This window comes from Barbus barbus, assembly GCF_936440315.1.
Source record: "Barbus barbus genome assembly, chromosome: 10".
Classification (NCBI taxonomy): Eukaryota; Metazoa; Chordata; class Actinopteri; order Cypriniformes; family Cyprinidae; genus Barbus; species Barbus barbus.
The window spans coordinates 12,196,892-12,304,200 of NC_136738.1; the positions used below are offsets into that span (position 1 = coordinate 12,196,892).

The 107,309-nt window shown below is 38.4% G+C and overlaps 4 protein-coding genes across 5 annotated transcripts; 3 read left to right on the forward strand and 1 right to left on the reverse strand.

Annotated features, from left to right (window-relative positions):
* The first annotated feature begins 4,388 nt into the window (after positions 1-4,388).
* Positions 4,389-10,515, forward strand: LOC306875827 (uncharacterized protein). Its single transcript, XM_079426573.1, has 2 exons — positions 4,389-5,099; positions 9,053-10,515. The coding sequence occupies exons 1-2, from the start codon at positions 4,923-4,925 to the stop codon at positions 9,290-9,292; spliced, it is 417 nt and encodes a 138-aa protein (XP_079282699.1). The 5' UTR covers positions 4,389-4,922; the 3' UTR covers positions 9,293-10,515.
* Positions 10,516-21,476: 10,961 nt separating this feature from the next.
* On the forward strand, positions 21,477-53,071 carry LOC306875783 (gap junction gamma-1 protein-like). 2 transcript variants are annotated; one of them, XR_013784768.1, is made up of 4 exons: positions 21,479-21,555; positions 22,830-23,932; positions 51,723-52,156; positions 52,448-53,071. XR_013784768.1 is itself a non-coding variant. In XM_079426509.1 (3 exons), the coding sequence occupies exon 2, from the start codon at positions 22,834-22,836 to the stop codon at positions 23,926-23,928; it is 1,095 nt and encodes a 364-aa protein (XP_079282635.1). In that variant the 5' UTR covers positions 21,477-21,555; positions 22,830-22,833; the 3' UTR covers positions 23,929-23,932; positions 51,723-53,069. The 2 variants fall into 2 exon arrangements, 1 of the variants encoding a protein (XP_079282635.1); XM_079426509.1 differs by having other exon boundaries at positions 21,477-21,555; positions 51,723-53,069.
* A 14,603-nt stretch (positions 53,072-67,674) lies between these two features.
* Positions 67,675-70,309, reverse strand: LOC306876333 (serine/threonine-protein kinase pim-2-like; the record flags this gene model as incomplete). Its single annotated transcript, XM_079427419.1, has 7 exons — positions 67,675-68,460; positions 68,688-68,864; positions 68,951-69,120; positions 69,195-69,415; positions 69,855-69,905; positions 69,998-70,098; positions 70,246-70,309. 7 exons carry the CDS (start codon positions 70,307-70,309, stop codon positions 68,312-68,314), a joined length of 933 nt encoding a protein of 310 aa, XP_079283545.1. The 3' UTR covers positions 67,675-68,311.
* An 8,620-nt stretch (positions 70,310-78,929) lies between these two features.
* LOC306876486 (uncharacterized protein) lies at positions 78,930-81,624 on the forward strand (the record flags this gene model as incomplete). The annotated part of the gene is made up of 2 exons (XM_079427694.1): positions 78,930-79,254; positions 79,998-81,624. Exon 2 carries the CDS (start codon positions 80,401-80,403, stop codon positions 81,622-81,624), a length of 1,224 nt encoding a protein of 407 aa, XP_079283820.1. The 5' UTR covers positions 78,930-79,254; positions 79,998-80,400.
* Positions 81,625-107,309: the final 25,685 nt, after the last annotated feature.

A 107,309-nucleotide genomic window follows, 5' to 3' on the forward strand; every position in this document is an offset into this window, starting at 1 on the left:
TTAAATGCATACTGCATTGAGGAGCGCAGTGACAATTTTTCTGTTGTGTGCATTGATCAGCTGACATATTTTAAACCCTTTGATAAAACATTTTCTATAGAATGATAGAGCATATTTGGTGCCATATTGTTACATTTTAAAAACTTATTGTTGACTTGTTAAAATGTTGCACGTTTTCAAATAAAAGGTTTTTGTAATTGGCAGTCTTTCTTTACCTTTACCATATTTACATTCAAGAGAGTTGAATCAAAGAACAATACATTGGAGTTAAAAGATTACACTGAATTCCAACATAAAATTTATTTTACACTAGGTGGTGTTTAGTATAGTTACATTTTAACTCTGCACAGAGTTGATATCAACCCTATTGTAGGTGTCAATGTGCCAACACTTTCAAAAGTGTTGAGCTAACTCTGTTGGGAGTACACACAATGTTACGACCTTCCACAAAGCCGCCGATGTTGATGGTAGAAGTGAGCAAGTAATTAACGCTAGCCAATTAAATCCATGCACACAGATGTTAAAATGCTAACATTGTTCTTTATTGCTCTTCATCCAAAACATTTCTTGTCATTCTTCATGTGAGCTCTTCTTTTCCTTTATAACATACAAATGTGTATTTCATACCTTGCAGATAGCAACACACTGTCCATAGTCCATATTGCATGATTATGCATTAAGCTCAGTTCAACACAATATAGCCATTTAACCCAATAACCTAGTGAGCAGGATAACTCGATCACGGTCAAAAACTGTTTGCTCTCCTGCCACCAAACATAACCCTCTAATTAACCAGGTGTGGCTTTTATACAAGTGTCACAATGCCCCCTCATGGACAGAACACACATTGCTTTAAATTGGCTCTTACACACCGGCCCCTTAATTGATTATGGCAGTAAGACATAACAATTACACAATTATTTATAAAAGAGCCAGAAAAGTTAAAGCAACATATACAGACATTTGCTCAAATTTAATTACCTCATTCACATTAGTCATTTATCTCCAATAAAAGGCTAATCTTTCCAACAGGTCGTTCCAAAATGCTACTTTTAGTTTTAATCTTTACGGTACGTACTAGACCTTTATGATCTGGAAACGTTTAAAGTACTCTACCAAGTGGCCATGAACCACGAGGGGCAGTGGGATCCAGTACAAGAACAATATCTCCTGGAACAAAACTTTGTCGTTCCTTTGTCCATTTTTGACGTTGTTGTAACAGAGGTAGATATTCCCTGATCCACCTTTTCCAGAAAAGGTCAGCTAAATACTGAACCTGTTTCCATCTTCTTTTCACATATAGGTCTGATTTTTCAAAGAGACCTGGCGGTAAAGCAGGCTTGCCTTTCATAAGAAGAAGATGGTTAGGTGTAAGGGCTTCAAGATCATTTGGATCATTAGAAATTTTGGTGATCGGACGGTCATTTAAAATGGATTCCACCTCACATAAAATAGTATGGAATGATTCATCATCCAATACCTGTTGACGAAGTACAGAACAGAGAATATTTCTCACCATACGAATAATCCGTTCCCATGCTCCTCCATAATGGGATCCTGCTGGTGGATTAAAGCTCCATTTTACTCCTAACTGAATTAACTCCTTTTCAATTTGCTGTTTATTCCATGCAGAGAGCGATTCTTTCAATTCTCTGTTGGCACCAGAGAAATTTGTTCCATTGTCTGATCTGATGTGAACCACTTGGCCTCTTCGAGCAATAAATCTCCTTAAAGCATTTATGCATCCATCAGTGTCTAAGGAGTAAGCTACTTCCAAATGCACTGCTCTAGTTGCCATGCAGGTAAAGATTACACCGTATCTCTTTACGCAACTACGACCTCTTTTTACTACAAGGGGACCAAAATAATCAACTCCAGTGTTTGTAAAAGGTGGAAGATCAGGGGTAATTCGTTCAAGAGGAAGGTCTGACATCTTCTGATTTCCCGTTTTACCTCTATTGCGTCTACATACAACACATTTTGAAATAACCTTTCTTGCAGCAGTACTGGCATTCGTAATCCAATATGTTTGTCTTAACTTGGATAGCATGTGATTCCTGCCTGAATGTCCCAATTGCTCATGAATGTCACGAAGCAAAAGTTGTGAGATATGGTGATTCTTACTCAGTATAATAGGATGTTTGAATTCAATGGGCATACTTGATCTCCTGAGTCTTCCCCCTACCCGCAAAAGTTCACCATCCAACACCGGATCCAGTCTATATAGGCTGCTATCCTTCTTGATTCCATTAGAGCCTCTCTTCAGTTGCTCGATTTCATTTTGAAACCTTTGTTGCTGATGTGGAAGAAAAATTCATTTTATGTTCATTTTATACTTTTGTATTGCAAAAACCTCTTGGTATGGCTGTGTAAATTACAAAGGGTCTGGAGATTTCTAGCCTAAGATGTATGGACGACAAGGGAGGGTTCCATGTGAGGGTGTTGGGGAGGAAACCAGACCCAGGGGAGATGGGCCAGATGTATGGTAGTGACCTGAAAGGTTATTTGGGCCCTAAAATATAAGGAGATATGCTTTTGTAGAATGATATAGTAGGATGTTGTTTTTTACTTCAGCATGTGTGGAAAATTACAGCAGAGAGATGTTTTGTAACCTTGTGACCTTGAGTGTTTAGAGTGTGGATATAAGGTGGAGGAGCACCCTCCCCGGATGGTCACACTCTGCAGCAACTGATGTTTCTGTATGACTGTCTGACCTTCTTTGCAAAGAAAGAATTAAACCTTTTAAAAGACTAAGAGTGAGTTTGTCTCTTGACTGATGAGAGTAAGTTAAAATTTGCCACAACAATTTGGTGTCAAGAAGTGGGATTCCTTGGATGTGCCTTCTGGACCTGAGAGCGGACGGTGACTGATCATCCTGGACTTAGAGTCCAGCCCTACCCCGAACAGATTAAGGGACGAGGGACCGACCGCCAGGGCCCGGGGAGAACACCACTGGAATCTGTAAACGAACTCAGGTGGCTACAGGACTCTCGGGTAAGAGACAAATCAACTTTTCTAAAATAATTTGGGTTTTGATTAGAATTGGATTTAAGAGAGGGATAAACCATATTGGTGGGTCTGACTCTGTGGTGCCACGTAACTGAGATCACTGCGTGCGGAAGGCAGCGTGATCAAAGGGGTCTCAAAGGAGACTGAACTGCGTGGGAGTGAAATGATACAGCACAGGTTGAAAGTTTTCTAGGGGAAATTGAAACTGGGCACGAGGCGTGACGGGAGATTGAGCAAGAAATTCAGATATTTCGAAGCAAGAAATTGGAATCACGCGCAACGCAGTTAACAGATTTCTAAGAGGGAAAACTGAAACTGTGCGGGTATCAGTTGGAGTGGCTGATGCGCTCCGTTTAATCTTTAATCCGGTTTCAGGAGAATCCGGATCTGTTGGAGACGTCCGACAGATTATTTAGGCGCCTAAAGGGAAAATCCACAGAGAAAAGAAAAAACCAATATGGGGAAGTCCCAGAGCAAGCTCGTAAAATATGATACACCGGTATATTGGCAAATGAAAAAAATGTATGGCCAGAAATGCATGCAAGATATGGGGAAATTAATTAGGTATCATGATTTTCCAGAAGAAGGAACACTGAATGTCACAAGATTAAAGATAGTAAAGGAATCAGTTGAAGAGGGAAGCAAGAAACAGAAACGTTGTTGTGTGAAGCATATGTGTGATAAATGTGAGCAGACGGTGAATTGTTGGTTGGGGGAAGCGGATAAGAGGGAAAGAAGGGCGATGCAAAAAGAATTAGCATGTAGAGCTGATAAAGAAAAGAAAGATGAAAAATGTGAAGAAATAGTAACTGCATCACATAAACCTACTAACCACTCTGTCTGTGTTTCTCCACACGCACCACCACCGTATCATCACTGTCCCGTGGCGGAGCTGCAAGCCCTGAAAGTGGACCCTGACCTCGACTGCTCTCCACCGAAGAGACCAACAGCACCGCGAGTGGAAGAAGAAATAGAGGAAGACCCCGAAATGATTCCTGAAACCCCCCACGAGGAAGCTGAACAGGAAAGAATGCTGATAGTTCCCCCGACAAAGAAAAGAAAAACCAGAAAAACGGTGAAAGAAGAAAATGTGAGTATAACAGCTCCGATGATTGAAGTCTCGGGACCTGACGGCCCGATCATGGTCTTTAGACCGTGGACTGTGACTGATATTAAAGAAGCGATGGCTCATTTGCCGAGCCCGGAGGAAGCAGGGGACAAATTTTCTACCGAACTGGTCACATTCTGTAAAGAATTCAGCCCCACTGTGCATGAGCTGCGGAGGCTTCTAGCAGTGAAACTGGGGGCTTCGAGCTGGCACAAAGTGAGTGGGAGGCTGCAAAGGGAAGACTGCCGGAGAGAACACAGCGAATGGGAACACCGATACAACTTGGAATACCGCACAGCTGTTGGGGATCTGGCTGATGGAATTAAAGCGGCTTTTCCAGCACGTGTGGACACATCAAAGATTGGCAGTTGCTGCCAGAACAGAGAGGAGTCTGTTCAAGATTATTATCAACGCCTCTATGAGATATTCAACAAACACAGCGGACTGACAGAGCCAGCTGACCGCGGAAACCAACCGGAAACATGGGAATGTCACTTAAGGAGCTGGTTTTTGAACGGACTGAGACCTGAGATTGTGCAAGCAGTAAAAACCAGTTACATCGAATGGAAAAATGGGCGACTGTCTGCCATGTTAGCACACGCCTTGCACGCGGAAGAACTGCAGACGGCAAAGAGGGAGAGAGTCAAAGCAAAGACTGACAGAGATTTACAGCTGGCCTTAGTTCAAGCTGTATCAAGACCGGGGAGCTATTCAGTGCAGCAAAATCAGCAGAAAGGTGGGGGAAGAGGAAAATGGCAGGGTGGAAGAAACAGTGGAAAGCGGGCCTGCTGGATCTGCAACACTGATGATCATGCATTCAATAAGTGTACCAAATGCCGAGTTTGCAAGAAGGATGGTCATTGGGCTAAGGACTGTCCGGAGAACCAGCGAGATCAAGAAGCAGACTGAGGGCAGGAGATCGGAGAGCAGGCGAGAGGAGGGGTCCAGGGTGAGCAGTCTCAGAGGGCCACTGAACAGGGAAGTGAAAATTTTTTAACCACACACACACACACATACATTGATGTACACACTGCTCTCTGCAATGAAGAAAAAGCTTGCGTTTCTTTGTGTGATTCTGATGTGACTGATGAAAATTTGGATAAATGTTTGATGATGTTTGAAAGTGAAGCATTTAAGAAAATGCCCAAATACCCCATGCTAGTTGAGGGGGTAATGATTGAGTTTTTAGCCGATTCTGGGGCTTCGAGGTCATCAATACGACCATGTGACTTGCCATGTCGACCGTTATTGACAGATAAAATAAATGAGTCAATTTCTGCATCAGGGCATGCAATTTTTGAAAGATTAACAGTGCCTCTAAATTGTGAAACAGAGGAGGGCAAATTGCTGAACCATGCATTCATTTATGCACCAAAATGCCCTGTGCCAATTTTGGGGAGAGATCTGCTATGCAAACTGAATTTGACACTGGTTGCAGACTCCTGGGGTGTCAGAGTAGCAGAGGAGGGAGAGCAATGGTGTTGTTTGCAAGCAGAGCCTCTGTGGGCTTATGAATGGCACATCACAAATCATGATTGGGCTGAAGTGATGTGCGAACTGGCTAAAAGACAAACTGACCCATCTATCTCAGAAATAATGCTGTCTGACAATTTACATTGCACGTCACATGTCGTAGTGGAATTAGACAAACAGTATGAAAAAGACTGGTTTAAGGGGGAAAAAGGTAAAACTTTGAGTTTTGAGAAAATATTTTGGACAGAAAGCATGTGTGCTATTTCAGTCAGCCTGACAGAAAAACAGCTTCCCTTTTTCCTAGTGTCAGAGTCTGTGCCTCATTTATCACTCTCCAAGGCCAAAGAGCAGACATGGGCCGAACTGGGAAGATTTGTGAAGCGCTGTGTTGAGACTACAGACTGGTGTGAGATAAGTGCTGATGTGAAACACAGTGAGAGTTTAGGAGCATTTATGTCAAACTGTAAGCATGAAATTGAGGTAGGGAGAGAAGTGGTGCACATTGATAAAGACATTAAGGGAAATCACTGCATGACAGACATTTGCGTTTCAGAAATTCACCCAGCTTTGGCGGATGTGCCATCCGAGCTGTGGGCAAAACATAAGTATGATGTGGGGTTGATAAAAAATTGTGAACCTGTAGTAATCACCCCAAAGTCTGATTACAGGCCGTGCCAACGGCAGTATCCCCTGAAAAGGGAGGCAGTACTGGGAATCAAACCAGTTTTTGACTCTCTGGTAAAACAAGGCATTATTGTCGAGTGCAGTGATTCCCCTGTAAGAACTCCCATTTTTCCTGTGAAAAAGATAAGAGACAAAGGTCAGCCAACAGAGTGGCGTTTTGTGCAGGATCTACAGGCAGTAAATGCAGCTGTCAGGCAAAGGGCTCCATCAGTTCCAAATCCATATACGATTTTGTCACAAATACCACAAGATGCAACATTCTTCTCAGTAGTAGATTTGGCTAATGCATTTTTCAGTGTGCCAGTGGACAAAGACAGTCAATTCTGGTTTGCATTTGAATTCGATGGTAGAAGCTACACATTCACGAGAATGAGTCAGGGGTATTGTGATAGCCCGAGTCTATACAATGAGGCGCTTAGGAGAAGTCTGGAGCCTTTGACCCTGACAGCAGGAACTGCTTTGCTGCAGTACGTGGATGATCTTTGTCTTTGCGCACGTGATGAGGCCACGTGTTTGGCTGACACTCTGGCCCTTTTACAGCATTTGGCTGGGGAGGGCCACAGAGTTAGCTCGTCTAAACTGCAATTTGTGAAACAACAAGTTACATTTTTGGGTCATGTCATAACACCGAACAGTAAATCCCTGTCTGACAAAAGAATTCAAGGCATTAAAGATGTACCAAAGCCAATTACAAAGAAACAAATGTTGTCATTTTTGGGCATGTGTTCGTATTGTCGAACATTTATTCCTAACTATGCAATTCTTGAGCAGCCTCTGAGAGCCCTAACAATAGGGAAGGGGTTGAAGTCGACTGACAAAATTGATTGGAATGAGGAGGCAGAAAAGGCATTTTTAAATATGAAAATTCAGCTGTCTCAGGCGCCAACTTTGGGCCTACCGGTACCGACTAAGCCTTTTGTTCAGATGGTGGATGAGAAAAATGGGTTTATGACTTCTGTGTTGTTGCAGCATCATGGAGACAAATTGAGACCTGTGGCTTATTTTTCAAGCAAACTAGATCCAGTTGCAGCAGGCCTGCCACACTGTCTGCGGGCGGTGGCTGCTGCTGAACAGGCCGTGATGGCGTCCAGAGAATTTGTAGGTTACTCTGACCTGATTTTAAATGTGCCACACGCTGTGTCCATGATCTTGCAGGAACAGAAAACATCGCATTTATCGACGGCTAGGTGGTTACGATATCACACTATCTTGCTTGATATGCCGAATATCACTATTAGACGATGCACAACCTTGAATGCTGCTACTCTCCTTCCAACGCAGGAGGATGGGGAGGAGCACCATTGTTGTCTAACTGCATTAGAACAAGTGTGTACACCGCGTCCAGATCTTTCTGATGTACCACTTGAAAACTGCGAAAATGTCCTCTTTGTGGATGGCTCGGCTTTCAAAGATCCACAAACAGGCCAGAATAAAGTTGGGTATGCAGTAACAACTGAATTTGATGTCTTGGCATCTGGCTCACTGCCAGCAAATTATTCAGCACAAGCAGCGGAGCTTGTGGCGCTGACTGAAGCGTGTAAACTTATGGGAGGAAAGTGTGTAACGATATACACTGACTCGCGTTATTCATTCGGTGTCACGCATGACTTTGGAGCACTGTGGAAACACAGAAAATTTTTAAAGTCAGATGGGCGCCCAATAATGAATGCTTCTCTGGTGGCAGATTTGCTGGAGGCCATTCTGCTGCCAGACAAGATAGCCATTTGCAAATGTGCAGCACATACCCATAACAAAGATTTCGTATCCACAGGAAATGCCAGAGCTGACGCAGCCGCGAAGGCCGCAGCGGCTAAGGAGACACAAGACACAGAGTGTACTTTGCTATCTGAATCTAATCCAGACATTTCCCCTTCTTTACAGAGCATGCAGGCCTTTGCCTCACAGACAGAGAGGAGCCTGTGGAAAAAGTGTGGCTGTAAAGTGACTGATGGTGTCTGGATGAGCTGTGATGGCAAGCCTTGTTTACCTCGACACTTCTTTCCTCATTATGCTAAGTCGATGCATGGGAAAGACCATGCATCGAAAGGGGGAATGGTTGCACAAATGAAAGAATTATGGTTTACAAAGGGGTTCACAACATTTGCTGAAAATTTTTGTAAACGATGTGTCATTTGCAATACCCACAATGTAGCAAAAGGTATAAAAATGCCTCAGGTATCACAGCCGATACCGACTGGTCCCTTTGAATATATGCAAATGGACTTCGTCGAGCTGTCCCCCTGTGAGGGGAAGAAATATTGTTTGGTGCTGGTGGACATGTGGTCTAAATGGGTTGAGGCCTTTCCAACATCAAAACAGGATGCAGCAGCAGTGGCGAAGGCTCTGCTGACTGAGATAGTGCCAAGGTGGGGGATCCCACAGAAAATTAGCTCAGATAATGGGACACACTTTGCTAATGAGGCTATCAAACAGGTGGGTAAATTTTTGGGAATAAATTTGAGGACACATTGCAGCTATCGACCCGCCTCAGGAGGTGGAGTCGAACGTCAGAACGGAATAATTAAGAACAAATTGGCTAAGTGTTGTGAGGAAACTGGACTCACATGGGTCAAGGCGCTCCCGATCGTACTCATGTACATGAGAATGAGAAAACGATCTAGAGTAAACCTAAGCCCATTCGAAATTCTCTTTGGAAAACCACCTTATATGGGAATAGATGGGGGTAAACAACAGCTGCCATCGACAGAATTGTGTGAGCATGACATGTTGAGTTACTGCAAAGAAATGTCTTCTCTGTTGTCCAATGTTTCTGTGCAGGTAAAAGCGGCACAGGGGAAAGTTGCTGAAACTCCCCTGCACGACATCAAACCAGGAGATTTCGTGGTGGTACGAGATCTGAGGAGGAAAAGTTGGAAGGCGAAAAGGTGGCTGGGACCGTTCCAGGTGCTTCTGGTTACCCACACGGCTGTGAAGACAGCGGAGAGGGCAACGTGGATTCACGCCAGCCACTGCAGAAAAGTTCCATCTGCACCTCAGGAGGAGGAACGGAGGGAGTAAAAGATCTGACACGTCACCAAATGTCAGGATCCTGTATAAACACAGTGTCTTTTTGATTGCAAATGGATCTGTGGTGAAAGTAAAGCTTAGTAAAAATGAAGAATTATGAGACTTAAAATGATTTGATGAATTAGGTACGGTATTTGATTGTCTGTATTTCTGTATACAACTATTGGGTATTGAATTTGAAAAGGTCTTGTTGTATTATATTGGAAATAATAGTTTTACAAGACAGGTGTGCATGCAAGGTTCGTATTTGGTATGTGAGAAGTGACTGAGGGTCTGACCCATGTCAGAAGTGCAGTAGCAGTGTTTACTCATTTAGCCCGGCTTCCAGATAGTGAATATGTACTTGTTTTGCAGCCAATTAATTTGCATTCACAAATGAAATTAACCAGGGGTCTGTAAGATGTTGGGTATATCATGCTGTTTCCACATCCCAGACTACAGTGAGAATGTCACCAATATCATCACTCACATGAGAATGGCCGTAAAAGAGCCTGAACGAGCGAGCAATGCATGGCTTGAATTAGGGTCTGTCCCCACATAAAAAGCCTTAGCATGTTTTCATACTTCTTTCAAGAATTTAAGAGAGTGATCATTTATGCGAAAATCTGAGATGAAGAGTATAAATGTGATGTAATAACTTAAATTTGCTTTATGATTAAAGTATACCAAAATATAATCCAAGTAGAATAGCAAGATGGTAGAAGTAGAAATGAATTTTTTCACTGTTTAATGATTTATCAAAGAATGATAAAAAGGGGGAAATTGTGGAAGAAAAATTCATTTTATGTTCATTTTATACTTTTGTATTGCAAAAACCTCTTGGTATGGCTGTGTAAATTACAAAGGGTCTGGAGATTTCTAGCCTAAGATGTATGGACGACAAGGGAGGGTTCCATGTGAGGGTGTTGGGGAGGAAACCAGACCCAGGGGAGATGGGCCAGATGTATGGTAGTGACCTGAAAGGTTATTTGGGCCCTAAAATATAAGGAGATATGCTTTTGTAGAATGATATAGTAGGATGTTGTTTTTTACTTCAGCATGTGTGGAAAATTACAGCAGAGAGATGTTTTGTAACCTTGTGACCTTGAGTGTTTAGAGTGTGGATATAAGGTGGAGGAGCACCCTCCCCGGATGGTCACACTCTGCAGCAACTGATGTTTCTGTATGACTGTCTGACCTTCTTTGCAAAGAAAGAATTAAACCTTTTAAAAGACTAAGAGTGAGTTTGTCTCTTGACTGATGAGAGTAAGTTAAAATTTGCCACAACACTGACTAAAGCAAACAACCACCATTTCAGCTTCAAAAATATCCTCCAATGACAAAGACTGTCCACCCTGAGTTGCCTTGAAAGAATTCATTTGATCATCTATAATAGATGTGGTAACGTTACAATCCTTTCCCAAAGCTAGTAGTTCTTTCCTTTTAAGACATAGCTCTTTCAACAGTTTCTTGAACTTAAGTACCCAAGCAACAGCCACTTTCAGTTTCCTCCATTCTGAAAAGTAGGTGATAAAATAATTTGTGGGATTTTGTGCCATTTTCAGAATAACAGAATTTACCTTAGTTTTTTGTTTGATCTCTGGATCATCTTCCTGAATACTAGTTTCCTCGTCCATAGGTGGTTGATAATCCTCTGCAGTCCAAAGGAAATTAGGTCCCTTAATCCATCTCTTGTTTTTCATAAACGTTTTGATCTGCATTCCACGTGATGCGTCATCTGCAGGATTCTCCTTTGTAGACACATATTTCCATTGTTGAGGTAGTGTCCTGTCTCTTATATAAGAGACTCTGTTCGCCACAAAAGTCAGAAAGCGCTTGTCCTCATTTTTTATGTATTTGAGCACAGTCTGACTATCAGTCCAAAAAACTGAATTCTCCAATAGAAGTCGTAGCTCCTTTCTCAGCATGTGATCAACTTTCACAGCAAGTACAGCTGCTGTTAGTTCCAAACGAGGAATGCTTATCGGTTTAAGAGGCACCACTCTGGCCTTACCGAGCAAGAATGTCACATGAACTCTGTTGTTACAGTTGATCAACTTGAGATAAGTAACCACACCATATCCTTTTTCACATGCATCTGAGAAATGATGTAAACAGACATGCTTGATTTTTCCAAAGTCTGCAGGTATTATGCATCGGTCCACTTGAAACTCTGCGACCTTATCCAACTCAGAAATCCAACTATTCCACCATGTCTGAAGTACTGGGGGTATATTCTCATCCCAACTCAAATTCTGCCTACACAATTCCTGTAGAAGTAACTGGGCAGATAACATAATAGGAGCCAGAAATCCCCTAGGATCATACACAGAACAGACTGTAGACAAAATTCCTCTTCGTGAACATTGTTGGGATTTAGGCTGCATTCTAAATTGAAAAACATCAGCTTCTGTGCACCACCGAAGACCCAAAGTTCTTTCCACCGGTAATTTATCTTGATCTAGATCCAAACATTGGATATCCTTACTTCTGGCTTGCTCTGGAACTAATTGCAACACCTTTCGACTGTTACTGCTCCACTTGGTCAAACAAAAACCACCCTTTTGACAAAGAGCAGTAAGGTCCTGTACCATGTCGACTGCTACCTCCAACGAGGAGACACTCTTTAAACAATCATCCACATAAAAAAAACTTTCAAAGACTGTTTTAATCACCTCTGCTGAAAAAAGTGATTGATTGTCCTTTGCCGTTTGCCTCAATGCATAACATGCGCAACTTGGAGAAGATACGGCTCCGAACAGGTGAACTATCATTCGGTATGTAGACACTTCCTTTTCCAAGTCTCCATCAGGCCACCACAGAAATCGGAGCAAATCAACATCCCCTTCCGACACCTTGACCTGATGAAACATAGCTTGAATGTCGGCCATTAAAGCTATAGGTTCCTGCCTGAATCGTATCAGAACTCCCAAAAGTGAATTTGTAAGGTTAGGACCTTGCAAGAGTTGTTTATTGAGTGATGTATTCTTAAATGTTGCCCCACAATCAAATACAACCCTCAGTGTTCCTTTCCTTGAATGGAAAACTCCATGATGTGGAACATACCAAACCTTACCATCATCACGATCTAACTGGTCTTCTGGCACTCTCTCAGCATAGCCTTTATCCAGAACATCAGAAAGAAAACGTGTATATTCCTCATGCAGCTGTGGGTTCCTTTCAAGTTTCCTTTTCAAACCATTACATCTTTGCTTTGCGACACACAAGTTGTTAGGTAATACCACATTCTTATCTCGAAAAGGTAACTGAAGGCTATAATGTCCATCTTGTACCTTTGTAGACTCGTCCATTATTTTCAAAAACCTCTGATCCTCTCTGGAAAGTTCCTTCTCATCAACGTTGTTTTCACTAAAGTCATGATTATACTGATATTGAAGCAATTCCTCAAGCCTTCCTACAGAAATCCTATTGACAGTAACGGAAGGTATACCAGTATTCTTCTCCAAGTCAATGCTCATTTCTGAAGGTCCATTAACTACCCACCCCAATAGGGTTCTAATGGCATATGGTCCATTACCATAGCTATTTATTACCTCCCATGGCTCCATTACTTGGGAAGCATTGGCTCCAATCAATAAATCAACATTAGCTTCAATGTGTGTAACTTTCACTCTATCAAGGTATGGCCACTTGGATATTTCTTCTTGTGTTATAATGTTGTCTGAGTTGACAGGCATTTTTTCTGAGTGTACACTTCAGGAAGGGAAAAGAAACAATCACTATTAACACCACTAATCTCCAAGCCAGTAACAACATTGCAAGACACAGACTGCTCTTGTCCCATGGTACGCAAACAAATGTTGATCCTTTTACCTCTAATGTTCAGTTCATTTACCAACTGCTCCGAACAAAATGTAGCTGAACTCCCTGGATCTAGAAAAGCATATGTTTGAATCAGTTTGTCTCCTTTGGCTGATTTTACTTGCACTGGAATTATCGACAGCAAGCACCTTTCATTACCAGCCCCTGTATGTCCACAAGTTTGTGCAGACGATAGACTGTGCTTTTGCCCTTTATCCTCCACATCTAACTTGCGATTTACGTGCAATACTGAAGGATGTGTCTGACTGCAAACTTCACATACAAGGCGATCATCACATTCCTTGCTTACATGTCCAGCCTTCAAACAACTGAAGCAAACTCCTTTTCCTTTCAAAAAGTCCAGCTTTTCTCGCTGTGACCTTTTATTAAAGGCATCACACTTTTCCAAGATATGGTTACCAAAACAGAACAAGCAGGATCTTTTCTCATTGGTCTTGTGCACTGAATGATCTCTTTGTTGTGATGTTACATGCCTCTTTAAACTTGACGTAGTAACATTTGTAGCAAAACTGTTTCCCTTGAATGTCTTGTTTGGCTTCACCAAACTTAGTTGTTTGTCCTGAATACATCCAAAGACAGGATCGGATGCCATCTTTGCCTGTCGTTCAATGAAGTCCACAATGTCAGAGAATTTAGCTCTACCTTGGTTTAACTCCATTATCTCACAAGCCTTTTCTCTCCAACGCTCTCTCAACTTGAAAGGTAGCTTCATCACCACAGTTCTCATATTATTTGGCATGTTAAGCTCTTGCATATAGGAATTGTCATCAATAATATTACAGCATGCGCGCAGAAACAATGAATATGCATGTAAACTTTGGGCATCCTCATTCTTTAATGATGGCCAACTCAAAGCCTTTTCCATATATGCAGCGGCAATCTTACACTCATTACCAAATTGCTCCTTCAAGAGCTTCTTGGCTAGGGAATATCCCACTTCTGGATCAAGATGTTGACAACTCTGAACCAGTTCTCTTGATTGTCCTGAAGTAAACTGTTCTAAAAAATATAAACAATCTCTTTTACTGCAAGCCTTTTCCTCAACACAATGTTCAAATGCCTTTATGAATGGTATATAATGGAGTGGTTTTCCATCAAAAACTGGAATCTCTTTTTTGGGAAGTGTGTTACTCTGAACCTGGTATACCAAGTGTGTAGTCAACTCCTCTTGCCTCTTCAGAATCTCATATAGAGGTGAATTTTGATTTAAAAGGGAGTCCACAGGTTGGAATGTTGTCATATTACCGCTGTATTGTTGTACAAAGTAACGTGAATCCTGATGTTGGTGAGTACTGCCATCATGGCTGTTCAATCTCCCTTTGTGCCACATCTTTGTTGACTGTGATGGAATTTTAGAAGTAGCACCAACTGATTGAGATGGAATGTTAGAGGTAGCATCAGCTATGGAATGTTAGAGGTAGCATCAGCTGTACCCACTGATATTTGACCCATTGGCACATATGCAGTAGCTCGTGGATTTAATATCTTTGACCTTGTTGAATCAAAAATTCCATTTCCTGTCACATCCTTTGATGCTTGGCCTTGTGTTACTTTCCCTTTAGAACGAGAACTACCAGAACGTGAACATTTGCTAAAGCTGTCAACAGCACTCAAAACAGCAATTTTTGCAGTGGATGCTGCAATTTCAGCATCTAATTCCAATCGTTCCTTCTGTTTCCTCAATTCCTCCTGCTGTGTTTCAATTGCATGTTTATTTTTCAATGCCTCAGCACGTGCCATAAATGCAGCTCTCTCTGCCTCGGCCTGTACACGAGCAGATACAGTGGAAGAACCACTGCTGTTTGAACTGTGCCTACTATAGGCAGTAGCACCCTTTGAAACATTTGAAACACTGTCTTCTGGGACCACCTCATCATTCACATCAGTAACCCCCTCTAAGGCTTCCTGACATGTTACAGGTGTGGACAACCATACATTTACATGTTCAATAAAATCATTCTTAGAAATCATTTTTGCCTTAAACCATACATCATGTTTCTCAATTTCATTATCAGGCAACAAAGTCAATAAGGATTCATGTACTTCCTGAGCCTCTAAACATAACTTATTGAGATTTCCAAATACACTTCGTACCTCAGACCCATACTCTTTATTATCTTCCATCAACCTTTTAATAGTCTCTATCATTTTGCTTGCTTTATTCAGTTTTGCTTTCCTTAGAGCTTGCAATGAATCAAGCCTTTCCACCAAAGCCTTTGCTGTAAGTGTGACCACCCTTTTTGGCCTCGCAGGCTCCTTTTCACTACAAAGCGGTTCATTTGGTGCAGCGGACGTCTCCGCATTTAAACACTGCTCATCCATTTTACACACAATATTTACCCCGAGCAAAGAGAAAAATGCTTTTAACCATTTGCTACCAATGCATTGGATTTACACATAATTTGTGTGCACACGGAAGCTATGGCCATTTAACATTTGTTGCTACGACAGTACCTTTAAATCCAGCGACAATGAGATGTCCCTCATCGCAACCATCAGGAACAGTGAAGGAAATCCAACACGAATCCATCAGCAACAACAGCTATTCCACAACTCAAGAGTCATGATCCGGTTTCCACAGCAAGTCCGTGTCCACGAAGCAAATCCATACTGCCTTGGAAACTCACAATCCACGAAGCAGCTGTCTCCAAAAGTGGCGTCCATGTGCGGCCCGCTGTCCACTTGTAGCGAATTCGCCGATCCTTCTAGTAAAGTCCTTATGCTATGCTCACTTATTTACGAAGCAGAGTTTTTGACTAATGTTACGACCTTCCACAAAGCCGCCGATGTTGATGGTAGAAGTGAGCAAGTAATTAACGCGTGCCAATTAAATCCATGCACACAGATGTTAAAATGCTAACATTGTTCTTTATTGCTCTTCATCCAAAACATTTCTTGTCATTCTTCATGTGAGCTCTTCTTTTCCTTTATAACATACAAATGTGTATTTCATACCTTGCAGATAGCAACACACTGTCCATAGTCCATATTGCATGATTATGCATTAAGCTCAGTTCAACACAATATAGCCATTTAACCCAATAACCTAGTGAGCAGGATAACTCGATCACGGTCAAAAACTGTCAAGTAGGGCTCGCTGCATCCTGCGGTGGACATCCAACCCCGCCCACATCCAAGTGTGACGTCACAAGCCACGCCCATACCAAATACAGTCACGCCCACGTCAAAACATTACGTCAGAAACCACGCCCTATAATATACGTCACCTCTTGTTATTCCCCGGGAAACCCGGAAGTAACGTTTTGTCCAAGCAATTTACAGCCGTTTCTGGGATCTAAATAAAATAATGTTGCCTTTCGTTTTACTAATACACGTTTTCTTATTTATTTAAAGGATGTCTAGGCTAAAATGGCACAACTTAAATGTAATATATTTAATATGTCTTATGTACAGAGCTGATTTCTCATCACAAGAGCCTGTAAAACACTTAAATTTGATTAAATGATTAAGGTTGATTAAATTAGGCTAATTGTAATAAAAAACCTCTACACCTTACCTTATTCAACCTTATTGTAATGAGATAAATTCTCATTTATTACTATCGATTTTAAACTACCTAAGACACCTTTTAGATTTATCAAATTTAAAAGGGATAATTAGATTTTGTTATTGTAAAAGTCACAACACATTGTTATAATTTATAATTGTTATTTAATTTTATAAAGACGTTATTGTAAAAGTCACAACACATTGTTATAATTTATAATTGTTATTTAATTTTATAAAGACGTTATTGTAAAAGTCACAACACATTGTTATAATTCATAATTGTTATTTAATTTTATAAAGACGTTATTGTAAAAGTCACAACACATTGTTATAATTCATAATTGTTATTTAATTTTATAAAGACGTTATTGTAAAAGTCACAACACATTGTTATAATTTATAATTGTTATTTAATTTTATAAAGACGTTATTGTAAAAGTCACAACACATTGTTATAATTTATAATTGTTATTTAATTTTATAAAGACGTTATTGTAAAAGTCACAACACATTGTTATAATTTATAATTGTTATTTAATTTTATAAAGACGTTATTGTAAAAGTCACAACACATTGTTATAATTTATAATTGTTATTTAATTTTATAAAGACGTTATTGTAAAAGTCACAACACATTGTTATAATTTATAATTGTTATTTAATTTTATAAAGACGTTATTGTAAAAGTCACAACACATTGTTATAATTTATAATTGTTATTTAATTTTATAAAGACGTTATTGTAAAAGTCACAACACATTGTTATAATTTATAATTGTTATTTAATTTTATAAAGACGTTATTGTAAAAGTCACAACACATTGTTATAATTTATAATTGTTATTTAATTTTATAAAGACGTTATTGTAAAAGTCACAACACATTGTTATAATTCATAATTGTTATTTAATTTTATAAAGACGTTATTGTAAAAGTCACAACACATTGTTATAATTCATAATTGTTATTTAATTTTATAAAGACGTTATTGTAAAAGTCACAACACATTGTTATAATTTATAATTGTTATTTAATTTTATAAAGACGTTATTGTAAAAGTCACAACACATTGTTATAATTCATAATTGTTATTTAATTTTATAAAGACGTTATTGTAAAAGTCACAACACATTGTTATAATTTATAATTGTTATTTAATTTTATAAAGACGTTATTGTAAAAGTCACAACACATTGTTATAATTTATAATCGTCATTTAATTTTATAAAGACGTTATTGTAAAAGTCACAACACATTGTTATAATTCATAATTGTCATTTAATTTTATAAAGACGTTATTGTAAAAGTCACAACACATTGTTATAATTCATAATTGTCATTTAATTTTATAAAGACGTTATTGTAAAAGTCACAACACATTGTTATAATTCATAATTGTCATTGAATTTTATAAAGACGTTATTGTAAAAGTCACAACACATTGTTATAATTCATAATTGTCATTTAATTTTATAAAGACGTTATTGTAAAAGTCACAACACATTGTTATAATTCATAATTGTCATTTAATTTTATAAAGACGTTATTGTAAAAGTCACAACACATTGTTATAATTCATAATTGTCATTTAATTTTATAAAGACGTTATTGTAAAAGTCACAACACATTGTTATAATTCATAATTGTCATTTAATTTTATAAAGTTGTGTTGTTCCACTTATCAAGTGTTAACATTTGAATGAAAGGATTGATAATTCTCCATACAGAATGCAGTAGAGACACATACATTTGCTGAACAGAGATTGCTTGCTTTGATAGATTATAACAAGTAACATGACATTGACATTCAGGCCTTGTTCGTCAACAAAACTTCATATGAAGTGTGTCCAGGTCCTCCACATATTTAAAGATCAATAAACAGACATCCCTTGATTCATTAGGTATTTTTATATTTATTATTTTACAAAAATAACTAAATACATTTTTTTTACAAAAAATATGTTCTATAAGAGATATATTTCAACTATCATAAATGAACATCTGAATGATCAGATGAACAGTTCTTGAAATGCAGTACACAGACATACATAAACTACACAGAGAGAGATTCCTTGCCTTGTTAGATTATTCACAGAAACATGGCATGGACTTTAAAGCCTTGTTCAGCAACACAATTTGATATGAATGTGTCCAGCTCCTCCAGATACTCAAACAATCAGAATATTGTATTGTACAGATGTGCTGTATACAAATTATGCAAGGGAATGTGGATAGATGTATGATATATTAAATCAAAAACATATGTATAATAAATATAAGTATGGATAATTTGGTATTGCACATGTTTTATTGCACAGTGGGGAGAACATTTAACTGTTTGTGAGGTAGATATGGCCTGAGGGAAGAAACTGTTCCTGTGTCTGGTCGATCTGGTGCTCAGAGCTCTGTAGCGTCGACCAGACGGCAACAGTTCAAAGAGGGAGTGTGCTGGATGTGAGGGGTCCAGAGTGATTTTACCAGCCCTTTTGCTCACTCTGGATAAGTACAGTTCTTGGAGAGTGTGAATGTGAATGTGAATGTCCCAGTGCAGGTCCTGAGAGATTAATAAAAAGACATCTCTTGCTTCATCTGATTCGACCCCAGGTAGTCTTTGATGGCATTTTGTTGATTTTTACCATCCATCTGGAGTAAAGCAGGCCCTTTCACCTCCCCACAGAATAACTGACGGTGACTCTGTATCCAGCACAACACTGGGCCAATGTCTCTTAAAAACTTCCACTTTATGTCCTCTTGGCACTCCTGTTAAAAATACAGAATACATGTGTGTTGGTCCACTAAATATTTGTCATACTAAATAGTATTTACCTCATCATTTTGCATACAAGAATATTTATGATTTTAAACAACAAAAATCAATCACTACAGTATCTAGAGAAATGCTCCCACCGTTCCTCCAGACCTTTGTTTACTGGTGAAACTGCAGCAGGAACACCTCATCCCGGCAGAACTGCTCTGCATCAGGCCAGGAACAAAAATGTGTAGAATGCTGTAAAACATGACAAAGATTGACAATCATTATGTGATCTTTCCATTCATATAGAATAATACAAAGATAATATGTCACAAACACAGAGTTATCCTGCAATTCATAGTGAAATGATGTGGTTGCTCAACCAAGTTACTGTGCAAGGGAACTGTGATCAGTGTACAGTATATCATTAAAATATCATCTGTATGTGAGTGAGTGTTTTTGTGTGTGTGTGTGCGTGTGCACCTGGTATTCATCACGTCCTGGGGACCAAATGTCCCCACAAGGATAGTAATACCAGTAAATCTTAATCTTGTGGGGACATTTTTTGGTCCCCATGAGGAAACAAGCTTATAAATCATACAGCATAAAGTTTTTTGAAAATCTAAAAATGCAGCATGTTTCCTGTGAGGGCTAAGTTTAGGTGTAGGGTTGGTGTAGGGCAATAGCACATACAGATTGTACAGTATAAAAACCATTACGCCTATGGGATGTCCCCATAAAACATGGAAACCCAACACGTGTGTGGGGTGGTAAGTACATATCTGTGAGTGGGTGAGATGAGTGTTATAAAAAAATGGCACATTAACTCAACATTCATTATATATTGTAAGAATCAGTGCACTAATAAATATATAGTGCATTGTTTTTTTTGTGACATAAAATGAACTAACTGAATGTGCAATTTTTTTAATAACCCTTTTTTTTATAATAGCAAAATAACACTCTTACCTACTCATATACACACTCTATCCCTCTCACATATGTATTCATCTCTCCCCATACACATGATATTTTAATGACACTGATCACGGTACCCTTCCACAGTATCTTGGTTGAGGAACCACATCATTTCACTTCTTGCTGGATAACACACACACACAAACAAACATGCATACATATATATATATATATATATATATAATGTTAGTGATATCTAAGTAATAACGTGCCTGTGTACAGTTCAAAACACATAAGCATGCTGAACTGTTGTTTACATATGCACACAAACATTCAAGTTGTCAACGTTTTAAGTCTTCCTAAAGACAAAATATGTTTTTTTTTTACTTACCAACACAGCAAACTTATTTTGCTTCGGTTTGCAAACAATTAGGCTTATCTTCTTGTCGATGCTTTTTCCTGGTGCAAAATAATAGGTATGTGACGTATTTGGACACAGGCGTGGCTTGTGACGTCAAGCTTGGATGTGGGCGGGGTTGGATGTCCACCGCAGGCTGCAGCGAGACCCATCTCAAAACTGTTTGCTCTCCTGCCACCAAACATAACCCTCTAATTAACCAGGTGTGGCTTTTATACAAGTGTCACAATGCCCCCTCATGGACAGAACACACATTGCTTTAAATTGGCTCTTACACCCAATGAGACACTTTCAAAGTGTTGAAATGAACTCTCAGAGTTATATTGGGTCCCCATATTTTGCTGTGAGAAAGGTATTATTTATACTTTCTCATTATTCCAATAAGCAGACACAGCTGGCAGAGTTACAATTGGATATATGCGCAACAGAGTTCCGTATTCTGCTAACCTGGTCTCGTTGTTTCCGGTTCACGCATTTTGCATATGCCTCGTTAAATATGAAGCTGTTTTACTCAAGATGCCTTCAAAGTAGACACTAAAGATAATCATAACTAATGTCTATCACATATGTGGGTTGATTAATAAATGTTTTTTTATTTTTATTATTTTCACTAACATTTATATATAAGTCGAATAAAGTGTCAATAATAAAAACAGTTAGCTAATTTAACTGATTACCTTAAAAGTCCATTGATATTATTATTTAATACTGTTATTAATGCACTCTCCGAGAAGCGGAAGCGATGAGACCTGTTTTCCGGGTTTCATCATGTGACGTTCAACATTTACCGCATTCAAGAGAAGACATTCAACCAAACGCCACTCAGGTTCGAATGTATGTAAATATATATTGCACGCTTTCCTCTCAGTAACGAAATAAACACAACAAAAACTGACAGTGGGGTGAAAGCAGCAGTTAAAAATGCATCTGATTATAACGATGTGGATGTTTGCATGAGCTCTAAAGTTCAGTACTCCAGTAAAGTCCGGTCACATCATGTTTATTTATATAACGTTAGGGCTTTAATGCAATGCAATAGCCATAATTCAAGCAGCTTTATGGTATTAAACATGAAAAACCCGAGTCAGTGTCAGTGTCAGTTAGAATTACAACTTGATTTTCTGTTATAAAGCAGCTCTCCAGTGTGTAGCTAATGATAAAATATTTTTATTAGTGGGGAAAATGTATTTTATTAAAGTGATAGTTTGGTTTACAGAGATCAAAGCTTGATCTAGCTCAGGACTGTTTTGGTTATCATAACCCTATAAGGTATTTTAAGACATGTTGTGAATAAAATAGTTTATCCAAAGCGTCTTATCGCTTACCTTTATTTTGTTTCTTATCCATATGACTTATAAAAGGAGATGTTAGGCAGAATAATGTGTCACTCAGTTTCTTTTTCATGTAGCTAATTAAATGCTGAGAGAGTGTCACTCTCTGTCATCTCATTTTGTGTGCCAAACATCTATTTGTATAATGAATTGGTAACACTTTACAATAAAGTATCATTTGTTAACATTAGTTAATGTATTAATTAACATGAATGAACAATACATTTTTTAAATTTATGTATTAATCTTTGTTAATAAAAAATACACGCAGTGCACGGTTCACAGTGCATTTACCAATGTTAAAAACACAACTTGTGATTTTAAGAATGCATTAGTAAATGCTGAAATTAACATGAACTAAGATGAATTAATGCTGTAGAAGTGTTGTTCATTCTTAGTTAACTAATGAACCTTATTTTAAAGTGTTACCAATTATTTGGATAATAATTAACATAATATGCTTTTCTAAAGCTAAAGTTACCTTTATGTTAGAATATGTGTAACTTAATATTTTAACTAATTGCAAATGCTGAATAATCAATCAAAGTCTACTGATTAATCAGTGAAATAATTGACGATTAGTCGATTAATCGTTCTAATAATCGTTAGATTAATCGATTATCAAAATAATCGTTTATTGCAGCCCTAGTTGTAGGCAGGGAGGCCATAATCATGTCATATTTATTATTGGACGTAATGTACTATTTTCTTAAATTCTATTTTTGATGCTGTTTTCAGTTACTAATAGTTAATGTCTTGTTCTCATTCTTTTCGCAGCACCATGAGCTGGAGCTTTCTTGTGCAGCTGTTAGATGAAAACTCCAACCACTCCACCTTTGTGGGCAAGATCTGGCTCACAATATTTATGATCTTCCGCATTGTGTTGACTGTTGTGGGGGGAGAATCGATATACTACGATGAACAGAGCGAATTTGTGTGTAACACGCTGCAACCTGGTTGCGAGAACGTCTGCTATGATGCGTCTGCACCACTCTCTCATGTAAGGTTTTGGATTTTTCAGACCATTATGATCACAACCCCCACTATTATGTACCTGGGCTTCGCTATGCACAAGATCGCTCGCATAAACGATGATGAGTACAAGCTGAGGAACAGGAAATGCATGCCCATGATCCACCGTGGAGCCAACCGTGATTATGAGGAGGCTGAGGACACCGGTGAGGAAGATCCCATGATGGAGGAGATCCTGCCAGAGACAGCTCCTGAGAAGCCCGCCCCTAAACATGACGGGCGGCGGGGGATAAAGCGGGACGGGCTCATGAAAGTGTACATTCTACAGCTTCTATCTCGAGTTATTTTTGAGGTGGGCTTTCTCTTTGGCCAGTACATCCTGTATGGTTTTGAGGTCGCTCCTTTTTACAAGTGCACTCGCAGCCCCTGCCCATATACGGTGGACTGCTTTGTGTCACGTCCCACGGAGAAAACGATCTTCCTGCTGATCATGTATGCCGTGAGTGGTCTCTGCTTGTCTCTCACAGTGCTGGAGATTCTTCATTTGGGCCTGAGTGGAATCTGTAATGCTTTTCGCCGATGTGCGCACAACCACAACAGTGCACGCCCCCATGGCGCCATATGCAGACAGGCCAGGGTATCACACTGCCCTGAAAAAAGACAAGCTGTCCACAAACCGGAGTATAACTTGGACTCGGGTCGGGAGTCTTTTGGTGACAAATCATCATCGCGAGATATTGACCGCCTGCAAAGACACCTAAAACTGGCCCGGCAGCATCTGGATATGGTCTATCAGGATGGGGTGAGCAGTCCTTCATGCAGCAGGAGCCCTGAGTCCAACGGCACTGCTGTTGAGAAGAATAGACTCCACTTCGCTCAGGAGAAGCAGGGAAGCACACGTTAAAAAGGTAAGACAAAATAGTGATTCATTTTCACAACAGCTTACTGATATAGTATTCATTTATTTTTTTATTTTTTTATTTGAAAAAATAAGGAAATAGTGTGAGTGTGTGTGTGTTGGTTCGGAGGTCACGGTTCGATACGATTTCGGTACAACAGGGAAAAAAATAAATCTAGTATGCTCAGTTTCTTTTCATTTATTTTGAAACAGACAATAGTGCAAATTACAAAAAATGTTTCCCTCTAGATGTGAAAATACTAAATATAATTACATGTTATATACTGTATATGAAATCTGTTTTTAGGGGCCAAGCCCAAAGATCTGTAGCCCCTATTGTAATTGTATGTTTTATTATTATGATTTTGTCCCATTGGAGTCTATGGAAGCCCTATGAACGGAACATAGGAAAATTATGAATTTTGCCAGGATTGGCTGAACCACGTGTCCGCCATTTTGAAATTTGTCATAAATTGCAATATCTTTTGAATCATTTGACGTATCTGCACAAAAATCAGTAGGGATCATGAGCACAATGTCCTGGAGGTACCCCAGAAGAATGAATACAGCGCCACCTAGTGTTCCAGAGATATAACGATTCTTACAAAAATGCTTATAACTTTTGAAAATGTTGTCCAAAATTTATCATTTTTATGTTGTTTTGTTCCCTGGGTTATGCCGATTCAGACATGAAAAACAGTTTTTTTTGCTTCTCTTCCAACAAATTTTGTTCAATTTTGTCCCAAATCTGATCATATGATCTTTGGACCGAGCCGCACAGAAATCACTGAACAGATTTTTGATATTCACTACCATTCCCGAGAACTACTTCGGCAAACTAGAACATGCCTGTGCTTGTTGATTTATGCTAGTTATCTTAGCATGCTAATTAGTTAGCATGCTAACCGGTTACCATTCTAATGTGGCTCTTCAGCTATCAGATTAACCATAAACTATGTTAGTATTAGTGTTGTCAAAAATATCAATATTTCGATAAATATCGATACTGAAATATCTGAACGGTACCAATATTAATTTCCCGAAGTATGGATACACCGATACTAGCCGAGCTGTCACTTTCACTTCTCTCCAGAGGCGCGTGGACAAGCACCACACGTGACCGCACTCGTCTCCTTCGCTCTGGTTAAATAGCAAAAGTGAAGTGAATAGAAAGATGACTGCTCTGGTTGTTAAAGAACACAGCAGGAGCGCTATCTGTAGGGATCTATGATCTCCGCGATGCAGAGAACGCGCACGGAATCCAGTCATAAACAGGAATTTACAGTTTAACGCGGAATGTCACGGAATTTGTCAAAGTTTGGATGAATTAATCAAAAGTAGGTCATTACACTTAAATCAAATCGCGATATGGACTAGTATCTGTAAATATTAAGCTGCAAAAGTGGATTTAAATATGAATCCTGCATGTTCTGCGCGTCTCTGTGTGAATGTGCTGCACGTGCGGTTTTGTTTACTAATGTGGCGCTCGCGGTGATTTCAGCGTCTGCCGTCTCAATGAGGACATAAATACATCAACAATATCTCCAGAACTGATCTGAAAGCACTTTACCAGCATTTTACCATTTAATTTGAGTAAAACTAGCGTCATATCATACACACAGAACTTTAGAAGTATTCACGGCAACCCGTCAAAATAAAAGTTCGGTTTAACAGCCTATTAAAGACCGTGTGCCAGAAATAGGCTATATTACTATTATTTAGTAGAATGTCCATAATACTACTACTTACTACTACTGTTAATTTTTTTAAAGAAATAATCACAAAATATTTTAATTTTAATAGTAAATCCCCTTCATTTGCCAAAAATGTAAATGTTTAATTTTCATTAATTCAAATATAAATTAATTAAAATTGTTTTATGCCTTCATCTGATATCCAGTAAAATTTAAATACACAACACAGAATTTCTGAGGGGGAAAACACATTTCATAAGGCTACTGTAAGAATAAATAAAAACTGTTTGTATGCATTCAAATAATAGACATGCTAAAACACAGAATTTGGTAACAATAAAACATAAGGTGAGAAAAAAATTAAACATTTCATACGGCCCTAAACGTGTCATTTGTGTTACACTTTTAATAAATTAAATGTTAAATTGTATATTTTTCATGATTTTAATGAATTAGACATGCTTTTAGATTAATAGCATTTAATTTGACCATAAAAAAAAAGAGTCCAGAAAAATTCAAATGTAAAAAAACGGAATTCAGAAAAATTCAAATGGAAAAAATTGAATGTAGAAAAAAATAAAACTGAATTTGGGGAAAAATAAAAGGGATTTCATAGGGCCCTATATCTGGAAATATTTTGGTTATGAAGCAAATGAAAATATCAACAAATAGAACTTTGGATTTTAATTAGTACATGTATTAGTAAACGTTAGTTTCAATTAACATTTAACTAAGATTAATAAAAGATTAATAAATAAATCAACAAATGCAGTACCTCAAGACATTTTTTTGTTCATGTAAAATATACCGCATGTTCTCGACTTGTTACATTTATCTTTAAATTAAAAAAATTACCCCCTTAATATTGTGGCAGTTTTTTTCACCGTGGTATCGAAAATGGTATCGAGTATCGATATTTTTCAAGGTATCGTATCGAAGTTAGAAATTCCAGTATCGTGACAACACTAGTTAGTATTAAGTTATTTTAGCATGCTAATCTGTCTAAAATGCCAACTCACAATTTTGTGAGCTCATTCTCACACTGAAACCTCTCCTCAGTAATCTGCTGAACAAGCATGAGTGACTAGCTCAATGTGTTACACCACAGCTTCAGCATACTACATGTCGTGGGTTTGCCACTCAGTGTGACGCAAGAGGTACTGTGGCAAGAAATGATGCAGAAGTTGCTTCTGTTGCAGGTGTTGCGCCTTTCCAAGTATGATCTCATGTCAGTCTATTAAAAATATGACAGGGCATTTAAGTACAAATTAATTACTTTGAATTGATTCTCAGTTCAACTTCTGAACTTCAGCATCTACAGCAACTTCAGAATAATTTCCCATCTCCCCAGTGGTGTAACAGGATCGGTCATAGCCACGTGACAAGGAAGGTTGAGTGTTAGAATCCCGTGTGGTGCATTTTTATAAAATTGCCTATGACATAACCTGCAAACATAACCAAAAAATATTTTTTATTTACTTAATTGATTTTTTTCTCTATTTATTTTATTTATTATTTATTACTGTCTAAAAATTCCAAGGCATGAGCTCATTGCCATTGAAACATCTCTTCATTAGCCTGGTGAACATGCATGAGCAACTAGCTCAATGTGTTACACCATGGGTCCTGAACACTTAATGTTTTGGGTTCGAAACTCAATGTGACATGTCTGACACTGTGTGAAGCAAAAGTCTTTGAGCATTGTTTCAAATTCTGTGTGTAGCAAGCGTCAAACCATGTGAACTGTGTAATATTCAAAATATTCCTAATAGAAGTAGATAAAGAAGTTATTTAAGACAAACTTTGAAGTTGGGTTGAGAAAGCCAGGCCAGTTTGAAGTTTAACATAGATTTAAAGTTTTAAACTTGAATGTTTGAAGGCAATACGGTCTATTAGAAAATATATATAGATAGATAGTAGGGGTGGCACGGTACACAGATGTCACGGTTCGGTACGTACCTCGGTTCGGGGGTCACGGTTCGATACAATTTCGGTACAACAGGGAAAAAAAAAGACATCTACTTTGCTCAGTTTCTTTTATTTTGATGTGAAAATGCTAAATATTATTACATGTTATATATATAAAATCTGTTTTGTTTTCATTGTGAGTGTACACAAATAAAAGCAGACCTTTAACTACAAGCAACAGCACAAATAAAAATACAATAGAGTAAAGATAAAAATAAAATAATCAGTGATTTTCAGGGGTTTTTTTAGGTACAGAAATTGAAGTACGATTAAAGTAATCAAAGGTAAAACAGCATTGCATATTTGACTGTATAAATTAAAGATTACTCTTTATTAAAGTTACAAAAGCGATTCAATCAAGAGCAGTGAGTGATTTCTTTGTTGTTGCTGTTTATTTAATATTAACTGTCACTTTAAGAGAAAGCACTGATACTGTACGCCCAGCCGGCTATGTCTGCTATAGGATACTTACCAAGACGGGCATTTTGACAGAATTTTGTGTGAATTTATCCATTAAAACACAATACTTCAGAGAGAGCTTCATATTTGCGCGCGTTCTGAGGCGCAGGTTTGTGCGCTTCTGATGAGCGCACGCACAAATCTTCTCACTGCGCGCGCGAGCTCGCGTCCTCTGGCTCTTAAATATTTGAGCTGGCAAAGCTTACATGACTTTAGTCTAAACACCGATATCAACGTGTGCTGTTCAGGTCTCACCTGTGCGCGCGCTATCAGCACCGGGTGATGACGGAATAAATGCTCATATTCCAGCATACGGCACTCGCATTGAACAAGAGTGAATGATTTGTCCACTTATTTTAATTTTTTTTCCTTCTCAACGCTGTTGTTATAATGTACTGGGAAGCCAGAATGCGCATCCATTAACAGAAACATACATTAGCCGAACCCTATTTGTTTTACGTGTTATTTATAACAAACCACATGCGTTGTCAGAATTCAGTTGAACCGCGGTCCTAGCGCGTGCCGAACCGTGTGTGGAGAACCGTGCGGTTCGGTTTTTTTCCGCGAACCGTGCCACCCCTAATAGATAGATAGTTAGTTAGTTAGTCACTGTCACTGTCTGAGCACTGTCAATGTCGTTTTGGTGGCTTGATTTCAATAAAAAGCTGTTTTTTGGACTCACAAGGAAGTTTTGAGTTCTGAAACTCACAGGATATTTTTATAGTATGGTGACGTCTTATATGCATACCTGCAAACTAGTCGCTTTTCGTCAAAATTCGCTGAAATTCTTGCAATTTCTGGTAAACATTAAGGCAATATAGTTGGGCAAAAAAGTATTTAGTCAGCCACCAATTGTGCAAGTTCTCCCACTTAAAAAGATGAGAGAGGCCTGTAATTTTCATCATAGGTACACTTCAACTATGAGAGACAGAATGGGGGAAAGAATCCAGGAAATCACATTGTAGGATTTTTAATGAATTAATTTGCAAATTATGGTGGAAAATAAGTATTTGGTCAAAAACAAAAGTTCATCTCAATACTTTGTTATATACCCTTTGTTGGCAATGACAGAGGTCAAGCGTTTTCTGTAAGTCTTCACAAGGTTTTCACACACTGTTGCTGGTATTTTGGGCCATTCCTCCATGCAGATCTCCTCTAGAGCAGTGATGTTTTGGGGGCTTTCAACTCCCTCCAAAGATTTTCTATGGGGTTGAGATCTGGAGACTGGCTAGGCCACTCCAGGACCTTGAAATGCTTCTTACGAAGCCACTCCTTCGTTGCCCGGGCGGTGTGTTTGGGATCATTGTCATGCTGAAAGACCCAGCCACGTTTCATCTTCAATGCCCTTGCTGATGGAAGGAGGTTTTCACTCAAAATCTCACTATACATGGCCCCATTCATTCTTTCCTTTACACGGATCAGTCGTCCTGGTCCCTTTGCAGAAAAACAGCCCCAAAGCATGATGTTTCCACCCCCATGCTTCACAGAAGGTATGATGTTCTTTGGATGCAACTCAACATTCTTTCTCCTCCAAACACGACGAGTTGAGTTTTTACCAAAAAGTTATATTTTGGTTTCATCTGACCAAATGACATTCTCCCAATCCTCTTCTGGATCATCCAAATGCTCTCTAGCAAACTTCAGACGGGCCCGGACATGTACTGGCTTAAGCAGGGGGACACGTCTGGCACTGCAGGATTTGAGTCCCTGGCGGCGTAGTGTGTTACTGATGGTAGCCTTTGTTACTTTGGTCCCAGCTCTCTGCAGGTCATTCACTAGGTCACCCCGTGTGGTTCTGGGATTTTTGCTCACCGTTCTTGTGATCATTTTGACCCCACGGGGTGAGATCTTGCGTGGAGCCCCAGATCGAGGAAGATTATCAGTGGTCTTGCATGTCTTCCATTTTCTAATAATTGCTCCCACAGTTGATTTCTTCACACCAAGCTGCTTGCCTATTGCAGATTCAGTCTTCCCAGCCTGGTGCAGGGCTACAATTTTGTTTCTGGTGTCCTTCGACAGCTCTTTGGTCTTGGCCATAGTGGAGTTTGGAGTGTGACTGTTTGAGGTTGTGGACAAGTGTCTTTTATACTGATAACGAGTTCAAACAGGTGCCATTAATACAGGTAACGAGTGGAGGACAGAGGAGCCTCTTAACCCTTGTATTATGTTCGATTTTCGGGTACAATTTTGATGGAGCGGGTCAAATTGACCCTAATTGAATTCAATGCAATTCCCTAAATATCACATTATGAAAAAGAAGGAGGAATCAGGTATGAACAGAACAATTTTAATATGAGCATTTGCCAGACATTGCAAACAATTAATAACAAAAAGTATGATTTTCAAAAATGTTTAACCACAATTTTTTAAGCATGTTTGTTTTAACAAATGTTGAAAATAAACTACTGTAACTTTTAACATTTTAAATTTTTTATTCAACATTTTCTTTTTTTCTTTTTTTCCACATTTATGTTCAAAACATCCTAAATAAACAATTGAATATTGCTGTGAAATGACATTTACATTTTTTTCCATAAACTGGCTTCCCTATACAGGCTCTTTTGTTCTTTAGGATCACGGAACAATATAAAAAAAGTCACTCTTAACTCCTCCTTTCGTGGAATTATAGTCCAGTACCATTTCTGGCTTCAGGTCCCTTCTTGCACTCAGTGTTGCATCTCTGTGAATTGTACTCATCACAAGCACATTTCTTTCTTTTTTTGGACAGTAGGAAGCAATTGTTGCAGTTTCAGAGAAAGCAAACTTTGATGAATACAGCATTCTGTCCTTCATATCCACAATCTCTCTGGGAAGCTCAGGCTTGTTTTTTTTAATTGTTCCAATCATAGTCAGCTTTCGCTTGAGTAGCTCTTCACCAAGTTTGTAGGATGTAAAGATGTTGTCACAGGTTATGCAGTGACCTTGCAGCCCTTCACTCATTTGAAGAACAACCCGCATCCCCTGGTTTCTCTCAGGTGTTTCACCTAGTGGCTTGCCTGTGTAAATTTGCATGTTGTATGCATAGCTGGATTTGGCGTCGCAGACTGCCCAAATTTTAATGCCATATTTTGCAGGCTTTTTGGGCATGTACTGGCGAAAAGGACAGCGTCCTCTGAATGGAACAAGGCGTTCATCCACTGTGACGTCATCCACATCCACTGTCTGGGTGGTGATGGCGCAGTGGATAAGACACACGCCGTTGGTGTGAGAGACCCAGGTTCGAATCCACTGTGAGACACCAATGTGTCCCTGAGCAAGACACTTAACCCCTAGTTGCTCCAGAGGCGTGCGACCTCTGACATATATAGCAATTGTAAGTAGCTTTGGATAAAAGCATCAGCTAAATGAATAAATGTAAATGTGACGTGTGGTCCAGGATTGTACATTAGAGGCAGGATATCAATCCATTTATCCCATACATCCCTAACTGCAGCTAATTTCAGACTCTATAATCTCTGAAATTACTTCTTTGACTGTTAATCTTTTTGAGCTCATTTTTCCTGCTGTCTCTGTCAAAGTCTGCTGCAACACTGAGCAAAAGTGTGGGAATACTTTCACAGGGGAGTGAGAAACAGACATAACAAAACATACATCAAAAGAAATGTTTTTATTTTGTGTCTGTGCAGCTGCCTTTGAACAAATGCAAGTGTGTCATTCTAACCTATATAAAAGACTGGATTATAAAACTAACTTGAGAGAAAGTAGAAACGGGACCTTAGTTTTACAAAGTTTTTTCAGATACACTGAACATAATGATAGCTAATTTTTACCATTTGAATGAATGAATGAATGAATGAATGAATGAATGATGCATTTATATAGCACTTTATTGTGTATTGCTGTACACCCAAAGCGCTTTACAATCATGTGGGGGGGTCTCTCCTCAACCACCACCAGTGTGCAGCATCCACTTGGATGATGCGACAGCAGCCACACGACAACGGCGCCAGTGCGCTCACCACACACCAGCTACAGGTGGAGAGGAGAGAGAGATAGAGCCAATCAAGTGTATGGGGATTATTAGGAGGCCATCATAGACAAGGGCCAGTAGAGGGAATTTGGCCAGGACACCGGGGTTACACCCCTGACATTTCTGACATTTGTGTCAGAAAATCTTTTTTCAGTACTGAAAATAGTGAGGAAAAGTTCGGGGTGGTATAAAAACTCCACCATAACAACACATATCCAAGAAATATATTTAATTTGGGTCTGTAGTTCCTTTGGAACAAAAAAAAAAAGTGGGTCAAATTGACCCGCGAACATCAAAATCGTCAGAAAATGATTTGTGTACACTTCAAAACACATTAGTGTATCCTCACTTTGCATGCATGTTCATGGCCCTAAATGGGAAAAAGTCACAAAATTTCTTGAAGAAAAAGATAAGTTTAGGTAGCATTTCATATCTGTTGAAAATAGAAATGATAGTTCACTTTTACAATTTTTGTCTGAGCAAGTCCTTTTCAGTACTGAATATAGTGAGGAAAAGCTCATTTTTCCCTTTCCAGGGTAGGAAAAACACCAACATAACAATATATACCCAATAAATATATTTAATTTGGGTCTGTACAGTTGCCTTGGAACAAAATAAAAAGGTGGGTCAAATTGACCCGCGAACATCAAAATCGTTAGAAAATTATTTGTGTAAACTTCAAAACACATTAGTGTATCCTCACTTTGCATGCATGTTCATGGCCCTAAATGAGAAAAAGTCACAAAATATCAAGAATAAAATCACAGGTTAACTGGTATTTCCGACAGCTCAAAAATCTAAATGGGTCAAATTGACCCGGAACATAATACAAGAAGAAGTTACAGGTCTGTGAGAGCCAGAAATCTTGCTTGTTTGTAGGTGACCAAATACTTATTTTACCGAGGAATTTACCAATTAATTCATAAAAAATCCTACAATGTGATTTCCTGGATTCTTTCCCCCCATTCTGTCTCTCATAGTTGAAGTGTACCTATGATGAAAATTACAGGCCTCTCTCATCTTTTTAAGTGGGAGAACTTGCACAATTGGTGGCTGACTAGGGATGGCTCGATACCATAATTTTGGCTTCGGTACGATACCAGAATGTAGTACCTCGGTATCGATACTAAATCGATACCATAGGTGACAAGTAAGCCTCAAAAGATAAGTGAATTAAAAATATTATTATAATATTATTAATAATAATAATAAAAACAGATTCATATGTTAATACCTTTGTATCAAACTGTAACAAAAAACCTAAAGGGAACATAGGTTACATTTTGATGTTGGAGAAAAAAAAAATAGGCTAACTGCATTATAAATATATTCAAATCTTATATTTTCAGTGCAAACACAGTGCAAACAAAATGTCTCCTAAAAAAAAACCTACCGGAAACAGGTTTCATTTTGAAGAAATTTTAAGAAGAAAAAAAAATAGCACTGAAGTTGCGCAATTGATGCAACAAATGTTGCTTTATTGTAGTGTTATTCTAACAGTCAAAGTAATATTCAAAATCATGTTATTATTTCACTCTCTCAGATTTCACTTCTACTGTTCTCTTTATTTATTAATTTTGGGTGCGCTGAGTTTCATCTGTTTGATCCATCGCGTTGTTCTGTTGTCACATTTACCGGTTGCGCAGCAATTTGGGAAGCACTGCCACCTACAGGTGCATTTAGCAACAGCAGCGTATGAAATACCGAATTGAGCAAAATTATGATATCGTACCGTTTGAAATATAATATATACCGGTATTTTTCCAGTATCGGTATACCGCGCATCCCTATGGCTGACTAAATACTTTTTTGCCCAACTGTATTATATCCTGAATATTACTGATGAACTGATCAAAAAGTAGGCTACTATAAGTGGCCTGTAAGGAGATAATTCGTATTTCAACCAATTTTACTCTGAATAGCTAATAAAATTTCAACCAATTTTACTCTGACAATAGCCTGTTTGGAAATTTCCAAATTTATATATAAAATGGGCTATAGCTGAGCAACATTTTACATCACTAAGGTAATAATAAAAGGCTTACTCGTCAGGAATTATATCCTCCGCTGGGTCCAGACATTCTTCAAAATACAAACGTTCGTCATCGGAGTCGTGCTCTTCCTTCCTTTCTTCGTCACTGTCCAGAATCATCCGAAGTGCTTCTTCACCCGTGTAGCGTGCCATCATGCAAACGCGCAGAAAAAGTAAGTAATTCTATGATGAAGCTTGACGTTTTCTGCCATTTCTCAGGGGCATGTACATGATTCACCTCATGTACTCACCTCATGGCTCACCTCAGTTAATTTCCATATGAACAGCGCGCTCAATGAGAGGCGGGATCACATTAGCTGTAATGAGGCGATACAGGAGAAACCGGACCACTCCTTACTTTCATACGGATTACATAAAAGCAGATTATTTGTTTTCGACTTGAATTTGTTAATTTAAAATGAGACGTTTCAAGCTTTCTATACATATATTTATCTTGTCTTTGAGGCATGTTTTCGCTGAGATTCTGGTTGTTTTATTTCCGTGTCCGTGAAGAGAGGTGACAGAGAACGCACCCTGTTTATTTTCTTTATTCTACAAAATCACAGCGTATTGTTGTTATTATGAGTGTATACAAATAAAAGTAGACCCCTTACAGATTCGAATGGTGTATTGCTCTTATCTGAACGATCAAAAATGGCAGAGTAATTCTAGCTAGTTCTAATAATAATAATAATTCTAATAATAATAAAACTAGTAATTCTAGTAATTTCTGCCTTATCAGGAAAATCTGCCACAAAACGTGTATTCGCGTTTGTCGGGCTCAGAGGGTTAAACCTGCAGCTCAACAAGGTTTTTGGAGACACGCTCACTTTCTACACATTCATCTTTCAGTCCAAATTATGATGCAGGAATGTTCACCTTTCCCGGATTAATGCTGCATTCATGTGCTATCGGAATTATCATAAATGCAAGTTTCCTAGTCGGAAATTGTACATGAACAGCCTTAGAGAGACATTTTCCAACTCGTATTTACGATAATTTTGATAGCACGTGAATGCAGTATAACACACACGCTCTCTCTCCAGCGCAAAGTTTGTTTTTTAAATGTCATGATTTTGAACAGGCAGGACCAGGGCCGGCGCCAAGGGGGGGCATTCGCGGGACGTGTGCCCCCCATTTTTCATCCTCTCCCCTCCCTGCTGAATGTGATCGATTTCGAAAGCAAAAGTGAAACCGATAAAAAAGCACACAAGAGTGATTGCACGCAAGCGTCAGCAACTGCACGCGATCACAGATTGCACGCTTCCCACCCGAAACCCCTCCCCCAAACACACAATGGGATTTGTGCACCCCCCCCCCCCCCCTTATACATTTAAATGCCCCCTGAAGGAGAACTGCTAGCACCAACCGAAGATGGAGGGGTCGTGTGACACGTAAAAAAAAAAACTGCTCCTACAGCAGAAACGGTATAACGGAATATTTTAGTGGTTTTGAAACCGTGACTTTTCAAAACCGCGGTATATCTTAAAACAGGTTATCGTCCCATGCCAGATAGATAGATAGATAGATAGATAGATAGATAGATAGATAGATAGATAGATAGATAGATAGATAGATAGATTAGAAATATTAGTTCAAAGTTTATAAGATTTAAAGTTTTAAATACTAAAGTTTGAATGTTTTGAAGGCAATCCAGTTTATTAGAAAATCAGATAGACAGAAAAAGACAGAAAGCCTAAAGTTTGAATATTTTGATCGCAGTACAGTTTGTTAGAAATTCAGACAGAGAGACAGACAAACAAACAAACAGATAAATAGAGAGACATACAAACAGACAGACAGACAGAAGAAAAGAGACAAACAGACATACAAACAAACAAATAAACAGACATAGAGACAAACAGACAGACTTTAAACAAACAAACGGATAAATGGAGACAAACAAACACAGACAGGCAGACAAACAGAAAGACAGACAGACAGCAGACAGACAGACACACAAACAAACAGAAAGTCAGTCAGATTGACAGACAGATAGAGAGATAGATAGCAAATATTAGTTTGAAGCTTAAAAGATTTAAAGTGTTAAAGCTAAAAGTTTGAATATTTTGAAGGAAATACAGTATTAAAAAATGAAACAGACAGACACACACACAGACAAATAGACAGACAGAAAGACAGACACATAGATTACAAATAGTTTTAAAGCCTAAAGTTTGAGTATTTTGAAGGCAATACAGTCTAACAGAAAATCAGATAGACAGACAAACAAAGAAACATACAGAAAAAAAGACAAAAAAACAAACAGACAGACAGAAAGAAAGACAGATAGAAAGAGACGGACAGACAGACAGCGAGACAGACAGTCAGAGTCAGACAGACAGAAAGAAAAAAGACAAACCAAGGCTCGAAATTGCGACCATTTTGGTCGCATATGCTCCCATAATTTAATCTGTGCGAACTCAAATACAGGTCCTTTTCAAAAAATTAGCATATTGTGATAAAGTTCATTATTTTCTGTAATGTACTGATAAACATTAGACTTTCATATATTTTAGATTCATTACAACACAACTGAAGTAGTTCAAGCCTTTTATTGTTTTAATATTGATGATTTTGGCATACAGCTCATGAAAACCCCAAATTCCTATCTCAAAAAATTAGCATATCATGAAAAGGTTCTCTAAACGAGCTATTAACCTAATCATCTGAATCAACTAATTAACTCTAAACACCTGCAAAAGATTCCTGAGGCTTTTAAAAACTCCCAGCCTGGTTCATTACTCAAAACCGCAATCATGGGTAAGACTGCCGACCTGACTGCTGTCCAGAAGGCCATCATTGACACCCTCAAGCAAGAGGGTAAGACACAGAAAGACATTTCTGAACGAATAGGCTGTTCCCAGAGTGCTGTATCAAGGCACCTCAGTGGGAAGTCTGTGGGAAGGAAAAAGTGTGGCAGAAAACGCAGCACAACGAGAAGAGGTGACCGGACCCTGAGGAAGATTGTGGAGAAGGACCGATTCCAGACCTTGGGGGACCTGCGGAAGCAGTGGACTGAGTCTGGAGTAGAAACATCCAGAGCCACCGTGTACAGGCGTGTGCAGGAAATGGGCTACAGGTGCCGCATTCCCCAGGTCAAGCCACTTTTGAACCAGAAACAGCGGCAGAAGCGCCTGACCTGGGCTACAGAGAAGCAGCACTGGACTGTTGCTCAGTGGTCCAAAGTACTTTATTCGGATGAAAGCAAATTTTGCACGTCATTCGGAAATCAAGGTGCCAGAGTCTGGAGGAAGACTGGGGAGAGGGAAATGCCAAAATGCCTGAAGTCCAGTGTCAAGTACCCACAGTCAGTGATGCTGGTGTTGGTCCACTGTGTTTTATCAAGGGCAGGGTCAATGCAGCTAGCTATCAGGAGATTTTGGAGCACTTCATGCTTCCATCTGCTGAAAAGCTTTATGGAGATGAAGATTTCATTTTTCAGCACGACCTGGCACCTGCTCACAGTGCCAAAACCACTGGTAAATGGTTTACTGACCATGGTATTACTGTGCTCTCCTGACCTGAACCCCATAGAGAATCTGTGGGATATTGTGAAGAGAAAGTTGAGAGACGCAAGACCCAACACTCTGGATGAGCTTAAGGCCGCTATCGAAGCATCCTGGGCCTCCATAACACCTCAGCAGTGCCACAGGCTGATTGTCTCCATGCCACGCCGCATTGAAGCAGTCATTTCTGCAAAAGGATTCCCGACCAAGTATTGAGTGCATAACTGAACATAATTATTTGAAGGTTGACTTTTTTTGTATTAAAAACACTTTTCTTTTATTGGTCGGATGAAATATGCTAATTTTTTTAGATTTTTGAGGAATTTGGGGTTTTCATGAGCTGTATGCCAAAATCATCAATATTAAAACAATAAAAGGCTTGAACTACTTCAGTTGTGTTGTAATGAATCTAAAATATATGAAAGTCTAATGTTTATCAGTACATTACAGAAAATAATGAACTTTATCACAATATGCTAATTTTTTGAAAAGGACCTGTATATTTTTAGGGAGCTAACTACCGCGGGAAATGCAAAAGGACTGAAGAAGAGAGAAAATGAAAGGAAACACTGACAGATTTCTTTTGTAAATCACCTAAAGTTACAATTAATGGTGCTGGTGATAGCGATCATGTGGTGAATGTTGATCCACCAGCTGAAAAGGCGGCGTACAGTTTTCGGAGAGAATGGTTGAAAGACTTCGAGTGGCTCCGCTATAAAAATGCACTGCATGCACTTTAAAGCCTGTGGGACGGAGTTTGCAGATAACACTAACAGGATTCGCCACCGAATCTACACATTTTAAGCTCGAGAGCTTTGTTAAATACAGAGAGAGTGCCAAACACAAGAAATGCAGGGACAAGTGTGTGGCAAAATGTGTGTGGCAAAATGTTCAGGATAATGAGGTTCAATCGTTAAGGCCTTTAATTGTCCGGATGCTCACATAAGGGGTTGCGATAATATCGTAATTGTTGTTTTAACGATGTGTGATTTGACATTATCGAGTATATTTCAAGAACCAAACACCTACAGAGAGTGCACGCATACATGACGTGATGAAGTCTAGTTAGGCAGGGGCGATTCTAGGATTTTTTTAATGGGGTGGCACAGGGGGGCCAAGATCCAGTCAGGGGGGACCCATGGGAAAAGTCATGTGCACCAACACAAGTGGGATGACATAAAAAGGGCACTGCACAACATTTACATTTATTAATTTAGCTGACGCTTTTATCCAAAGCGACTTACAATTGCTATATATGTCAGAGGTCGCACGCCTCTGGAGCAACTAGGGGTTAAGTGTCTTGCTCAGGGACACATTGGTGTCTCACTAGGGCTGGGCGATATGGCTGAAAACTGTATCACAATATCAGTGTTTCATATCGGTCGATATCGATAATTATTGATATTTTTTGGGTGGTACATCAAGTTCGTGGTATTACCAGTCTTGGCGGGGACGACGGTCTTGCATAATTTGCAGACGACATTTGGTCTGACTACGGTCAGACTTATAATATCCAAAAAACTGCCATACTGGCGAGCTGACTTTCTCTTTTATTTACAATTTCCTCGCTCGCTGCGGCACTCATTTTCTGCTTATGAAGAGAAATCCAGCATACCAGCCAATAGGGTCTGGCTGCAGACGTGCACTCTCAGCCGCGCGTGCGCACTTAGACACGAGACAATGATATGGCGCAACCAAAATGATACTATTACATGATTGGCTGTTAGCGTGTCACTCCCTACGTTGCTAGGTTACCAGAGAGCGAGTGCCTTTGTTAATGCAACCAAACTTGCTTCGCAGCCTTTGTTTTCTTCCGACGAAGAATAAAAAATATTGAACGTTTTATCGAACACATTTTTTATTGATATCGTTCACGTGTCTATCGCGATACATATTGTTATCGTTTTATCGCCCAGCCCTATGTCTCACAGTGGATTCGAACCAGGGTCTCTCACACCAAAGGCATGTGTCTTATCCACTGCGCCATCACCACCCCAAGTGCCTGGACAACTCATCTCTTTTTTTATAAATAAAAACCACTGAACCACTTGTTCAAACAGACGGTGTGTGTGTTTAGTGAACTTATTGTAAAAATTGCTCATGTTCTGTTATTGCAGATAGATGGCTGCTGGTGTAATCCTCACTGGCAGGCTCTGACCTGTGCTGCCAGGTACAGGGCTGCTAATTTGCTGGCCTACTTGCCCCTGCCTGGTGACCTGGCTCTGACATGCACTGTACTGCATCTACCTGTCTTTGACATAGTTTCTTCTTGAAGAAACCTTGAATGTATTGCTGCTGTGCCTTACTTTGTCCCCTTTTTAATTTTTTAACCCAAAATTCTGTGTATATATAAAAAAAAAACTCTAACTTAATAATCAATATTACACAAATATATTTATTAGCCATATTATCATCTGATTAAAGACAAAATCATTTAATGTGAAGCTGTTCTTGGACATTGCAAACGAAAATAAATAAATAAAAGACCAAGCAAAAACGTTTGTTTATTCAACAAAAACAGGTGTTTACTATTCTACGTCTTAAAATTCCAAGCGTCAGAATGCTAACATTATTAAAACCCAACATTTTAGCATTTACCACGTTGCCACGATTATCAGGGCCAGTATAAACATGTGGAAACGCTGATTGTATGTTTAATTCAACATCTTCGCTGTTTACCGTCGCCTACATGTCAGCAGCTTGGGAGATTATAATGCTCCTTTACCCAACGCTGAAGTACAGAACTAACATAACATCTGAGGAAGACATATTGCTTTCGGGTTGCTTAGTTTCTGTAACTTTGTATCATGGCTTGTGTGATGCTGTGCTGTAATACTGGGGTTCCCAACATACACCACACTCCAGGATTCCCCAACGCCTCAGTGAACTAATACAGTGATATTAGACCTCAGATCTCACAGTACACTTTACTGATAATTATGCGAACTATAGCACAGTTAAGCAAATGAGGTCAGAATGCAACGCGCTGTATTTTTATTTTTTTTTATCAACATTTTATTTGTATTTTTTTCATACATAACACAACATAAAAAAACGATATATATATAAAAAATAAAATAAAATAATAATATAAAACAACAGACATATACTCAACATCTCAAAGTCCAGTCAAAAGGAGGGAGAAAAGGAAGTACAGAAAAAAAGAAACCCACGGAAGTCACTCCTCCATACAGTCACGTATTTCAAAGAGAAAGCACTGCCAAGCATCAATGGTAGAAGGCTTGGCCCCATTGATTCGTCCTGTTGTACATTCACAAGACACTATTTGCAGGAGGCTACGGATCCAATATGTTTTCCCACACATATGCGGTGTAAACCAGTTCTGTATAATGGTCTTCTTCGCAGCTGTAAAGCCAGCAAACAACATTCTCTTTTGCATCGAACTTATACAAAGACCAGAATCATCATTAAGAAGACACAAACTTGGGTTAACTGACCAATCAATTTGCAGTAAGGATGATAAAACCAGGTTTACATGTGTCCATAGACTAATAGTGATAGGACATTCCCAAAACATATGCAGAAAAGTACCTGATGATGTAGTATTACATATATGGCAGTTGAAATTTGATTGTAGTTTCATTTTGAATCTTTTGTAAGTAGTTATGTATGCTCTATGAATGACTTTGAAGTGAATAAGACGATGCGCCAGATTTTTAGATGTTAAACTGAGATTAGACCACACCCTCTCCCAGTCGACAGATAAATTAAGGTCAGATAATTCCCTATTCCAAATAGTTTTAATAGAAAGAGGTTTTATAATGCAATCAAGAATCTTATTATATATTAAGGAAGCAGATGGCCGACCAGCAGATGGTGCAATCCAGTCCCGCATAGGATGAGAGGAAATATGAGAAGACCAAGGAACGCCATACGCTTTGAGAGCGGAACGTAATTGAAGAAAGACAAAATATGCGGATGCTGGTAGACAAAATTTGGTTCTTAACGTCTGAAATGAACATAGGCCCTGGTTATCATATATATCACCGCACAACGCGCTGTATTTTTGTTGCTTTCCCTTACCACTGATCTATAGAGACAGTCCTACAAAGATATCAATACCACAATTAGTTTTAACAGTGAACAACCACTTTATATAGACATAAAAAAGGAGTTCAAAACCGCCTAGGTGTATTCTGCAAATGTAAACCGGATAAAGCATTGACACGCTATCGCACCTAAGATGCTGTCTGACAATTCCACCGACTGGGTTAAAACGTCCAAAGTATTTAAATTAAAATGACTTTTAACATTTAAAATAACACGCTATAATAAGGAATAATTGATGACGGGCCATTGAATTATTAGAAAAATATGTGCATTATTTTTCTATTAATTCAATGGTCCGGAGTCAATTATTCCGCTTATACTATGATTGCCACACCTCAACACATCGATGAGATGATATATTTCAAGGGATTCGTCCGGTTATTGTACTTAAATCGCTATTGTGAGTAGGGTTATTTATTCCGCATCTCATCCATTGCTTCCGTTGCTAATTCCAAAACGTCATTTTAGACCAAGTAACTGAGGCTTGAGCCGTTGATAACAGACAAATGCAGTTAATAACTAAATTATGAGAGCGAGAAAGAGAGAGATTGAGCGTGCGTGAATTAGCCTGCCTCTCTGAGTCTCTCATCAGTGCTTGGCAGCAGTGTCCCTAGTAGTGAAACTTTAAGTTAATTTTCCTCACGAACAGTGCCGTTGTTGCTTCGCTTGTGAGAAATGTCGTACTTTTAAGTTGCTAAACTACTGACAAAGTTGTCAGAGCAGCGCTAACAACATTAGCGCGTATGTTTTCATGTGTGTGAACTGTGTGTGTCTGTGAGGGAGAGAAAGCGGGAGAAATAAGAGTATGCGCTTTATGTACATAAAGCGTAATTTTGTGGCAAACCATGGAAATGATCTGTCGTTTTTATCCCATTGCTTACTATATTTATGTATTTGGCCAGTGTTGTTGGTTTTGGTTGTATTGCTGTTGTAAGGCCTTTTGAAATAACTGAAATCATTTGGCGAAGTGATACGGAACTGTAATGCGGTTGAGAGCTGCCTGGAACTACCTTCGCCGTGCGTTTCCCTGAAAATAATGGCACACCTTAGAACGTTCGTCAGCCAATCAGATTCAAGCATTCAACGGCCCCATAGTATAAATTAATATATTTTATTAATTAGAAGCTGAATTTAATAATTTATTATCACTGAGGCAACAAACCATGTTAAGTGTTTTCTTTATGGGAAATGTTTAACGTGCAGTTTTGCGCGTTCCGTAACTTGCTTTCATATCCTCATCTGTTTGCATCATCAGTAAGATTTGAGTTTGGTGTATTAAAATAGGCTTTTTTAAGATGAGCAAAATCTGTGCAGAACTGATCACTGCGAGATGCGCGTGCCGGTTAGAAAAGTGTCCGAGTTACATCCGCCTTGTTCTGATGTCATGTTGAAGTGTGCCAACAAAAAAAAACATAGCATAATTTTGTGCATGTAAAACTACTTACATCATGCATGCATACAGGCTAGAACAGTATGTCAATTAATGTGAGAACTAATGTTTTTCATTAATTATGAGTTTTCAAGCATGTTCATGTCATCCTTATAGCCTGCAGTAAATGGACAGACCCCAACATTGGCCAATCACAGCACATAGTTTGTAAATTCTGTTGACATCCAAATACGGTACACATCATTAACTAAGCATTAGCTTCTCATGACTTCATCATGTGTGTGGCCCCTCAACTAAAGTGGTGACTTGGTCCTTTTAAATATGGATAAACGGTGTGTTATTAATGGTGGCATAATTTTGAAATGACATGAATATGAACATGAAAGTTTAAGCTTTTGCACACAATGCACTGTGGACACAAAAAGACTTTGATCTCAACTTTCTGCTTTATTCTTGAACAGCAACCCAGTTCTTAACACAGTTAAATCAAAAGAAATGCACTGTAAAAAATAAAAAGTTCAGTTAATTAAAAAAATTAAGCTTTTTGCTGCAAAGCAATTATGAGTTTACTCAACTTCCGTAGTTAAAGTTATGCCAAATCATTGTAGAAAGTTGATTGAAACTGCTAGTTTAAGTTAGGTATACCTTCTTCAGTAAGCACATCTAACTAGTCATCATGAGTTTGTTTAAAGTTAAAAAGGGGGTTGAGTGAACTTTAAGAAACGAGTAGGGAGAACTACAGACCTGAAGCTCAGTAAACTCAAAAAAGCTTTGCAGCAAATTACCTTAATTTTTTAAGTTGGTTCAGCTTAATTTTCTTCTTTTAGTTTACAGCTGTAAATCTTGCATTCAAACTTCTTCCACAGATTCCTGTATGGCCTTCATTTTAAAAATCAAACACAGATTGCAAACCATACATCATTTTTACAGAAAAATATTTATTTGACAATTCTGCCAAGCGACACATTTTCTGTCAGCATGCAATGCAAAAATTGGACTCAGATATAGTTCTACGCCACTCATCATAATAATTCAAAAAATATATATAAAATAAAATTTAAATAAAATGAAATGAAAGGCAAAAAGAGAGAGGCAAAAATCTTAATTCTTTAAATGTTGTAATGCCTTTAAAGTGCTGGAGCAACAAAATTGTTGTCAAAGTGCCAGAATAACAATCTTAAAATGCTGCAGCAATAAACAAGACTTCAGAGTTTCAACATGCACTACGGCAATCAAGTATTACAACTGTTAAAAGAAAACTTGAAAGTCATAAAACCTTACATTAAAACTAAAAACTGAGAACTACAGACCTCTAGACTTGTGCTCAAACCTCTAGAACTACAGACAGGCACCTTATATTTGGGTTTGAATGGATGGTGGCAACGTCATCTTCAACGACAGTTAAGACCCCCATCTTCATCCCTTTTGTGCAAGTATCTTCTGGGTCTATGTCCTGCAGTAAAAAGCAGCATAAAGACAGAATCAAAACCCATTTTTTAATTGATTGAATTCTTCTGGACCACAAAGAGCTTTTTATATTGTTTGAGATAGGTCACCCAAAAATCACACATGCCGTAATTTTCCATTGTGTTTGTTTGGATATAACACTTTTATTTGTGCTGAAAGACACAACACACAGAAGGATGCGACTAGGATTATTAAATAAATACATTTTTGCCAACACTTTGTCTCCTCCATTCTACTCTTTAAACATGCAGTTAATTCTTTTTTATAAGTAAACTCAACACTGTGCTCAAAAAGTTGTCCACCTAACTTATAATTTTAAACTGAGTTATCAATTTGCAAGTTGAATTTTTTACAGTGTGCCTGGGAAGAGCTGAGAAGGATTTCAGTATATATACCATGAACTTTTAGTGCCTTTATCTGAAAACACTTAACAAACCCATAAAGCTGTTAAAGGAAATACAAAAATAAAAAAAAAGATGAAAAAAGGTTTCACAAACAGCTTGGTCTGTTATAAAAGGTAAAGAGCCACCTTTTAATGTAGCAAGATACTAATGTGGACTCCTCATGAATTATTTAATGCTGACCTAAAATAAAATACACAAATAAATGGCACAAACACATGGCATACAGAACATATACAAACTTGCTTAGTTCTTGTATCCAGTAAGGATCCATCATCTTTTTTCTTTAAGATAGCTGAAGCTGTGTACTGTATTTGGATGTCAACAGAATTTACAAACTATGTGCTGTGATTGGCCAATGTTGGGGTCTGTCCATTTACTGCAGGCTATAAGGATGACATGAACATGCTTGAAAACATTAATAAATAATTAATGAAAAACATTAGTTCTCACATTAATTGACATACTGTTCTAGCTTGTATGCATGCATGATGTAAGTAGTTTTACATGCACAAAATAATGCTATGTTTCTATGCATTGTAAGGGAATTGACAGTTAAAACCCGAGGTCCAGGTTTTGAATGAAGACCAGGAGTCAGAGATGCGATTAAAAAGCATCCAATGACGAACTTCTCCACTTACTCAGGAAAAGATGCCAACACACACATACACAGACAACACATATCTTCTGTTCGAGGTGGCCTAGCTCTGGCAAGAGTCTTATCAGCATTCAGCATGGTTCATTACACACACACACTATGCTTGTCTCTTTTTAGAGTGTAAAAATACAGAATAACGCAGCATTATTTAATATCTATTATGCAAAAACCAGTTAAATTGCTCAGTAAGCAATTAAACAATATCATAAAACAGCAGAACACATAAATATCACAGTTGTCCCAATCACTGTTGCTCATGTAGATGGGAGGTCACCCTGACATAATCATGGCACTGTGACCCTATGAACAGAATAGACTTCAGTATGGAACCAAGTCAATCATCAAATAATCTAGGATAGTTAAATACTGATCAATAACTTGATTAATAAACATAGTTAAATACTGATCAATAACTTGATTAATAAACACACAAGTTCATTATAAATAATGAAATAATAATATTGTGAAGGGTATGGTAGATCGGCATCCACTCCTTCAGCATGAATTCATGATGATTCATGTACCAAAATTATAGATTTATCCACAGTGGATAGTAAAGGCCTTTTTTTTGCGAAACAAAGAAAACATCATGATCATGCGTAATAAATCATAAATCATGGTGATGTACCCATCTTAGTTAATGTCTTAATTAATGTGTTGTTCATCCATGAAGTCATGATAGAAATACTTTGAATTCTTGTTAGTTCCTGATAATTCATGAGATATTAATGCATGAAGTAACGCATCATTCATGCATGAATTTATGCATGAATTCATGGTAATTTGTTGACCCTTATCTAAAATGTTACCATTATTTTAATATTATGGGAGGAGTAAAATTACCCTATGTGGTTTCAACAACCAGATGCATTTACATTTGTCCAGTTAGTCATCTGGAATGCGGCCCAGACCACCTCCTGAAGTGGTTTGAGCGATTGGATTTATATCCGTCTCGAATGCGTTTCAGAGGGCATTTACACCTAGTCTTTTCAGGATCGGATAGCTATCCGATCAGACAAAACGCATGAAGTGACCAGGTGTAAGCAGCCCCAAAGTGCAAGTGCAAAAAAGCCGTGTCTATTTCGTGCACAACTTGAACAAACTTCAACATGTAAAGTTGTCAGCTCTGTGGATATTGGCAATATCGTCAACAAGTTTCATTTATAATAATTACTAATATGGCTTCTTCTTATCGAGGTCTTAGCCTATATGCTGTGTTCTGTTAATGCATGGACTTCCTGTTATTTGAAGCGCACTTGCCATCCAGTAATCGCAAACAGCTTTGTGCTTTGTTACTTTTTAATAAACAAAATATCAGCTTTAAAATGATGCCAAATTCATAACGAAATTCAAATTATACGGTTTGGGTGCTGTTTAATGCGGACTACCAGCATACACTATCGGTAATATAAATACAATGTAGTCCGCGTGCACTCTGTCCGTGTATGCATCCGGATTGCGCACACATTGACACTTACATATTGACTTACACATTGATACATACATTGACACTTACATATATGACGTTTCAATTACATTTTCATTAAATACCCCGCGATGAATATAGTTTAAGTCATTGTGGATTTGAAAATGCATTCCGAGCGGAGCACGCCTTCTAGCTGTCAATCATTACATCAAGGCGGGGCTCAGCAACAGGACGCACAATAGGTCAATATTCACCATTAACCAAACACTTTTCACCTGCCTGAACATCTCTCCCCTTTTACACTTGGATTGATGCACATAAGCAAACACACAGTGCTATTCTACACTTATTTACTACCTTACCTTATATTTTATTACTCTCTTCTTTTAATCTGTAAAATTAAAATAAGTGTAAGCGCCGCTCAGAATGCATTTTCAAATCCACAATGACTTAAACTATATTCATCGCGGGGTATTTAATGAAACTGTAATTGAAACGTCATATAAGAAAATATAAAAGACATTTAAATCATCATTTTGCTACCCTTTTGGCTCAGAATGCATTTTGAAACTTGCATTGAATTTTTCTACAATTCTCCCGCGGTCTCACGATGGAAATGCAATCCCAAGTGCCCTACCCCTAATTCTAAATGCATTTAGGAAAAACTGCATTTAAATGAAATGTGTTTAATATGCATATTAAAACTAGTGTAGAATATGGCAAACTTAAATTATATAATTGAATTTTCATTTTCATTTTGCACTAAATGTTGCACATTATGGGAAAATGTAAATTTAAATACAGAAATACATTGCCATATTACATATTGCATTGGCATTGTGCATATTTTTTTCCGCACCCATGTTAACGGATTAAAGCGTTCACACTGCACACGGTTGATGAACAAAAAATGGCGGCGCGCACAGACGCATCGGCTTCTCTCTCTCCCGACAGAACGGTGTTTTCGTGTTTTTTGTCTTGTAAGTCGCAATGTTTTTGCACATCTTCGTCTCGTCTACCTGTCTTTAAGCGCGCATACAGTCGTGAGTTTCTGCTCGATGTCAGCAGAATCACATTTTTTTAGTTAAACTCAGCACACGCCGAAGAGCTTCGGGACCTCGGTCTGCTCCGAAAGCCTACTCCATCACCGACCCCCACTACTGCATCTCGCCCACAGCGGAGGTGCCACAAGCGGCGTGAGAGGAAGCAGAAGAGGGGTAAGCGCGGAGGTATCCGAGCTAGGGTAGCAGCCAACCCAAGCCAGCTATCCCCACCATCGTACTGGCAAACGTACTCTTTGGACAATAAACTGGACTACATCCGACGACTACGCTCTACTCAGTGGACTGTAAGCGACTGTTGGGTTTTTGTGTTTACGGAAACATGGCTTAACAACAGCGTACCGGACTGCGCCATACAGCTCGACCAGCTAACATGCTATCGAGCTGACAGAGCTCTCGTCGAGGGAGGTAAGATCCGCGGTGGCGTGCTTTGTCTTTACATCAATGATGCATGGTGTCGCGACGCTGTTGTGGTCTGCAAACACTGCTCACCCCTGGTGGAGTTTATGATTATTAAGTTCCGGCTGTTCTATCTGCCAAGGGAATATACAGCCATACTGCTCGTTGCTGTATACATCCCTCCCAGCTCCAGCAACAACAACAGGAGTGAGGCACTAAATGAACTGTACCAGCACACCAGTGAGCAGCAGACAGCCCACCCAGATGCTTTTCTCATCTTGGCTGGGGATTTCAACCACGCAGACTTAAAGAGTGTGTTCCCAAAAATACATCAACACATAGACTTTCCAACAAGGGGAAAAAATACCCTGGACTTTGTTTACACCACCCAGAGAGGAGCCTACAAGGCCCTCCCCCACCTCGGAGCCTCAGACCACATCACTGTCATGCTAATGCCTGCATACAAGACCGCTCGTCAAAGTCATCAAACCAATACACAAACAGATTCAAGTGTGGCCGGAAGGGTCGTCAGAGGCACTTCAAGACTGTTTTGACACCACTGACTGGAATATGTTTAAACAGGCTGCCACATACAACAACACTACAGACCTCCAGGAGTACTCGGAGACTGTTACTGCCTACATCTCCAAGTGCATTGATGATGTAACAGTCACAAAGTTCATCACTGTCCGGGCCAACCAGAAGCCGTGGATGACAGGGGAGGTCTACAGACTTCTGAAGGCTCGGAACGCTGCCTTTAGAGCTGAGATGAGGAGGGCCTGAAGACAGCTAGGGCCAACCTATCCCGCGGCATCAGAGAGGCCAAGAGACAGTACTCCAGGAGGATAGCCCATCGTTTCAGCGACAGCAGAGACACTCGGAGCCTGTGGCAGGGGATACAGACCATTACGGACTACACGCCCCCACCACAGACCTGTGGCAAAACCATCCCCCTGCTGAACGAGCTGAAGGCCTTCTTTGCTCGCTTTGAGGCACAAAACAGCACCACTGCACAGAAGACCCCACCTCCTCCCGGCGACCAGGTGATGACGCTGTCCCCGGACAGTGTGAGGAGATCCCTCAGCAGGATCAATGCACGCAAAGCTCCGGGTCCTGACAACATTCCTGGGCGTGTACTGAGAGACTGTGCAGAGGAACTCACTGATGTCTTCACAGACATCTTCAACATCCCGCTAAATCAGGCCGTTGTCCCCACATGCTTGGTGCAGTGACAACAATCTCTCTCTGAATGTGGAGAAGACGAAGGAGATTGTTGTTGACTTCAGGAGAGTACACACTCAGCATGCCCCTCTCTCCCCTCCCTCCAGGACATTTACAACACCCGTCTCACCCGCAAAGCCCTCCGCATTGCAGGTGATCCCACCCACCCGACACACAGCTTCTTCAGTCTGCTGCCATCAGGGAGGAGACTGCGGAGTCTCCAGGCGAGGACCAGCAGACTGAAGGACAGCTTCATACATCAGGCTGTCAGGAAGCTGAACTCCCTCCCGTCCTTGCCCCCCCTCCCCTCTTTTACCCCATGTAACACTGAACTCTGACACTATGAGACCCCCTCCCCCGCCAGCTCCCCACACCCCCAGGACCTGCCACCCCCACCAACTTAAAAACTGTGACCAGCACCTGTCACTTGTGCAGCATTGGACTGATCAATACCTCATCCAGCATTGACTGCAAACTACCTCATCTGATAGTCTCATAAAAAGACTGTTCTCCTGTCAATTTAACAGACTGATAAGCTCTTCTTGCACTACACATATATCTGCACAGTTTTGTTTTATTTAACTGGTTTGCACTCTATCTATTCTGCCATGTGCCTTATGTCACTTTATCTATCTCTTTTTTATTTTTCTACAATGTCCTCAGGTTGATAAGCTCTTTTTGCACTACAAATATATCTGCACAGTTTTGTCTTTATTTAACTGGTTTGCACTATCTGCCATGTGCCTTATGCCACTTTATCTATTTCTTTATTTTTTCTACAATGTCCTTATTTGTATAGCTGTATAGTTGTATGTACATAGTTTAAACTGTATTATCTGTATTTGAACGTGTTTAATGTTAACTGTATGCACCAAGGGTCTGAGAGTAACGCAATTTCAATTCTCTGTATGTATGTGCCGTACATGTGGAAGAATTGACAATAAAGCAGACTTGACTTGACTTGACTTGGTTGTGGTCCAGCAGTGCATTCCAGGAGCGGTGCGTCTTCAGCAGTGCAGAGATCGTTTCCGCACCGAGTTTACTTTTGCTGTGCTGCATGCGCTGAATTAAAGTGACAGCGCATTGTTCACAGTAAAAAGAACATGGATTGACATGGAAGTGTAGTAATTTCACAATAAATAGATATAATAAACTTCTACTGTGTTTCACACACTTTTTGGCTAGGTTTAAAACAAATAAAAGTGCACTTTTAGATAAACAAGGCAACATGCACTTGTGTCTTGTGGAGGTAGAAAAACAAAGTTCTTTAAGACCCGCGGGACTGTTTGTAATAAAGATTTAAATGTAAAAGGCACAAGAGTCCACTGTTAACTGTCAGTGGTAAGTTTTAATTTAAAATATTCGTGAAAAATAAGTTATATGCTGTGTTTAAATGTGTTTCCACTTGCTTGATCAACTCAATATACAAATCTAGAAGCCAATGCATTTAATAAGTTAAGTGTTTAAGCATGAATATGTCTCTGAAAGATTGTGTAACTGTACGGTGATAAAAGAGGATCACAATGCTGAAAAAGCACTTCCAGTATAGGCTAACAACATTTGGATTTGAAATCAAAATGATCGATTTTGCTTTAAGACCTGCAGGACAGTTTGTAATAAAGATTTAAATAAGGCATGAGAGCTGACTGTTTCTGTCAGTGGTTTTAATTTAAAATATTTGTGATAGCAAAGTGTAATTTCTACAGTGTTGTCACATGAAAAGCTATAATAAAATATTTACAAAAATGTGAGGTATATGTATGTGTTTGTGTGTGTGTGTATATATTACTTCCAAAAACAAAAATATATGTACACTTATTTATATAAATGTATAATTTTAAAGATACAATTATCTCTAAAATATTTTTTATAGAAAAATATCTATAAACATTATTATAACGCTTTCTATAATTTAGTAATAGAAATAAATGCACTCGTTATGTAAAAAAAATTTTTTTTTTTTTTTCAAAGTTCAAAATAAATAGAGACTTATGTTACTTCTTTCTTGGAATAAAGATATGTACATGTTTTAATTTTAATTTTTTTGTCCTTTCTCTCACGCTGTCTCTCATAGGTATCCGTGTTTGATTGAGATTCATAGACCGTCATCTACTTTCCTGTGCAACAAAGCACCCCAGCTGTGGTTGGCATTGCTCATCTTGAAAGTGGAAAGTTTCTTTGTGTGTTTTGTGTTTGGCTGCTGAACATTGTGTGAAGCATTGTGAGACTGAGTGGAGTTAAAAGTTAAAATCTCAGAAAGCAGCATCTCACAGCCAGTTATACTTTACATCAGCCAGTCTGCCTGATACTTCACAGTGCCCAAAAGCTAGTTAGGTAGATGGTTGTTATAGTCCTCAGTCACTAGGTGGCTGTGCAATGTCTAATTTCTTGTCATCTCTCACTCTTTTTTTTTTTTCATAGGGAAAATAAATTGTGGTTCTTACATTTGTTTACCACACTTCTTTATGAAGTGCCAAGGGTTGCATCTCAAAAATGCCTTAAACTGGAGTTCTAGGGGTGGCACGGTAAACTGTATGGTTCACAGGGAAAATTCCAAATTGAAGTGATCATCCCTATCCCCTTGGAGTGGGGACATTGCCGTGCTGCATTGTCACAGGAACATCCCAGCTGAAGATAATGATGAAATTACGTCTCTCCCTTTGCCAAGTGCATTCCAAATTACGAAATAATGACATGCACTTGCCCTGCTCACTCCAAAGTCCACTTCCATAGATCACTTCCATTTGAAATGTCCCCCGTGAACCGTACCGTTCGGTACGCGTACCGTGCCACCCCTAGAGTTTACATATTTTTGCCATTCCAAAATTAGATGGATGAGCCAGTGTAAAACCACATCAGAAATGTAGTTTAGTGTTTAGAACAGTGCTATGTTTTGAGTAGTGGCCCACAATTAGTGTATGTTGGTAATGAGCAAAATGGAAACCCTGAAAATGCTTGAATTCTTGTGAATCAGTTATTGTTCTACAAAGAAGCTTTTCATATTTTATTTGCATATTGTGTACTTTACCTGTGTATGAGAAGTATTTTGGTTACCACCCATCTTATAATTTCTACAATTTCTTAGGCTACTGTTAAAAGTCTTGTTTGCTTGATTTTTTGAGGTTTAGGTCTGTTTGGCTTTCGTTTGATTTGACCAACTGTTAGAGAGGCAAACTCCGCTTTCAGAGAATGTCTTCACACAATTGAAAGCACTAATAAAATTCATTTAATTTTTCTCCTTAAAAAAAACAGTTTTCAAGTTGGTGTAACATTTTGCTTCCTTTATGCAAATGCAAATTATAAATTGGTCCAAATGCAGTTTCAGTTTAATAGCAATAATGTCTCAAAATTGAAAGCCATAGAGCCTAATGTTTTATATTGTATTTTGTAATCTTATAATAAACCTTGTTTAAAACATTGCAGCAATGCTTCGTTGTTCATTGTTCTGTGCTTCCAAGATGGTTAACTGGTCTTGAATAAAGGCAAATGATATCGGCGAGGCTGGTTAATGGGCCAGTATTTGGCTAATTTGGGGGGTTTAACCATGCCTGATGAAAGGTCTTTTGTGTCATAAATATTATGTCACAAATATTTACAGTGAATTTATAAGTAAATGCCTTATTTCTTTTTTTAAAAATCAGTGTGTCTGCATGTTAAGGTATCGTTTTTCTTTAGAAGTATCTTTCAATTAACTCAATTTGTTCACTCACTTCCTGATTTTAAATGACATTAGCCTTTATGTAACACCGATTTACATTGAAAGTGCTAGATTACAGCAGAGATTTGAATGTGCACAGTTTGTCGTGATTCCCATGACATTGGTAATAAATAGCATATTTAGCCGAAACAATAAAATTATTGCAAAAATAAGTAATTTTTTTTTATATCTATGCAAATGTATTCCATGTATTTAATTGTATACGTGTGTTATTTGAAATCACATTTTGGCAAAATACCAGTAAGTAGAGTATAGGTGTATCAAAAAAATTAAATGAAATAATCTTCAGTCTGTCCATTTCTCAAATGTAAGAATGGTAAATGAATCTTATTGAACAACTGAGAGCTTCACAGGAAACTGCTACATTGCGTTCTATTAATCCAGTCACCAGTGAACCCCTTCTTGTCACTCTAGTCTAGAACAAAGTACTTCTATAATAATAATTTTGCATTTTATTTAATAGCGCCTTTCAAAACACCCAAGGTCACCTCACAAAATGAAAAATACAAATCACAGCATAAAACAAAAACACACAACAAACTCTGTACATATACAAGTAAAATGCAGTAGAGACTCAGTAATACAGATCATAAAAAAGCCTGTATAAAGATATATGTTTTAAGACGTGTTTTAAAAGTCAGCAAGCAATTGCTATTGCAAATATCATTGGGAAGGGAATTCCATAGGCGGGGGGCAGCATAGCTAAAAGATCTGGCACCCATGGTAGTTAGTCGAAGTTGATTAAGGTATTGAGGTGCAAGATTATGAAGTGCCTTTAAGTAAGTAGCAAGATCTTAAACTCTACCTGATACTTTACTGGAAGCCAGTGCAACTGCTGAAGAACTGGAAAAATGTGCTCATTAAAAGGTGTTCTAGAAAGAACACGAGCTGCAGAGGTCTGAACCAACTGGAGCTTATGTAACAATTTAGCGGGAACACCAGTGAAAAGGGCATTACAGTAGTCTATACGTGAAGTAACTAAAGCATGAACAAGAACTGCTGAATTATTGGTAGAAAGAAAGGGACGGAGATGGTTAATATTACGCAAGTGGAAGTATGCAGTCCTCGTTAAATTTGAGTTTCAAAGGATAGTGTGCTATCCATAACGACACCCAAACTTTTAACCTGTGAAGAAGGAAGTATTGCATTATTTTCAATGAACAAAAAAATAATTAGATTTAGACAAAACAGATCTAGTGCCAATAAGTAGGGCCTTAGTTTTGTTGCCATTTAGCTTAAAAAATTAGCTGAAAGCCAATGTTTAATTTCAACTAAACAGCTAGATAAAGATGGTGGTGGAAAAGAACCAGTGGGTTTGGCAGACAGGTAAAGTTGGGTGTCATCCGCATAACAATGAAAATGAACACCATGTTTCCTCAAAATGTAACCAAGAGGAAGTATATAAATAATAAAAAGAAGCGGGCCCAAAACAGAACCCCGGGGAACCCCAGTGGTAACTGTTGATATTCTTGATCTAAAATGTTTTAATTGAATACATTATGTCCAGAAATATATGACCTAAACCAAGACAGAGGAGTGCCAGTGATCCCAATAGAAACCAACCTGTCAAGAAGTATCTCATGTGGGACAGTATCAAAAGCAGCAGTCAAATCAAGAAGGACAAGTATGGTTAAAAGCCCAGAGTCAGCTGCCAACAATCATTGGTTATTCTAACAAGAGCAGTCTCAGTGCTATGGTGAGGACGAAAGCCAGATTGAAATTGTTCATACAAATTATTATTAGAGAGATGTTCTTGAATTTGAATTGCAATACACTTTTCTATTATCTTAGAGATAAACGGTAAGTTAGAAATTGGACGGAAATGATCAAAGTTAAATGGATCAGCCCCATACTTCTTAAGTATGGGAGTAATAATAGCAGATTTTAAAAATAACGGTACAGAACCAGAGACAAGTGAAGCATGAACAATTTTAGTAATCAATGGCAACAAGGATAGTATTAGGGAATGCATTAATTAACATGAACTAACAATGAAAAATATATTTTTTACAGCATGTTAATTCTTCATTGATAGTATGAACTAACAATAAAAATATTTAGTTCATTGTTAGTTCAATGTTAGAAAAATGGTCATGTTGAAAAGATAAAACTTTAAATTTTAATAATATATTAACACATTTTGGAATTAATTTTGATCAACATTAAATGGTATATAATTATTAATGATGTTAACTAACAACAGTTGAATAATGTTGTTTTTTAACATTGGTTAATTCACAAATAACATTAAGTATTAACAATATATTTTTATTAACAATACATATATATTTATTTATTTGTGTAAGTAAACATTATTCATATTAGTTCATGGAAAAATAAATCATTAAAATATACTTATAAATTATTAAAAGCTTAGGTAACTATAATAATGTCTCATTTGTTAACATTAGTAAATTTATTAACTAACATGAACTACCAATGAAAAATATATTTTCACAGCATTTATTAATGTTTGTTGATGTTAGTTAATCAAAATGTTTGTTAATTCACAGTGCATTAACTAATGTTAACAGATACAAACTTAAAATTTTAATAATGTGTAAGTTTTGAATATTAACTAACATTATTAAATACTATGTATAGTTGCATGCGAAAGTTTGGGAACCCCTTGCAGAATCTGTGAAAATGTAAATAACTTTAACAAATTAAGAGAGATCATACAAAATGCATGTTATACATTTTTGTGCTGCAAATAATAATTTGAAACTAATTTGATACTGACCTATGACATCCCGTGACATCTGATCTTACATAATCTCATGATGTAACAGTAAAACAGTTCAGCTCACAGACGAAGACTAAGATGACATGCAGGCAAAACCTTTTCACAAATACTTATAGATCATTCAAATAATAAAAAGAAAATGGTAATAGATCATAAAACGTGTTGGCAACAATGTACAATAAGGTCTCTTTGGTTAACATTATTTAATGCATTAACTAAGGTGAACTAACAATGAACAATCTATTTTTAGATCTTTTTTTCTTTTTTTAATGTTAGTTAATACTAACATTAAAAATAAATATAAATTTTTTGTTAATTCAGGTATATAAACTAATGTTAAGATACAACTTTAAATTTTAATAATGTATTACATTTTGGGCTTGACCTTAATTAACATTAATAAATATTATATAATCATTGTTCATGTTAACTAGTATAGTTCAGGAATATAGATTTTAACATTAGTTAATTCAAAACTTACAAACTAAGTATGAACAACATATTTTTTACTGTAATTATTTTAGTTAGTAAACAATTGTTTATCTTAGTTCATGGTATAGTAACTGGTGTACATTAACTAGAAATTTTAATTAATAATGTAGTAGTCGGTTTTAAACATAATTAACTAAGATTCATAAATGCTGTAAAAACAGGGTTCGAATTACGGGGAGCTAAGGGGAGCTCGGCTCCCCTGAAAAGGACCTGGGCTCCCCTGAAAGCCTACTTTGAGACATTTAGGGGGAGCTCTAAAACACTGTCCATTTTTTGTGTCGCATATAGATTTTGATTTTCTGTACATTAATGTTCCTGAAATAAATGATGATATTAAAAATGTGTCAATGTTGTGTGTTTATTCGCTTATTACATTACTATTTCCGAACATCTGTTTTGTTTTGTTTTTTTTTCTATTTCCGAACATCTGTCTCCACTAATAAATGCAATGCTGTGTCTCCTGCTGTGACCATCCATGCATGGCGGCACTGCACTGAAATTACTACGTTTACGTCACCACTTGAACTTCTCACTGAGTTGGTATTTGAATGTTAGCTTAACTTCAATTCAACTAGCTTAACTTCAATTGCCGTGAATTCTACTGACAGCAAGTATCGCAAAAAGTTGCGTGAACAAAGCCTCTCCTCGCTTCTCTTCGTGGATCTGAATGGACCCCCTTTGGAGCAATTTGACCCTCTGCCTTTTGTATCATCTTTGATTAAAGCCGTCACCGACCCTCAACATCCTGGGTTACAGGACGGAAAGCAAAGACAGAAGACCCCAGGCCTCTGTGGTCACTTCTGATTTAAGGTAAGAATCATGGAATTACTTACTTGATCTGTGCGTTTGTGAGGATTGGCCCTAATCCTATTTAATATTGATGTATTTTTTTTATGATTGTTATGTGAGTTATTCTGTTTTTATCATGATTTGCATGATGTAGGCCTAAGCGCAGTTGATTCAGAACCGTGGACAGAGCTGTTTGCCCTAACACTGACAACACTGACTGACGCTTGCGTTTTGAAGTAAACGGTTAAGTAAACAATAGGTTTACTGTAAACCTATTGTTTTAAATGCCCGAACATGCACCAAAAGCGTTAAAGTCAGTCAGGGAGGATCGGAAAATAGGGCTCCCCCGAAAGCCACTTTGTAATTCGAACCCTGGGGGGGAGTGAATGTCCAGTGCTCTCTCCACCCTCAATACCACGACTGAAGTGGCCTTGAGCAAGGCACCGAACCCCCAAATGCTCCCCGGGCGCTGCAGCATAAATGGCTGCCCACTGCTCCGGGTGTGTGTTCACTGTGTGTGTGTGTGTGTGTTCACTGGTGTGTGTGTGTGTGTTCACTGCTGTGTGTGTGCACATTGGATGGGTTAAATGCAGAGCACGAATTCCAAGTATGGGTCACCATACCTGGCGGTATGTCACTTCACTTATATTGTTATGTGTATCGTCCAGCTGACAAATAAATTTATACATCAGATTTCTCATTAAAGCACGGAATGACTGTACTCTTCCCTTACAGAATAAATCACTTGCACTGTTCCGTCCTGGTCTTGCATAGTGCAAGATGATTTGTTGTGCAATATCTAATCAAATTGAGTTTTTGTGTGAGGGAGTGTTTATAAAAAGTGTCTAGTGTACATTCAGAGAAAAGAGAAAAGAGTGTGTTACTACAGGTGGCCCACTCACCTGTGTGTAGCACACTCAGAATTGCACTTAATTGGGTTTCAGATCCAAGATGGTGGTGCAGCCAGACGCTGCGGCTACTCTGGGTTCTAAAGTGCTTTTATGTCTTTTATTCTCATCTCTTCGCCTCCTAATAATCTCACTTTACTGCTAATTCATAAGGAAATCACTTCAAAACACATCTTTGCTCGCCAAAGCCTTTTGGAAATCGGCAGTGCATACAAACACCAACTCTCGCCGGCAGCTACTGAGAAGCTTCGAGGCCTTTCGAAACCGTGGCCTTGTCCACTGTCGTTACCTGCACAAAGCGTCGTCGCCAGCGGTGTGAGAGACGACATTATGCTCTCAAATGTTCGCTTGCTGGAAAATAAACTGGACTTCATTCAACTCAGTCAGTCTACACAGGAGAGACAAGGGATTACTGTGTTTTTATCCTCACTGAAACATGGCTAAACGACAACTCTGCCATTCAGCTGCATAATAGCTGGTGACTTAAACCTCGCAAACCTAAAGACAGATTTGCAGAAGTTCTACCAACATGTGAACTTTGCAACAAGGGGAAACAACACACTGGACTTTGTTTATCCAACAGAGAAAAACACACACACAAGATTGCACCCCACCTCGGATACTCAGACCACATCTCTGTTATGCTAATTCCAGCATAAGCAGATCAAAAGCAGATCACAGTTTGGCCAGACAATGCTACCTCAGCACTGCCGGACTGCTTCCAGGACACAGACTGGAACATGTTCAGAGGGGCAGCCACCTACAACCATCACACAGACTTACAAGAGTACACTGAAACAGTGACTGCTTGCATTAAGAAGTGCATAGGTGATGTGACAGTCACCAGGACCATCACCACATGAGCCAACCAGAAGCGATGGAAGAGGTTCACGGGCTGCTAAAAATCTGAGATGAGGCATTCAGATCAGGAGATAAGGCAGCTCTCAAAACAGCAAGATGGCATCAAGAAGGCAAAACATCAATATGCTAAAAAAAAATCAACAATAGCTTCAGTGACAGGAAAGGCACCCGAACCCTGTGGCAAGCCATTTAGACCATCACTAGCTATAAGCCCCTGCCACAGGCCAGTGACGATGACATATCCCTGCCAGATGCACTCAACCACTTCTACTCATGATTTGAGATACAGAACGACACACCTGCACAAAATCTGCCAGGTGCTCTGTCTGTCTCCAGCTGACGTAAGAAAGACCCTGTCCAGGATTAACCCATGTAAGGCTGCGGGCCCTGACAACATACCTGGCCGTGTACTGAGAGACTGTTCTGTACAGCTGATGGATGTCCTAACGGATATCTTCAATACCTCATTGGGCCAGGCAGTCGTCCCCATGTGTCTCAAATCCAAATAAGGTCTAATTATCAATAAAACCAATGTTGAAGAACACACCAACAGGTGTTTACCATAGACTGTAAAAAAGATGGACGACTCACCTTCACTCACTTACATTGAAGAAAAGTGAAGCAGCCATTGTCATCACAGTTAACAAATAAGCAACCGCAACTTCAAAAACAAGCCCAATATTTTTGGGATTATTTATTAGCATCAATATTATTTATTATCAATTATTTATTACCAATAAATGAGTCTGCAACATATTTAACTGAAACCACTCTTTTATCTGAAAAGCAAAAACAGAAGCTATTTTTCAAAAATTTGAAAACTGCAACAAAACTCATCTTCAATCACCTGTGAGTAGAATAGGATTGGAGAGATGGAAAAGGAGAAAAGCACAAGAGCTTCAAAGGGGAGCTGTAACATAGCCACATAGTTATAGCCTAAAACACATACGGGTCATTCTTGGGCCATCAATGTGGCAATATTTGTTTTTAAAGACTCCTTGAACTGCCACCTTAACGTGGTGGAGGGGTTTGAGTACCCGAATGAACGTAGGAGCTATGTTGTCCGGGGCTATATGCCCCTGGTAGGGTCTCCCAAGGCAAACAGGTCCTAGGCGACGGGTCAGACCTAGGACACGCTGGAGAGACTATGTCTCCCGGCTGGCCTGGGAACGCCTCGGTGTCCCCCCCGAGCTGGAGGAAGTGCCTAGGGAGAGGGAAGTCTGGGCATCTCTGCTTAGACTGCTGCCCCCGCGACCCGGTCCCGGATAAGCAGAAGAAGATGGATGGATGGATGGATGACTAATTATAAAGAATTCCAAGCACCACAAAACTGCTTGTCCTCACAGCCATATACAGAGGGTAAGCGCTTTATTTTGAGGTCAAAAACAGGTTTTTCTACCAATTAAAATAAAATAATGTATACATAACTATCAAATAAATGACATAAAAAACTAAATACCAAATAAATATTACCGAAAAATAAATTTTGTAATTTTGTAAATATTAAAATTATTATATTAAATTATATATATTATATTAAAAAGGAAATATTATATTCTATTGTAAGAATTACAGAACCTCAGAAACTTTGAACTTCTGAGATGGACAACACACACACAGTGCATTAACATACCCCTTTTGGCGGCCACCAGAGGACGCTTCCGCTTCCGGCACACACCCAGACTGAGATCACACACACACAAACACACACAGGGCCTTGCCCTTTTTGCCTATTTTTAATATTTTTCTTTGTGATCCCGTTTGCAACTGAACCTGCTTTTACGACGACAGTGGGGCTTTGACAGCCTTAGTCAAACGGGTTGGCGCGTTTGGTCGGGTTGTTAGTTAGTACGCTATACGGAACCGTTTGCCACTGAACCTGCTTTAACGACGACAGTGGGGCTTCGACTGCCTTATTCAAACGGCTTTTCTATAACGTGTGAATATATCCACTATAGCGTTCTATAACAAATCCGATCAGAGTGCCAGTTTATCACTAGTTTTATTCTGATTCTCGAGTCTGCTATTAGCTTATAGCCCGTTAGCATCGGCAGCGTGGCTGCCGCTAATCTCGCTTACATTGCAAATCCTCTATTCACACACATTACCATTGTTTCACTGTTACTTGCTTAAATGGCGGATTTGTGTCTACCTTTGAGTGCAGGTGAGGACACGTTCGAGCTGCATTCGGTGCAGCTGGAGCTGGAGGCCGTGGAGAAGCAGATCCGCGACCTGGTGGAGAAACAAGCCCAGCTGAGAGAGAGGAGAGCCGCGCTGGAAACATACAGCATGCTGCTAACACTCCCATCACCTCTACTCCGTGTGTTTCTCTGCACAGACCCTGTGCACCCAGGACTCGATCTTCCCAGATGTCCTTCACTCCGGCGCCGGGACACCACAGACCCTGGGTGCTGCAGCAGCGGAGGACGCGAGCCAGGCCTCGGATGACGACCCCCCCCCCCCCCCCCCCTGTCTTCGAGATCTCCACAAGGAACAAATTCGCCCCCCTCCGCGAGACAGAATGCGACGTTGTTATCATCGGAGACTCCATTGTCCGGCACGTCCGTGCTACGCTAGCTGAAGGTAAAGTACACGCTTCTAACATCCCCACCACCTCTACTCCATGTGTTTCTTTGCACAGACCCTGTGCACCCAGAACGCGATCTTCCCAGATGTCCTTCATCTCCACCCGGAACCGCTTCGCCCCCCTCCGCGAGACGGAACACGATGCTGTGGTCGTGGGAAGCTCCATCGTCCGGCACGTCCGTGCTACGTCAGCTGAAGGTAAAGTGCACACTCACTGTTTCCCCGGTGCACGTGTTCTCAATGTTTCTGCGCAGATACCTGCGATCCTGAAGGGCAACGAGAACATCGGTGCTGTCGTGCTGCACGCGGGGGCCAACGACATCAAGCTGCGGCAGACGGAGACACTGAAGAGGGACTACAGGAGCCTGATCGAGACGGTACACAGCACATCGCCCGCGGCGACGATCATCGTGTCAGGACCACTTCCCACGTATCGACAAGGAAACTAAAGGTTCAGTAGACTGTTTGCTTTAAACGAATGGTTATCGTCATGGTGTAAAGAACAGAAACTGCTCTTTGTTAATAATTGGAATCTTTTCTGGGAGCGTCCTAGGCTTTTCCGCGCTGATGGCCTGCACCCCAGCAGAATCGGAGTGGAACTCCTGTCGGACAACATCTCCAGGACGCTACGCTCCATCTGACTAGTAAGCCAATTCTCAAATAACTGCTATGATGACTTTTGTTCTACCCACTTAAAAGATAGAAGTACTTGCGTTGTCCAATCTATACAGACTGTGTCTGTTCCCCGAATAGAGAGGTCAAAATATACATTTAATGCAGGATCTAGAAAAAATCTGACCGTGATCAAACCAGAAAAACGCAAAATAAATGAACAAAAACTATTTTTAAAACTTGGGCTCCTAAATATTAGATCACTCACACCCAAAGCAGTTATTGTAAATGAAATGATCACAGATAATAATTTTGATGTACTCTGCCTGACTGAAACCTGGCTGAAACCAAATTAATATTTTGGTCTAAATGAGTCTACTCCACCGAGCTACTGTTATAAACATGAGCCCCGTCAGACTGGTCGTGGCGGCGGTGTCGCAACAATATATAGTGATATTCTCAGTGTTACTCAGAAAACAGGATACAGGAGGTTTAACTCATTCAAAATACTTCTGCTTAATGTTACACTGTTAGATATGCAAAATAAATCTCTCCTATCTCTTGCTCTGGCTACTGTGTAGAGACCGCCAGGGCCATATACAGATTTCCTAAAAGAATTAGCAGATTTCCTCTCAGATCTACTAGTTAATGTTGATAAACTGCTAATTGTCGAAGATTTTAACATTCATGTTGATAATACAAATGATGCGTTAGGACTTGCGTTTACTGACCTAATAAACTCTCTTGGAGTCGAGCAAAACGTCACCGGGCCCACTCATCGTTTTAATCATACGCTAGATTTAATTATATTGCATGGACTTGATCTTACTGATATAGATATCGTACCTCAAAGTGACGATGTTACTGATCATTTCCTTGTATCGTGCATGCTGCCTATTACTGATATTAGTTATATGGCTCCGCGTTATCGTCTGGGCAGAACTATTGTTCCAGCCACCAGAGACAGATTCACAAATAACCTGCCTGATTTATCTCAACTGCTCTGTGTACCCATAAATACACATGAACTAGACGAAATGACTAGCAACATGGGCACTATCTTCTCTAATACATTAGAAGCTGTTGCCCCCCTCAAATTGAAAAAGGTTAGAGAAAAACGTACTGCGCCATGGTACAACAGTTATACCCATTCTCTCAAGAAAGAAACTCGTATTCTTGAGCGCAAATGGAGAAAAACTAAATTAGAAGTTTTTAGAATTGCGTGGAAAAACAGTATGTCCAGCTATAGACAGGCTCTAAAAGCTGCCAGGGTAGAGCATATCTGCAAACTCATAGATAATAACCAAAACAATCCAAGGTTCTTATTTAGCACAATGGCTAGATTAACAAATAAACAGACACCACCCGATCTAAATATTCCCCCACATTTTAATAGTAATGATTTTATGAATTTCTTTACTGATAAAATAGTTTATATCAAAAATTTCTTTACTGATAAAATAGATAATATCAGAAATACAATATCAAATATAGATTCTACTGCGTCTAGTATTTCAGCTTCATTCATCGCACCCAAAGAAAAACTGCAGTACTTTACAACTATAGGACAGGAAGAGCTAAATAAACTTATCAGTGCATCTAAACCAACAACATGTTTATTAGATCCTGTACCTACTAAATTACTGAAAGAGTTGTTACCCATAGCAGAAAAACCGCTTCTCAATATTATTAACTCATCGTTATATTTAGGTCACGTCCCAAAACCATTCAAGGTGGCGGTTATTAAGCCTCTTATTAAGAAACCACAACTAGATTCAAATGAACTGGCAAATTACAGACCCATTTCAAATCTTCCGTTTATGTCAAAAATGTTAGAAAAAGTTGTGTCTACTCAATTATGCTCCTTTTTGCAAAAGAATAATCTCTATGAAGAATTTCAGTCAGGTTTCAGGCCCAATCATAGTACAGAAACTGCACTTGTTAAAATTACGAATGACTTACTACTTGCTTCAGATCAAGGCTGCACCTCATTGCTAGTATTACTTGATCTTAGTGCTGCGTTTGACACTATAGACCATAATATACTCATAGATCGATTACAAAACTATATTGGTATTCAAGAACAGGCTTTAAGATGGTTTAGATCCTACCTGTCCGATCGCTACCACTTTGTTCATTTAAATGGAGAGTCATCTCAATTATCACCAGTAAAGTATGGAGTACCACAAGGATCTGTCCTAGGTCCTCTGCTATTTTCAATTTACATGTTGCCCCTTGGAAATATTATTAGAAAACACGGGATAAGTTTTCATTGCTATGCTGATGATACTCAACTATATATCTCAACAAGACCAGATGAAACTTCTCAACTATCTAAGCTAATAGATTGTGTAAAAAATGTAAAGGACTGGATGACCAATAATTTCCTCCTACTAAATTCAGATAAGACAGAGATAATACTTATTGGACCAAAAAACTGTACACAGAATTTTGTGGATTATAATTTGCAACTAGACAGATGCATTGTTACGTCCTATAAAGTAAAAATCTGGGTGTTATTTTAGACAGCAACTTGTCCTTTGAAAATCATATTTCCCATGTTACAAAAACAGCATTCTTCCGTCTTAGAAACATTGCCAAGCTTCGAAACATGCTACCTGTTTCTGATGCAGAAAAGCTAGTTCATGTATTCATGACCTCTAGACTGGACTATTGTAATGCACTGCTAGCTGGTTGTCCTGCATCTTCAATAAACAAGCTACAGATAGTCCAAAATGCAGCGGCTAGAGTTCTTACCAGGTCAAGAAAATATGATCATATTACTCTTGCCTAACTTGTCTTCTACCACGCTATAATCCAACCCGCTCTCTAAGATCGCAAAACTCTGGACTTTTGGTAGTACCTAGGATAGCAAAGTCCACTAAAGGAGGTAGAGCTTTTTCACATTTGGCTCCCAAACTCTGGAATAGCCTTCCTGATAACATTCGGGGTTCAGATACACTCTCTTTGTTTAAATCTAGATTAAAGACACATCTCTTTAGCCAAGCTTTCACAGAATGCATTTTATAATCTTGTACTGCAGTTATATCTGACCAGACCTACACTATTATTACTCTTTAGCTTGGGTTGAACAATTTATTTTTGCTTAGATGGAACAGCAGCTACGCTAATCATGTCTCTGCTTGTCTCTACGTTTCTGCCAAGGGATTAACATCCCGTGGTAGCCAGGAATTACAGAACTTCAGTCTGGATCTAACCATTACATGATCTGAGATGGCCGAACACCTGAGATGGAGGATCAGCACCGGGAGATGACCTATGTGTCCCTGATCGTAGGCAGAGGCCAGACACCTGGATGAACGCCAGAGACAGATCCCCATTGAGGACCCCGCCACTTAGACAGCCATCGGAAAAGACCACTGGAACCAGCTGAGCCCATTCAATCTAACTTGCTGCAGTTGGAACTGAACTGCTGGTTTGTTTGGCCAGAGGAGAACTGGCCCCCCGACTGAGCCTGGTTTCTCCCGAGGTTTTTTCTCCATTCTATCACCGATGGAGTTTTGGTTCCTTGCCGCTGTCGCCTCTGGCTTGCTTAGTTGGGGACGCTTCATTTCCAGCGATATCGCCGACCTTATTGCAAAGACACTATTTAAACTTATTGACACATTACTTTCCTTTTTTTGATATTGTGCTGTGCTTTGACACAATTTGCATTGTAAAAAGCGCTATATAAATAAAGGTGACTTGACTTGACTTGACATACAGACATCTGTCTCCACATCCCACTGAGAGAAAATGCGGGAAAACGCCTCTCTGAAATATGCATCAGTTCCTTTTCATCCCCTCTTCCCCTCACCCATACTTCCTTTCACTCAACTCACCCAGAATGGTCAATAGTAGAATGTAATGTTTTACAATAATGCAAGTGATATTTAGTCATGTTTGGTATCATTTGAATTGTCTCAGGGCGACTGGTACAATGGTCTCATTCTTATAAGAAGTAAACTAAAAGGTAATACAGATCCTAAGAATTCAGAGATATTTTGCACACTGTAGAGGGTGGGTCAGTTCCCAGTGGTTTTCATGCAAAATTGCCTTTTGTCACAAAAGGTGTTAACTCGCAAATTACAATTGTTAGTTCCTGTCTCCATCTCGGGGGGTATTAGTCTTGGTCTGAAGTACTTAAGGAAATGTTGCAAAAGGATCGGGCGATATTCTGTAGCCAGAAGCCCGTAGTGTGGTGTGTCTCTACACTTCACACTATGTATTTCTATAAAGTCAGATATGCATTTTTTACTCGTAGATTTATCTTTGAGAATTCGATGTTTTGTATTGATATGATTTGATCTCTTTGAATTGGCTATGTAATTGGCATAACACATGCAGTATTTACCTTAGAGTAATTATTGACTCTAGTAGATTACGTTGTATCCTTGTTAGCAACATGAGCAACCGAATGAACGAGTAAATATAAAGTCAAGAATTAACAGAATAATCAAATGTCAGAAGAATACTAATTAGAAACAGACAAACAATCAATTTGCATTTCAACCTAAATACGAGGTCATAATAAAATGGAGTCAGATTAAATAATAAAATGGAGTCAGATTAGAGTTTAATTTAAATTAAAGACCTTTGCACATGGAAAAGACCAAACACCCAGGAACCCTTCAACCACCATTGGATACCTTCTTTGGGCCAAATGTGTGAACCTTACACTATAATATTATAAAAAAATATAAAAAATCATTAAGCTGTCATTTATGTGTATTCATGAAGTCAAAAGGTAATCTAATAATGTGGTCTAAGTTTAAATGTTAAAAAAATAAATACATTTTAAGACATCTTGCCATACCAGGCTATTCGAACCAAATGTATTTACTCAGTATTAGGATATGACTACTTGTTTTTTATTACAGCCCGTGATAATTAATACATTACAAAAACTTAAAAATTAGGCTAAAAGAAAGTCATCACGCTCCTTCATTTTGAATGTGATTTTTCTCCAATGAGGGGCAGAACATATGGCAAATTACGCTACGGCACTTTTATATTATTGCACTGGTTGGCAGACAGAGTGTCAATCAATTTACACTTGGGTGTCTACCAGTATATACATTCAGGGTGTCCGTTGCAGGCGTTAAACCATGTGGAAAAGTCAGTTCTGTGATTACAGTAAAGCAAGCACGTGAAAATGCTAAAAACATTCCTGCTTCACTTGTAGGGAATAACTAACCTGAATGGTTGGACTGGAGAGGCCTGTTTAAGGCCTCTGATATGACTTGAGTTTCTCGTTTTATTTCTTATTTGCGTGAGCAAAAATGGATAGAAAAGACAAGACAGGTGTTTCTTTAAATATAGATACTTCACATCTATATTTTTTATTCATAGAATCTCTTAAATTAAACGTGACAACAGCCACAGGACATTGTTGAATACACAAGTATTTACAGCAAAATTACAACAAAGTAAATGGGAACAGATCCACATGAGCCTGAATTATTGTTCCGCCAGGCCTCCCGTCAAAAGACTGGAAAGCAGATCCCAAATCTTTTTGAAACCCCTTAGAACACAGGGAGAGAATATCACTGTACAACAGAAACATACTGTCATTTAAGTCAGTTAGAACTTCAAAACAAACAAGATGAAGACCGTTTACTGCTTCTGAAATTCTTGCAAAAATAAATTCGTACGTGGCTGGGAAAAATAAATAATCAGCAATAAATAAAAAGTTGCATTGAGCTGTGATGGTTGTAGTCGTGGGAAATATTCATTCATAAAGTAAACCTGCAGCAATCCAGGGCTATTCTGGGTGTCTAGAAGCATAGATCCCAAGTCCAAATGAAACGACACGAACGCTGAAGGCAGCCAAACAAAAAATAAATAAGAAAGAATCCAGAAGCCAGCAACTAGAGTTCAGGAAGTCCAGTGTGTAAAACAAAACAGTGTGTGTGTGAAATTTCTGAATCGAGTCCAAAGTCCTTCAGGATTTAAAGGCTTGGCTTAATATTGCTTTCCGCTTGCAAATCTCCAATGTCCTCAGTGTTCTCCATCATCCAAGGATGCTGCAAAATCTGCTCCAAACTAGGCCGTTCCTTCGACTTGTACGAAAGGCACCAGTGAATCAGAGACTGGCATTCTGAAATGAAAGAATAAATGTTGAATAAACCTGGCATTGTATACTACGAATGGCTCTGTGACGAGACGCTCTGTTGTAATTAAATGTGTAAATGTAAATGTTCTTAAGTAACAAATCTGCTTGATTATATTGAAACAGTGCTTGCATAATTTGCAACCCATTTGATTTTCATTTTTGGGTGGACTGTCTCTTTAAGAAAGTAGATTTAATTTTGTTTGCAGGCTCACCTTTGGAAATGCATTTAGTGAAACTTGGAGTGCCATGGACAATGTCGGCATCCCGCTCAAAGGGTATGTTTCCACACACCATGTCAAACAAAAGTACGCCCAGTGACCACACGGTGAGCGGATGAGCGCTGTAACGCTGATGGAGGATCCACTCTGGAGGGCTGTAGACTCTGGTCCCTAAACAGACAGAGGGGTCATTAGAAACTGCTCCAGATTCATGCTATATTCATGCTTACGCAGTAACCATACTAAAGTTGCCTTACCTTCAAACTCAGTGTAAACGGAGTCCTTCAGTAGCGCACCAGATCCAAAGTCAATGATTTTGATGTCTCCGGTGCGGGTGTCAACGAGGATGTTCTCATCTTTGATGTCCCGGTGCATAATTCCCTTGGAGTGGCAGAACTGCAGGGCTTCAATGACCTGTTTGAAGAATCTAAAAAAGATGATACTCATCAGTATTGTGGCTTACTGTTAGAATCGAATGTCAAAACTGTCGCTTTTTCGCACCTCTGTGCAATGGGCTCCTCCAGGGCCCCACGTTCAGTGATTAAGTCAAACAGGTCCTGGCAGTGTTGGGGTTTCTCAAACACAATGAGGTATCCCTGACCCGGCATCTCAAACCAGTCGAGCATCCGGATGATACCGCGGTGACCGGGTAGCGACCCCGACCCTTCACCCAGATGCAGGAGGAGAGCTATCTCCATGGGGACTTTGTTTGCTGTACCAGGCTGTGAATGGTAAATAAAAAACAATGGTCATTATTAACTTTGGATTCTGATTATTGTCCACCGGAAAAAAAGACGTTATATTAAAAAAATTCCCTAGAAAAGTTCCACAGGTGTAAACTTGGGTTTCTCTCTGGGTTATTAAAAGTGGAACTATAATTTTATCTATTGGACCTATAAATATTCTTCTTGTTATGAAACCAAATATATCTCGCCTATCAAGTCTATTACTATAAAACAGTTTCTGACACACTTGGGAAAGTCCACTTAAGTTTCCCTTTTAGGGTGCTTTGAAAAGCCAGTATCTGGCCTACGCTGTTCCGGTAAAAAAACAGAAGAGGGCGCTATTTCTATGATTTCATTGTTTATATGTTCAACTAATGTAGCTTCAAATTCAAAAAAACTAAAACACACGTGCATTAAAATATGAAGGATTACTCACCAGACTAGCCCACTGCTGAATTCTGTCACAGGATATTTGTTTGATAGCGACCTAAAATAATAATAAAAGTAATTTAGAGGATAAATGTATGACGATATATGCACGAATGTTTACTATTATATATTGGAGTATATCATTGTTACCTGTAGTCCGTCTAAAGTGCGCTGTCCGGAGAACACAGACCCAAACCCGCCGCTTCCCAGAAGAGATCCCATCTTATATTGCTTCTCAAAGTGCTCTTTAACTGAAAGTAAACACAATCAAATATTATATTATTATTATTATAATAATATTATTATTTAACTGTTGATAAAGTTCAAAACAATTTATAATCCACAGCCTTACAAACATATCTATATATTTTTCTTGTTCGGTGTTTTAATGAACTTACCATTTTTTGCTCTCGCGCCTTCCAGCGGATCGGAATGCAGGTCAACAATCCTTTTAGCCAACATTTTCAGATTTTATACGAATAAAAACTCTCAATACAAGTGATATCTTCAGCTAGTACAGTGTGCTGCCTCAGCAGAACATATCCATGGTAATCTGTTTTCAGTTCAATACAAATTCCGTTGTTTGCAGCGAGCTCCCAACACTCGCACACTTCTGAATCATCTAGTGATGGGTCGTCATTAGGGGTGTATACCTTGGAGAACCTGGCGATACGATACATACCTCGATACAGAGCTGTCTCGATACGATTTGATACAATGTGACACGATTCGATACGATTCAATAAAAATACATGGGCCAGAGCCAATTAGTTAATGCTGAACACATTTACTCAACAAACAGAACTCTGCATTTTTCTTCCATTTATTGAAGACAAAAGTGCATTATAACAAAGTGCATTTTGCTTAAATATTTGCAACTTTAAGTGCTCTGATTAATTGTACACAAATTGTATTAATCTGGAAATTACCACAAGTCAACATTTAACTTTCCAAGGGTACAGTCTGAGCTCACACAAGCACAAAATCTTCTTCTTATTATTCTTAACTTCTTATTAAATCTTATTATAATTATTTTTTGTGACACCATGTACTGCCATAACATATTTCACTATGAAATCACTTAAATGCTACATCTTGCTTTAACATTTTCCATGAGTCTTTTGAAACTCGCGGGCGTATCGATACTAAGGGCTAGAATGTCGATACTGTATCTTTTTTTATTATATCGGTATGTATCTAAGAATCGATCTTTTGAGCACACCCCTAGTCGTCATATGCACCCGTTTGTAAGGTTGTAATTTCTCTGTCCAAAACTGTCACGTCACGTGACAAAAGAACAAACGACTCAAACTCTGGAGGTGAACTAATTAATTCTCTTTCCGGCTCAGACTGCAATGGTTAAGCGTATGGGGCTGTCACGTGATGAACGAACGACTCAAACCCGAAGATTTGTCAGATAAGAGGTGGTGCGCAAATCATAGACTAAAGACTAGGGCTGTAGTACTCGAGTCCGGACTCGAGACATTTTTCTGTCGTCTTGGACTCGTTGGTATTTGGACTCGGACTTGTCTCGGACTTGGTCATTGGACTCGCCAAATGTTCTAGTTGGTCTAGACCGAGTCCAGCTATATATGCTTTTTTTCTCTTTCAAAACAAAACCATTAATCTGGCTCGCTTGTTCGGAAAATGGGTAATGTAATTGGCTTAATTTACAATCCATCTAGAACGGGCATTGCCATTGGTCGCCTGGTAAATGCACGGCTGCATCATATATGCCTGGCTCTGAGTGTGCGCCCTGCACAGAGGCATAATTCATTTTTATTTTGGCCACAGACACAATGTCAGTGAGTTGCATAATACAGTTTGGTTTTACAAAGTTTGTTGGAGTTTTCCTCTCTTCCACCTGACTTTCCTTCGCTTTTATATAGAAAATAAATGCCTGTGCGCATTTCAATAGGGCAATTCCGGTCAATTGCTTATCTATAACTTACAAATAACAAACAACACATTTTCTGCAATAAACATGGGACTTTTATTAACAAAACGAATACACCATATGCTATAAGCCTAATATAAAATAACAAACTTACAAATGTTTAAAAGTAAAAAAAAAAAAAAACCGTTGTGGAACCAAATGAATAAGAAACAGAACGAATAAGAGCAAAATTAATAAAGCTTGGAGGATCAAACACCTTGATGTAAAATAAAATGAATAAATTACACAAAATTTAAATAAAGTAAAAATAAGCAAACACTGGGGCTATGGCTGGGCGATTTTTCAGATTTTATTAATTAATTTAATCGAATTTTATGTGTATCCATTAACTGATCATATTTCCGTAATATTTGTATATTATTATTATATTATTACATTATTATTATTAGCCTATTATTATATTTTTACATTCGTTTTTCCCATCATTTCGATCTTTTTACATAACGTTCTGACCAGTTTTGCAAATAAGCCTACTGTAAGTGCTGGACATAAAGCTTTGATTATGCTGACTGGAATTTATAGCCATTTGGAAATGCAGTTTAAAGGTTGAATTTAACATGTTTCTTTTTTCTTCTTCTGCGAATTAATAATTATTAATATTATAGCCTACTGCCTAGTGTTTGAGGAATTAATCATTCACATAGTTTCATTTGTAAATGAAAACACAACACACTCATTTATCATCACGCACTGGCAAAAAAAAAAAAAAAAAAAAAAAAAGCCTACAACCATAAAGTATTGGCATAACTGTCAGGCGTTTGCAGTATTTGCAAAATATATGGTAGCATATAGCATAATTATACAGAACGTTAATTAGGTAAAGTGATACACGAATTGAAAGGGGAAATAATAAAATATTATATATGAAATAAATATAAAAATACCCCCAAAAAGTTAACATAACCTAATAGTAATAATAATATACAAATATTAAAATGAAATGTTTAATGTTAATAAAAATGTTTTATTCATCTGTGATAATCCCGGGTTGCTATGGTCACGTAGGTTTGTTTACACATTAAACTCATGCCCACGAGAAACATATGTCCTTGCCTCAACATAAGAAGTCTGGCCACGAGATAATATCACGTTCCCACGTGAACCGAATACAACGTGAGAAAGAGAAACGCACCGAAGACCAGCAGCGTGTGAATCAATGGACTTGCACATATTTAGTTATGTCTGTGTTAAGACTCTGTGTTAAGTCTATCTTCAAAGTATGATGTGAAAATGTGTTCAAACAATGCTGTTTACATGTTAATGGTTTAAACGTGTTTTTATGGTTCTTCATAAAATAAAACATATTTTTCTAGTGCATCAAAAACAGCTTTTGTTATTTGAATTGTTTTTAAATCCGTTCCTCGTTGTTATGGGTTGGTATTTAGTTGACAGTCGTGGCGGTTTTAGGCACGGGCGAACGGGGCGAGACACCCCTCGCTGCAGACTGTAGCGCGGTGACGTCAGGTACCTACGTCACGTATGTGTTTACCGCGCATGCGCAGTGTGACGTATGGTATACCTGTGTAATTTGCATTGCGTGGTGACGTTAGGCGTTTTCGCGTCGTGTGTGACGTAACGCGTCATTAAAACGCATGCGCATACTTAATACTTTTACATTTTATAAGAGTATTGTGTTAAAAAACGCTAAGGTGAAAAAAAAGGGGAAAAAACAGTAATATGTAGTACAGCACAAACCACGGTAACCAGTAAAGCACGCGCCATATATATTTTTTTTTATTAAACAAATAACATTCACAGGGGATACAGTCAAAGCACAATCAGAATACAAGATTAACTAAAATAAAAATGTATACATAAAATAATACATAAAAACTTCAAGAAATACTCAGGAGGTAATCCTTACAGCAAAGTAATTATTTTTTCCATCAATACAGTTGTTTTAACAGCTTTCTTGTTAAGTGATGAGCAGAGGGATTCATAAAATAATTTCAAATCAATACAAAAAATCCTAAAGGGGGGAAGTCGTGGCCTAATGGTTAGAGAGTCGGACTCGTAATCGAAAGGTTGCGAGTTCGAGCCCCCGGCTGGCAGGGATTGTAGGTGGGGGGAGGGAATGTCCAGCGCTCTCTCCACCCTCAATACCACGACTGAGGTGCCCTTGAGCAAGGCACCAAACCCCCAATTGCTCCCCGGGCGCTGCAGCATGGCTGCCCACTGCTCCGGGTGTGTGTTCACGGTGTGTGTGTGTGTGTGTGTGTGTGTGTGTGGATTTGTTCACTACTCACTGCTGTGTGTGTGCACTTGGATGGGTTAAACGCAGAGCACCAATTTCGAGTATGGGTCACCATACTTGACAATACGTCACGACTTTACTTTACTTAAAATTCGGCATACAATCAGTAACTTTAGATTTATGAAGATGGAATAGGCCACATAGAGTTAAGCATTTTAACATATCATCCAGCTCCTTTGATCCTGATTCCCACATCAATTTACTGGCGTTACTGCGCAATGTGCGCATGTACATGTTCATTAACTTCCGGATGTATGGTGGATTCGAGATTCGGTGGCAGTAAGTCAAAGAACATTAATTTACTTATATTTAAAAAAAAATAAAATAATGTGTTAACGGCTTTTAGTTGTAAGGATGCTTTGGTCATAATCATAGAGAGTGTCATTGCAAATGTGTGCGATTTCAAACATTTATGACATGTTTTATGATGTGTTAGTATTTACTGCAGTCACGCCATCTGCGCTTTGGAGAAGCGCGGTCACGCCATCTACGCCGAAAATTTATGTTAGCTTGGCTTGAGAAAGCATAGCATAAAAGTTTGAAGATTTTTTATCAATTTGAAAGTTTTACAGTTGAGGGCAATACAGTCTATCATAAAAAAGACATAGATGAGAGGAGACAAACAGACAAACGAGAAAAGACAGACAGACACTCAAATACTTTTTACAGTACTCACTACATGTTAGAGCTAAAGAACTTACTGTCCAGCCACATGAAGTGGGCCTTTTTATTTATCACAGCATGAGATGCATTGTACTATTTTTTTTTTTTTTCCTTTTCTAAGGACAGTAGCATGCATCTAAACAAAAGCACATTCACAGTCAAGTAAAGGTTTCTATATCTCACATTTACAGGATTTCTGCCAGTCACATGAAGGTAAATTTAAGAGGTAACACTTTACAATAAGGTGCCAATGGTTAATATTAGTTAATGTATTAATTAACACGAACTAACAATGAACAATACATTTGTTACAGTATCTATTAATCTTTGATAATGTTAGTTATAATGTTAGTGAAAAAGATGACAACATTTTTTTGCAACGCATGTTGGCATTCAATGGCATCAATCAATGACATTACTTCATTAATATAAGTCTTTCTGCTCTATTTTAAGACATCCTTATAGGCTAATTTTACGCGAAATAAGACTTTAAAAGACCCTTTAAAGACCAGCAGAATCCCTGTCACGTCAAATACTAACTGCAGTCACGCCATCTGCGCTTTGGAGAAGCGCGGTCACGCCATCTACGCCGAAAATTTAGTTGCGCGTCTATATGGCGTTGCGTGGTAGTGATTGCCGTGAAGCTTCCAAACCTTTGCAAATATTTATTTATTATTATTTTTTTTTTATTTTTTTATTTTTTTAAAGAGTGGTGGACTTTGGTATGCAATTATTAAACAATGATACAGTAAAACAACATGAAAATCACCACAGTGGTACTTGGGGAGATGCAGAACAAGAATCTGAGTTTGCAGAAAACTATTTGATTTTATTTTTTTATGAATTTTTAAAATATGTGATACAGTGAGGTAATAAATAGCATTTGTCTTGACTTTGGTATGCAATTATTAAACAATGATACAGTAAAACAACATGAAAATCATCACAGTGGTACTTGTTGAGATGCAGAACAAGAATCTGGTGGAGTTTGCAGAAAACAATTTGATTTTATTTTTTTATGAATTTTTAAAATATGTGATACAGTGAGGTAATAAATAGCATTTGTCTTGACTTTGGTATGCAATTATTAAACAATGATACAGTAAAACAACATGAAAATCACCACAGTGGTACTTGGGGAGATGCAGAACAAGAATCTGGTGGAGTTTGCAGAAAACAATTTGATTTTATTTTTTTATGAATTTTTAAAATATGTGATACAGTGAGGTAATAAATAGCATTTGTCAAGACTTTGGTAGGCAATTATTAAAAAACGAAACAGTAATACAACATGAAAATCACCACAGTGGTACTTGGGGAGATGCAGAACAAGAATCTGGTGGAGTTTGCAGAAAACTATTTGATTTTATTTTTTTATTAGTTTTTAAAATATGTGATACAGTGAGGTAATAAATAGCATTTGGTAGGCAATTATTAAAAAACGATACAGTAAAACAACATGAAAATCACCACAGTGGTACTTGTTGAGATGCAGAACAAGAATCTGGTGGAGTTTGCAGAAAACAATTTGATTTTATTTTTTTATGAATTTTTTAAATATGTGATACAGTGAGGTAATAAATAGCATTTGTCATGACTTTGGTATGCAATTATGAATTTTTTATGAATTTTTTCCAAACAAAAACATTTTAGAAACACATTTGAAATGTTTTTTTGAAAATGTAATACATTATGAATATGATTAAACAATAAAATTCCATTAAATAAGAAGTGCTCGTATAATGTGTTTTTTAATCAGCTTATTGTTATCCAGACTGGGCTTCAGTTTGATACGTGATCCGACCCACTCTTTAAAAAAAAAAAAAAAAAAAATAATAATAATAATAAATAAATATTTGCAAAGGTTTGGAAGCTTCACGGCAATCACTACCACGCAACGCCATATAGACGCGCAACTAAATTTTCGGCGTAGATGGCGTGACCGCGCTTCTCCAAAGCGCAGATGGCGTGACTGCAGTTAGTATTTGACGTGACAGGGATTCTGCTGGTCTTTAAAGGGTCTTTTAAAGTCTTATTTCGCGTAAAATTAGCCTATAAGGATGTCTTAAAATAGAGCAGAAAGACTTATATTAATGAAGTAATGTCATTGATTGATGCCATTGAATGCCAACATGCGTTGCAAAAAAATGTTGTCATCTTTTTCACTAACATTATAACTAACATTATCAAAGATTAATAGATACTGTAACAAATGTATTGTTCATTGTTAGTTCGTGTTAATTAATACATTAACTAATATTAACCATTGGCACCTTATTGTAAAGTGTTACCTCTTAAATTTACCTTCATGTGACTGGCAGAAATCCTGTAAATGTGAGATATAGAAACCTTTACTTGACTGTGAATGTGCTTTTGTTTAGATGCATGCTACTGTCCTTAGAAAAGGAAAAAAAAAAAAATAGTACAATGCATCTCATGCTGTGATAAATAAAAAGGCCCACTTCATGTGGCTGGACAGTAAGTTCTTTAGCTCTAACATGTAGTGAGTACTGTAAAAAGTATTTGAGTGTCTGTCTGTCTTTTCTCGTTTGTCTGTTTGTCTCCTCTCATCTATGTCTTTTTTATGATAGACTGTATTGCCCTCAACTGTAAAACTTTCAAATTGATAAAAAATCTTCAAACTTTTATGCTATGCTTTCTCAAGCCAAGCTAACATAAATTTTGACTTGACAAACTTTTTTTAATTTAGTTTATTGTTAATGTTGTTTATGAATTAAATCTCTTTGGTAATTTACAGACAAAGCAAATAACACTCTTTTCCTAACACCATCCTATAATACATTTTAAAATACATTTGAAAATCTTTTCCTTGTATGACTCTTTTGACTTAATTCAAAATGATTTAATATTGTTTAAATATTGTTTGTTCTTTTATATAAATTAGGTGTCGTGAACTGGAGTGCATTTTCTGCACAATACAGAGAGAAGTTCCGGGTGCCGTATTCACTGACCCAGTGCCTAGTAGGTGCCGTGAAATATTTAAAGACTGCCCACCTGGGTATGTTGGCAATGGCAGAAGGGGAGTCCTGCGTGGGTTTTATTCCTTCAAAGATTTTAAGGGCTACTGCTCAGTTGATTGTTTTATCAGTGATGGAGGTGAATTTCAGAACGAGTAGATGTAATATTTTTGTTGTTGTTGTTGTTTTCTCTCGTTCTCATGTGTCATAATTATAGTTTTAATTATTATATATAAAAATATATATGTATATACAATTATATTTTGTTTTGTTCTTTGCAATAAAAAAAAAAGATCACTGTTATCAGTTTGGTTTTTTGGAGGCACCATGCATAAAATGGGATGTAGACACTGAAAATATACTGTATGTAGTCAATTTAACTTAATACTACTTTATTGGCTTAAATATTCCACAGGCAGAATTACCAAAGCAACAGAAAAATGTCCATAATTATACTAAATAAACAAGAATCATGACAGAGGAAAGGTTAAAATAAGAAACATATAAGGTGCAGAGTAATGTTACAATATACACAGTGAAATAAAGTGCAACAATGTTAATACCTTGTACACAAATTACAGAATAAACTCTGTAATTCCATATAATTTTACCTCAGACATGGTTAAAATCATGGGTTTGTGCTGTACTACATATTACTGTTTTTTCCCCTTTTTTTTCACCTTAGCGTTTTTTAACACAATACTCTTATAAAATGTAAAAGTATTAAGTATGCGCATGCGTTTTAATGACGCGTTACGTCACACACGACGCGAAAACGCCTAAGGTCACCACGCAATGCAAATTACACAGGTATACCATACGTCACACTGCGCATGCGCGGTAAACACATACGTGACGTAGGTACCTGACGTCACCGCGCTACAGTCTGCAGCGAGGAGTACTTGAACGGGGCAACTGAAATATATTTTGAGTCTCTTAAATTGGTAAGAAATAAGAAAGCTATGTTAGCAACTGATATATATTCCAAACTTTTCAATTGAAAATATGAAAATATTATTTTTATTTATTATTAATTTGTATTTGATGGCTCTGCTTTGTGTTTGTATTGTGTTTGTTCTTTTTGTTTACGAACTGTGATGTTTGTATATCTGTTAATTGAATTCTAATAAAAAAAAAAAAAAAATAATAAAAAAAAAAAAAAAAAAAAAAGAGTACTTGAACGGGGCAGCCGCCCGGGGCGGCATTTTTTCATGACACGTGGGGGGCGGCACACGAACTTGGAGAAAAAAAAAAATCATCTGTGCCTTTAAGCGGTTTTCTATTATCTATGATACCTTAATAATTTGCACTTTTTTTTTTATTTAATTGTGTGAAATGGCTAATAAAAATAGGTAATAAAAAACGATTATGATGTGGAGTTGAATTGGTTTAGTCTTGACTTCTGGTCGTGAGTGACAGCGTTGGGGGATGGGAAATCTGTTGATTGCCGATTACTTAGTAAACACAGTGATGGAGAGAAAAAGGCCAAAGCTGTCAGGTGCCCAATTTAGGAAAAAAAGAAAAGAAGATGAGGAGAAACGGGCAAAAGATAAAGGTATGCAAAAATATTCTCTCTGTATGATTAAGGTATTCATGTCATTGTGTTAATTAGTGGTATAACGTTAACTCTTAGGTTTGTTAGCCTTCTTGCTTATGATGCATGCTATGCTTACCTTGCTAAAAAAATTCTAATGGTTTCTATTAAATACCATTGTGAACCATTAACTTTTTTCCAGTGAAACTATTACAAAATTCCTTATTGTAGTGTGTTTTGGGCACTTTTCCAATAGGATTTACCATCCCACCCACCAATAGAATCCATCATATACCAGCAGACACTGTTATACTTACCATTAAAACCAATACAATTCCCATTATAACCATTAAATCCATTACATTTTCTGTTATTTTTGGGCAGGGTTCTATTGTTTTTTCAGCAGTGTATACAACACGAGGTCTAATTAAATTTAACCACAAAATTATGCTTTGCAACAAAACTGTTGCAAGTACAGTTATTATTTTATTTCCATTGTTTGTGTTGGCTACTGTAAATAGCCAGTGTAATTTACATATGTGTAGATAGTGTAAAAGACAAACATTTTCCATTTGCTATAACTCTGTTACGTGACAAAGCATATAATTTGAGGCAGTAAATTAACCAAGGAGCTAATTGTTCCGCCCTTAGATTAGATTATATTGTATATATGTTAGGGCATGTTTATTTAAATTTGCAATTTTTAAGAGTAATATTGTAGCCAACAGTCTTTTGATGTCAATTTCAACTGCGTCCTGTTTTAGGGGCACTTCTAAAATATTTTGGAGCATCCTCTGCCACTTGTCAGGATGAGCCACCTACCTCCCCCACTACACAGGACTCTGCTCTTCAGGATGAGCTACCATCTGTGTCCTCAGCAAGTCATATGTCTCCACAAACATCTAATATTGAGGATGAAGACATCTTTGCCTCTACTTCTACCCAGCATAAGCCTGCAGGTGGGTTTTTGCATCTCTCTCTCTCTCTCTCTCTCTCTCTCTCTCTGCGCATGTGCGAGTGTAGTGGTGCGAGTGAGCGTGTTGATCAGAGCGAGCGTGAATATTGAGCATTTTGAAAGTGGTTTCTTTTTTCTCTCATTTGTCTTAATATTTTGCTTTAAGATTACTGAGTATTTAAAGCCGCTCGCGGCTTTTGTCGCGTGTCGGTATGGACTCTGAAGTTAGACAGGGAGTCTCGCACCTGTCGTTGCGTAATGGGTGCAGGTGTGTACCTGGAATTGGCGTGAGCGTGGAGGATGTTCTCGTGGTGGTGGGAGAAATTATAGGTTTCGATAATATTCTCTCAGCATCGCGTATGAACAAAGCAGTTATCGTGTTTTTAAAAACAGAACAGTTAGTTAACCAGGTGACTGAGAATGGATTATGGATTAAGGAAATGTTTGTGCCCGTTACTCCTTTAACGGCTCCGGCAACTAAAGTCACTATTTCCAATGTACCGCCTTTTGTCTCAAATGACGCGATTGTTAAAGAACTAACTCGATACGGTAAAGTCGCAAGTCCTGTCAGGAACATCCCTTTGGGATGTAAAAACACTGATCTCAAACACGTTTTGTCGTTTAGGAGACAAGTGTTAATGTTTCTGACTTCAACAGAGCGCACATTAGAGATCTCGTTCCGTGTAAGCCATGGAGATGGATCATATATGCTGTATGCAAGTACAGACAATCTAAAGTGCTTCGAATGTGGGAACATGGGCCATAAACGTTTCTCCTGTCCTAATAAAAAAGCGGATGTTGAGCAGCAGCTGCCTGTTAATGTTACTGAAAATGGATCAGCTCATCACAATGATACCAGTGATACAGAGGATAATAGGGCAACAGCACAGGATAAACAAGTACCTAAGAAACCCAACAAAAGGCCGTTAGAGGAGGTCTACGGGCACAATGAGGTGAGTGAAAGCGATGCTGGTGTGAATGTGGAGAGTAGTGAGCAGGCTGAATGCAGTTCTGCGCTTGTCATAAATGATGTTGAGGAAGCAAAAGAAAATGAGTTTGTATCTCAAACTGTTATAAAAATAGCTAAGAAATGCTCGGTGGATGATACAGATGGGTTTTCTCAGTATACAGATGATAGTATGAAAGATGATGGACATTGGTCTGAAGGGTCAGACATGTCAAAAGCAGATACAGAAGATTTGTACACTGTGACACAAATTAATGATTTTCTGGATGAGACAAAAGGTAGAAGCATAGAAGTGAGTGAATTTTTCCCAGATCTGGATAAATTTATCTCTTCTGTAATGTGGGCAAGGAAAAATTGCAATAATGATGAGCTAACAAAACAGAAACGTTTTAGGTTAAAAAAACATATAACTGATATTCGGAAAAAGTTTAGGACAGGGAAAGGGAAACCAAAAAGAGGAAAATACTAATCACTATGGCTAATACACATCTCTTTCTGATAGTTTCTTTTCTAATTTTTTTCCTTAATATGGAAACTCTACGTGTGGGATCCTTAAATGTTAATGGGATGAGGGATAAGAGTAAAGCTGATACAGTGATAAATTTCATTAAGTTAAAGAAATTAGATGTTATTGTCTTACAAGAGACTCATAGTGATGCAAACAATGAGGTTGACTGGCGATTGTGGTGGAGGGATGAATATGTGCTCACACATGGCACTAACCTGAGTGCAGGAACTGCTATTCTCTTTTCTCCCTCTATAAAAGCCAAAGTTTTGGAAAAAACTGAAATTGAACCAGGAAGATGTTTAGCAGTTAAGGTTGATTTAAATGGTCTTGTCTTTATGTTTGTGAGTGTATATGCACCTAATATAGGAGCTGAGAGAATACTTCTTTTTAATAAATTGAAAGTATTTTTAGGAAAGCACCAAGGTAATGGTTTCACTATCTTAGCTGGGGACTGGAACTGTACACTTAATGCTTTGCTTGATAGAAATGGAGAAGAACCCCATTTTCAGTCATCTACAGTACTTGATAAAGTTATTAAAACCTCTAATCTTACTGATATATGGAGAGAAAATAATCCCTCTGTTAAACAATATACATGGGTAAAGGTTAGTGATGGGAGGATTTCAGCAGCACGACTAGATAGACTGTACTTATCAAATAGTATGAAAAGTAGAATTATTCATGCAGCCATTGTCCCCACATCTTTCACTGATCACAAATTAATCACTATTGATTGTAACTTGAATTCTAAGAAAAACAGAAGTGTTTACTGGCATTTTAATGTCAAATTATTACAAGACAAGAGTTTTTGTGAATCTTTTAAACATTTTTGGGAGACATGGAAAAACGAGAAAACAAGATTTGATAATGTAATTCTTTGGTGGGAAGTTGGCAAAGCTCACATAAGGGATTTTTGTCAGCAGTATACATCTCACTCTAATTTTTGTTTGAAACGGTCTCTGGAATGGCTTGAAAGAGAAATCCTTGCCATTGAAAAAAACATGATTGGAGATCTTTCTTCTAATGTACATGAGTGGTCTGAGAAGAAATTAAAACTAAGCTCTATTTTAAATGAAAAGGTTAAAGGAGCTCTTGTGAGAAATAGATTCTTATCTATAAAGGATATGGACAGTCCCACCTCTTTTTTCTTCAATCTGGAACGCAAGAGTGCACAAGTTAACCAAATGTATAACCTGAAGAATGACAATGGACAATGTATATCTGAACCTGTGGAAATGTGCAGACTAGCAGTGGAGTTTTATTCACATTTATACTCACCTGAGGACATTGACATCCCGATACAAAATGGATTCCTACAAGATCTTCCTTGTCTAAATGAAGAAGATAAACAAGCATTGGAGTCTGGACTAACTTTTGCAGAATTAAGTGATGCCGTAACGGGTCTTTCGTCGGGTCGTACTCCAGGCATAGATGGACTTCCTGGTGAATTTTATAAGCATTTCTGGACAATATTTGGATCTGATTTATTTGAGGTGCTCAAGGAATGTAATCGTACTGGGTTTCTACCTAAGAGCTGCCAACGGGCTGTTTTAACATTGCTTCCAAAAAAAGGTGATCTTACCCTGTTAAAGAACTGGAGACCTTTGGCAATTCTCTGTACTGATTATAAAATTTGATCAAAGTGCCTTGCCAACAGATTGAACAAAATATTGTTCAAAATTATACACAAAGATCAATCTTATTGTATAAAAGACAGATGTATTGCTGATAACTTGCATTTAGTACGTGATGTCATTGATTATGCAATGTGTAATAATATTGATGTAGGAATACTGTCACTTGATCAGGAGAAAGCTTTTGATCGTGTTGATCATCAATATCTTTTTAAAGTATTGGAAGCTTTTGGGTTTGGAGAGAAATTTAGGAAAATGATAAAGTTGTTGTACAATAATGCAACATGTATGGTAAAGATAGCAGGAGGCCTGAGTGTCCCTGTCAAGGTACAGAGGGGTATCAGACAAGGATGCCCACTTTCTGGTCAGCTTTATAGCTTAGCTATAGAACCTCTTCTATGTAAACTAAGAGAGAGTTGAATGGGTTTGAAGGTGCAAGGTGCTATTTTTAATGATTATGTAAAAGTTTCAGCGTACGCTGATGATATTACTGTTGTTTTAAGGGATGTTAAAGATGTTCAGGTTCTAAAAGAGACTTTATCAAGTTATGGTAAAGCCTCATCTGCAAAAGTGAACTGGGCAAAAAGTGATGCATTGTGGTGTGGCTTAGACCACAACACTCCAGCTCTCCCAGGTAATTTAAAATGGGGAAAATCTGGGTTAAAATACTTGGGGGTGTTTTTAGGAAGGGAGAATTATAAGAGACAGAATTGGGAGGGCCTGGTGGAGAAGGTGTGTGCTCGGTTGTCTTGCTGGCATTGGTTGCTACCACAGTTATCCTATAGGGGAAGAGCCCTGGTCTGTAACAACCTCGTAGCCTCAATGCTATGGCACAAAATGAACATTCTGGAACCTCCTGAAGATTTGGTTGAAAAAATCCAAAAACGCTTAATAGACTTTTTTTGGTCCGGTAACCACTGGATAAAAGCATCGACTTTGTTTTTGCCCAGACAAGAAGGAGGACAAGGACTAGTGGATATAAAAAACAGAATTAAGACTTTCAGACTACAGACAGTAAAAAGATTCCTCTACGGAGTGGATGTAAACTGGTCTGGAGTAGCTTGTGCCCTCCTTAGAAGAGCAGGAGGGATGGGGCTGGATAAACATTTGTTTCTTCTGGATATTCAAAATGTTGATTTGACTGGACTAACTTCCTTTTATCATTCAGTGTTCAAAGCCTGGAGGACTTTTAATATCTCAAGAGACATCACGGATGAGGGAGGTCTCTGGTCAAGGGAGGAACCCCTAATGCACAATTCTATAGTGGACTCAGCAATTTTAAAATCACCATCGATGAAGAATCTTCTAAAGGCTGCAGGAGTTGTAAAGATTGGACATTTAATAACCTCAGATGGATGGATGTCTCCTGAAATGCTAGCCTCCAAGATTGGAATAAGATCAATTCGTCGGACACAAAAACTGTTAAATGAAATTCTTGAGAGCTTATCGACGGAATTTAAATGTAGTGTGGAAACAACTAATGAAGATATGGTCTTAACTTTTCCTGAACTAAGAATATTTCCGGCTGTGGGTATTTTTGAAGAAAAGGAGGGGTCTTTGTTGACCTTCAAGACACCTGTACTGGACCATTTCAGTAAAATTGAGAAGAAAGCACTGTACGTCACATGTGTAAAAGTTTCACACTCTCACTCTTTAGGAGGAGTTAAAGAGTCAAAATGGCAAGAGCTATTCGGATCAGGCTCTTCCCCGAAGGGTTGCTGGAGGGCCTTGTACAAGCCTCCCATTGAAAAAAGGTCTGGAGACCTTCAGTGGAGAGTTGTGCATGGGTTAATAGCTACAAACAGATACAGAGCACACCTTGATCCCCAGGTTCAGGAGGGATGCCCTTTTTGTGGGATGACTGAAACTGTTTTTCATTTATTTTTTCAATGTGGGAGGCTTGTGCCTTTATTTTCTCAAATAGAAGAATGGTGTACAGTTTTAGGAGAAGTGTTTTCACCCATGTTATTTATCTATGGACCCAAGTATAGCAGAAACAGAAAGCAGATCCATGTTTTGCTTAATTTTTTGTTTGGGCAAGCAAAAATGGGAATTTGGATTTCACGTAAAAGTAAAATAAATAATGTTGGGTCAACTGATGCAATGTTAATTTTAAAAGGATTAATTAAAACTAGATTAAAGGTGGAATATGCATACTATAATTTAGTTAAAGACCTGGAGACTTTCAATCACATTTGGGGAGTAAACCAGTGCATATGTGAATCTGACTTTGATGGTGCTTTGCAAATTTATATCTAATTGTGCTATTTTTTTGCTTGTTTTTTTGTGTGTTTTTTATTATGGTATGTTTGTGTTTTAAATTACTTTTTAAATCTATGTAAAGTATTTGTTTAAACCCTGAATATTTTGTAATAAAGGGGTTTTAAAGTCAAGTCTCTCTCTCTCTCTCTCTCTCTCTCTCTCTCTCTCTCTCTCTGTGTGTGTGAAGGGGGTATGCCTAGGCTACAAGACAACTACAATTTAATGTAATTTTAACATCCCACTCAGCCCCACTGCTGAGGATGAGCCTCTGTCAACTGACCCTGCTAACTGGCCCTCACCTCTGCCTGACATGATTCGGACTGAGCTGGTTCGCAGAGGACTAAGTAGGTTGCCAACTGACTTTGTTTTCCAGAGGAATGAGAGTGATGGACGAAGTTGCCATCACCAATATTTTAAAAAGACATTAGTTAGTGGTGAAAAGATGGCAAGAAGTTGGCTGATATATTCCATGAAGAACAACAGCCTCTTTTGCTTCTGCTGCAAATTGTTTTCCAAGAGGAACATTAATTTAACAATTTCAGGAATGGCAAATTGGAAACATGCGAGCACTCACCTCACATCACATGAAAACAGTCCAGAACATCTCAATTGCATGACAGCATGGAAGGAACTGGCAGTGAGGTTAAGAAGTGGACAAACTATTGATAAGCAGGAGGAGGCACTACTTGAGGCTGAGAGGGTGAGATGGAGAGCAGTGCTGACACGTCTCACTGCTATTGTGCAGTCACTGGCGGTTCGAAATTTGGCTCTAAGGGGACACACAGAAACACTGTTCACACCATCAAATGGGAATTTTCTCAAAGAGGTCGAACTTATGGCCAAGTTTGATCCCATTATGAAAGATCACCTTAACTGTGTCGAAAGAGGAACAGCAAGTCAAAACAGCTACCTTGGGCATCATGTGCAGAATAAGCTGATTGATTTGTTAAGCAGCAAAATCATATCTGATATAGTGGATGACATCAAGCAGGCAAAGTTTTTTTCAATAATTCTGGACTGCACTCCAGATATAAGCCACATAGAACAGTTGTCAGTGGTCATTAGAGTGGTGTCACTGATGGAGAAGCCCCATATCAGGGAACATTTTATGGGATTTTTGAAGGCAGAGGAGTCCACAGGGCAGCACTTGGCATCCATGATCCTGACAAGACTTGAGGAGTTGGGAATTCCTTTTGACGACTGCAGAGGACAATCATATGACAACGGGGCAAACATGAAGGGCAAAAATAAGGGAGTTCAAGCCAGGCTCTTAGAAAAGAATCCCAGAGCTCTGTTTGTGCCATGTGGGGCGCATACATTAAATTTAGTTGTGTGTGTGATGCTGCTAAGGGATCTGTGGATGCTATGAGCTATTTTGGTGTACTGCAAAAGCTTTACACATTATTTTCAGCCTCCTCCCAAAGATGGTCCATTCTGAAGAACCATGTGAGCATCACCTTAAAGATGTGGGCAGAAACAAGGTGGGAGAGCAAGGTCAAGAGCATTGAGCTTCTCCCCCCCCTGTCTTCGAGATCTCCACAAGGAACAAATTCGCACCCCTCCGCGAGACAGAATGCGACGTTGTTATCATCGGAGACTCCATTGTCCGGCACGTCCGTGCTACGCTAGCTGAAGGTAAAGTACACGCTTCTAACACTCCCACCACCTCTACTCCGTGTGTTTCTTTGCACAGACCCTGTGCACCCAGGACTCGATCTTCCCAGATGTCCTTCACTCCGGCGCCGGGACACCACGGACCCTGGGTGCTGCAGCAGCGGAGGACGCGAGCCAGGCCTCGGATGACGACTTCTCCCCCCCCTGTCTTCGAGATCTCCACAAGGAACAAATTCGCCCCCCTCCGCGAGACAGAATGCGACGTTGTTATCATCGGAGACTCCATTGTCCGGCACGTCCGTGCTAAATGTCTAAATGAGTCTACTCCACCGAGCTACTGTTATAAACATGAGCCCCGTCAGACTGGTATATAGTGATATTCTCAGTGTTACTCAGAAAACAGGATACAGGAGGTTTAACTCATTCGAACTACTTCTGCTTAATGTGTCACTGTTAGATATGAAAAATAAATCTCTCCTATCTCTTGCTCTGGCTACTGTGTAGAGACCGCCAGGGCCATATACAGATTTCCTAAAAGAATTTGCAGATTTCCTCTCAGATCTACTAATTAATGTTGATAAACTGCTAATTGTCGGAGATTTTAACATTCACGTTGATAATACAAAGGATGCGTTAGGACTTGCGTTTACTGACCTAATAAACTCTCTTGGAGTCAAGCAAAACGTCACCGGGCCCACTCATCATTTTAATCATACGCTAGATTTAATTATATCGCATGGACTTGATCTTACTGATATAGATATCGTACCTCAAAGTGACGATGTTACTGATCATTTCCTTGTATCGTGCATGCTGCCTATTACTGATATTAGTTATATGGCTCCGCGTTATCGTCTGGGCAGAACTATTGTTCCAGCCACCAAAGACAGATTCACAAATAACCTGCCTGATTTATCTCAACTGCTCTGTGTACCCATAAATACGCATGAACTAGACGAAATGACTAGCAACCAGGGAGGTGCGGTCAGGGTAGGCAGGGTAGGCAGTGCCTCACCAATGTTGACATTACATTTATTAATTCCAAGAGCTTTATTAATTCACCTCAAACCACATTATTAATTGCATTTATTTTATTCCAAATATTATTTTTTGTAACAAAGTTTTTCAGGAATACACATAATATACTAATTTTGCCATTGTTTGCTCCTAAAAACCATTGTTTCATGCAGGAAATTCAAGGCCATGGCCATTGAGGCAGAGGTTAGCAGTGCCTCTTTGGTCCATAGAACGTAGTTTATGTAGATTTGCGCATGCGCAGTCAGTTCTCATGCTGTCTTGAATTATCAACATTGAGGCAGAGACCGAGCTTGCTTCATGTCACGTGATCCACTCGCTCTCACTCAATCTGCGTTTCCCGATACTAGCATCTAGCGGCGCCTAGCGTTGGCTGTCAACTCATGAAATTGAGTAATACACCCAACAAAGAGGACTTTTACAACAAAGTAATTGACAGCTTTGTCCAGAGGGATAGACGTATGGACTTCGTCTACAAATAAAAGTAAGCACCCCCTTTAAAACGTAAACTATTCATTTTTTTTTTTTTTTTTTTTAAACCCGTAACGTTATATTGGCTTTGTGTGTGTTGTCTGATGGTGGGCTATAGGCCTGCTGTGCGCTGACACCAAAATGTTCTCTCTTCCATCACCTCTGCCACATTTGTACTGTATGTCTATCTGTGCGATTATGGTGCATTTCGTAAGGGTTAAAATGCTGTTTTCTAGTTCTCTTTTTTTAATCCTGGTGCGCCGTCGCCAGATGCTCATTGCATGTCGGTGTGTGCGCCTAGTGCAGTTTGTAGGAGCGAATAAGCTGTTTTTGTACTTTAAAGCTGTACTGCTGACACAATGTTTTGACTGTAGCCTATTCAAATCCTGGTGCGCCGTCACCAGACCAATAGCGTGTGTGTGGCTGTCTGTGCGCGTTTGCGCATTTTGAAGGAGTGACTAGGCTGCTTGTCGGTTCGCTGACACCGCGCCGCTTCCCTCTCTTACTGTGTCCCGCACAAAACATTTGTTTGTTGTATAAGTCATCATAAGGTAGATGTGTCCATTAATTTGATTATTAGATTTGATTGTGCATTAGCCTCACATATGACTGACTTTGCTGTATGCAGGCAGCGATGTGATGATGCCTGAAATGAACATACATTAACTGAATGAATATATGAACATATATGCCACATTGATAGGTCACAGCCTACCCATGACAAGATTTCACCGCACGTTACTGCTAGCAACATGGGCACTATCTTCTCTAATAGATTAGAAGCTGTTGCCCCCCTCAAATTGAAAAAGGTTAGAGAAAAACATACTGCGCCATGGTACAACAGTTATACCCATTCTCTCAAGAAAGAAACTCGTATTCTTGAGCGCAAATGGAGAAAAACTAACTTGGAAGTTTTTAGAATTGCGTGGAAAAACAGTATGTCCAGCTATAGACAGGCTCTAAAAGCTGCCAGGGTAGAGCATATCTGCAAACTCATAGATAATAACCAAAACAATCCAAGGTTCTTATTTAGCACAATGGCTAGATTAACAAATAAACAGACGCCACCCGATCTAAATATTCCCTCACAGTTTAATAGTAATGATTTTATGAATTTCTTTACTGATTAAATAGATAACATCAGAAATACAATAACAAATGTAGATTCTACTGCGTCTAGTATTTCAGCTTCATTCATCGCACCCAAAGAAAAACTGCAGTGCTTTACAACTATAGGACAGGAAGAGCTAAATAAACTTATCAGTGCATCTAAACCAACAACATGTTTATTAGATCCTGTACCTACTAAATTACTGAAAGAGTTGTTACCCGTAGCAGAAAAACCGCTTCTCAATATTATTAACTCATCGTTATATTTAGGTCACGTCCCAAAACCATTCAAGCTGGCGGTTATTAAGCCTCTTATTAAGAAACCACAACTGGATTCTAATGAACTGGCAAATTACAGACCCATTTCAAATCTTCCGTTTATGTCAAAAATTTTAGAAAAGGTGTGTCTGCTTAATTGTGCTCCTTCTTGCAAAAAAATAATCTCTATGAAGAATTTCAGTCAGGTTTCAGGCCTCACCATAGTACAGAAACTGTGCTTGTTAAAATTACAAATGACTTACTTCTTGCTTCAGACCAAGGCTGCATCTCATTGCTAGTATTACTTGATCTTATTGCTGCGTTCGACACTATAGACCATAATATACTCATAGATCGATTACAAAACTATATTGGTATTCAAGGGCAGGCTTTAAGATGGTTTAGATCCTACCTGTCCGATCGCTACCACTTTGTTCATTTAAATGGAGAGTCACAATTATCGCTAGTAAAGTATGGAGTACCACAAGGATCTGTCCTAGGTCCTCTGCTATTTTCAATATACTACATAACTATAAAATATACTATAAAACTTGTTCTAAATGCAGAGAAACCTAAACTTATGATGTTTACAAAAAGAAAGTCTGCACATTCAAAATTGAAGTAGTATCCAAGTATGATGATTCTCTTTCTTTTGGGCCTCATATTCAGTACCTTGTTATGAAATTAAAGTCAAAATTGGGCCTTTTTTTTTTGAGTGAAAATTGGGCCTTTTTTTATTGTCTTTCTCTTGCAGCAAGGAAGAGATTGGTAGCAGCTACATTTTTGTCAGTGTTGGATTATTGTGATATCATATATATGCAGGCACCTAAGCATTGTTTACAGGCGTTGGATTCAGTTTATCATTGAGCATTAAGGTTCATCACAAATTCAAAAGCCCTTACTCATCATTGTTCTTTGTATTCTCGGGTTGGATGGCCGGGATTGTCATGCTGTAGACTTAAGCATTGGTACTTATTTATATATATAAAGTCATTTTAGGTTTACTTCCCTCATATTTACAGCAGAATATCTTTCAAAAGGATGTAAAGAATTATGGGCTTCGCTCACAGGACTATTATCTTTTAAGCATCCCTAAAGTTCGTACTAATATGGGTAAACGGGCATTCAGTTATGCCGCTCCATTTGATTGAATCAATTACAAGTTAAGTTATGCTTAAAAGAGTTGGTATCACTAAATGATTTTAGATGTATTTTAAAGGATCTAGTTGTAGAGTCACCTGATTGTAAATGTTTTGAGTGAATTGTGTATGTTTTTGTGTGTCAACTAATGCATTTTGTTCTATGTGTAACTAAATGTGCTGCCTATCTTGGCCAGGACCCTCTTGTAAATGAGATTTTAAATCTCAAGAGTTTTAAAATTTCCTGGTTAAATAAAGGTTAAATAAACAAAAAATATACATGTTTCCTCTTGGTAATATTATTAGAAAATACGGGATTCGTTTTCATTGTTATGCTGATATTACTCAACTATATATCTCAACAAGACCAGATGAAACTTCTAAACTAAGATAATAGATTGTGTAAAAAATGTAAAAGATTGGATGACCAATAATTTCCTCCTATTAAATTCAGATAAAACGGAGATATTACTTATTGGACCAAAAAACAATACACAGAATCTCTTGGATTACAATTTGCAACTAGACGGGTGCACTGTTACATCCTCTAAAGTCAAAAATCTGGGTGTTATATTAGACAGCAACTTGTCCTTTGAAAATCATATTTCCCATGTTACAAAAACAGCATTCTTCCGTCTTAGAAACATTGCCAAGCTTCGAAACATGTTACCCGTTTCTGATGCAGAAAAGCTAGTTCATGCATTCATGACCTCTAGACTGGACTATTGTAATGCACTGCTAGCTGGTTGTCCTGCATCTTCAATAAACAAGCTACAGATAGTCCAAAATGCAGCGGCTAGAGTTCTTACCAGGTCAAGAAAATATGATCATATTACCCCAATTTTACAGTCTCTGCACTGGCTACCTATTCAGTTCCATATCATTTACTAAATATTATTACTTGCCTATAAGGCCCTAAATGGTTTAGCTCCTTCTTACCTAACTTGTCTTCTACCACGCTATAATACAGCCCGCTCTCTAAGGTCGCAAAACTCTGGACTTTTGTTAGTACCTAGGATAGCAAAGTCCAATAAAGGAGGTAGAGCTTTTTCACATTTGGCTCCCAAACTCTGGAATAGCCTTCCTGATAACATTCGGGGTTCAGACACACTCTCTCTGTTTAAATCTAGATTAAAGACATCTCTTTAGCCAAGCATTCACATAATGCATCTTATAATCTTGTACTGCAGTTATATCTGATCAAATGTACATTATTATTATTCTTTAGCTTGGGTTGAACAAATCATTCTTGCTTGGATGGAGCAGCAGCTATGCTAATAATGTCTCTATTTGTTTCTCTGTTTCGGTCACGGGATTAACATCCTATGGTAACTAGGAATTGTGTACAGTATTTGTGAAGCATTCGTATAGTTTGTATTTTTTATCTTCTATTTTTTAGTTTGTATAGGGTAATATTTATGTGAAGCATTCGTATAGTTGTATTTTTTATCCTTTTTAGTTTGTATAGGGTAAATACTTATATATAGTATACTTATAGTTAAATCTGTTAGTAGTGTATAGGTTTATAGTGTTTTTTTTACTTCATTGTTGTAATGTCTGTATTTATGTTGCACCGTGGTCCTGCGAGACACGACATTTCGTTCCACTGCATGTCCCCACATGTAGCGGAATGACAATAAAGCTCAACTTGAACTTGAACTTGAACTTGAATTACAGAAGCTTCAGTCTGGATCCAACCCTTAAATGATCTGAGATGACCGAACACCTGAGGAAAGATAATGACAACTCCTCAGAGAATGGCAACGCTCAGACAATATACAGAATTACCAAATTTTGCCATAAGTTAAATATATTAAGGTTCTGCAATATATAAATATATTGTGGAAACTTAAATTCCTGTAGAGCTGCTTTGCAACAATTTGTATCGTAAAAAGCGCTATACAAATAAACTTGAATTTAAATTGAATTGAATCACGTTCTTTCAAATGGGGCGGCATTTAATACACCGAGACAAGCTACGCAATATCACATTCATAATAGCGCACGAACCGGCTGACGAGATGCGCATGACAATCGCATGCAATTAATTGCGCAGCATTAATTTTATTTTGCTTACATAGTGTAAAGATGCGTTTCAGATTTTTGTTACTCTGTCAAATCTTGTTGTTTGGACTAAAAATTATTTCACTGTGGTGCCTGTCTTTCCAGACCAGGAGTTCTGGGAACCTTGTCTACAAAAAGCACAAGAATTCAAGAAAGTGTGCCTCCCGGAACTTGTGGCAAAATATTACTCAAAATGACATGCAGCCTAATGTTCCAAGTGAAAGAGAGCAGTAATAAAGAAGCGGCTGTTGTTTATGAAAGAATTGCACTTAGGCCTACTCAGTTAAGAGTTTTTTTTGTATGTGTGTTTTACTTGACTCAAAGAAATTCCATGTTTTTCAGTGTAGTTAAACAAGCACAAGAAACTAAACATTGCACTTTGCAGGAGATTTTTTATTAAAATAAAGTTTTTAATTATCAATTTGTCATCTGAAGTATTTCATGTACAAATAGCATACCATGTTCATTACGCTACACGCACACACCAAATACAAACAGGTTCAATCTCAGGAGGGTACCATACATTCACATACACTAACACACCAAGGAAGGAGCACGGGAGCAGACTGAACACACTCGGGAGGAAACACTATGGGTCGTTGGCATAGCGCTGTGATAGCTAAAGCAGTCCTCTTCACGTGAACGAGACCGGACACTGAGTGCTATGAGGTGTGTGTCTTTATGGCGTGGCTGATGAGTGGAACAGATGACGTGCAGGTGTGATCAATCAGTGGCTAGGTGGAACAGGTGCGTAAGTGCGTCGTGACTGGGGGAAAGCAGACAGATCCGTGACAGTAGGATGTACCTTAAGTGTTTTGAACTGTGAGAAGTGTTACAGTTTCTTCGTAAATTGAATACAGAAGCCAGTCTGCCGGAAGCTAGATATCATATTTAACTTTATAAAGTTTTAAATATGGATATTTTCTTCCACAAACACATCGATTCACATCACATTGCTGTTATTAACCCCCTGGAGCTGTGTGGAGCAGTTTTATGATGGATGGAATTTTTTGAGCTTCAAAATCTCATACCCCATTCACTCCTATTATAAAGCTTGGAAGAGCCAGGTCAAATTTTATTACAACTCTGATTGGATGGCTTGAGGGTTTTTGGATGGACTATCCCTTTTAAGAACAGATGTAGCTACTCACTAAACATAACGTTCTGATGTTCTCCAGATAGTTCTCCAGTCATCATGTCTGAGCATGATAGGTAGTCCTCGAAGAAATTCTATTAATGCTCACTATCAATCTATTTTAAGCATTTTTATGAGAAAAAAATATTTAAATTATCGGAGAGGTAGTATCTAAACCATCTTAAAGCCTGCCCTTAAATACCCGTATAGTTTTGTAATCGATCTATGAGTATATCATGATCTATTGTGTCGAACACAACACTAACTTTGTGTGATAATTGCGTTGCAATGGCCTCCAAACATAAACTTGACTCACAGGATCCTCACTACCAAGAGGCGAGATGCGTGGCTCTTGAACTGAAACTAGACCGTGTTCTAGCTAAAGCCAGGGTAAGAGTTTTTATATACCTCAGTTATTTTATACTTGAATATGTGGATGGGTGACAAATGAAAGTAAAAATGTGATGAATGTAGAAGGCCGAGTGCAGGAGATTACATGCAGGTACATTGCATGATGCATTAAAATCCTATAATGCTCTTTGGCATGTGTAACAGAGGGAATATATTTTGGAAAAAGGAGTATATTACAGAGTTACAGAGACTTGGAGAATCAAGGTTCATTTAAGCCATTCAACACCTTATTAACACACTATGTTGTGTTTTCCTTTCACCAATCACCTGTTTTTTTTATCCAGGACCTTTAACAACATCAGTCTTAAATAGAAATATTCACTCCAACTCACAGACAGCAGCTGTGGAGAGGAAACGTGCACGCTCTGTTGGAGACCCACCACAGACCTCTAAAAGGGAGTTTTTAGGACATGGCAAGCCAAGGGGGAGGCAAGGAGGGTGACGCCATACATGCACACACATTTTGTTGCAGATACAGGTATTTGAAATAAGTGATAGGTAACAAAGCTTATTGCACCTATTCGCTTGTTAAGAGTTTAGATGTCATTTTCAGGTTTCACTGTAATCATAATCTGGCAAATTGATAAAAAGTGACATGTCTGTATGAACAAAATGGTAAACTTTGACTCAATGAGGTTTAAAATGTTATAACTGAGATTTTATAGCATCTCCATAAGCAAGATATGAACAGTACTGTTTCAGAGTTTAATGAGCCCATTAGTGGTCTTACGCTGCCATCTAGTGGTTATAAATGCCAATTTCTCATACATCACTGTGTTGTTAAGCTTTATAACTATTATAGTGTTATTTTCTGGCCAATCTTTCTTAAATTATCAAACTTTTTTGATAGTTATTGACCTAGAGAGTCTAGAGAACAGCACTGCAATGATTTGATTGATTTTGAGTTAAAAACTGAAGGCTAGTTGACAAAAGCATGTTTTTTTAAAATAATCTCATCTCAAAATGATTAAACTAGCCTATTAACACTCTGTATGCATATTTATACACACACACACATACACACACACACACACACACACGCGCGCACACATGCACACACACATAGAAATGCAATGGACAAACTATCAGAGTAATGATCATTAAGCCTGCTTACACACACACAAACAAACTTGTACACAGACATGCACACAGATAGAAATTAAATGGTCAAACTATCACAGTAATGATCATTAAGCCTGCTTACACATACAGACAAACACACTTGTAGACAGACATGCACAAACATAGAAATTAAATAGTCAAACTATCACAGTAATGATCATTAAGCCTGCTTACAGACACACACACACACACACACATACACACACACATACAAACACACTTTTATACAGACATGCACACACACGTAGAAATTAAATGGTTAAACTATCACAGTAATAATAATTAAGCCTGCTCTCACACACACACAGAAACACTCATACACGGACATACATGCACACACAGTTTGTTGGAGATGCAGATATTTGAAATAAGTGATAGGTAACAAAGCCTATTGCACCTATTGGCTTTTTAAGAGTTTAGATGTCATTTTCAGGTTTCACTGTAATCATAATCTGGCAAAAGTATAAAAACTGATATGTCTGGATGAACAAAATGGTCAACTTTGACTCAATGAGGTTTAAAATGTTATAACAGTGATTTTATAATGTTTTATCTTGAATCCTTCAATAACCATTGAACAGTACTGTTTTACAGTTTACTAAGGCCATTAGTGGTCTTCCGCAGACCTCTAGTGGTTATAAATGCCAATTTATCATACAACACTGTGTTTTTAAGCTTTATAACTATTATAGTGTTATTTTTTGCCCAATCTCTCTTAAATTATCAAAATGTTTTGATAATTATTGACCTAGAGAGTCTAGAGAACAGCACTGCAAAGATTTGATTGATTCTGAGTTAAAAACTGAAGGCTAGTGGACAAAAGCATGTTTTTTTTAATAATCTCACATACTTAAATGGATTCACAACACTGATCCTAGAAGCAAAGTTGATCAGAATGTGTTATGAAACACAAGGATGATGGAAACAAAGATGCAAGTAACCAGTTTATTGACAGGCGGTGAAATGACAGAAATGAACAGAAAGGATGAATTAAGTCTCTCGGATGGGTAGGTGGTGCAGGGACTTTGATGGTCAGCGTGGTGATGAATGGTGAAGAGTGATCCAACGTAGAACATCCAAAGACACGATAACCAAGACAAGACAAACCAGAGTTTCCACGGACGAATACACGAAGAAACAGTTCACTGACATCAAGCAACGATCTGACAAACAGGAGAGATTGCAGTGAGTTAAAGTAGCCAAGAGAAGATGAGCAGCAGCTGGAGAGGGTAATGAGAACAGGTGACGGGGATACAAAATAATGAGGGCTAAACCAAATCAGACAGATCGATGGGGGGAGACAATGGGAGAAACCAAATCAGAACAATGACAGATACCAGAAACACAAGGAGACATGTAACACACAGACCTACACAAGTACACGTGACATGAAGAACACAATGGATTCATAAACCGTGACAGAATGAGAATTAAAATAAGTGATAGGTAACAAACCTTATTGCACCTATTCGCTTTTTAAGAGTTTAGATGTCATTTTCAGGTTTCACTGTAATCATAATCTGGCAAAATTATAAAAACTGATATGTCTGTATGAACAAAATGGTAAACTTTGACTCAATGAGGTTTAAAATGTTATAACAGTGATTTTATAATATTTCATCATGAATCCTTCAGTACACATTTAATAAGACCATTAGTGGTCTTACGCTGCCATCTAGTGGTTATAAATTGCAATTATTCATACAACACTGTGTTTTTGAGCTTTTTACCTGTAATAGTTTTATTTTTTGCCCAATCTCTCTTAAATTATAAACATTTGTTGATAATTATTGACCCAGAGAGTCTAGAGAACAGTACTGCAATGATTTGATTGATATTTGTGTTAAAAACTGAAGGCTAGTTGACAAAATAATGTTTTTTAATCATCTCAAATACCTAAATAACAGTTGGATTGAAAGCAGTGATCCTAGAGGCAAAGTTGATCAGAATTAGAAATAAAATAACTGATGGGTAACAAAGTTTATTGCTTTGATGTCATTTTTTAATGTCAGAGTTTAGATGTCATTTTCAGGTTTCACTGTAATCATAATCTGGCAAAATTATAAAACCTGATATGTCTGTATGAACAAAATGGTAAACTTTGACTCAATGAGGTTTTAAAATGTTATAACTATGATTTTATAGCATCTCCATAAGCAAGATATGAACAGTACTGTTTAAGAGTTTAATAAAACCATTAGTGGTCTTATGCTGCCATCTAGTGGTTATAAATGCCAATTTCTCATACAAAACTGTGAATTTAAGCTTTATAACTATTATAGTGTTATTTTTTGCCCAATCTCTCTTAAATTATAAAAATTATTTTGATAATTATTGACCTAGAGAGTCTAGAGAACAGTACTGCAATGATTTGATTGATTCTGAGTTAAAAACTGAAGGCTAGTTGACAAAAGCACGTTTTTTTAATAATCTCAAATACTTAAATAACAGTTTGATTGACAGCAGTGATCCTAGAGGCAAATTTGATCAGAATGAGGATTAAAATAAGTGATAGGTAACAAACCTTATTACACCTATTCACTTTTTAAGAGTTTAGATGTCATTTTCAGGTTTCACTGTAATCATAATCTGGCAAAATTATAAAAACTGATATGTCTGTATGAACAAAATTGTAAACTTTGACTTAATGAAGTTAAAAATGTTATAACAGTGATTTTATAATGTTTTATCATGAATCCTTCAGTACATATTTCAACAATACTGTGCTAGAGTTTAATAAAACCATTAGTGGTCTTACGCTGCCATCTAGTGGTTATAGATGCCAATATTTCATACAACACTGTGTTTTTAAGCTTTTTACCTATAATAGATTTATTTATTGCCCAATATCTCTTAAATTATCTTTTTTTTATATAATTATTGATCTAGAGACTCCAGAGAATATCACTGCTGTGGTTTGATCGAGATTGAGCAAAAAAACAGAGACTAGTTAGCAAAAGTAGGTTTTTAACATATTTGTAAATAATTAATGAACGATTTGATTGACAGCATTAGTCCAAGAGACAAACTTGTTCAGAATGAGGAGATCTATCAGATGATATGAAGATGTAGTGTATAAGTGAATGTTATTAACATTTTATTGCAATTTGAGGTCATTTCCCTTAGAAATACTGTTTCAGAAGCCCTTTTTTTACTGTTAAAGCACCCAAGCACTCCACTCTCATGGAGTCTGATCTCCATGAAACTTTTCATGCTTTTTAACGGTCATGTGTCACGTTTTCACCAACATTCGTAAAGTTTCAAGTTTTTGTTTACGTTTTATAGGCTGTTGGGTATGTGTGGCCACGCGTCCTTTTTTAAATGAGCCAATGGGCTCTAAGCAACGAGAATTCTGATGTATTTCCGCTCATACTTTATACCGGGAAGGGCGCTTCCGGTTTGTATGGTAACTAAGAAACCATCAGCTGTGTGAGAGTCATGCCCCCTCACTAAAACAACAAATAAAACGCCGTAGTTTTATACAGTTTTAAATCGAGTTTATATATTTTATATATATGTATGTATGTGTTGTGTGTGAGAGTGTTGAGTGGTGGGCGTGTGCAAAGTCAGTGTAGTTTCATTATCTGAGAATCAGTTTAAGACTGTAGTAATTACCTAATTACAGTACCATGTGTTATGCCTTAAATGTTTTAAAGGAAACTTTTTTTTTCAGATTTGTAACCTATAAACACATGATGGCCTTCTGGGAACAGATTGAACCTTCAACACACAGGATGATTCGCGTCACCAGCTCCAAAGTCACCAGGGAGACTGGGCTATATGTGAAGACTCGGGCACTTCCTGCAATCGATGAATTCTTCCTCTTCACCTTGCTTTGGGCCTCAAGCAGAAAGACCTGGCTCATCGCTTTCATGTCCATCAGACTACAGTGAGCCGCATCATAACCACATGGGCAAACTTCCTCTATTTTCTTTTAGGTTCTGTGCAAATTTGGTTGCCGAAAGAGAGAGTACGAGCCTACCTGCCAGAGGAATTTGAGAATTTCCGAGACACCCAGGTCATCCTGGACTGTACCGAGCTCCGCTGCCAAACGCCTTCATCTCTACTATTACAGAGTGAGGTCTTTTCCAACTACAAATCTCACTGCACCTTCAAGGCTTTGATAGGAATGGCACCTCATGGTGCAGTATCTTTTGTCTCTGGACTGTATGCGGGGTCAATCAGTGACCGGGAGCTGTTCAAGCAATCAGGGATCATCGACGTCCTTACCCCTGACATGGCCATAATGGTGGACAAGGGCTTCTTAATTGATAACCTGATACCATGCAAAATCCACAGGCCTGCTTTTGTGACCAAGGGCACACAAATGTCTGCCGGAGTGGTGAGACACACTCAGTCTGTGGCCAGGCTCAGGGTGTATGTTGAACGCCTGATCCGGCGGGTGAAGGAACATAAATTGTTTGACACAGTCATCCCCTTGTCCATTTCTGGTAGCATTAACCAACTGTTTGCAGTGTCATATCTTCTCATTAACTATCAGAATGGACCACTTGTCAAGGCATGGGCTCAGTGAGTCTACACAACATCATTCTTGTCTGTGTACTAAGTCTTTTAAAGTCTTTATTTGGCACATTGAAATGTTGTAAATATACTGTTGTAAATATGGTCTGGAATCTGTCTAATTTTCTTACTATGATTGGCTAATAGATTTTTTGTAGTGCCCCCGTTAGGCCGATTTGGCTGATTCTTTGTATCTGAGTAGCGAGCAAGACTACTACCTTCTGACCAAGTTTCAGCTCTCTAGCCCTTACGGTTTGGGCTGCACGATTCGTTTTACGGCGGAATAACAATAATAATAATACAAATCCTAACAATTACAATAGGGTTTCTGCACTACGTGCACGAATCCCTAATAATAAAAAATCCTAACAAATACAATAGGGTTTCAGCACTGCGTGCTTGAACCCCTAAAAAATAAATAAGAGCGACAGATGTACAAACACCTCATAGCATCAATAAATCCACAACCCTACCTAGTACAGTTTTCCTCCATGTTTGCAATATCTGCACAAAGGAGACATTGATCAGCTGCTCAAAGATCTCGCCTTTGGAGAAGACTGTTGATTTTACACTCAAAAAATGTAATTATTACTACTTAGAAATTAAGTTTACCTCAGAATGCATTGCTAGTCCACACCAAAAACTACGAACAATAATAAAGACAAATGCTGACCAATAATTAATTATATTTTTTAGAAAAAGAAGCAAAATGTGTTTTGTTTTGTCATATACCATATCTATACAGGACTTCACACTAGATAAATTCAGCCAAGGTGAATACATCTCAATTTTCAGTCGAGTAATGAATTAATGCATGTTAATGAAAAAATATTTTATTTATTGACAACATCAGGAAACATGAATAAATGAGTAAAAGAATAGAATAAAGTAATCATGACAATAAATACAAGTCAAGGACACATGAAACAAAGCTTTATTCAAACATATTGTTCTGACAAAGCTTTATTCACATATTGTTCTGACAATCATGTATTTACAGTCGGTGAACCCACCGACTGTCCTACAATCCTACTGCCACCTCAACACAGCTGAGCCAGCCCTGCAGCTGACCACCGTGTCCACCTTCGCCTGTCTCTGCTGTCTATCACGTCCCTCACTGCTGCAGTCAGACTGAATCTGATCATGGATGAGAAAGGGGCATCAAGGCAATCATTGCCTGAGTGCACAGAGAGGATGAGGCCCCCCGTACCACACAATCTTGAACAAGAGCAGGAGAACGCTTGTGGGAAAATCTAGCTGCCGCTCCATTTGCTCCAAACATCTCTGTGCCTGCTTTCCATGAGAACAACTACCTATAATCAAGGGCGTAGGTTTGTTTTCGACATTGGTGGGGACATAAACCCGAACACCCCCCCCCCCCCCAATTATGATTTTGTGAACCAACAACATCAGCATCAGAGTGTTGGGTGTCTTAAAGGGATAATTCATCCAAAAATGAAAATTATTTCATCATTTACTCACCCTCAAGTAGTTCCAAACCTGTATGAATGTCTTTGTTCTGCTGAATACAAAGGAAGATATTCTGAAGAATGTGGGAAACAGAGCAGTTCTGGGGCACCATTGACTTCCATAGTATTTTTTTTTTCCTACTATGGAAGTCAATGGTGCCCCAAAACAGCCTGGTTACAAACTTTCTTCACAATATAAGCCCAAATAATCAACCAAAGTGCTGATTATTTGTCTAAAGCAAGGCTTATTTAAAATGTTTATTTGTTTGTCTTGTCATATCCTGTAATGTATTTTGATTTCTTTTAAACGATATTGATCCTACATGGAATACAGTGTCTCGATTTGGGTATTTCACTCTCCGAAGGCTCTCCAAAGTATCAGTGGCCCTGGAGACGGAAACGTGACTCTGGAACATATAAAGTAGAATGGAGGGTGCTTCGTTTTTTTTTTGGCTTACCATTTTCATTTTTTAATGTTATGCAACACAATGATACAAACAAACCTGTAAACTGCGTATAAGATACAGCCAAAGTTCAAGACTCAGAAGAACGTAGTCATTAAAATTGTGAACTCCATGCCATTCTTGGTATTGTCAGGGTTGGATGCAGGGATAGAGCGAGGACTCAAACGCAGGAGGAAAATTTGGGCTTTATTAATTATAAAATAAACAAATAAAAACTCCCCCGTAGGGGAAAACAGACTAGCAAGGCAAGGCAGGGCAGGGCAGGGCAGGGCAGGGCCAGGACTTCACACCAGGTAAAGACGACGAACCAGCCCAGGACTGCAAACACAAGGAGATTATAAAGGGAGCAAATGAGGAGGGTAACGAGTAAACACAGGTGGGGCAAATTAACCAATAATAAGGAAACAAGGTGGGTGGGGTCAAGACAATTGACATTGAAAATCAAAATCTATATGGGACACAAAAAATGGACAGTGTTCTGTGCGATCGTTAAATCCTGTATCACATTAAGTGGCCTGTGCGTGCACTTTAAACAGTGCGCATGCGTGTGTCTGAGAGTGCACGTCTGCAGCCATACCCTTCTTAATTATTCTTTGGTGACCAGTTGACCTTCAAGGACCATATTGTAACGATAGCTCAATCATGCAGGTTTGCATTGCACAACATCAGGAGGATCAGGCCCTTCCAAACAGAGTGTAAGGGACCAAGCAGCCCAAGGCCAGAAACGCAGGATTTCCACAAAAAAAATAATTTATTAAATACAAACAAAAGTCACAAATTAAATCACTTAGAAACTAAATAGAAATCAAGAAAATAAAGACAAGTCTGGATCCATAAAAATGGTCAACTGAACAAAATCAAACTTAATGATCAAAAGATAACCAAACAAACAGACAAAGAAAACCGTCCTCTCTCAAGCGACACACGGAGGGAACTTTTATACACACAGGACTAGTCCATTACACACACACACAAAGGATATTACCAACATCACTAAACCCCATCAAATAGTTAACTTAAACTAGATCATAAACAGCAAATAACATACACAAATTATAGTAAACGAAAATGGGTAAATAAACAAATAGTCCTACACCCCCCAGCTAGTTTACAGGATGGATTGATCCAGCGGAACAAAATGACGGCAACTGCCGCCAGCCGGTCCTTTACGAGCACGGACCACCACCAGAAGACAGCGCAGCACCCAATCTCCGCACGTAGGTAACTTAAACTCAAAGAAAATAAATGTTAACACAATATACCATCGATAACTAGAAAGTGTGCACCCAAACTAGTCACCTCTGGTCAGAAATGAATACAAATTGAAAATAAAACCGTAAAGATGAACCAAATCGGTGTCTGTCGTCATTATGAAATATAAATTAGGTGATCTGTAACCAAAGTTAAATCACATACTAATAAGCAAGTTAAATTAACAAGCACACAACCAAAAAGAGAACAAGTGTTATACATATATACATGTGCATGGATGCGTGTCAAATACCGGTTTACTGTGTGGCTGTTCCATCGGCCATCACACAGAGCATGCTGCACAACTTCTTGCCCAGGCACTTGTAATTTCTAGTCTGGACTACTGCAATGCTTTTGTGACTGAGCTTCATCATGCGCAATCAAACCTCTTCAAATGATTCTGAACACAGCGGCAAGACTGGTCTTCAACAAGCTCATAAGAGCCCACGTCACACCTCTTTTTATCTCCCTGCTCTGGCTACCAGTTGCAGTTTGCATCAAGTTCAACACATTGATGTTTGCATACACAACAGCCACAGGCTCAGCACCCTCCTACTTCCTCCTCACTCTTATGAATCTGCATCCACTCCAGAAGCCTGAGATCTGTAAGCAAGCGATGCCTCGTGGTAACATCACATTTTCACATTTTCGTTCACCTTTCCTGGCTGGTGAAATGATCTTTCCGCAATGTCAGTAATTAACAGAACACCCTACACATCATTTAAAAGCAACATTAATTTAATCCCATAACCTGACCCATTTGACATAAAAACTGGGACCCAAACTGCACCTGCATTAAATCTCCTACATGAGGTAGGCAAAACTCATTTATTAAAACTTTTATTCAAATTGTCAATAGATTAAATACAATTTGTTAACCTTATCCAATGCATTATTTAACCAACTTTGTGGATACCCTTTAGAACGAAATCGTTGAAATAGCAGTTCATCAAATTCACGTTCATCAAATTCATGTGCAGTACTACAATTATTTTTTAATCTATGTAATTGACTGATCGGTAAACTACATTTTAAAGGATCTGGATGATAACTGTCAATAGACAATATTGTGTTTTTATCCATTGGTTTTCTAAATACTGTTGTATGTAATGACTCATTGATCTTTGTTACTTTAATGTCCAAAAAATTTATTGAATCACAACTTTGTTCCATTGTAAATTTACAGTAATTGATGGAATTTTCGAATGAATGAACGACAGAAATTAATCTAATTCCTTAAAAATGAGAATGAGAGAATGAGAATGAGCTTTAGTGGCCAAGTATGTTTACACATACAAGGAATTTGTTGTAGTGACAGAAGCTCCAGAGTGCAACAGAAAGACAGCAACTGGACATGGCACAGATAATAAAAACAAAAAAACAACAAATAGCCAATAACCAATGTACAAAGCAGCAAAAAAAAAGAAAAAAAACACAATATATAATATAGACAACTATGTATGTACAGGTCAAGTATGTGCAAATAGGAAATGATAAAAATAAAATAAGTGAGTGTGGTGAATGGATAATGTATTAGTTGTGTGTTCCACGTTTATTATTGAGTGTTCATGAGATGTATTGACTGAGGGAAGAAACTGTTCCTGTGTCTGGTCGTTCTGGTGCACAGAGCTCTGTAGCGTCAACCAGACGGTAACAGTTCAAAGAGGGAGTGTGCTGGATGTGAGGGGTCCAGAGTGATTTTACCAGCCCTTTTGCTCACTCTGGATGAGTACAGTTCTTGGAGCGTGGGGAGGGTTGTACCAATGATTCGCTCAGCAGTCTGGACTACCCTCCGTAGTCTTCTGAGGTCAGATTTGGTAGCTGAGCTGAACCAGACAGTTATAGAAGTGCAGAGAATGGATTCAATGATGGCGGAGCAGAACAGTTTCAGTAAGTCCTGTGGCAGGTTGAACTTCCTCAGCTGGCGAAGAAAGTACAACCTCTGCTGGGCCTTCCTGACAATGGAGTCAATGTGAATGTCCCACTTCAGGTCCTGAGAGATAGTGGTGCCCAGGAATCTGAATGACTCCACTGCAGTCACAGTGCTGTTCATGATGGTGAGTGGGGGGAGAGCAGGGGGGTTTCTCCTGAAGTCCACAATCATCTCCACAGTTTTGAGCATGTTAAGCTCCAGGTTGTTGAGACTGCACCAGACAGCCAGCTCCTTAACCTCCTGTCTGTAAGCAGACTCGTCACCGTCCTGGATGAGGCCGATCAGTGTGGTGTCGTCTGCAAACTTCAGGAGCTTGACAGAGGGGTCTTTAGAGGTACAGTCGTTGGTATAGAGGGAGAAGAGCAGTGGGGAGAGAACACAGCCCTGAGGAGCTCCAGTGCTGATGGTTCGAGTGCTGGATGTGAATTTACCAAGCTTTACTAACTGCTGTCTGTCTGTCAGGAAGCTGTTGATCCACTGGCAGACAGAGGTGGGTTAGTTTATTTTGAAGGGTTTCCGTGATAATGGTGTTAAAAGCGGAGCTGAAGTCCACAAACAGGATCCTCACATAAGACCCTGGTCTGTCCAGATGCTGCAGGGTGAAGTGCAGTCCCATGTTGACTGCATCATCCACAGACCTGTTTGCTCTGTAGGCAAACTGCAGGGGGTCCAGTAAGGGTCCAGTGATGTCTTTCAGATGAGCCAGAACCAGACTTTCAAATGATTTCATGGCAACAGATGTTAGGGCCACAGATTTTTATATTTGTAATATCCAAATCCTCCTCTGCAATATGACATCATGTTTGGCCTTTTAGGGTAGATGGTAAGCTCATGAAAAATCATCAAATTTGCTAAATACTTTCGCAATAACGGCATCTTAGTGAAAAAGACATTGATTCTGGAATGGATTCCAGAATATTTCCTGCTTTTTCTTTTCAAGGCCATGTGACCTGACCGCCCGTAACTGCTTATTTGTAATCTGCAAATCCTCCTCTACAATATGACATCATGTTTGTCATTTTAGGATAAAGTGTTAGCTAATGAAAATTCATGAAATTTGCAAAAATCTCTTGCAATACCGGCATCTTAGTGAAAAAGACATTGATTCTGGAATGGATTCCAGAATATTTCCTCCTTTTTCTTTTCAAGGCCATGTGACCTCACCGCCCGTTGACTGCTTATTTGTAATCTCCAAATCCTCCTCTGCAATATGACATCATGTTTGGCCTTTTAGGGAAGATGGTCAGCTCATGAAAAATCATCAAATTTGCAAAATACTTTCGCAATACCGGCATCTTAGTGAAAAAGACATTGATTCTGGAATGGATTCCATAATATTTCCTCCTTTTTCTTTTCAAGGCCATGTGACCTGACCGCCCGTAACTGCTTATTTGTAATCTGCAAATCCTCCTCTGCAATATGACATCATGTTTGTCCTTTTAGGGTAGATGGTAAGGTCATGAAAAATCATCAAATTTGCTAAATACTTTCGCAATACCGGCATCTTAGTGAAAAAGACATTGATTCTGGAGTGGATTCCAGAATATTTCCTCCTTTTTCTTTTCAAGGCCATGTGACCTGACCGCCCGTTGACTGCTTATTTGTAATCTCCAAATCCTCCTCTGCAATATGACATCATGTTTGGCCTTTTAGGGTAGATGGTAAGCTCATGAAAAATCATCAAATTTGCTAAATACTTTCGCAATACCGGCATCTTAGTGAAAAAGACATTGATTCTGGAATGGATTCCATA

What these genes read in the sequence shown, in the direction of transcription:
- LOC306875827 (XM_079426573.1), top strand. Translation starts at nt 4,923, where the DNA reads ATGATCATGCATTCAATAAGTGTACCAAATGCCGAGTTTGCAAGAAGG. An exon ending in GAGGGCCACTGAACAGGGAA is followed by an intron (nt 5,100 to 9,052) that starts GTGAAAATTTTT and finishes GTTTCTGTGCAG; the next exon opens with GTAAAAGCGGCACAGGGGAA.
- LOC306875783 (XM_079426509.1), top strand. Translation starts at nt 22,834, where the DNA reads ATGAGCTGGAGCTTTCTTGTGCAGCTGTTAGATGAAAACTCCAACCAC.